The sequence below is a fragment of the Rhinolophus sinicus genome, chromosome 17, assembly GCF_057876585.1.
Source record: "Rhinolophus sinicus isolate RSI-liver-muscle chromosome 17, RSI-T2T, whole genome shotgun sequence".
Classification (NCBI taxonomy): domain Eukaryota; kingdom Metazoa; phylum Chordata; class Mammalia; order Chiroptera; family Rhinolophidae; genus Rhinolophus; species Rhinolophus sinicus.
This window is the reverse complement of record NC_142517.1, coordinates 13,238,080-13,359,975: the sequence shown is the minus strand read 5'-3', so window position 1 is coordinate 13,359,975 and position 121,896 is coordinate 13,238,080. Positions and strand designations below refer to the sequence as shown.

Sequence of the window (121,896 nt, the reverse complement as noted above, 5' to 3'; positions counted from 1 at the left end):
GGGTCTGAAAGTTGAAGAAATAGAGACTGTTTTGTTTGGCAGTATAACTGACACATTGTCCAAAAGGAGTTATCCTGTTTCCTGACTTCGTGGGATGCCCACTGCAATAAAGGAAGCAGACACTTTCCGATAGTTCAACTATTTCCCATGTTTTATCTCCCCTTTATTCTTTCTACGTTGTGGAACAGAGGCCAAGATTGGCCGATATTAACAAAAAGATGAAATGGAATGCCGATTTTCTCTAGTACACAATTTACCTCCATTTCGACGATGGAGGTCTGTTTTACTGCAAAGAGATCAGAAGTCTAGGTGTCTTCTGGTTCTATACCAGTCAGCAAAGAGCTTTATGACATGAGGCAATCTGCTTCTCCAGTGTCCTCTATAAAATGAGGAGTTGGAGGGTAGATATTTTCTAAATCCCTTCTTGCTCAATTATTATGTGGTTGCACTCCAACTGTCCTTTTGAACTTGGGAAGGTGGAGGGGGTCCCATTTCTTCCCACTTTTTCAATGTTTCTGCCCATATTTACCATCTGTTCAGGGGGTTAGGTTCATCATTCATGTCAACAACAATTCTTTCTTGCTTTATCAATAGAGCGCTAGAAAGTCAGGTGACTCCTCTGTTAACTGGCAGTTGTATGAAAGAGGGAGAAATGTACAAATTGTGGGGGAGAACAAAGGCAATATTCCATTACTTGTTATTTAGGATTTTGTGGCTTATAATTATTAGTGACTATTTTAAGTACTCAAAAAAAACTGTAAGTACTTTCAAGAAGGATGGTTTCCAGAACTCACAACTACATTGAGTTCTTATATTGTCATGGTTGAAAAATATAAATCAATTTTGTTAAAGGTGGTGCGTTAAACATCAGGAAGGTGAGGCCTAGGATATTCCAAATGGTTTAACATATTGTTCCTCAGGAACTTTTACATGGGTGTCTTAAAAAGTGAAGGAAGCTAAAGTAGGAGGCTCCCCAAAAAGTCTGTGGCCAGTCTGTAGGCAAACCAGAGCATATGGCAAAGGGTGCTGTTTTTATACATACTCTATCCAGCAGGAAAGCTGAAAATATTATTTTCATAGTCAAATGATTTAAATAGTAATGGTTTAATTATTCTCTCCAAGTGTCGTTGGGAAATACGCTGGATTAAAACACAGGCAACTGAGTTTCTGTGTCTGATCTGCCAGCTACTAGGGTAAGTCTGTTTCTCTATGTGCTCATCTTGGCAAGCATCTCTGCAGGCTTTTTTCCAGAGAGACAGGAAACAATGATGACAGTCAGGCAAGCCCGGGCCCCACACGAGATTCTCTGTAATTTTGGAGAGTCCTGGAAACTGGACTATCAGCCCTAATTACCTCTGTCAGGAATCCTGTGTGCATTAGGCCTCATTTCTCAACAGCTTGCCCGAGCCATGCCCCTAAAAACAGCTCAGACCTGCTTTACACGGGCATGAATTCTGGCAGCTCAAGAGGGTGAACTCATTTTAGGCATGTCTTTCTGTAAACAACTGAAAGATCCACTGCTCTAAGCACAGACCTGACCCAACTATGTTACAGATGCAAACTGTCTCACTTGTGCAATGCTAGAGAAGCTACACACTTTCACCTCCTAGCAGATCTTGGTCAGATAAATGTCAGCGAACTTCCAGCTCTCTGCCCACTCTCTGCAAACTCAGCCACCGAAACCACAACCACCTCCACCACCATTACAACAAAATGAATTTCAGTGGTTCGATGTCATTCCTAAGCTGTTTCTCAGAGCCATCTAGCTAACTGGAACAAATAAACCAAGCTCCTTGGGCCATCAACGCCAATATTTGAGTTGTTAAGTGAGGTTGTATGTGTTTTGTCCACTGTTCAAATGTCAAACTGTGAGGACCATTAACAAAATGATGGCCATTTTATAGTCAAGAAAGCCAAGGTTAAAAGCAATTGCCCAAAGTTACAGCTTACAGGGACAGAGCTGGCCCCTAATTTCTTTATTCTTTCATTCCATGCAGGGCAAATGTGAACAACAAGCACAACAAAATATTTTTACCAATACTTTATTTTCAACCTAGAATTTTGAGCTTTTTTGGTAGATAATCAACTTATTTAAGTTTTATGATAAGAATACTACTATTAAAGGTTATGTTATGTTACTACATCTGAGTGATTGTATGCTATAAAGATATAATGATGTTGTGACTTGCAAATGAGTTTGAGAAATGTTCCATGAATATGCCTAAAATTTATTTCTAACTAATTGAAATTTTGTGTTCATGAGAAATGGTTTAAGAAAGAGAAAATATACCACATATTTTTATTTGATGCTTTTTATTTATTTCTTTGATTTTATTTTTTATATCAGTTTCATGTATACAAAACAAGATAATGCTTAGACATTTACATTCCTCACAAAGTGATACCTGCCCCAGTCTACTACCCATCTGATACAGTATATAGTTGTTACAATACCATTGACTATATTTCCCATGCTGTACTTTATATCCTGTAACCATATGCATAATATATATATATATATATATATATATATATATATATATATATATAAAATTATAGTTGACATTCAGTATTATTCTACATCAGCCTCAGGTGTACAGCGCAGGGGTCAGGCATCTATACAATTTGTGAAGTGATCCCCCCAATAAGTCCAGTACCAATCTAGCATCCTACATAATTTTTACAACATTATTGATTATATTTCCCATACTGTATTTCATATCCCTATGACTATATTGTGACTACCGACTTGTACTTTCTAATCCTTTCACTTTCTCCTCCATCCCCAGCCCCCCTCCCATCTAACAACCATCAATTTGTCTCTGTATCACTGAGTGCATTTCTGTTTTGTTTGTTCATTTATTCTCTTCCTTAGATTCCATATATATAAGTAAGTGAGATCATATATCATTCGTCTTTCTCTGTCTGATTTATTTCACTTAGCACAATATCCTCTAGGTCTACCCATGTTGTTGCAAGTAGTAAGATTTAATTCTTTTTTATGGCCAAGTAATATTCCATTGTATATATGTACCACAGTTTCTTTATCTAATCATCTATCGATGGGCATTTTGGTTGTTTCCATGTCTGGCAATTGTGAATCGCACTGCAGTAAACATAGGGGTGCATATATTTTTTCGAATTAGTGTTTTGGATTTCACTGGATAAATATCCAGGAGTGGAATTCCTGGGTTTTTACTTTTTTGAGGATCCTCCATACTGTTTTCCATAGGGGTTGCACCAATTTGCAATCCCACCAAAAGTGCACGAGGGTTCCCTTTTCTCCACATCCTCACCAACACTTATTTTTTGTTGATTGTGATGATGGCCCTTCTGAAAGGAATGAGGTGGTATCTCATTGTGGTTTTGTTTGCATTTCTCTAACTCAATAAGACCCTGAGTATCTTTTCATATATCTGTTGGCCATTTGTATGTCCTCTTCAGAGAAATGTCTCTTTATGTTCTCTGCCCGTATTTTAAATTGGGTTGTTTGTTTTTCGGTATTGACTTGTATGAGTTTTAAAAATAAATTTTGCATATTAACCCTTTATCAGGTGTATCATTGGCAAATATCTTCTCCCATTCAGTAGGATATAGTTTTGTTTTGCTGATGGTTTCCTTCGCTGTGCAAAACCTTTTTCGTTTGATGTAGTCCCATTTGTTTACTTTTTCTTTTGCTTCCCTTGCCCAAGGGGATTTATTAGTAAAATTATTACTAAGGGTAATGTCTGCGAATTTACTTCCTATATTTTATTCTAGGAGTTTTATGGTTTCAGGTCTTACATTTAAGTCTTTAATCCATTTTGAATTTATTTTTTGTATATGGTATAAGAAGGTGGTCCAGTTTCATTTTTTTTTTCATGTATCCGTCCAGTTTTCCTAGTACCATTTATTAAATAGACTGCCTTTACCCCGATGTAAGTTCTTACTTCCTTTGTCATAGGTTAAATGACCATATAAGTATGGGTTTATTTGGAGCTCTCTATCATGTTCCATTGATCTATGTGTCTGTTTTTATGCCAATATCATGCTGTTTTGATAACTATAGCCTTATAGTATGATTTGATATCAGGTAGCATGATACCTCCCACTTTGTTCTTATTTCTCAGGATTGCCATGCTTATTTGGGGTTATTTGATGCTTTTTAATAATTATGAAGAAACAAACTGATGAGAAGAATGCAGAGACTATACTCTTTAGTGCATTTCAACAAATATTTTTAAAGAACTAACCGTACGCAGGCTACTTTATTAGCTAAAAGGTATCTGGTCATTAGAATGCTTGGTTTTAAGAGAAATTATTTTATAGGCTTATCAGGGGCAGTATCTCTCACCCCCCCAGTTTTATTAAGAAATAATTGACACACATCACTGTACAAGTTTAAGGGGTACAACATGATGGTTTGATTGACATATATTATGAAGTTCTTAACACAATAGGCTTAGCATCCATCCCCTCATAAAGATATAATAAAAGGAAAGAAAAATAATTCTTGTGATAAGAACTCTTAGGATTTATCCTCTTCACAACTTTCCTATATATAATACAGTCATGTTAGCTATAGTCATCATATTGTAAATTATATCCCTAGTGTTTATTCCACTGGAACCTGGGTTTGTTAGCGTAAATAGTTATGAAATAATGCCCACTGGAAATTATGGGATGTGATAGCCATCTGGGACCTGATGTTTTTACAAACGAAGCAACTGAGGCCAAGTGACGTTTTGTCTTGCTCGAAGCTTCTAAGAGTGAGCAGAGTCTGAAAGCCAGGTTCTCAGAGTTCAAGCCATTTGCTGGTTTCAGCAAACTCAACTTTGTTTTCTAAAGGAAAAGTTTCCTCCACCTGACAGCTTTGCAAAATTTATGCAGGAATGTTCATTGGAGGTTGGCCATTCTCAAGGCTATGCTTCTGCAGCAAAGAGACTGGAATATGCTTCTGCGGAATATTTTTCCCATCAAGAAATGACACTGAACATCTCACCAAAGAAGATACACAGATGGCAAATAAGCACGTGAAAAGATGTTTAAGATCATATGTCATCGGGGAGATGCAAATGAAAACAACAGTGAGATACCACTATGCATTGTTAGAATGACCAGACAGACCACTGACAAGAACAAACACTGGTGAGGATGTGGATCAAAAGGAACTCTGATTCCTGGCCGGTGAGAATACAAAACAGCACAGCCACTTTGGCAGTTTCTTACAAAACTAAACATATTCTTATTCTAAGATCTAGCACTGGTACTTCTTGGTATTTACCCAAAAGAGTAGAAAAGTTATGTTCACACAACTATTGTTATGCATACGGATGTTTATAACATTTTTATTCAAAACTGCCAAAACGCGGAAGCAAACAAGATGTTCTTCAGCAAGTGAATAGATAAAGGTACTATGGCACAGACAGGCAATAGAGTATTATTCAGCGATAAAAAAGCTACCAGCCACGGAAACACATGGAGGAAACTTATATGCATATTGTTAATTAAAAGAAGCCACTCTGAAAAGGCTATGTACTGTATGATTGCAACTGTATGACATTCTGGAAAAGGCAAAGCTGTGGAGACAGTAAAAAGATCAGGGGTTGCCAGAGATTGGGGGGAGAGAGGGAGGAAGAGGGAGAGTGGAGATAATTTTTAGGACAGTGAAACTACTCTGTACAATACTACAATGGTGAATATATGTCATTATGTATTTGTCCAAACCCATAGAATATACAACACCAAGAATGAACCCTAATGTAAACTATGGACTTTGGGTGATTGGTGATTACGTGTCAGTGTAGGTTCATCAACTGCCACAAACATACATTTGTGGAGGTGATGTTGACAATAGGAGAAGCTATGCATGAGTGGGGGCAGGAGGTATGGAAAATACCTGCACTTCCTCTCGGTTTTGCTGTGAACCTGAAATTGTTCTAAAAATAGTGAGTGTTAAAATAATTTTTCCAAAATGAAATAAAAGTGGACACTATAGTCATAGTCAATTTAAAATGACATTTTAAATTGATTGTTCAAGGTGAAAAGTGGGAAATGTTTTTTCATCTGTCTTAAGAATGTCCACATGAAGATTTCTTATACTTCAAAATCCTTATCATAAAGAAGGTGAGAAAAATGTAGGCAGTGAACTTTGTTTTGACCTCTGGTAAGAATGGTATTTATCATTTTCCAACAGAAAAACTTTGGTTTATGCCCTTCATCTCAATAGGTTATAACTCTAAACTTCTTGAGTTCATTAAAAATAAAATTTGTCCAATGTTATTTCATGCAGCAACCAATTAGCCATTTTCCCTTTACTATATAATGATTCTTGTTCACATGAAGGAAATAGTCAGCAAAAAGGAGAAGACATATTATGGAATGATTATTTTTTTCCAATAGAATTTTTGTCTTTTGGCCACATGAATTTCTAATCAGGGTAGTCAGCAAATTTTATGTATGAGTAACTTATCTTTCTTATATTAACAGACATTAATATCCCTATTAACATTTTCTGTTTTCAGTTTATTCACTATTCGATACAGTAACACTGAATCTTTATTCACAAGAGGAAGAGCTTATTTCCCCATTTTCATCATAGTTCCCAAAGTGCTTTTTTTGGATGATTTCATTTCTTCTTCCAAGAAGAAAATTGGCTAACCGTGCCTTCAGAGTTTTATCCTACAGCAAGTGTTTCGATGTTTTGCTTAGTCACAAATGAGAAGCAGAAAGCTGACAACATGGCTTTCCTTCTGTGTGAAGAGCTGTGTGGGTGGGAGTCAGGATTACTAAGAAAAGACAAACATCCCATTGTCTTGTTCCAGATTCAAGAAATCTGGGGTTCCATTCACACTCTTGAAATTATATAATTTCTATCTGTTTCTCCTCTGATAAAAAGTCTGTACAGATTTTTAGAACTAAACTCCCTTTTCACCTTGTGCTAGGACTAGAATTTGCTGTTCATTTTCATGTTTAAGATCAACATTTCTAAGCTTTCAAATTTTTTCTGTAACTGGATTCTTTGTCCAATGAAGAACAAAACTAAGAAATTAGAGCGTGGCTTTGAAAAAGTACTAATGATGCGTATGTACATTTTAAAAGATGTTCAGTGATAACAGTATATCCGCTTTTCTGCAGTTCTTATGTAATGAGAGTGATAGATGTTTTAATATCATATTTGGTGTTCCCAATTATTTTTTACTGTAATCAAAATTCATCCAGAAAATATTTAAAGGTTGTCTTTATGATTGGGGTTCTTCATAAAAATTCATTTGAAAATGATTTCCACTTCTTAAAAGTTTAAAACCATCACTATGGAATACTGCCTTTTCCCATTCTAAAAGTACCATATTTTCATTAAAGCTATTTAAGAAATGCATAAGAGTTAAAATGTGCCAATAATCCCACCTCTACACAACCAGTGATCATGTCTGGTGTTTCCTTTTTTTTAAGTTTTCTCTCCTGTATGTTTTTGTTTTTAAAAATATTTTTGTAATCATATAATACATGCAATTTTGCCGTGCCTTAATATTATATCATATATATTTTCCATAATATTATTATATCCCTGGTAAAAAATACTAAACATAGTTTTCGCCAAAGTAACCTTTTAAATTGTGATATTAGGAGAGTAATATAAAATGGACATGTGATATCTCCCACTCTCTGCTCCTCCCAGCAACACCTCTCTGTCTCCTGTCATTCTCTAGAAAGAACCACTTTTAAGGTCTCAGATAACCTTCCAGAAATTTCCAGACATATGAAAGTATATTTTTACATAAGGTGACATTTACTACATTACGTGTTCTCTAAGTATGTTATCACACATTGAGAGAATCATTCATATTTTATTTAACTTAATAAAGTGTCTAAGAGGTTTCTTTTTCAGATCAGTCCATATACATTTTCCACATTTGTTTTTAAAAAAGCTCAACAGCATTCTATTGTATTATGTGTTAACTAATTCAGGGATGAAACATTTACATTATTTCTATTTTCTTGCAATTGTAAAATATAGACATAAGGGAGCTGCCAACTCCATGGTGTCTTTGTGCAGACTAGAAAAAGACACTCTTCTGTGATGATATTCTTCCATGGGCGCCTCCAGTTCCACTCTCTGCCAATCTCTGCCTCGCTCTGTTTCCTGGGAGGCTGAAATGCTTGTGTATCATGTCTGTGTACTCCCTTACTGGTCTAGCTTTCGGTTGGTTCAGCCAATGGGAGCAGCAGCAGGAAAGTGGAAGGAGGAAGTAAGGAGAGGTATGCTTTAGTCCCCAGGCTCTCTTCCTGCCTGCTTGCTATAGGCTGGCTTTCTCCCTCAAACTTTCTCTCTCCTTCAAGCTCCTACTTTCCTCCTCTAATAATATCTCCTCCCTTTCTTGCTCTTCTAGTCCTGGGACATTGCGTTACCCTCTCTAGTTTCTCTACACCATGCTTTGCAAGGAGCTCATTTATTAGCCTCTGCTCAAATTACCCAATTTGAGTGCACCAAACTTTCCTGCTAGGACTCTGATTGAGAAACTTTTCTCCTGGCAGATATAACCACACACCAGGATGTTTGGTTTGTTGATGGGAGCAAGCGATTATCACCCCCACGCCACCCCAATTCCCTGCAACCTTGTCAGGATGCCCAGTGTAGGCCGCAGCCTACACAATACTTGGCAGCCTTGGTTACAATGAAAATGATTGTGTGTGTGTGTGTGTGTGTGTGCTCTTTCTGTGCTTTCATGAATGCCATAGGGTAAGTGATTAGCAGTGGAGTTGTTGGGTCAAAGGTTACATATACTTTTAAACTTTGAAAGAATTTGCCAAATGGCTATCTAAAAAATACCCTAAGTTTACGTTTGCTTCATACTTTTGTCACCATAGGTTGTAAAACTTTAAAATTTTTGCCATTTTTATAGAGAAAAGTTATATCTCATTTTTCTCTTTGACACTACATTTCATTTATTATGGGTTCACCTGGACATTTTTTCATATATCTCTTGGATATTTACATATGCTTAGTTGATTTTTCTATTGAATTTATTTTTTCCTTACTTATTTAAAAGTACTATTTTTATATTAAAGAAGTAAGCTTTTTATCTTATGTGTAGCAAACATTCTTTTCCAATTTTTCATTCCATATGGATGTTTAAAAATTTGCCATAGGCAAATTATATCAAATATTTTCATAGCTTCTGGGTTTTATGTCAAGTTAAGAAATGCTTTTCTTATTCCAAGATAATACTTGTTAAAAATCCTATGTCTACCTCTGGTATTTATTATTTTTTCATATTTACAATTTTGATCCACAGGCATTAATTTTTATATGGAATATTTTTTTTCCCCAGAAAGCTAGCTAGTTGTTTGGAGGTGTGATTAGGATATGATTTGGTAATGACATTATAATCAATAGAGTTTTTCGTTATTAATATGGAATGTCATCTTTATTATATACAAAATTCTCAAAGGGTTTGGGTCTCTTTATGTATTCTTCATGTTCTTCCATTGGTTTCTCTCTCTAGTTGTGGTAGGAAGATGTGTTAAGATGGGCCCCATTGATTCTGGTATTGTCGACCCTGTGTTATCTCCTCCCCTTAAGGGTGGGCGGGGCTTAGTGACTTGCTTCTAATGAATAGGAGACTGCAAAAGTGATAGAGCAGTTAGATTATAAAAACTATAACTTCCCATTTTACTAGTACTCATTCTCTCTGTGTCTCTTTCTGTCTCTCTCCCTCTCTCCCTCTCTCCCTCTCTCTATCTCCCTCTCATCTGCTTGCTTTGGTGAAGCCACCTGCTATCTTGTGAGCTGCCCATGGAGAGAGCATGTGACAAGGAAATGAGGGAGACCTCTAGCCAACAGCCTGTGAGGAACTAAAATGCTTCCAATAACCAAATGAGTGAAGTTGGAAGCAGGTACTTCCCTTGCTGAGACTTGAAATGGCTTTAGCCCTAGCAGATGTGCTACTTTGATTGTAGCCCGGTGAGACCCCCAAAGGCAGAGAACCCAGCTAAACTATGTTCAGGTTCCTGAGTTGCAAAAGCTGTGAGATAAAAAGCTGGGGTTGTTTAGGGTGACGTGTTGTGGGGACATTTGTTATGCAACACTAGATAACTAATGCACTAGTGCTGCCACAAAATGTTTTTGTTCCTGTAGTTTTGTACGTTTTAATATTTGATAAAGGAAGTCCTTTCTCATTTTATTTTCTCCAGATATTTTTTCCTGGCTATTCTGGTATATTTAATCTTCCATATAAACTTAATATAGTTGTGTCAAATACCTCCCAAAGTCTTGTTCTTTATTTAGTGGATATTTTTTTGAAGGTTGAATTGATAATTTTACAGCTTTGAGTTTTTCTATGTAGAAACATTTATTGAACTCTCCTTTTATGTCTCCTTAGTAAAGTTGTGATATTTTCTTCATATCTGTTCTGCACATTCACTGTTAATTCCTAATTATTCCTAATTATTGTTTTTTATGCTATTGTAAGATTTTATTGATTTTTTTCTCTTATTATGATTTGTATATAGGGAAATTATTCATTTTTTATAAATGGCACTTTTTTAACCAGTCACTTTAATCTTTTCATGCAATCATATAATCTCCAAATAATGAGAATTATGCATGCATCTTGGTCCTTTCAAATATATAGACTTGTTATTTATTTTTCTTATTTGATTGCATTGAATTGTACTTCCAGATCAATGAATTATAGTAGTAGTGGTAGCACCTTTGGTTTGTTTGTGAAATTTGAATGGAAAGTTGAAAGTGTGAGCATTTAATTTGATGCTGGCTTTTGATGTGATCAAATATAAGAATTGATCTATTTTGCTTTGTATCAGGAATGGGTGTTGGGTTTTATGTCATTTCTTTTCTGCATGGATTGGGATGTTTACCTGATTTTTCTCATGCAAACTATTGATACTATAAGTTACACTAATAGATTCTCTAACATCCAGCGGTGCAGTTAATGATTACATAATATTCCAACTTGTGAAAGCATTGTAGCTTGCACTTCTATGTAAGCCAGTTTTTGCTTTGAGAAATACCTCTTTAACAAACATCATTACATAGGACTTTGTCCTTTGTTAATAGGTATAATGGCTAACACAGAGAGAAATTTATCTCCCTCAGGCACTCTAATATCTTCATATTTATTAACTCATTTTTAAACAATTAGAACCACCTTATGAAATAGGTGTGACTTTTATGCCCATTTTACAGACGAAGGACTGGAGGAACAGAGAGATTAACAACCTGCCTAAAAGGCAGAGCCAAGATACATACCCGGTAGACGGGGCCTGGTAAACCAGACAACGGCCACCACCACAGTCAAGACAGAAAGCATTTCCATCACACCAGAACGTGTCTTCCAGCCTCTCTGCAGCCCATTCCCATCCTGCGTGGCCTCAGGACCACTGATGTTCTCTTATCACTACAGATTTGTTTTTCGGTCCTAGAATTTCACATAAATACAATCACAAGGTGTGTATATTTTTATGTCCAGCTTCTTTTGCTCATCATAATGTTCTTCAGATTCATTCACAACGCTGCATATAGCACCAGTTTGTTCCTTTTTATTGTTACGTAGTATCCTACTGTGTGGATTTACCATAATTTTCTTAGCCATTCACTTCTTCATGGGCATTTGGGTGGTTTCTAGTCTTTAGTTTAAATGAAAGTTCTCCACTTATAAGGAAAAAAAATCAAATGCTGAGGTTGTTAAGATCTTTGGTAAAAACAAATCTTCTATCTGTAAAATTGTCCAATTTATAAATTAAACTCTATCATAGGGATGTATGTATAGGAGAAAATATAGTATATATAGGGTTCAATACTACCCACGGTTTCAGGCATCCACTGGGTATCCTAGACCATATCTCCCACGAAAAAAGGGGGACTACTGTCATCTATGAACGCCGATAGTATGCTGGCACTATGCCAGCTTTTTTACCTCTGTTATTTGATCTTCACAACAAACATATAAAGAAGTTCTATTACCTACATTTTTTCAGAGCAGAATACTGATGGTCTGGGAGGCTGAATAACTTGCCCCAATCTATGTAGTTTGTAAGGTGCAAAGTCAGGATTGCAGGATTTCTGTCTGACTATGGACCCCACTGTCTATTCTATACCACTGCCTCTGTTCAAGAATATCAAAGTTCTAGCATATGGGTTACAGTTTTTTAAAACCTCAATGGATTCTTAATGAAAGTTACTTTTTAAAATACCTTGTTACTTAAATCACAACATGGGCAAAAATCAGAGTTCCTGGGATTTTCCAAAGGAAGTGAGCCTCATAAAATACTTCCTATTGTGCCATTTCTCTTAGGGTTAATTTCTTTTAAATTTCTGTTTAACACTCATGATGTCTATAAAACAGGAAGGAAGAAAACACCATTCCTTTTTTCCCAAGGACTTTAGACTAAAGGACTTCAGAATGTGATGTCGTAGGAAAAGTGTAGACTTTGGAATCAGACTAAGCCTCTAAACCTGACTTTGATATGAAAGATCCAAGTACTTTGGGGCAAGTTCTTAATTACACAGTGTCCTTAACTGTCCAACGGAGATAATGCCATCTCCTTCATGGGACCTGGTAATCAAAACAATAAGATAACATGTGAAGACCTTCTGTCTCAGAGCTTAGGGCATAGGAAATATTCAGTAAGTGTTAGTCCTTGTACCTCCCTCCTTTTGCAGCCACGATTATGTCACTACCACTGAGACATTCAAGCAGGGCAGAGTATGCACCACATAGGACTAGTATGCTAACAGCTAGTCCTGTCTTGAGGTAATTTGACCGTTTATACTTAAAGTGATCCTGTGCAGTAGTATTCACAAATGTGAGACACCCCAAATCAATATGATTTGGTAGGTATTGAAAATACAATTCCAAAAGTTTAGGAGAGAAGGGACATGAAGAGACATGAATGATAGAGGTTGGGGCCAAACTAGGACTCGTGATTGATTGCAGGACTCCTGTTTTCTGCTGGAATGAGCCAAGGGAAGTTCGAAGAAAATTCACGTATTAGGAGGAGTTGGAATTTGGGTGCAGCCTCCTGGCACGCCGTTTATTCTGTACTTCCAATTTCTGCAGGCTATGCCTACGTGATTTTGCCTGCTGCATACCTCGAATCAATCATCTCTCTTTTTTAAATTGCAGCAAATTGTCCAATCCTTTCTTGTTTGTTTTCATTAGGATTTCCTTTGCTTTATCACTGGCAGGAAAAAAGTTATCCTTTGAGATTTCCTCTGGGACATGATTATTTTCAGTAACTACAATTTAATGAATTTGTGAGGATTTCATCCTGATTTATCCTCTAATTTTTTTTTTTTCATTCTTAAAAACAGTTTTTTTTGTTTTGGGCAGTTTTTCTCTTGGATACTTTTGAATAATTATTTTTAAAAACTATCTGTAGTGCGCGCGCGTGTGTGTTGTATGTATTTGATCATAAATATAATGTTTGTGCTTCATTATTTCTGTGCATCCTAGCTTTATATCATAAAATGATAATGTGCTACTTCTTGCTACCTCTGCCACTGTCAGCTCAGGTCAGATCATTAATATTTCTTGTTCAAATAACCAGATCAGTCTCCTGGCTTACTCTTCCAGCCCCTCACTTTCCAGTCTCCTAACACACTGAAGCCAGAGCAACCTTTTCCCAAAGAGAAAATCTGATCACATCTGTTTAATATCTTTCAAGGACATTCTCAGAGTTGGGTAGTATGATCTGGGCCCTGCCTGTCCTTTCAGACCCTCTCCTACATTCTATGTGTTCTCTGTCCCGGTCACACTGCCGACTTAACAGTTATCTAAAGGTCTTTTATCCTCTCTCTCTCCTCCTGCCCTCTGCACCTGTTACTCTCTCTACCTTGTCAAGCTCATCCTCAGCTCATAGCCTCTTTTTGCCTGCTTCATCCCCACACGTTGTGTAGGACCTGACTTAGACATCCATTTTCGCTGGGGGCCTTCCTTAATGTCCTCCAGAAGGGATTACGTGCTCTTTCATCACTCCTGTTAGCTGTGCCTATATCGACACCATGCTCTTTTCACATTATTTGACGGCCTCATCAGGGCAGGGCCCTGCCTTGTGAGGTAGGCATTTAATAAATACTTGTTAGATGAGTGATGAATGAATGAAGGCATTCACTGCCATAAGGCAGTGTGGTCCAGGGGGCAAGGATGCTGGAGTCAGATGGCTCGTGTCTGGGTCCTGATTCCATCCCTAACTAAATGTGGGACCTCTAGTAAGTTATTTCACCTCAGCTTCTTAACCAGTAAAATGGAGATAGTAAGAGAAATATCTGGTCAGATTATTATAATGCTTAAATGTTAACAGATGGAAACAGAATGGTAACTGCATACGAGACAGTTTCATTTCATGTTAGCTATTATTACTATTACTATTATTGCCTAATCCTTCATTTGGCAATTTAGTAGCCAAAGCAGAAGGCACAGCATTTGGCATGGTCTATTAGGAATTGTCTACTCAGGAAAATTCACAAGATTGATTTGTAAAATTCCATATTTCTATAGCAATGCTGCAAATGATTTTGGCTATAATATATGACATAGGTATCCTATAATATAATTTAATATTGTAATTATAGAGAAGATAAATCTTTGCTTATGTTTTAATATGTTCTGATTAAATATGTGTTAAGGAAATAAGATCTATTGCAGACTAAATTTTCAGTAACACAGTCTTGACAACAGAAAGGAACGTGCATTAGAGGTCTTTCTCTAAAAAGCTATATTTGAGATACTGATCAGAAATTGGCTAGTGGAAAACACAGAATTTTTCAAATAGAAAACACTGATGAAGACTTAGAAGAAAGCTGTCAGGGAGCTCATAAACTGGAGAAAGATCATGTTTCACTCACATCAGCGGTGATGGTGTGGTTAACATCTTTCGTTTTACTGGGTCCAAAAATGAGAGATGAATTAGAGAGAGAGAGAGAGAAAGAGACTCGGACAGAATACTTTTCATCATAAATTGCAGGGTTTAGCTATAAGTCACACTTTTTAAAGAGATCAAATGTTGGTTGAAAGTACCTGTAAGGTCTTTGGACACAAAGACTCTGCAAAGGCAGATAAGCTCTAGGAAACTCAAATTTTACATAAAGAGATTTAGAATGAATTTGAAATACAAATGTCTGCTGGTATCCACGGGGGTTTTCAGGACCTCTGTAAATATACCAAACTCTGCACATGCTCAATTCCCTTATATTATATGGCCTCTCACTTGCTTATAACCTGCATACACTGTCCCATAGATGAGGTCAGACAATTAAGTTTGCAAACTCATCCTAGAAAAAGTGCTACATACCTCACTGTTGAATATCACTATGGTCACCTTCAAAGTATTCCCCTTGGGACTAGATGCCAGCGCCTAGTCCACCCTTCAAAGCAATTTTGGAGCTCTTTTTCTGGAATGGCAATCAGAGCTGTCATTATATTACCCTTTATGTCCTGAATGTCATCAAAATGTCTTCCTTTCAATATTTCCTTTATCTTTGGGTAAAGAAAGAAGTCATTGAGTAGGGAGGGTGTTCCAATACAGTTATTTGTTTACTGGCAAAAAAACTCCCTCACAGACAGTGCCGTGTGAGCTGGTGCATTGTCGTGATGCAGGAGCCATGAATTGTTGGTGAAAAGTTCAGGTCGTCTAACTTTTTCATGCAGCCTTTTCAGCACTTCCGAATAGTAAACTTGGTTAACTGTTTGTCCAGTTGGTATAATTTCATAATGAATAATTCTTCTGGTATCAGAAAAGGTTTAGCAACATTGTCGCAACAAGTTCACAAACTTAATTGTCAGTACTTGTATATATAAAATATGAATTCCAGCTTGCTAATCGAATTATTAAAATACGAAATATAAAACCTGGAAAGGGGAAGATGAACAGAAGGATAATTTTCTAGGCACCTTCGTACTAAACTCTGCTTGGCCTCCTTTGGAAGGTCAGAGCTCAGCAGGACAGGGTTATTAGGATAGTACTAATGTCATAGTAGTTTTTAATTAAAATAAAGTCTGGAATATCTGTTGAATGTTTTATGTATTACTAGAGGGAATATTAATAGATGTTACACTTTGGAAAATAGATTGGCATTATCGCTTAAAGCTGAATATTCACATACCAGGTAACTTGGCAATTCTACTCTTAGGAATATATCCAAGAGAAAGTCTTGCCCATGTATGATGGGCAATGCCAGAATGCCTATGTAAAAATGTTCCTAGCAGTACTATTTACAACAGCAAAAGCCTGGAAAGAACCTAGATGCCCATCAATGGGACAGTGGATTAAAGAACTGTTGTATAATCACACAATAGAATATTATGCAGCATTCTTAACTAATCAAGTACTGCAACACCAACAACTGGCTAAATCTTATAAATATAATATGAAGTTGAAGATACTAAGTGCCAACAGATTATCTTTAGCATGCTACCTTTTTAAGAATGAGGGTAAAAACAAATGAATAAAAGAGTGTTTTAGAAATACACAGAGATAAAAATTTTTAAAAATGCTTGTTGAATTTAATATAATTTTTTAAACTAACAATTTCCTAACGTAGTACTTCATCAGCATTAGATTTCAATTAAAGTTCATGGTCACCAGCCTCCAAGATGGTCCCTAATGATGCTCAACTCTTCATGTTCATGCTCATTGTAGACCCTCCCGCTTTCATTAGGATGGAGTTGTGGAACCAAAGGGACACTGCAAAATAACCATGTGTGACTTTTGACGTTAGATCATAAAAAACGACATGGCTTCTGCCTTGCTCTCTCTTGGATGATTCCGTTTTGGTGGAAGGTCACTATGTCACCAGGATATTCAAGAAGAAGAACATGTGAAGCTTTTTGCCAACTAATAGCAGTAGGTGAGTGAGTCATCTTGGAAAAGATGCGAAGCCCCATCCTGGCCTTTAGGTGAATGTGGCCTAGATGACACCTGGACTTCAACCTCAGGAGACCCCCAGTCAAAACCACCCAACTGGCTGCTCCCAAATGCCTGACCTACAACAACTGTGACCTACAATAAATGTTTATTTTGTTTTTGAGCTGCTACAATTTACAGTAATTTGCTATACAGCAATATATACCTAATACAAAGTTAATTGGTTATCGTTCTTTTAAAGCCATGCTTCCACATTATTTTCTATATTAAGCACCTTGATGTTCATACTTTAATAATCAATTGTTTCAAAATACTCTTACTCTGTTATGTTTCACTGTTTATATGATATAAACATTGTTCAAATATCCCAAACATAGCTTAAATTTTAAAAATTACCTTTATAATGTTAATGGTTTTTTAATATAAAGTAAAAGCTTAAGCTTTTCTTTTCTTTCTTTTTTTTTTTTTTTTAGCATAGTAGGAAGTATATCTGGACTTTGGTAATTATTGCTAGGCTAGTGAGTAAACAACTTTATTATGAAATAAAAGAGTCATAAAAGATGAATGTATCTGCTAAAATTTAAAGTACTATTTTATCCCTCCTATTTATTTATATTTTTCTCAATTAAATGCTTTTTTCTCAATTGAATGCTTCTATTATTTTTTAAAGATATATCTCTATATTGAATGTTATAATTTGCTAGCAGTTACATAATTTCTAAAGACTGAGATTGTTGACGTAACTAACAAAATTCACTTGTTAAATCATTTTAACAAGTGATGTGGAATATCTGGATATCTACATGGGGAAAGAAATTAATCTTGACCTCCACCTCATGCCATCCACAAAAGTCTATTTAAGATGGAAAATAGATCTCAGTGTAAAAGTTTAAATGATAAAACTTGCAGACGAAGCATAGGAGAGTATCCTCATGATTTTGCTATTTGCACATATTTCTAGGATGGGACTCAAAAAACACTAACCATAAAAAGAAAAAAGGATAAATGGGACTTCAGAACAATATACCAATAAAAAAATTAAAAGGCAATCCACAGACTAGAGCAGGATCAAGTGCTCTCTCTCTCTCTCTCTCTTTCTCTCTCTCACTGTGCTCGTGTGCCTCTTGATCCAGAATACATAAAGAACTTTGACAAATCAATAATAAAAGTATAAATAATCAATAAAGAATGAGCGAAGACTTGAATAGATACTTCACAAAAGAAAATATGGGACTGGCCAATAGACATATGAAGGGGTGAAAAGATGCTCAACATTATTAGTTGTTAGTGAAATGGAAATATATTTCAATGAGATATAATTTCAAACCCGTTAGAATAACCAATGTTTAAAAGAGCAACAATATCCAGTATTGGAGGGGATGTGAAACAAATGGAATGCTCACACATTGCTGATGGAAGTGTACAATGTTACAAAACTTTGGAAAACAGTTTGGCAACTTAGAAAGTTATACATACACTTATCCTAAGCCCAACAATTCCACATTTAGGGAAATAAAAGGGATAAAAATATGTATCCATAAAAAAAAAGTTGTAGAGGAATATTTATAGCAGCTTTATCCATAATAATCCAAAACTGAAAAAACACAAATGTCCTTCAATAGACAAATGGATAAACACATTTTTGTATTGTCATATAAATGTATAATTCTCAACAATTAAGTGAATGAACTACTGATACATGCAAACACATGGTCAAATCTACTTCCTTATTTATTTATGTAAGGCTTAAAAACGGGCTGAGTTAAGTGGTGGTAGTAGAAATTAGATCAGTGAGTGGTTGGGAATGTAAGTGACTGCAAAGGGGTATGAAGGAACTTTCTGGAATGCTGGAAATGTTCTAGATCATGATTGGGGTTATACATGTACATACATTTGTCAAAAATCACAGAATTGCACACTTAACATCTGTGCAGCTAATTGTGTATAATATTACCTCCATAAAGTTGATTGAAGAAAGCCAAACTCAATTAAGAGATTAAAAAAGCAAGCCACAGAATGAAAGGACAAATATCCAGAATATATCATTTAAAAAAATCTTCCTAGAACTCAGTAAGAAAAATACAGATAATCCAATAGAAAATGGTAAAAGACTCAAACAAGGCTTGACATAACAGGATTTTGAATGGTCAATATATTTATGAAATGGGATTAACATCATGGAAATGCAAATTAAAACCACAATGAAATATCACTACACAATGACAAGAATGGGTAAAACTTTAAAAACTGACAATGCAAAGTGTTTTGGTTGATGTGAAATAATTGGAACTCTCATAAGTCGCTAGTAGGATTGTAAATTAAGTGGCCATTTTAGAAAGTTGTTGGGCAGTATCTACTAATGCTGAACATCTGCACACCCTTTGACCTAGCAAAGCCACTCCTAATTTTATACCCAGTACAAATGTGTACATTCATTCACTAGAAAACATTTACAAGTATGTTCATACAACTTTATTCATATAGCCCCAAACTGAGAACAAGCCACATCTACCAGCAGTAAAATGGATGTGTACATTGTGGTACATACATACACTAATGAGATGTACATATTACTGCTACTCCAATTTTCCAAAAAGGTCATGTAATTTACATTCCTACTAGTGATAATAGCAGGGATGAATTTTGCAAAAATAATGTAGAGCTAAAGAAACCAGACAGAAGACAGTATAGTATATAATTCCACTATATGAATTTCAAACAACAGGCAAAACTAATTTGTGGTGTTAGGTTTCAGAATAGTAGTTATCTTTTGGGGACATGGGTAATTATTGGGAGGGGCACCAGGAGTCAGCTGGGATAATGAAAAACTTCTATATATTGATCTAGATTGTGGTTGAATAGGTATAGTCACTTTGTTAAAATTTTAAAGTTATACACTTATGATTTGTGCATTCTTCTGTATGTATGTTCTATTTCAATAAAAGGTTTACATTAAATTAAAATAAATGAAAAAGACCTGAGGCAGTGGGAATAAAGAGAAAGGGAGAAAAGAAATTGATATTAAGGATATTTCGGAGGGAAAACCCACAGGATTTGGTGATTGGTTCTGAGGAAACCAGAGGAATCATAGACGAGAACAAGGTATCCTGGTAGAAGGTAGTTGATACCATTAGTGGAGATTGAAGTGTAAACATCAAAAGAGTCTGAGTCGAGGAATGAGATGGGGTGATGTGCCTAGGAAGATGTGATGGAAGTACTGATGAGTTAATGGACCATGAATATGCTTAAAACGTTTAATCTTTAATGTTTATCTCTACTTAAAATGTTTAATCTTCTCTCTACCCTCTTAGATATATGGAATATAGTTACAATAACAGTTTTAATATCCTTGTCTACTAATTCTGTCATTTGTATACCTATCATTTATTGAACTGTTTCCATTGATTGTTTCCTCTTTATTATGGATTTTCATAAGTTCCTGCTTCTTTGTACACCTGGTAAGATTTGATCAAATGCTGTTCATTGCAAATTTTATTTTGTTGGGGTGCTGAAGATGTTTTATTCTCAGAAACATTCTTGAGTTTTATTGGGATGAAGTTATGAAAACAGTCTGGTTCTTTCAAAGCTTGCTTTTTAAGCTTTGTTTAGTGAGACCAGAGCAGCCTTTAGTTTAGAACTATTTTTGCCCCACTACTGAGACAGTAGCCTTCAGAGTACTCTATTCAACATCCCATAAATTAAGAGATTTTCCACCCTGCTTTGTAGAAACCTGAAATAATCCAAGCCTTTCATGAGCTCTAGTATTTTCTCTCCTTGCTCCTTTTAGGTGGTGCTCCCCCCCCCCCCCCATCATCCAGTATTTTCCTCACAGGCACACACTGACCACTGACCATTACTAAGCTGAGGACTTGAGGGGAACTCGCTGCAGAGTGCTGGCGTTCTCTCTGTGTGGAGCTCCTTTTCTTCAGCATTCTGCTCTATGAATTCCAGCTGCCTTGGTTTCCCCAACATACCAGCTCCAGCTTCATCTTCTCAACTCAGGTTGACCCCTGTCCTCCATCTAGATTCCTTCTCTCTAGGCAGTAGTCTGGGACCCTCATAGGACTCATCCTGTGTGTGTCCCCTCTCTCAGGGAACACTATCCTTTGTTGTCATAATCCAATGTGTACAAACAATTGTTCCCTGTTTTCTAATATTTTGGTTTTCTGGTGGGAGGGTACATATGGTCCCTCTTACTATACCTTGGTCATAAATAGAAATCCAGATGTCTTCTGCAAATACTATTTCTTTCTCCCTTTCTGCTTTCATTTAAAGTGTGTAGAGAGTAATTTTTCTCATCCTTTTCCCACTGGCAGTCTCATAAATCTTACACATTTCTATTTATGAAAAAGCAGTAAACAGGACACACCTGTGTGACTTTCTTCCCTGGGGAACCAAAGGAAGCATACCTTACATTTCTAGTATCTCGTATCATTGAATTCTATCTGTATGACTGATACTTTTTCTTGAAACAAGGTTAGTTCTAGCCCCTTTTCTTTTTTAATGCCTTTTCAACTGTTCCCAATATTATCTGATCAAAATACTGAATTTACTCTGATGGCTGTTAAGCATCAGTGGCCAATCAGAGCTGGATCTGAGTCCTGGCTCAATTACCAAATAATAATAACATTCCTTGAGCTTTTACTATCTGCCCAGGCACTGTGTTAGTGCTTTCTACATGCACTATTTCACTTAATTCTCATGACAACCGTACCTAATAACACAGTTGGTATTATTATTTTAAGTTACAGTATGATGCTCGGCCTCAGAAGTCGGAATGCCTGAGTTGAATCCCTCACAAACCTTGTAATACTCGGGAAGTTCTTTCACCTTCCCAAGCCTTGCAATTCTTCGTCGGTGACGTGAGAAGAATAATATCGCCCTTATAGAGCTGCTGTGAGGACTATAAGAGAAAAATATATGAGGTGTTTAGCATAGTGATTGGTGCACAAAAGCACTTGCTAAAAGGTGACTAGTTGTGTTATTTTTATGTGAAACACTGAGAATAAAAGGGAGGTTAAAACATTCAGAGACATTTTGGGAACTTGATAAAGTGGCTACGGAAATATACCTCCCAGGCCTTCTGTTACAGGGGGTAATTGTAACTGACCAAGGGCTCCAGCTACTAAGCTTTGAAATGCAATGAAATCTTTGTTCAAGGTCAGTCCTCCCATGGGCTGCTCCCTGCCAGTGATGGAGTACAGTGGGGGATCCTAGGCAGACCTGTTCATGGAGCCATGGGACTCTTAACAGTGTCGGCATAGGCTCAAGGACTTCCTAACGGCTCTGGTGCACCTTCATCAGACTGTACTAACTTCTAGGACACTTTCATGCAGCCTTCTCTCCCTCTCGCCTGTGCTTGAGTTCAGACTTGCACTGGGGCCCATGACTGCCAATCTTTTCTGGCTCCCTCTCTACTTCCTTTCATATAGGCGTTCTTCTTAATCCAATACTTGAGCATGTTTAATCCTGTCTTGGTGTCAGCTTTTTGGAGGACCTGGATTAACACACTTTAGTTCTTGTTTGGCTTATTCTGGTAATTATGCTAATCACAAGTTGCAAAGAGTTTTTCCTGACCCTAATCTCAGGGAAATGGTGATCATCACTGTTCTTCTTGGAAGGCTCTCTCCATTCCTCCAATGGTTCTGTCTGACTTCATTCGTTTAATTGCCCACCATGTTTTAACATTGAGAGCCCCCTTGCTGCCATTTTCCTGATTTTCCCTCCCGCTAGCTATATCAGTAGACCGTTCTTCATCCGGCCCCTTTTGTCTCTCTCCTTCTAGAAACCTTGAATTGCCATCCTGCGGAAGGATGTTCACTGGGGTCTGCGTCACACACGTTTGCACTTTCTCAACCTTAATTGCAGTCTACTTCTGGGAATTTGCACGCAGATATCCTTTATACAACTGTTACCCATGATGGAATTTTACCTCTTTGTGTGATGTACTCCTATCATTCCACATGCTATATCAGCTTCCTTGAATTTAGATACTCATTCAGTGTAGTACCGGACAAATACATTCCTTCTTTGACCCTCAAATTCCTCATCATGAAACAGGGATGAATATACGTACAGGTATTCTCCGCTTTTTGAATGTTTGTGTTATGCCACTTCTCTTTCACAAAAGACCTACACACTAGTACTTGTTTTCCCTAACCAAAAGGAATCCAAAGAGGATTTTTGCTTTTATGAAAAACACTGAAAAGTGTTCAGCATGTGTTTTGCAGCAGCTGCGACAGAGGCAGTGAGACTGGCCCCGCCAAGCCCCTTCCCGGGAAACCACACTCACCATCAAGCCACAGTCTCTTGAACTGTAGCTGTGAGCATCTGTGCTTTATCTTGATTTATTTTGTGCATCCGTTAGCAAGAGGTGTCCTAAAGTAATTGCTTCTTCACTTTACACTATTTTGGCTTACAGAAGCTTTCATAGGAAAGCTCTATTTTTGGATACAGGGGGAAACCTGTATCCATTTTGGTTGCTGTCAAGATTCAATGCAGTAACATATCGATGAACTGCAGCCCTCTGCCCAGCATTCAGCAAATATTGGTTTGTTTCTCTCCCTAGGCAACTCAAAATCTAAGATGGTTCTGGTTGTGTTTAGAAGAAATGAAATACTACTTAAACTGAAAACAGTCACGGATGGGAAACAGGCATACAGAAGTTGGCACAGCTACATGGCAAGATCTGAACTCAGAGGTTGCCCTATTTACCAAACATTTATTATAGAATAAAGCAGAAAATTATCTTCACTTCTGCCTTGGGTCAGGTTTTCCAGAAGCAGACCCTGAGACAAGGATTCATGTGTAAGTAATGTATTTATTATTTTCTCCCAGGGGAAATCAGGAAGGAATCGAAGGAAGAAAGATAAAGAAGGATGAGATAGAGACGGGGAGGAAGCCAAACAAGGGTGCGATCTCAGGAAGAAGCCCTGCAGAAGGTCGACTCAGCCCGATCCCACAGGGGAACTTGGAAAATAAGTTAGACGGTACCGTTGTCCTGACCCGAGCCTGCCCAGGGAGCTCAATTCCCATGCATTTCTAGATCTACATGTGTGAGGAGGTGGGGGAGCCGCTTCAGTAGACTGAGGGGAGGCTCCAGATGCTGACCTTTAGGAGCAAAAGCACATGGAAGCTAGAGAAGTACACGATAGTGGTCAAAACGGTACAAAGGGCCTGGGCAGGCCGCCGGCAGTGTCCACCACACCTCCCAGCCTACTTCCTCTGACGTGGCTCCTGTGGTTCTGTTTTCACCTTAGAAGATGCTCGTCTCAAAACACACATATGTTCTTTATTCTAAGGTAGTTAATAACTGAGATTTAAATTAGAGTAAAGAGCTCTTAGATAGTTTCACACTAATATGATTAGTATTCCCATTAGATAACTGCAAAACTACAAAATCCTCGGTATCGTCATCTCCTTACTTCGTCATGCTCTCTATTCTCTTCTCAGCATCAGCAAGTTGGGGTTGGGCAGGCCCGATATTGGCTTTTCCATAACTTTTAATATGTAGATGTCTAAAATAGTCTTCACTTCCATAATAATTAAGCTAATACTTATATAATTTGTATTACGTGCTGTTCTTAATGCTCTCTATACAGTAACTCATTTAATATTTATAACAACTATGCTAGCAAGGGAATACTAGTGTAATCCCATTATGGTTGAAGAAACAAGTGGTTCAGTTAGTAGAGCTGGGATTCAAACAGTTTGGTTCTAGGGTCCATCCATTTTCTCACCAATGACTCCCTGTCAACCTGAATTGGACTAAGTACTTAAGACTAATAAATACTTAGTCCCTGAACTCGGTGCTTCAGATAGCAGGAGGCTTCTATCCTCCACCTTCTTCCTCCAGCTTCTATTTGAGATCACCCCTGGCTGGCTCCATACTCCCTCCCAACAGGACTGAACAGAGGCCAGAATTTTGCCATTTTGACCATCAGAGGTAATTTGAATATAAGAATATCTCCTACAAATCCTACTATAATTGAGTTGATAGATACTTTTTATAGAAATCATCACATCATACTTTCAAAAGGATATAACTGTACATTGTACAATATGAAGCTTTTAAAACACACATATAAATCAGTGTAAGAAGACAATGTTGAAATCCATGGATTGAAGTTCATTTCCCTGTATTTACTTATGGAATCTTCAGGGAAACCTGCAGGTAGAGGAAAGGGTTCTTGGTCACGGGCTCCAAAGAGCTGCATGGCAACCTTTGCCAGCTTTTGGCCTGAAAAGTCAGCTTCCTCATTTAAAAAATGGGATTATTTCTATTTCATCTAACTTAGAGGGGTGGTATATCAAATAAAACCAAATCTATGAAATTAGTTTGTAAATTATTAAAGTGTTAAATGTACACACTGAGTATACTGAAGGATAGATGTTTCTGAATCTTTCCTGCTTTTTATAGTTTTATGACGTTTGCTGCCCTTTAATTTTGTACGAATCATGATGAATTTATAAATTCTTAAGATATTTTCAGTATCGTACTTAAAGTTGAATTTTTAATAAAAATCTTACTGAATAGGTAGCACTTGTTTTCAAAAGTTGTGCCAGCTCTCGGCAATAATTCTGCATTAGACTCTGTTAGCATCCTATTATTTATAATTCAATGCCCTTTTATTGCCCTCCCAGCCCCATCAGACTTCTCTAATGCCGTCATAGTGTGCACAACTACCAGGCATGGCTCTCTGGTTTCTACACTTCTTTCCACTTTCCTGTTAAAATGCATTTGAACCCCCTTAGCCATGCGTATTTTTATAAGCTTATTCTCACTAGAGTGATTGTGATTGTCCTTGAATGCAGTGTGATGTGTTTGGCCTTGGAAACTATTTTTATTTTAACAAAACTTCAGAATAGGCAAAACCTTCATTCCCCAAAATTAATCTCTAAGTGATTTCAGGCACCAAATAGATAAGTAGAAAAGGCAAAACCTGATCTATCTAGATATGGTAGCTGTTGCATCCAGCACAATAGGAGCTGTGGGAAGTGAGAAGGGCGGAGCAGGGCTAAGAAAAGACAGTAGCCAAGAATAGAGTGCAGCGGGGCCAAGGGTCTCAAGCCTCAAGGACTGAGCCCCAATCGAGTCAACGAGTCAACCTGTAGCTTTTATTGGTTAACTTCTAAGCAGGTAAAAGATTGTTAATCTCTAGATCTGTGTGTTATGTAGCCTGCTGGCTGTCTTTCCGAAAGTTCCCATTGTGTTCCAGCTTGTCCTTTCACGCACACCTCCAAGGAATCCATTGAAGGGGAGGGACCAATATGATTCCATCAGGTCTCAGTTTGCTGAGACTTCCCCTCAAAGGAGCTTTTCCGATATCTCTCCTTCGATCCTCAGTTTGCTGAGGCACTCCTTTGTGAAATCCTGGGAAGAGCTCCGGGAACAAACGGTTTGGCAGCTGTAAGACAACAGGTAGCAAACTTTTTTTTAATGGATTTTTGTCAATTAAAATGATAGAAGTGTCTATGATTACTTATTGTTCCTTTTTACGCTACATCATGTGGTGCTTGCAAGTGGTTTTATGCTTGACTTCTCATTACTAAGGATAAAGAATCAAATTATGTTAGAGCTTGTTTTTGGAAACCCAAGGGGCACGTGTCAGTAATTAGAGATATGCCTTCAGTGTCCTTCCCTTGTTTATCCTAAAGGATGTAAAAATATTTCCAATAGTATTTTTTTCTGGGAATCCTTTTAGCGAGGAGACAGTTTTCTAGTGTTCTAATCAATTTAAATGGATGGTTTTAGAACTTTAATCTTAATTATTAATTCTAAAGCCTTACAATTAGATAAAATTCACAAATTATTAGTATAAAAAGATATTTCCTTTTACTAAATGGGATTCAACACATCCTCATTCCTATAGCTGCATGGCATAGGTGTGGATGCCTTTAAGTGGATCTGCCTTTATTTTGGCAGCTTTAAGTGGATCTGCCTCTTTCAATTCATGTAACCTATTATTTATGATGGAGATTTTTTACTATTCATTATAAAATGCATAATAAAATAGGAAGAGTTTATATTATTGGAGTAATTACATACAATTTCTCATACTCTCTGAATGTTTTTGCAGAACTTAAACCCATGAAATTGTTTTTAAAAATTTAAACTTCCTTTTTCCCCCTCTTTGGCAAGTGTTCCATGTTTCAAAAGAACCATTTCCTGGAATTTTATCAGAGTACTTTTACTGGCTTATCTACATCTCTGTTTTCTTATTTGTGTTCTAGTTATATCTGAGAGGAATTGGCAGTTCTGAAGTCAATTATAATACTCTTCATAATTTCATAATAAGATCCGATTTTTGTGCTGGGACTACTCTCAACAATATTATACTGCTATTCACTAGTATTCGTTTGTCAGCTTCTGGGACATATGTACAGGTTGCATTTTTTCATAACAACCCTTTTATTCCCACATAACCTAGGGTGCGTGATTTCAGGGTTCTTTGTGCATGTGTTTAAACAAAATGAAATAGGGGGCCTGTCAAAGCCTGAGATGAAGAGGTTTAAGACTGCATCTGGCTTCATGTAACAGAAACTCAACTCTAGCAGCTTAACGGAATAGGCTTTCCTTTCTCTACTATAAAAGAAGAGTGAACCCCACAATCAGGGCTGGTCAGCTGCTCGAGGAAGCCATCAAGGACCTGAGTTTCTTTCTAGCTCCCTGGGCTGCGATCCTTAGCCTGCACTTTGCATCCTCATGGTTGAAAGAAAAGAGCTCCGCCTCCAGTCATGCAAGGAGGGCAGAGGGCAAAAGTGCTTAGCAGCTGATTTGGTCTTTTGTTATCAGGAAAGTAAGAGCTTTCCTGGAAGTTCCATCCAGTGCATATTTGCTTACAGCTGGTTCACCAGAACTAGGTCACATGGCTAAGGGAGTCTGTGGAGGTGTTTTTAAAGCACATTCAATCAGGCTTGTGTGAAAAAGGAAGAAAGGGGAATAGACGTTGGGTAGGCAACTAGCAGCATCTGCCAGAAAGGGATTTAGGGAAAGGCAAATGAATGGGAAATAAAGTGCTCCTGATCTGAAGGTCAGTCCTGAAGCCGCTCATGATGAATACAAAGAGTGTTTCTGTGAGGTAGGTACCACCCGGAACAAGTCACCTTAGGCTTTACCTTGTCAAACTCACTGTGATTCTGAACTTGCAGATGCAGGAACTGCCCACTCCTCAGGGATGACCCATCTTTCGGATGCACACTCACCCAAGGCTGCAGAGGCAGGAAAACATGGCAAGATAATTCATCGGCTTACAATGAGAAAATTGCTGGCAAGTGTGCCAAAAGTTTGTGTTCATTAACCAAACAATCTCTCCCCGTAGGCAAAGGCACACGCAAAGCCAAAATTCACAAAGGGATAAGAATGGGGTGACTCTGATGGCTAATGTAGTGGGACCAAGCCACGGTAGCCTGCGGCTCCCGTCCTTCACACATTCCGCAGGTAACAGTCCCAGGAATAAAACGCCATGTCCTTGCCCAATGCATCCTCACCCCTAGGCAGTGCAAGGGATGTGTTGCCTGTGTTTGCACCTCTGGGTCTATTTTTCTAGGCTTCAGATTTTGATGAATTCCTCTTTTTGACAGTCCCATTCTTTCCTTATATGTGTTAATATATTTATTCTGGTTACCCCCAAGTCTTGACCTGGTTAAATTAGTCAGGGAACTGACAGGAAACATATGGGACCACTTACAAGGGTGAGGGCAGCTACCCTGCCAAGGGACAGTGGCACAACCTGGGGCTGACTGAGGTGGGGGAATGTCACCATCCCTAGTGTGATGTTGCTTTGGCTCTAGTTCTGGTGAGGGTTGCCAGACAGAAGCTGGGTCTTTGGTAGAGGAATACAGCCATGGCCAACCAATGACCTGTCAGAGAGGCAGCTGTGCTCCTTCTGACAACTCCCATTATTCAAATACAACCAGAAGAGAGGGATCAGGGGAACCCCTAGAGGCCTTGCCGAGAGGCCTGCCTCCTGAGGCACAGAGCAGGTTAGAGGAGGCTGGCGAGGGAATCCGGAGGGGCCAGTGTTGAAAATCCAGCACCCCAAAGGATGGTTCTGTCTCTTCATGGTAGTACCCGGATCTTTCCTCTGATCCAGTAGGTCTTATTTTATAGTTTTTACATCTCAGAGGCCAGTCATTCTAGTCCATTTCCAAAGTACTTCCTACATATGGCAGCCTAGTCTGAGGAGTGGGGTGTTGTGCCGGGGGTCACAGCCTGTACCCTTTTCTCTTCTTCTCTAGGATTTCAGTACTTCTTTCTCTCATCATGGTCACTCCGGTACTACCCCCCCCCCCCCACAGTTAGCTCATTATTGACTTGTCAGGTTTCCCTTTCTACCTGGTTGCTAGGAAGCTACAGATGGTTCTGTAGCTCGTCTTAGTGAAGGATGTATGTTTTATGAGATGTGGTTTTAGCTTCCTCCCTGGTTTCATTGCATTTTATTTCCATTTATTTCTGGTTCTTCCTTTATTCCTTCTTTTACTTTATATACACATTTCTCATATTGGAACATGAGTACCTCTAGGTCTGAGTTTCTCAACCTAGGCATTGACTCTTTGGGCCAGAGAATTTTTTGTTGTGAATGGAGAAGAAGGTGTCTTTATTCACAAAGTATTTTATCTATGAGGGCATTTTGTGCATTGTAGGTTGTTTAGCACCATCTCTGGCCTCTACCTACTAGATACCCATAACCACCACCCCCATATCCACAATAATATCTCCTGGGCAGGCAAAATCAACCTCCGTTGAGAACTATCAATCCAGATGTAGTGGGGGTTAGGCGGAGAGAGAGAGAGAGAGAGAGAGAGAGAGAGAGAGAGAGAGAGAGAGAGAGAGAGAGAGAGAGAGAGAGGGAACTTTTATTAAAACAAGTATGTTATAGAGCAGAATTTAATATTTGCATGAAATTTAAAGACAATAGAGCAAGGGCTGCCGGCTATAATCCTCGACATAAACATCAACAGATACATGTAACAGAGCTATCAGGCGCTGGAGTTTTCTGTAATTTGCAGACATGTGACTGTGGCTGAAGGCTCTGTATGTGCTGTTTCTACTCAGCACCAAGCACAACCATCACTGGCTCGACAGGAAGGCACTTGCACAAAACATTCTGTAACTTTACTGTGGGCTTGAAGGATTGCTTACATCAAGCGTTGAGCAGCCTTCCGTCATATTTCTGGCTCCAACTGTACTCCCTTCTCTCTCACCTCCTCAATTGGGTGCCGAGTAGTCAGGCGACCCCCAGAACCTCATTTTGAGATACATATTTATATACAGATATATCTTTTTATAGATATATCTATAGATATAGCTATCTATCTATCTATCTATCTATCTATCTATCTATCTATCTATCTATCTATCATCTATCTATCTATCTATCTATCTATCTATCTATCTATCTATCTATCTATATCTATATACTGGGGGTGCCAAAAAATGTATACACATGACATGTATTCATCTTTTGTTATCGGTATATATTCAGTATTACAATTTTAATACATTTTTTTTCTTAAAATGTGTATACATTTTTTGACACCTTCTGTATATATAGACGATAGATATGTATATCTATCGTCTATATAAAGTATAATTTCCAGCATTAGCTTCTGAGAGAACAATTTCTCTACTTCATTATACAAATATATACAGCAGAGTGGGGGAAATATGGGGTACAACTATTCCGTAATTGAAGAAAGTCTTAAGTGTTATCTCAGATCAAGGAGCTTGACACAAGTTTAAAATTAGTCTCTTCTACATATTTTCTGAATTTCCCTCTAAGCCGTAATCATTGGAGTTGTGGTTCTTCTTACAAATTAAGGTACATTTTCATCCATTGTTCCATTATCAGATAGTTTCTTTACCTAGGAGGCTCTTTTGGCTGGGGCTGGAGTCATGTATAAACTTGACTAGACCGGAACATCTAAGATGGCTCACTCCCATGACACATTTGATGCTGACTATTGGCTGGTTGTTCTGCCAGGGCTGTGGACCAGATAAGTACACAGGTTCCGGTGCTGGGCTTTTCACAGCATGGTGGCCTTTCTGAGAGGGAGTATCCCAGGAGAGATTGTTACAAGAAAGAGGGAGTGAAAGATGCCAACCTTCTTAAAAATTAGACGCAGGGCAGCACAGAGTCACTTCTTCCGTGTTCTCTTAGCTATGCAGTTACTGGGCCAGCCCCGATTCAAGGGGATGGAAAATAAACTCCCCTTCTTGATGGGGAGAGTGACAAAATTTTGAGACCATCTTTAATCCACTAAAGCTATCAAGTGGTTTTTGGAGGCACATGAATATTTCCCTACTTGGGCCCTAAATTGAGCCATGTTTGTTGTCATTAAATCTGGTATCTGAGCAGCACATCTTTCACATTTGGCCCCTGTCCCGTTGAAATCTTCGGCTTCAATATTGAATTCTTCTTTTTCCTTTGTCTCTTTTCCTTCCTTCCTTCCTTCCTTCCTTCCTTCCTTCCTTCCTTCCTTCCTTCCTTCCTTTCTTTTTTTCATCTTAGACTTTGTGGACATCATTCTCTTCACCTTACATTTCTGTTATCAGGTAAATATGAGGGCATGTTTGCCCATCTGCTACAGGAAGTCCTCTTTGTGTTCTAATATGTTCATTTTCCATAAAAAACTTCCAATCTGGGATAGGGTTGATATGGTTTCAAACCATAATCACTTTTTAAGGGAAGAAGTGTCAATTGGAACTATTTTAAGTTGGTGAGACCTATGCTTATTTTATCTTGGTAACACCCCAGGGCTTCAAGTCCTTTTTTTTTTTTTTTTTTTTGTTTACCCTCCCCACCCAATTTTTTTTTATTGATTTAGGGAATGAATATTTAAAGACAGAAGGATCTAAGGCAATGGAATTGGAGTGAAGTTCTTTAGAATTAGCTTCTAAAAACAATCACATGTCTTAAAAAGACCTCCAATGGGGTACAGTCCAAACTAGGCAAAGCACAAGAGGCCCTTCCCATTCTGATTTGGTCTGATTTCATTCCCTAGTTTCATTTTTTCACCCTGGCCCTACCACATACCGTAAGTTATAACCCAGTACTTAAGTGTTTTGAAGACAGTCTGTATCACTATTAAAAATGCAGATCCTTGGGTCCCACTCAGATCTATGAAATCAGAATCTTTAGGGGTAGGGCCCAGGAATCTGCATTTTAACAAGCACCCCAGAGAGTCTTATGCAGAATAGTTTGAGTCACTCCTAACTGCCTTCATGTGCTCAACCCCTTGGTATACCTTTCTAAGCCTTTTCAAATAATGAAACATACCAGAGTATATGCCACAATTTTCAGGCTAGAAAATATTACCACCATCATCTAGAGTAAAGAAGGATGAATTCCTTCCAAACAGAAGGGTCTGTTCTTCTAGAAGAAACAGCAAAGGTGTAGGAGGGAGAATATAATTCCATTGGCCCAAGGTGGAAGGATAGGGAAGCCTCAAAAACTCTCATGTGTACAAGAACCCCAGTTCTTTCATGGTCTATGCCAAACTGTCCTTTCCTCCTTTCTCACTAAATGTCTGTATCCCCTGGTGAACTCAGGCAACCAGGAATGCCATCTGTCTTTTACCTCTGGACTTTTGTATATGTTCTTCCTTCCCTGGACTGCTGGACCCCAGTCTTCCAACTTAAGACCTAATGCAAAGATTACCCCCTACCCTGATTCTAGGTCATAGTGAGTCACCACCCCTTGCACTCCCATACAATGTCACTTAGGCCATTTTCTCCCGTATTTTTACTCAAATGGCCCTAAGTCCCATACCCTGTGAGTACAAATGCAATCACGTTTGTGATAATACCTGACTGACTATATCATCTTGGTAGCCTTTTCTTTCTTTCTTTTTTTTTTTTTTTTTTTTGCCTTGGGAGCTCCGGGGTTATCTTCCTGTGTTCAAGAATGGGTCTACACACCCTGGTGCTACTGCTGTTCCGCCACCAATTTCTCCTGGTTTCAGGTCTCTCTCCCCCAGAACTCAAAAGCCAAAGGCAAAAATTCCTTTACATAAACCATCCTGACTCCAGTCGGATTGTCTGGCATGGTGGTCTCAGTGTGTCCGCATCTCCCTTCAGATGAATAAGCACAGGCTTTGCCACGTGCTCATCTCTCTTCGCAGAGGCAGTGCTTTGAACGCCAGAGCTGCTAAATGGCTTTGGGAACATAATTTTAAAACTGACAACTGGATAAATACCAGAATAAGCACCAGAGGACGAAAGCCCGACTAGGCTTGAGTTGACCCGAGCCGGCTGACAACCCTACGGTGAACCTGGCTCCAAGATTCCTGGCAGCCACAGTATAAAGGGAACACCTGTTAGCCGATGCGTTGTTTTCTTTTGTCAGGCGGAAGTAGCGCTGCCAGATGCTTTCTACAAAATCCTGGACGCACTTGATACATTCCTATCAGCAAGCTCAAATACCTTGCGAACCTGGGCTCCCGGCCACCCCCAAGGATAGGCAGAGGAGGAGCTCTGCTCCGGGGGCTTCCAGAAGCAACCCCGAAGAGGGTCTGGGGAGAGACGTGGGACCGGCCCTCGTCCTCCCTCTGCTTGTCCGCTGGCACTCTGGGTTCTCGGTGACTTTGCTCGATTCCGCGAGTCCTGGCACCGCTTGCGGGGAGGAAGCAGTCAGCCAACCTTTTCCTTTAGGCCCTCAGTAGGGAAGGAGGTGGTCCTCGGGTGGCTTGAACGTTCAGGCAGCGGGCTGCGCTCCCAAAGGGGCGCCGTGCGCGGACCCGGTCGCGGCCTCCCGGAGGCCTCCCTTGCCCGCGAGCTGCCTCCGGTTCACCCACCGCGTGGGCTTCAGATCGCGCATCTACAGCCCGCAGGACTCTTGCGGAAACCCATGCGCCGACTGGGTCTTCGCGGGCTCCGGGGCGGGGCCTCTAGTGAGGGCGGGGTTAGGCTCTCCGGGGAGGGCGGGGCCTCCAGAGGCGGGTTTACGGGGCGGGGCCTTTAGATGGGGGCGGGGCTTCGGGAGGCGGGTGGGGTTTCGGCGCCCGGAGGCGGCGGCGGAGCCTGAGGGGAGGGGAGAGGGCAGCCGGCCGCTGGGAAGCAGTGAGTCACCTGATCGTCGCTCGCGCCGCCCGCCGGGTTCGCTGGCTGCCGTCAGTCGGGTCGCGCCGCGCCTCGGCTCTGGTGAGTGGCTCGGCCGTCCTTCCTCGGGAGGGTCCGGGCAGCGGCGCGCGGTCGGGGCTGCGGGCCTGTGAGGGGCGGCCCGTGGGCAGGTCTGGGGTAGGCGGCGAGGGGGACCCGGGTGGCAGCCTTCTAGGCGGGGCGGCTTAGCGGGCCCGCGGGGGGCGGCTGCGGCCGCCGTTCCTGGAAGTGGCCGCGTCCGCCGGAAGGGGCGACCCGTCGGCGCCCGGTGGCTCGTTGCGCCGGGCCAGCGCCGTTGTTTACCGGCCCGCGCTGTACTTTACCTCCGGGCGGGGCGGGGGGCGGGGATGTGCCAGGGGGCGCGCGGTCCCGGCCGCCGGCTCCTCTGGCCTCCGCCGCTGGGTCACCCGGGTCCGAGCCCCGGCTCCCCAGCCCACGGCCCGCCGGGCTGTGACACATCAGCACCGCCCGCGCGTCCGGGCCCAGGCTCCGTATTGTCCTCCTGCGCCCTCCCACCACCCTCCGCAGCCGCGGCGTCCTGCGAGCTGTTAGCCTGGATGTGAGTCGCGCGTGTAATCACGTAAGAACGACCGAGTTCGTGGCTGGAGCAGAAATACCACCTTGTGGGGGCTGGGTTTAGCCAAGAATGGTTTGGAGGACCGGAGATCCCAGGGCTCCCTTTGTTGGAGTTTTGCCCACACGTTGTAATTAAGACTCCCACAATATGGTGAAAGACACCAGCTTTGTGCAGTAACACGAGTGCCATTGCTTTCTCATTCTTGTACAGCAGTTTCATGTCATTGAGTAGAATTGCGGAGAATCCTTTTGTGCCCTGAGCCTTCTGGGTTAAACTTGGGCTGATTCAAGGTATAGTGTAATAGTAATTGTGAAAGAACGTGTGTGGGCAAAACAAGCTACAATGCCATGCTTGAAGTAACAAAGGCTGTTTTGTGGGGATGCTTATCTTTTTGGAGAATTGTGTCAGTGTTGGGACTGCTACCCATGGAGGATGCCATCACTAGGTGCTTGTTCATATATTTTAACACTCCTGATTGCATCCCAGAGGGTTTGCATTTACGACAGTTCAGAAAGATAAAGGGTGGAAACAGCGGATGAGTTAGTGAGGGAGCACTTGAGCGCTTCACTTGGTCAAGGAGAGAAATGGGAAGAGGTCGGCTTCTTCCTGGTCTTGGGTAGTGAGTGGTGCAAGGGCTGGGTTGGGCTTGAAGGCACTTGCCACTTCTGCCTTTAGATTAAAGGGGGTGGGGGTGCGCGCGCACACACACACGGACACACACACACACACACTCGTGGTGAGTCAGCTTGGAGTAGGATGGTCTTGGTTTAGTGATTGCATTGAGTTGTTTGTTGTTTAGCCTATGGCTGTGTCAAGTGGTTTACCATTGTTCAATGTGTTGGTTGGATAAGAAGGTGGGATGACTCCTTAAAAAAGTTGGGTTGCTGAGTCATTTGTCCCAGCCTGAGAGGTAATTAGGAGCAGCTGGTATGGATACTCTCATCACATGCCTCCACTATAAGAAGCCAAGGAGCATTGAAGAGGGCTTGCTGCAGAGGGCTGAAGGGGACCCAGCTAAGATTGTCTGTTTCGATACAGGTAACCAGTGGGTGAAGTGTAAGATCATTCACTCTTAGGAAGTGGCCAAGTAGTGCTCAGGTGTTGTTTAAACACAGAACAGCCTCCTGACGGACTGCCTGAGAATAAATTTGTGCTGGAGGGAGCTGAAACTGAGAAAGAAATTCACAGCTAATAGTAACCTAGTAACACTATTTTAACAAAAATATTTTCGCCTCTTATATAGTTAGTTTTTTGTTTCCCTTTTGTGGTTTTGTTGTTGTGTGGTTTATACATTTCACAAAGTGAACTTAATTTGTTCTTCATAAGGATTTCTCTATGAGAACACAGAAGGAGACTTCCTCTTGGTTTTCATGGCCCTTGGCTTTTCATGCACACGCTAGTAGTTTCCGGTGGCAGAGACAATGGTTTGGATAGTATGGGTGGAATTAACAGGTCTAGTTGGGTCAGGTATAGAAAGAGCTGTGTAATGAAAAGCCAACTTTTGTCTGTCTCATTCTCTTAGTTATGGTGCTAGTGCCTTTACAGCTTGGATTACTTCTTGCTTTAAAAATGACCCACACTTACCAGCCCCCCTGCTAGCAAAGTTTAGGAATGGGAAGTGGAGTGGGGATCTGGCCAGTACCTTTGGTCAAAAGAATGACTAATTCTTATTGATGGTAATTTATTTAAAACATTTATATTTGAAAAAATGGTTTTGGACTAGAGGATATTAGAAATCATGATTTTTGGTGCTCTAAGTTTTGGATCAGAGGATATTAGAAATCATGATTTTTTTTTTTGATTTTTTTTTAGGTGTTAGGGTCTCAAAAAGGCGGGATGCAAAATGATTCATTTGGAAGAAAATGGGAAAACTGATTTTTAAAATTTTACTTTTCTGTAAAATAAGACATTAACTTCAAGATACAAATTAACAGTCATGTATTCATGTTATATAATATGGATACATTCCCCCCATTTTCTGTTGGGGTACATAAAAAGTTTATTAACCACTGGCCAAAACATTCTTTCAACAACTGGAATACTTTAAAAAAAAAAAGAAACCCTCCTGATTTCCTCTTAAGACCTATCATTCTTTCAAAATGTTCTTAATAGTCATTTTTATTTCATATTTAGTTCTATTCTTTTTATACTGTACTTTAAAGTTTAGAAGCTCGAGTATAAATTTCTTATACTGTTGCTGTTGGGAAAGGAAATAACAAAGAATATAGAGTTGCCCATTACATTTGATTCCATGAATTTTGAATTTGGAGACAAGCCAGGTCGGTGGTTGGTTTATTTAAATAAATGATCTGAAATGTAGTAATATGTGAAAGGGTCCAGTGGGAACACCTGATGATAATCTATACACTGGGGCATGATTTTTGTGTAATGGATTCTTTTAAAATTATTCTGTACTGTGTTACTCCTTGAAGTCTTCGTTTTTTGGGGGACCAGGTATATAGCCTCTTTAACAAGGATTAATAAAACTACGTAGTCTTTCCGTCTGACTTATTTCACTTAGCATTGTATCTTCTTGGTACATCCATGTTGTTGCAAATGGTAAGATTTCATTCTGTTTTATAACAGAGTACTAACCCATTGTGTATATGTGCCACAATTTCTTTATCCAGTCATCTGTTGATGTGTGTTTCAGTTGTTTCCATGTCTTGGCTATTGTGAATAGTGCTGCAGTAAACATAAGGGTGCATATATTTTTTCGAATTAGTGTTTTGGATTTCTTTAGATAAATACCCAGGAGTGGAATTGCTGGGTCATAAGGTAGTTCTATTTTTAATTTTTTGAGGAACCTGCATACTGTTTTCCATAGTGGCTGCGGGTTGTGTGTGTGTGTGTGGGAGGGCGCGCGGGGAGGTTGTGGGTTGGGGGTTGGGTGAGAACGGTGAAAGGATTAGGCAATATAAATAGGTAGTCACAAAATAGTCACGGGATATAAAATACAGTATGGGGAATATAATTAATAATGTTGTAAAAACTATGTATGCCATCAGCTGAGTACCAGACTGATAGAGAGGTCATTTCATAAATTATATAAATGCCTAACCACTGTGCTGTACACCTGAAACTAATATTAAATAATATTGAATGTCAACTATAACAAATATCTATATAGATATGAGATATAGATTTACATATATATGTATGGCCATGGGATGTAAAGTACAGCATAGGGAGTGTCGTCAGTGGTACTGTAATACCTACGTATGGTGTCAGATGTGTGGTAGACTTGTTGGGGTTATCACTTTGTGAGATGTGTAAATGTCTACTCATTATCTTGTTTTATACACCTGAAACTAATAATAAAAAAAATAGACTACATATTCAGCAGATCTCTTGAGAAGTGGCATTCTCCTTGCCCCCGCCCCCAGGAGAATGTGCTTTATTCAGAAAATCAACTTCGTAGATATGCTGGGAGATTATTGAGTTTAGTCTCCTAGGCCATGTGAGAAATGATGCTCAAAATAAAGAATGTGAAGCCTTTGAAAATGACCCTTGAGAGATTCTCTTCGCAATGCTCGTGCTGATCTTGCCAAGAGGTGTGTTTTAGGAACTACCTCCTCCTTCTAGTTTTCTGACTAATGTTCTGTTGTTAATGGGAGAATTGCTGTAACCCTAAAACTTGCCTTTATTTCCTGAGGGTTCTACTAAATGGAGGGTGTATTTTATGTGGTGGGATGGATGATTTATGAAACTATTTTTTCTTACAAACATATGCCAAATAAGGAGCCCAAGACAGGGGTAATTTGAGCACTGTTTGCCAAAATCCAGGACCCTTGGAGAGAGTAATTATTTTAGGACTGCAGATAAAATATACTCGTAGACTTGCACCACCATGAAACCTGGGCTTGCTCAGTGCATAGCACGAACAGAACTGAAGTCGTGGGTTTGAATACACAGCTGACAGAGATGCGGTAAGCGAAGTGGTTAAAAATGGGAGATGAGGAGCCAGACTCCCCAAGGTCAAGTTCTAGCTCTGTTACCCGCTTTGAAGCCTTGGACATACTTCATTTGGTTGTGCCTCCATTTCTCATCTGTAAAATGGGGGTGGTACTAGACTCTGCATCATAGAGACTGTTTGCAAATTAAATGTGTTAATAAGTGTTAAGTGATTAGAACATCGATACATGCTAGGTGTTGTCTGTTGTTCAAAATTGGGGAAGTGCTTGGTTGCACAGCTGCATTTTGCAGCCTCCTTGAGCTGAATTGCAGCCATTGATCCGAAGGAGGATGGAAGGAGCATGTGGGTGTGAGCAGGTCGCTGCTATTGGAAAGACAGTACAGGTGAACATTCTGAAAGTAAGTTAGTAGCGGCATCTCCGACACCCAATTTCTGAGGGCCAGGAGGAATTAACAGCCGTGCAAAATGCTCTAGAAGCAGACATTACTAGTTAATTGGAATTGGCTTTTGAAGAAATAAAAACACTTGCTATCTGCATCCAGTCTACGCTCCATGTTATAATTGAGGACGTTGTAGTCCGGTGGTTTTAGTAACCTGTAACATCGGGACATAACTCATTTCTTGATTCTCATTCCTGGGTAGCTTGTTGGGAACATTTGGAATGTAAATTTACTTTCCACTTACTTCTGAGTATTGTATTTCTTTTTAATGATATGCCAACGCTAATATAGAAAAATTATCCATAATAAACAGAGGATATATTTATCATACGGCTTCTTGCACCTGTCAGTAATTCAGAAAGGTTGCATCAAACGTTTTGACTATTCTTTCGATTAGTATAAGTTTCTTTTTTTTAAGATTTTTTTATTGGGGAAGGGGAACAGGACTTTATTGGGGAACAGTGTGTACTTCCAGGACTTTTTTTCCAAGTCAGGTTGTCTTTTCAGTCGTAGTTGTGGAGGGCGCAGCTCAGCTCCAGGTCCAGTTGCTGTTGCTAGTTGCACGGGGCGCTGCCCACCATCCCTTGTGGGACTTGAGGAATTAAACTGTCAACCTTGTGGTTGAGAGCCCACTGGCCCATGTGGGAATCGAACCGGCAGCCTTAGGAGTTAGGAGCATGGAGCTCTAACCGCCTGAGCCACTGGGCCGGCCCTCTACTAGTATAAGTTTCTTGATGATAAAGATGATGAAAAGTCTTCTGTTTATCTCCCATGGAACATTTAATGTGCCTTGGCTGTGTTTGTTCAGTAAACCGTTGCTGCACTGGTGGTATAATATGGAATCATTTTAGTTCGGTGGTTTTGAAACGGGAATTTTTAAAAATGAAGGAAAGAACAATATGTGTTGTATCTATTAAGCTGCATTAAATGACTGAGTTGAAACTCTTCATCATTTACAATTCTGTTTTCTGTTTTCATCATTGGTGTCAGTCTTGAGGAAACAGCTGGATTTAAATCATTCTTTTAGTTCATCTCCTGAAATAGAAAGATAATTTAACTTGTGGCTTTTTTTTTCCTTGTAACTGACTTAGAATTGAATTGAGCAAAAAATAATTTGGGTTGTCTATGTGTTAAACCTCTTATGCATCTAATACTTTTCCTTTAATAGCATCACTTTAGAACGGATCCTTTGTTTTGTATCAGATCAGGGACAGTTTAGAGAATATTAATAGGATAATAAAAATTGCCTCTAAGCAAACATGAGGAACAAAGAAATAGTGGTTGCCAGTATCTTTGTTGTATAGTGACTATTGGGTGTGTAGTGAAGTTGGCAGGCTCCTGGTTTCTTTCTCAGAACTGGCACCGTTTAGAAAATGTTACCTTGATGCAGCTGAAGCTGTGTGCAAATAATGTTCTTTTAAAAATAAATTTAAATTGTTTTCTTAATACCTTAGGAAACTCATTATTCAAAAAAATATTTTTGTAATAGAATATTTATTCCCAGCTTCTATCTGGTAAAGTTATTTTTACTTTTTTAATTGGTCATTTCTTACATTGGATCAGAGTTGTAGTGGACAGTTGCACTCCATTTCCCCGTCCCCATTAAAGTGGAATTTCACTCAAAAGTGTTTTATGTAGTCGGGTCATTTTTTAAAATTCCCTTTTAGCTTGGACATTGGTGGTATACCACCTCCAAGGTTGTAGACTAAATAGAATAAGGGAAATGTCTTTCTCCCCCACACCGCCTTTTTTCCACTGATTCTTCTTTTTACTGACTTGTCTGTCTCTAGGATTCCCAGCAGAGATGTTTTTAGCTTATGTTCCTGTTGAAGAAATGGAGAGACCCATCCACTCAACTCCGTTTTCTAGTATCTTCATATTCTTAATGCCGTATTCTCTAAAGTGTACCACCACCTTTTAGAAGTCAGAAAAATCAGTGAAGAGAGTTACTCATCCATCAGAGAATTTATTATAAAATGTGTGGCTATAAAAGATTTATTAGTCTTTTAATAAATTTATTAGGTTGTAATTATTAGGTTGTCATTTTATAATAAGTGGTTTTGGTAAGATCAGTGATTTCATTAGTGTTCATTTTGCACTTAAATATTATTTTTTAAAATGTAAAGTGGTTATTAAATCTTGGCCCAAGACGCTTTTCAGTTTCAAGGTATCTGATGTCTCTTTATTTACTCTGTTTTTCTGAGTATTCCCAACACTGCTTAAGGATCTCCTGTAGGTAGAATTTATCACTTAAATTAGAAGGAGAAATAAGAAAAAAAAAAAAAAAACAAAAAAAGCCCTTGACCCTCTTAATCATTTTTTCCACTCATTAATAAAAGACTTTTGAAATAGAAAATTGCCCCGCTGAATAGGGTTACTTGCCATCATTCCTATCTGTCACCCAGAGAAATAAAAGGAAATGCCAGTTAGGGATGAGTCTGTAGCTGCTATGACTGGCCTACTTAATGGGCTCTTTGTGGTAAAGGACTGTCACAAGTACTTTTAAAGCTCTTAGATGTATTTCTTTGCATTTTAAAAAGCCTTTTGCCTCTGAGGGCATGCCTGTTGTGGTTGGCCTAGTTTGTTGTTTGTCCCAGACCCCAGGAGGCCTGGGACACCTTTTCCTTTTGATGAGCAGGTTGGCAGCCTTGCTCACCGAGGCAGAGGAGCTCAGACACTTGCAAGCTTCTCTGCCCTTGCTTCTCAGATACCAGTGTGGAAACGTCCTCCCGCCTTTCTGTTGCGTTGACTTGAGGCAGCTCTCCAATGCCGAGAAAGTTAGGAATAATTGTGATTTTAAGTTTCAAGGCACTTTCTTCTCTTCCCTTCCTGTGCCTGCTGCCCCTCGCCCCACACTTAACACACACAGCCAGCTTTTGCGTGCGTAGATAGTAAGTTTGCTAACTTCATTTCAACATTCGTGGTATGCTTACATGTTTGATATTAGGTTTACGTTTGATTTATGAACAAATATTTATGCCTTTATATGCCAGGCACTTTTGTAGATGTTGGCAATACCGAAGTTTTTAGGAGTTACAGAACTTTTCAGGAGTTCCAGTTGAGTAGGCAAGCAAACCCTTACTAGAGCTCCTGTTAATTGCTGTAATAGCAACATGTAAAGTGTGCCCTGGAACCATAGAATATGAGAAGCCTCACTTGTGGGGAAGTGGGAAAGCACTAGGAATGTCGGTGATAAATGATTTAGTGGAGGAAACAGCTTGTTTTGACAACTCTTTTGAGAAGCTAAGTAATGGAGTAGAGAAGAGAGAGCGATTTTAGTAAGGGGAGGTTGCGTCAGGAAGGTTGTTTGTCTATGCATGTATATGTTTAAAAATAAGGTCAGTGGGGAAAAGGTTGAAGATGCAAGATATGTCTTTCTTTTGTCTTATGGTTGCAAGATGGGCTGCCACAGTTCAAGGGTCATAAGTAAATATGACTAAGTTTCTTGGAAGAAGACTTTTTTTCCTGGGATGACTCTTTATCAGTGAGAAAAACCTTTCCCCAAAGCCTCATAGGTAGATGCCATCCCAGCCATCTCCTCTGTTCATGGGCCAACATTGCACATAAGCCTATGCCTGAATCAACCAATATCAGGGAAATGGGACCACTGTAAGTGGCTTCAATGGATCGTGCTTCATCTTGATTGGGAGTGGAGTCCGCTTCCCCAGAAACACGTGGCCTGAGGTAGAGATTTGCGAGTACAATCAGGTTTGGTCAGAGAATGAGGGGATGAATGGTGCTGGGGGGTCACCAGTATCATCCTGTCTGCCCCCAATCACCAGCGCTGCACACAGACACAGACTTCTGAGGAGGAAAAGAAAGTGTGGTTGTCTTTGGATTTGGAATTTTAGGTGACTTTTTTTCCTTTTATCTCATTATATTTCATACTATGACCAAGTATTTTATAATCAGATTGATTAAATTAATGTTTTATTTAAAAATTATTTGAAAATTGAAAATGCCCGTCCTCCTCCCCAAAAATACATATAGAGGAGTATAATTCTTTCACTATTCTAAACAGTTCTAAAGTTCTTTGTCGTTCTCATAATGCGTTCAGGGAGAGGAGAATACATAACTAGATTATATGTGTACCAAGAGAACCACTGCTTCGTTTAATCTGCAGGACATCCCCACCTGTGATTCCTGTGGCTCACTGAGTCATGAGGCTCGCTAGCCTGGCTTGAAGACGGGTTGATTCATTGACTGGATGGGCCAGGATTCTTTGGAACCCAAACTCTTAAGTCGGGGATCCAAACAGGAACATCAATTGCTCTGTCTCTACAGACACGTTCCCCTCCTAGGAGAGAAGGCTGTCTGTGGTTAGCTTACTTGCCATTCTTTTCACACTGCAGGAATAATGCCACTTTAAGGTTATACAGTGCTCTTCTAGCCCTCCTAAACTTTTCAGAGCACTTTGATAGGTCCAGAGGAGTTTCCTGTGTCATTCTGGGCCTTCTCAACCCCAGGCTTTGGTGCTTTGTATGCTATGTGAAAGGCAAACAGGTAACGCAAATACATCAGACTTAGTGTTGTAAATTTACAAAATAGGCATTAATTGCTAAGAGTTGGTTTTTTTCTATTTGATAATAACTATAAAAACTGACAGGATTACAGTGGGCTTCTGAAATGATATTACTTTCTTGGATAGAATTTAGAAAGACAGAATATTGCCAAAATAATTTTTGTCTAAAATAAAAAAAAAATAGTATTTACCTACTCAGTTGTTCTTCAGTATTTGAACTGAGAAATATTTCACCTTTTTCTTATTACAGGCCTCAAATTATTATTTGACTAAATCTTCTGGTTATTATATTTTGGAGTAGCTACTGAGGGCTTAGGTGGCGAGTTACAGCTTGGGAATCCCCATTTTAGAGGTGGATATTTGACTCCCAAATTAACATAAATAACAAGAAATAGATTTAAAACTTTAGTTTTAGCTGTGTATATTGAGGGACTGTAGCACTATGGTGGCTGTCAGGGATTAGTGGATTAGGTTATTTTTAAATCATTTTAATTTAATATCTCTCCTTAAATTAAAAAGTTTCAAATCTGTGATTCATGCAATGTTGTAATTGCTCCACTGTAACTGCTGCCTTATTTAATTAAAACTGTTGCTTAACATTTTTTCACTCTTCCTTTTTTTTTGGTGACTCAACTTTATTATGAGTTGGAGCGAGATGGTGTTTAAGGCATTCCTGGGAATTTGAAGGGCACTGTTTTGGTTGTTATTTTGTCTTTATTTTTTTCAGTTACTTTGCATACAGTATGTATCAACTCTTACCCGTACAGAAGGTCGTTCTGACCTTGATCTTATTTTAGGGCTTTCATTTCTTCTAGGTAATCAGAAATAAATAATTTTGATTATGGTTATAATTTTTACAGTTTGGAAACGACATGAAGAATCTTTAATATTTCAATTTGAATGTAGGACATGGACACTTAATATTCTGTATTGAAAATAATTAGTGAGCTATCTCCTAGCATTCTGTCCTTCTTGAATTTTACATATGTAGTTGGGTATAACTGTCGACTTCGATTTAAGTTCAGCGTAATTTAGTGTTAGATTCCTTTTGGTGATATATGAGATTTTTTTAATGTAATCTAAGAAGTGTTAACAAGAAATTAATTAACCAAATATTGAATAATAAGGGAAAATTTTCTATTCCTTAAATACTCTTAATCTGTTTATCATTGTTCTCATCACACACAGAGGATGCTTGAGGCATTTTCTTCTATTCCTTGTTTTTCCATTTCTCTTCACTTTTACTTCTCCTCCCCCCAACCCCGCCCCCCCACATCACTTACGTCATGTAATATGAATTGAAATGTAATATTTGGACCTGAGGGAGGAAGAACCTTTTGACCCTTTAAGTTACCCTCTCAAGGGCTTCAGTGTCTTCATCTGTAACAGAAGTGGGGAAAGTGGGTCATACTGGACGCTTATGCTCTTTTAATTAGAAAATACTTAGCCCTGTGAATTTAGCAAGTATCTTGAGCAGATTTGTGCAGTTCTAATACTTTTTTTACCTTGTTGAGATCTTTTTTATTTTTTATTAGTTTCACGTGTACAAAGCAATATAATAGTTAAACATCTATACCCCTCACAAAGTGATAACCGCCACCCCCAAATATGCTACCCCTATGACATCGTATATAGCTGTTATAATACCATTGACTATATTCCCTGTGCTGTACTCCACATCCCGTGACTATATACGTGTATACATAGATATTGAATTATAGCTGACATTCAATATTATTCTGCCTCAGCTTCAGGTGTATAGCGCCGTGGTCAGGCACCTACACTGTCCTTGAAGTGATTACCCTGATAAGTCCAGTGCCCATCTGGCACCCTACATAATCTTTACATTATTGATTACATTCCCCATACTGTATTTTATATCCCTGTGACTATGTTGTGACTACTCCTTTGTTCTTTCTAACCCCTTCACCTTCTTCCCCATCCCCAACCCTCCCATCTAGCAACCATCAGTTTTTTTCCCTTTATCTCTGAGTCTATTTCTGTTTTGTTTGCTCGTTTATGCTGTTATTTCCACACATAAGTGAGATGTTATGGTATTTGTCTTTCTCAGTCTGACGTATTTCACTTAGCATATAGTTTCTAGGTCCATCTATGTTGTTGCGAATGGTAAGATTTCATTTTTTTTTTTTTTGTGGTTGAGTAATACATCACTGTATAAATGTACCAGAGTTTCTTAATCTAGTCATCTATCGATGGTCATTTGAGTTGTTTCCATGTCTTGGCTATTGTGAACAGTGCTGCAGTAAACATAGGGGTGCATGTATTTTTTCGAATTAGTGTTTTGGATTTCTTTGGCTAGATACCTAGGAGTGGGATTGCTGCGTCATAAGGTAGTTCCATTTTCAGTTTTCTGAGGAACCTCCATACTGTTTTCCATAGTGTCTGCACCAATCTGCAATCCCACCAACAGTGAACAAGGTTCCGGTTTCTCCACATCCTGGCCAACACTTGTTTGTTGATTTATTGATGATGGCTATCCTGATAGGAGTGAGGTGACATCTCATTGTGGATTTTATTTGCATTTCTCTAATGATCAGTGATGTTGAACATCTTTTCATATGTCTTTTGGCCATCTGTATGTCTTCTTTAGAGAAGTGTCTCTTCATATCTTCTGCTCATTTTTTAATTGGGTTTTTTTTTTTTTTGGTGTTGAATTGTATGAATTTTTTATGAATTTTGGATATTAACCCCCTTATCAGATGTATCATTGGCAAATATCTTCTCCCATTCAGTAGGATGTCTTTTTTGTTTTATTAATGGTTTCCTTTGCTGTGAAAAAACATTTTAGTTTGATGTAATCCCATGTGTTTACTTTTGTCTTTTGCTTCCCTTGCCCGAGAGGATATATCACTAAAAATATTACTAAGGGTAATGTCTGTGACTTTACTCCCTATATTTTCTTCTAGGAGTTTTATGGTTTCAGGTCTTACATTTAAGTCTTTAATCCATTTTGAATTTATTCTTATATGTGGTGTAAGAAGGTGGTCCAGTTTCACTTATTTGTATTTATCTGTCCAGTTTTCTCAGCACCGTTTATTAAATAGACCGCCATTGCACCAATGTACATGTTGCTTCCATTGTTGTAGATTAATTGACCATATAAGTATAGATTAATTTTGGGGCTCTCAATTCTGTTCCACTGATCTGTGTGTCTATTTTTATGCCAGTACCATGCCGTTTTGATTACTACAGCCTTGTATGATCTGATGTCTGTTAGTGTGATACCTCCGTCTTTATTCTTATTTCTTAAGATTGCTGTGGCTATTTGGGGTCTTTTATGGTTCCATATAAATTTTAGGATTGTCCTAGTTCTGTGAAAAATGTCATTGGTAATTTGATAGGGATTGTGTTGAATCTATATATTGCCTTAGATAGTAAGGACAATTTTAACCATATTAATTCTTCGTATCCATGAGCATGGTTTATGTTTCCATTTATGTGTATCTTCTTTATTTTGTGTTTTCAATGTCTTATAATTTTCTGAGTACAGGTCTTTTACTTTGGTTGAATTTATTCCTAAGCATTTTACTGTTTTTGAATCAATTGTGAATGGGATTGTTTTCTTAATTTCTCCTTCTGATAATTTGTTATTGGTGTACAAATGCAACTGATTTCTCAATATTAATTTTGTATACTGCTACTTTACTAAATTTGTTTATCAATTCTAATAGGTTTTTGGTGGAATCTTGGGGGTTCTCTTTATATAGTATCATGTCATCTGCAAATAATGACAATTTTACTTCCTCTTTTCCAATATGGATGCTTTTTATTTCTTTTTCTTGTCTGATTGCTGTGGTTAGATCTGCCAGAACCATGTTAAATAAAAGCGGTGAAAGTGGACATCCTTGTTCTTGTTTTTGATTTTAAGGGGAATGTTTTTAGCTTTTCCCCATTGAGTATGATGTTAGCTGTGGGTTTATCATATATGGCCTTTATTATGTTGAAATACGATCCCTCTAGTCCCACTTTGCTAAGAGTTTTTATCATAAATGGATGCTGGATTTTGTCAGATGCTTTTTCTGCATCAATTAATATGACCATATAATTTTAATTTTTCATTATGTTAATGTGGTGTCTCAACATTAATTGATTTGCAAATGTTGAACCAACCTTGCATATCAGGAATGAATCCCACTTGACCGTGGTGTATGATCTTTTTAATGTATTGCTGAATTCAGTTTGCTAATATTTTGTTGAGGACTTGTTGAGATCTTTATTAGACTTACTGAATTTTTGTTTTTAAATGTTCAGGAATCTCTGCATTTTGTAACTTAATTCTTGGGTTTGTAGGACCTTTGAAATGCAGTTTTCTTTTGGTCACTTGCATAATAATGGCAAAAATAATGACAAAATATTAGTGATTTTGTGCCAAGCAAGCCCTGTACTATTAAATGTGCTAGACCATTCAATCCTTGGAGTAAGTTTGATGTTTTTCTTGTGGGGAACCTGAAGCATTACATCAGGTATCTTACAGAAGATCACGCAGTTGGTAGTATCAGCAAAGATTTTGTTATATCTGCGTATTCCTGTTCATTCTAGTATTATCCTGTTGGTAGTGTTAAAACAACCTAAAATTGATTTTCTTTTGCATTTCATAATTCTGTGATTTGATTAGCACTTTATCCTTTACAAAGGGCTTTGTGAGACAAGGAGGATGGGACCTACGTACTTAAGTCTCATGGATGCACACTGCCCTTGTTCAGAGGGTTAGGCCTGACTTTCTTTCCCCCCCCTTTTTTCCTTTAACAGGGTTCTCTTTTCACATCAAATCGTTTTATTTTAGATTTCTATAACTTTTAATTTTTTTTCTTTTGTGATGACAGGGAAGATATCAGTGGAGGCTACTGTGTTTTAGAGTTGCCCATGAATTTTCTACATAGTAACAGACCAATATCCACTGATGCCTGGAGGGAATATCCATTATAAAAGGGTGAAAAGTAACTGACCTTTTTGGGGGAGGAATCAAGACAATCAAAATGAATATGAACTGCATTGTTAATGAAGGCACATTAGTTTATAGTTATTGCCTATCTTAACATTTTTCTGCTTATAAAGTAGTATGTGTTTATAGTTAAGAATTTGATAAACAAAAATTACCTAAATTTAATCATTGCTAATACTTTGATATATATCTTAATTAGAGGTGGAGGAACCAAGGTTTCTGGACATGTTAAATGTGAGCTACAAGTAGTAATTTGACTATGCAGTTGGATACATGAGTATGAAGTTCAAGAGCGTAGTTATGGTTAGACCAAATATGAGAGTGTTGGACCAAGTATGAGAGTCCATGAGTGATCAGTCTTTGCTATGGGTCTAGATAAGTTCACCTGGGAAGTGTATGCAGAGAAGAGGAGGAATAAATCAAAGGAGCCCTGGGCTCTCGAGCATTTAGAGGTTTGGAAGAGGAGGAGGATCCACCAAAGAAAATTGATATGTGGCTGCCAGAAAAATGGGAAATCAGAGAACTGACTATCCTGGAAGCCAAATGGAGAAAGGGTTTCAGGAAGGAATGATTAACTTGTTGAATGTTGCTGAGAGGCTATGTGAGAAGACTGAAAGTTTACCACTTGGCATGTGAAGGTCATTGATCCTCCCAACACGGTGTCCAGGGTGTGTGTGTGAGGTTCCCCTGATGTTATGGGCTCAAAGGAAATTGGGAAGAGAGGGAAGTGGGGATGGCTTTTTTGTGTGAGTTCAGTAAAGGGGAACAGAGTTTTACTGTAGATAGCAGGGTATGGGGAGAGTCAAGAAGTTTTGTTTTAAGAGGAGAACTATTACGGTGTGTTTTGTGTGGCAGTAAGAATGCCGTATTCATTTCCCCCATTTTTTCTTGGTGAGACTTTGCAGAAGTTTGTCCATTTTATTGGTCTTCTGAAAGAATCAGCTTGTGGTTTAATTCATCAGTTCTACCAAAAACAATGCAAAATTTGATTATGAGGTGTTTTCTTGGTGGAAGCAACAGATTTCTTATAAGGCAGAGAACCAGTCCTCTAGTGGTTTGGCAGTTCAACAGCTCATTTCTTCAGAAAAGACTCTTAAATTTTTAAAGACTCTATTTGAATTGGTATTGCAGTCAAAATGAATTATTAAACAGCATGTATTTTATTGTTCCCAAACAAGAAGAGATCTTACTATATTTTTCCTGCCCTCTCCATATCTTGGTTTTCTCAAGGTGTACGATTTTAGTTGAAAGTTGATTTTTCTCTTATCAAATTCCTTTTCTATTTGTAGAATCATAAAGTTGCATAAAGACTCACAATCAAGCTGTCAACAATTTAGACTTAAGGTTTACTTTTTTTATTTACTATCTATTTAAACATATTTTAAATTTTTGTTTTTAGTCAAAGTCATACATGTTCTTGGTTTAAAAAAATACGGAGAGATTTATCATAAAGTAGCTATATCTGTTGCATCCCATCCCACCTCTCATTCTTCATGGTTAATATTCATCTTTATCCATTTCTGCTGTTTAATTTTTGTGGTAGTTACCTCTGTCTCTAAGATGTTTACGAGTATTTATGAACCTAAGATATTATCTATCTGTTGATTTCCTATTATGGTGGATGTTGATTTTGTTTGTTTCTACCATCTCCCAACTTAGAATCATTTTATTTCATTTCTGTTCTTGGTTACCTCTACACCTCCCAACATTATTCCCCCCGCCCCCCAATTTGGCCTCAGTAACCTAAGGAAGTGTCTTTTGACTCTGTACATTCTAAATCAAATAGAAACACTACCTTTCTTTTCAGTTCTGTCTGATTCCATCTCCCAGCCTGTCAGTTTTACTTTTATCTTGTCAAGGTGAATAGTATTTACGTTCCATCCTATAACCCTAATTAAGTCTTACGTTATTTGGCTATTCTGAAAACCAGTGAACAGTGTTCATGTTATTGTATCTGTGCTGCCCTGGGCACTGGGAAGCTAAGTCATGTGCTATTACTGTTCTTTTCCTACTGTTTGAGTATTGCCCTGTGCGACTCAAAAAACCTTTCTAGCATCAAATTCAAATAATACTAACAGTTACCGAGCACTCATCAATTACATGCCAGGCACTGTTCTAAGAACACTGTATGTTATTTTATTTGGTCCTCCCAACAAAAACTACTATTCTTGTTCCTATTGTACCAAAAAAAATTTTTTTTTTTTTCAGAGAGATGAAAGATTTACATAAAGTAACGTGCTCAACTGGCAGGGGAGTTACCAAGCTGAAAAAGACTATTCTGTACTATCCACACAGTGGTCTCTAAGAGCACTGTGTGAAGCTGTGATCGAGTCTTTCAGCCCTTAGGTGTGCTCCCTGAACCCCACTCTCTTCATCTCCGATCCCTGATTGTGGGATCTTAGGATTGTCTGTGGTGAATACTTAGGAGGTGGTCTAGGAATGAGGGTATGCTTGGAGGTGGCTGAGTGCAATTGGGAATTTCACTCTTGAGGGGAGTCTTTGGAAATTTTCACTCTATTTCACTTGTAGGAGCCCTAAGCTAACTGAGATAGTAACTACTGCACTTCCCTTTCTGCCTATCAGTTGCTCATCATAGAAAACCTCTAGTTTGAACACTTCTTATAAGAGAGTAAAGCAAGGATGCCCTTTCTCACCTTCTCGCTATTCAGTCATTGCAATAAGGGAAAAAAAGAAATAAGTGTAAAAGACGGGAAGGGAAAGGCATAAAACTCTCTTTGCAGATGACATGATTGTGTACAAAGAAAAGCCTGAGACGTCTACAAAACAACTAGCAGAACTAATAAGTGAATTAAGGCTGCAGAATTCAAAGTTAATATTTTTCTAAAAATCAATTTAATGTTTACATAGTAGCAACCAGAAAACCAGAAAATGAAGTTTAACAAACAAGTCCGTTTATAATAACTACAAAAAAAAACAAAAAAAAACACACACCCATAAAATACTTAGGAATAACTTTAACAAAAGACATGCAATTACACGATACCTCTTTACTAAAAACATCAGAATAATGCTGAGAGAAATTAAAGAAGACCTAAGCAAATGGGGAGCTAGGCTGTGTTCACACATCCAAAGACTCAATTTGTTAGATGTTGGTTGATACATAGATTTATTGATATATATATAGATTCATTGCAATCCTAATCAAAAGTCTATTGGCTCTTACAACTCAGTAATAAAAAGAAAACAGCCCAGTCAAAACCAGGTAGAAGAATTGAACAGACATTTCAGTTAAATGGATAAACAAATAATGGAATTTTATTCAGCAATAAAAGAAATTGCTGATGTACACAATATGATTGTCATTAAGCCCAGTGAAAGAAACCCAATACCACAGTGCATAATGTGTGATTTCATGTATATAAAAGTCATGGGGGACGGAAGGAGAGCCCTCAAGGGGTATGTGAAATTCTGAGGCGTGATGGAAATGTCTATGCCTTGATCATAGTGGTGGTTTTATGCACATATCCAAGTGTTCAATTACAAGAAGTGTACAATTAAAAGATGCATTGAATTGAGTCTTTAAATAGGCAGTTTGTTCTGTGTAAATCATACCTTAAAGTTGATAAATAGTGACCAACAAATACATGGCAAAAATATATATTCAGTAAATTAGCTTTATTGGTGTGGACCAATTCTAGTTGCTAGGTCATATTATTCCCTTGGGATATAACAGTCCTTTTAAGGATCAAGTAGCTGCCAAATATGTTAAGCAAATAAAAGACTTCATTGTTTCTTAAGTTCTTTGTAGTAAGAAAGTGTAACAGTGGAATCGGTTATTCTTTTTTTTTTTTTGGTGGAAAGAAAAGCAGGTTTATTCAAAATGCCGGCATTCTGGGAGGATGGTGGACTCCAATCCAAAATTTATCCCCAGAATCAGTTTTTCTTGTTTTGGTTTTCTAGCTTGGATTTCCTATGTTCCTTCTTTTCTTCTTTTCCAAGCCATTTTAAACCTATTACTGAGAATTATCAAAGTTGGATTTGTTGACTTGGGAAGTAAAAAAATCTATCTTTTGTTTCTGACCTCTTAGTAGGTGAATCTGTAAACTTCTTCAGACTTCTCTAGCCATTCAAACTGCTCTCTACGTATAACTTTAGCCTTATAATTTCAGATATGGAATCATACCAAGTAAATATAACAGATCTACGATTAAATATGTAATTTTTAACATTAGGAAAAGTAAATGAAAAAAAATCCAACTTTCCTTGTATGCAACCTCATATAATGTGGACGTAATCATGAGCTGTAAAAATTATAGTAAATCTCCCCCCATTTAAACAATGTTATGGCATCTTTAGTTATATAGTTTTAACATACATTGATGGGTCACTTTCCTATATGTCATTGTAAAAGTACTTTAAAAACAATGTCATCATTTTTGGTGTTGCTGTAAGCTTTTCTGCTACTTAAATTATGTTTTCCATTTTCATTTAGCCTTTTTTGATACATTCATTCACATATCCAGCATACTTACGATTTTTTTTATAAGGCTGAGAGAAATGGATTTAGAAAATATGATTATTGGATATGATGTTTAAACAAGTATGATATTTAAGATCTGCAAAAGGTTAAAGAAAATAGCAATTCTTGGTCACTGAACTACTTCCTGGCTCTTCCTAGCTGGTGAAACAAGTCTTACAATGTTGGTAAGAATGCCAACTTAAATTATTGTCTCTGATTGAAAGTCCCACAGACTTTTTTAGGTGTTATTATCATTTTTCTTACATGAATGTAAGGAAATGTATATGAAGGAAATGTTGGATTAAAAAGCACATTTTTTCCTTAATTTCAACCCAGTAGTTTTCTTTTTCTCTCTTTTTTTTTTTTTTTTTTTAGGGAAGAGGAAAGCAGGTAGTGGGGTTCTGGTATGTTCAAAGAAATATTGTCTCATGATTGTACAATCTCACTCCTCTGCATCAATTTCATGCACCCGGTGATGTTACTTTTTTAGACCTGCTCTCTTCTGCCTAAGGACAATGTCTAATAAGAATTAATGGCAGAACATGAAATCTAATTTCTTTTTTTTCTGTTTTGTTTGTATGTTTATTCTGTTCTTTAGGTTCCACATACAAGTGAAATCATATGGTATTTGTTTTTCTCTGACTTATTTCACTTAGCATAATTCCCTCTAGGCCCATCCACATTATTGCAAATGGGAAGATTTTATTCTTTTTGTATGGCAGAGTAATAATCCATTATATATATGTACCACAGTTTCTTTATCCACTCGCCTATCAATGGACATTTCGGTTGTTTTCACGTCTTGGCTGTTATGCATAGTGCTGCAGTAAATACAGGGGTGCATATATCTTTTCAAATTATTGTTTTGAATTTCTTTAGATAGATACCCAGAAGTGGAATTGCTGGGTCATAAGGTAGTTCTATTTTTAATTTTTTGAGGACGCTCCATACTGTTTTCCATAGTGGCTGCACCAGTTTGCGATCCTACCAACAGTACACAAGGATCCCCTTTTCTCCACATCCTCCCCAACACTTGTTGTTTGTTGATTTATTGATGATGGGCATTCTGACAGGAGTGAGGTGCTGTCTCTTTGTGGTTTTTACTTGTATTTCTCTGATGTTTTATTATGTTGAGACTCTTTTCATAGATCTGTTGGCCATCTGTATGTCCTCTTTGGAGAAATATCTATTCAGGTCCTCTCCCCATTCTTTTGTAATTAGATTCTTTGTTTTTTGGTGGTGTTTGAGTTTTTAAATAAATTTTGGATATTAGCTCCTTATCAGATGTATTATTGGCAAATATCTTCTCCCATTCAGTAGGATCTCTTTTTGTTTTGCTGATGGTTTGTTTCCTTTGCTGTGCAAAAACTTTTTTGATGTAGTCCCATTTGTTTATTTTTTTCTTTTGTTTCCCTTGCCCAAGGAGGTATATCAGTAAAAATATTACTAACAGTAATACCTGAGAGTTTACTTCCTGTATTTTCGTCTAGCAGTTTTATGGTTTTGGTCTTACATTTAAGTCTTCAATGCATTTTGACTTTATTCTTGTGTCTGATGTAAGAAGGTGGTCATTTCATTTTCTTGCATATATCTGTCCAGTTTTTCCAGCACCATTTTTTTATGTTTATTTCTATTTATTAATATAATATACATATATACTGCAGTTATAAAATACTATGCATATTATAAAGTATACACTTACAATAGAAATTTTAAAATTGGTAAGTAAATCTATAGTAAAACATTTAAAAATTTTATTTTTATTATTAAAGGGACATCATATTTTGTCCTTAAAAAAATACACACACATATACATACTTCTAGGAAGATACCAGCACCATTTTTTTAATAGACTGTCTTTACCCCAGTGTATATTCTTTCTTCCTTTGTCATAAATTAAATACCATGCAGGCATGGATTTATTTCTGGGCTCTCTTTTCTGTTCCATTGATCTATATGTCTGTTTTTATGCCAGTACCATGCTGATTTGATTACTGTGGCCTTGTAGTATAATTTGATACCAGGTAGTGTGATACCTCCAGCTCTGTTCTTCTTTCTCAGGATTCTCGTCCCACAGACTTTTTGATGTTAAGATTTTAAAAATTGGGAATGGTAGACAGAAAAGCCATGTCTTTAAAGAAATTCTTTCCTGTGGGCAGCTCCACCTTAAATTTAAAAAAGGGGGGGTGGCAGAAAGGGGGAAAAATTAAGTAAATTATCCTTAAAGTCATTAAAATGTGATAAAGCCACAGCCTCCTGTTTTATTTTCTTTATGACTTTGAAAGCAAAAACATAAAGTGTTAACTGTGTTAAAACTTAAATTGTGTATATTGACCAGAGAGCAGTAGTTATTTCCTAATTGAGGTGCAGGAAGCTTTAAAATGCTTGTTCATCCTTTATCAGTATTACTAAATGAATCAGCAATTTGCTAAGGTCAGCAAACCTTTATTTTGAATTTTAACAATAATATGTATTTTTAAGAATATAGAAGAATTTAGGTGTAACATAGGAATAAATTTGGTATTAAATCATTAACAGAATTTGGTATTAATAATTAACAGAATTTTAGGTCTGGAAGGTTCCTTTTGGGTATTATATCTTACTTTTTAGGTTTGAGAAATGATAGGAGGTGACTGACATATTAGAAGGATGTGCACCATTCTTACCTGATTTAGTCATTACTTAGTTACATTAGTTGGTGAAAATGGATTACTGACCACTTAGATGGTTTTCAGAATTAGGGAAATTGATTTTCAGGTTAACATGCCAGTGACGCCAAGGGTGAGGAGGCCTCATGGAAGTCAGTTGTAATGGCTGTGCTTACAGTTGTCAAGCCTTGCTCTCCTTTGGTCACTTGTCTTGCCGGTGTATTTCTAGTTCCCAGAAGGATGTGCTAGGCCTCCCTTTCACTCCTCATGGCTCTGTGAAAGCTCTCCAAGGACTTCTCCCTGAGTGCTTGTCTCAGTGCCATTGTTCCCATATATATTAGAATAGCTGCCTGTGCTGTGTTTGGAAGAAAATGTCCATGATCTAGGTTTTCAGTTTATACTGAAAATGGCCAGGTGATTCATTCAGAAGCAAATACCTGCATTGGACCAGCTGCTCTGTTATATGCTTGGGCGCAGAAAACAAGTCAAAGTTGTGACATTTAAGCTGAGACCTAAAAGGCGAGGAGTTAGCCAGCTGAAGAGCAGAAGTCCAGAGAGCAGTCACAGCATATGTAAAGGATGGTGAGGCTGGAGAAGGGAGACAAAGGGAGACAAAGGCTTGAGATAGGCTGGGTTAATAGAAAACCTGACCACACAGGTCTGGAGGACATGCTGAGGATTTAGAATTGACCGTAAGAAATTTGGAAGGCACCACAGGATTTTTAGCCAGGGAGGAATCACTGTGATGTGGGAGAATAAATTAGAGGGGATCCAGGGGCCTTGAAGGACTCCTTCGGTCTTTGGCTGCTGCAGTGAGAGGAGCTGTCGCCGAGTCCGTGCATCCCGTGGATGGTTGCACTTCACCACTCCAGCTCCTGATCACAAGGAGCAGGCAGACCTGCTGCACCAAACCCGGTAACATGAAGGTCCTCGACTCCTTCCCCTGCAACGGGGCTGCCTCCTCACAAGATACTGGACATGGAGCCAGCGGCCGATGGCAAAGGTGTGCTGGTTGGTGGTGCTTGTCAGGAAGCGGCAATCCGGCCAGTGAAAGCCGCCACCTCTTACGTGCGGCCCACCATCAACAAGAACGCCCGGGCCCCCTCAGCAGCATCCCGCGCCTGAGCCGCTGCGCCCAGACCTGCGCCCGCCGCCATCCGCACAGCCAGTGCCCCCCGTGCAGCCCGAAGCCCGTGGCAGTGAAGAGGAACGGACCCCCCCACACCCCGCCCACCCGACCCAAGCAATGAAGCATCAGCCGACTTCCCTAAACCAAAAAAAAAAAAAAGGGCTTGTAGGGAATGAAGCTTTTGTTATTATTTTCAATAATTGCAGCTAATATTATTTGTTTGCTATGAGCTTGACAGTATGCTAAACCTTCACCCTTATTATCTCATGTAAACCTCACAACAGCCAAGTTGGCTGCTGTTGTTATCCCTGTTTTACAGGTGAGGAAACGAGTGAGAATAGCAGCTTGGCCAAGGTCATTCACGTAGTTAGTAAGCGGCAGAGCTGGGATTTGAACCCAAACAGTGTATGATTCTAGACACGGTGCTGTTAGCTACTTGGCTTGCGCTTTCAGTGCTTGAGGTGATGGTCTATTAGTGGTTCTTGAAATTGAGTGGATCGCAACTGGAATTTTTTTTTTTTAATAGAACAGAGTGGAAATTAGAGTACTTGGCAGTAGTAAGAATAAAATATTAATATGTGGAACTTTGCTTCACTTTTATTTTATATAACTATATTTGTACGTGGGTAAGCTTGTAGGCCATTGCAAAAAGAGCCACTGATGGCTTGGACTGTGACAGTACAGATGGAGAGAAGTGGATCTCAGTGTGGAGAGGCAGACGCACCAGGTATCCATAAGATTGGATACAGGGGCTGAGTGTAGGGAGGTGTCAGGGCTGAGTGCCCGCTTTCTGGTGGGAGCAAGATCAGTCCTGCTTTGTGTGTGCTCAGTCCTCTTTAAAGGCGTTTGACCCTTCTTAGAGGGGACCTCCCGATAGCTGTTTCTTTTACTACCTGATTCTCTAGCTTCTCTCAACTGCAGCGGGTAGGACTTGGGGTTGGCATATCATCCAAATCTGTGTTTTACAGCAGATCAGGAAGCTGGCTGCGAACGTATGCGGTGATCTGTCACCCAAAACTACCTAAACGGGGGTTGAGCCAAGAGTAAATTCTCTCTCTGGAATCGGAGGTGAGTAGTGAGCAGGCCACACAGGCACACCTGTGGGCTAGCAGTAGCCCTAGAGTGAAGGTATGGGGGTTGTTTGTGCTGTGGTCTCTGTGGGACCCAAAGAACTTGTAGGTTCTAGTGGTGAAGAGTCAAGAGCCCTCTCTGAAGTTCAGGTCCAGTTCATGCGTTCCTGGCTTTCTGTGAGGCCCATTTTCTTATTTTCATGCCTGATGTTTTAGTAAAACCCGGCTGGCTCCTCACATTACTGCCAGGGGTCTCCATACTGTGCATTCAGCAAGTGCTAACTAGAAACAAAACATGGAGTAGTTAAGTGCCTGGTACAAATCCCCCTTCTCCATCTGAATGGTTTTTTGACCTTGGTCAAGACACTTCTCACTGAGCCTCAGCTTCCTCCTCTGCATAGTTGGGGTGATAAGAGAGCGGGGTGTCGTAGGTTGTCTGAGAAGTGAGTGAGACAAGCCGTAGTATCCGGCACTCAGTTCAGTGCCTAGTGCAGGATTAGGGCTCGCTAATTGCTGATAGTAGTTGGTATTTTTAGGATGGTTCTGGAGAGACTTAAACATGTTTATGAACAAAGCTTATAGGAAGGAGCCAGGAGAGAGAGAGAGAGAGAGAGAGGTTGGGAGACAGAGAGACACTGGGCATAGAGAGGGTGTTCAGAAAAGGTATTAGATTCCAGAGAAGCAAGGATGGTATGAGATCAAGAGCAGACATTAGCTCTAGACAATTAGTGGATTGTTTTCAACAGGAGGAAACCTGCGGAGGTGGTAGAAGGGGCATATTTTCTGAGATTGGATCCCAGGTGTGGTCGTCTACTGGGAGAGATGCTTCCTGAGGAGAAAGGTGGTGACTCGGAAGGCCGTTGTGAATGGCAGACAGGGACACACAAAATAATTGGTGAACAGTGCTGAGACCCTGAGATTTCACACTGTTAATGTATGGTGACACCAGTCTGCATGTCTTGACAGTTTTTCCTGGCTGCGCTATGTTCAGCAGAATAACAAGATGTAAAAGTAGGACTAGTATAGTTTTAAGAGTTTGCATGACAGATGTAAGAAAGAATAAGGAGGCTGGGTACTTGGGTGCAGGGACGTACCATGTTTCCCCGAAAATAAGGCCCAACTGGGAAATAAGCCCTCACATAATTGTACTGCATCTTTTGGAGCAAAAATTAATATAAAACCCGGTCTTATTTTCGGGGAAACACAGTAGTAAGGCATGTGGTCAGCTGTTGAGTCCTGCTTGGCTGGGGATGGTGACAGTCTTAGAGAAAGAGGAGGGCAGTGGTCTGTGTGTTACCACGCGCACAAGGTACATCATTTCTTTGAATGATGGTTCTTCCATACTGTTGCTAACACTAATTCCTTGTGTTGATAACTGAAATATTAAGACCAGTTACGGCTCTTTCATATGGTCACACCCCAAACATTGAGTTAGTTCTAGTACATAATTTTGAAGTTGCCCTGATTTCACGTGGTATGCTGAATCAGTAAATAATAGGTTGTGATCTAAGTCGGGTACAGTTTAAGCACTTAATGAGAGATTTTATTTTCGTTGACTACTTCTGAGGAACTTAACATTTCAGCTATGTCAAACACTTTAAAAATAAACACACAAGTAGAATAGAGTTTTTAGATGCAGTTCATGTGTTTGTGACTACAACAGCCTGTCTTTGAGGTGGAATTCAGCCATGATCTGGGCCTGGTCTGTCTGAACTTTGGTAGTCCTTATTTCTCCTTTCATTTATACTTGGAGTGTAGTGAATCGGAAAATAGTAACAGTTTTTTTCAGTCACTGAATATTTGAGGACCTTCGTGTTTCAGGTAGTAAGGCGTCAGAACAAAAGTGAACAGCACAGAAATGATACCTGGGAGGAGCCCGTCAGCTTCCCTCAGCGTGATCAGCACGCCATAGTGGGGTGCACGACACAACTTGGGGTGCCCACTAGCCATTGGGGCCTAGAGGAAAATATTAGAGCTTCTCATCTCTTACTTTCAGCCTCGGCGTGCTTTAAAACATATGTAATATGTAAGAATAGTGCATTTCTGAAATGTATAGACAAACTTACATATATGTATTACTTGTACATACAAGCTCCTTTTTTTGCAGGTAGTGTGTATGTAATCAAAAAGTGTTGGGAGGCTGCTATATGTTTATATTTTTAAAAATACGCATTTTTGATAACTTTCTCTTACGATTTCACATTTTGAGAAAACCAAGAGTTTCTATGCATACTGTGTTTCCCCCAAAATAAGACCGAGTCTTATATTAATTTTTGCTACAAAAGACGCACTGGGGCTTATGTTCATGGGATGTCATCCTGAAAAATCATGCGAGGGCTTCTTTGCCGGTTAGGTCGTATTTGGGGGGAAACATGGTAGTAATCCACGTTCCGAATGGTGAGGTACTTGTACTCATTGCCCACATTTTGTAGTATAAGGTGAGACTTGTTACATACAAAGACTCATTAGTAAGATCTGATGTGGCAAGTTTCAGCCTTTTTCTCAAGGAAGTCCTTTGCTTCTTTGTGTTGGAGGAAACTGACCTTTTGTAGAATGTATCCCTTGTCAGGAAGCACCAAGGCCCCCTACTAGCTGTCGCGCATTGGGTCCTGGGGCATGGAGAATGGTGGGACACCACATGGCTGCTGCACTCTTCAGTGCCATTCCAAACCGCAACCATCCAGGACCCACACACACCCCATTACCATCTTAAAGCAACAGGAATGGGGCGCCACCCAGAAATTTCCTGGCCCCATTTACTTGCTCATTGTAGGTGTTTTCTCAGTATGAAGTGTCTTTCAGAGAGCCACTAATCCTTGGTTCAAAAGCTTCTTTCCTCCCCCACCCTGAGCACTTTTTCCCTAAAATTAGTTAGAAAAACTATCAAGACCCCCTTTAAAATGAGGTAAATTGAATAAATGCTCCTTGATTCTCTAGAGGCTTTTGTTTTCATTTTTGTTTTGGTGATGAGTATTTTAATTTATATTTGATACTGTCATTTTTGAAAACAGTTTTAACAAGATTTTACTGAAACGAAATCTTGCCTGTGTGTCTTTGCAGGTGAAAACAATTAGAAGCATGCTTTCACTGAGCTGCCCAGCACCACTTGTCACGCAGAATGTCTCTGAGTGAGAACCCGGTGTTTGCCTATGAGTCTTCGCTGCACAGCGCCAACGTGCTGCTCAGCCTCAACGACCAGCGGAAGAAGGACGTGCTGTGTGACATCACCGTGCTCGTGCAGGGCCAGCCGTTCCGAGCGCACCGGTCTGTGCTGGCAGCATGCAGCAGCTACTTCCACTCGAGAATCGTAGGCCAGGCCGACACAGAGCTGCACGTTACTCTACCAGAAGAGGTGAGAGGCCTGTGCCTTCCAGAATCACCCTGATTTTAATTTAATGTAACTTAGTTAAATCTCTTACGGTTTATTAAGTTAAAAATAAAACAGTCTCCTTGTCATGCGGCTCAGGAGCAGTTTGCAGGTTCTGGAATGACACATTTCTTTAGCTTTTTAAAAATAAAAGTATGACCTCTTACATGTAAAATTATTAATTTTGAATGTTAGTTCAAAGTGTTTATCGAGCAGTTAAATTACTTGACCCACTGTTAGGACATGTGGAGAGGTCATGCTTGGAGAGGCAGCCTGTGTGCCATTCTCTCCCTTTGGACCTTTTCCTGTGATGGAAAACTGGGGGTTTAGGGTTATATAAGTTACACCCCAAGACATGGCCTCGTGGAAAGTAGGTGCTCCATAACTGTGCTCTTTCTCTCCTCTTTGTTCTTTCTTGAAGATGTGTCTGTGCATTGGTAGAAAAAAGATGGTTCTATGCTATATTTATAGAGTGCTGTTTTTACACATCTTTTTCCACCAGCCTGGTGTGGAGCTCAAGCACCTAAACATTTGGGTCCTTATTAACGTCCTGCCTCCAAGAGACCTCTCTTTGGGCTGGGGAATGCTGGTTACACTGACCTGTATTAGAACAGCTTATTTTGGTTGGTTAGTTAGTAACTGACACTGGAACAGCGTTGAGCCTTGTGGCATTGGGACACAAATTAGAATTTGTTAAGAGGAATTTGGAGAAAGTATATAGGACTTCTTTGTGTACAGCAGGCTTGTGTGGGCTGCCCTGTGATGGATACGAAGGCCACGTTGGCCATGCATACTTCCATGAAATCGTATTTGCAGGTTGGGGAATCAACAGATTGTCAGTTCTGTGGTAGAGGTCGGAGCGAGTAATACAATAACAAGAAAGTGACCAGGAAGGCCAATGATAGGTTAGCCATTGTTCCTAAAATGTAGCTTTGCGCATGGTAATGGACATATACTTCGTGTGGTCTATGTTTTCAAATTACTTAATAAGACTTTCTAAGTAGATTAAAGTTTCATTCATGAGTATGGGAGAAAAGGTGTATATATGCATTCATTATAATTTGAGTGCAAATCCTATAAGTTCTCAAATATTTAAAGTGTCTCATTATAGTGGCAGATTGAAAATATCTTTTTGTAACTAACTCACTATCTTAAAAGCCTTTTTTTGGTTATTTTAACTTATTTTTAAAAAATTAATTGAAATTCAGAAAATGCAGAGAGCTCCCTTGTACACTTTGTCTAGTTTCTTCCAGTGGTAACATTTTGCAAAAAGATAGTAGAATATCACCACCAGGATATTGACATTAATATAGTCTGCCCATCTTATTCAGTTTTCCCTGGTTTTACTTGTATTAAGTGTGTGTGTGTGTGTGTGTGTGTGTGTGTGAAGTTCTGTACAGTTTTGTCCCCTGTGCAGGTCCATGAATCCACCACCTCTTCAAGATACTGAACAGTTCCAACACCCAAAGATCCCTTGTGTTGCCCTTTTGTAATCACACCCACTTCCTTCCCACCTTCCATCCCTCACCCTGGCAACCACTGATCTGTCCTCCTTTTCTAAAGTTGTCATTTCAAAATGTTATGTAATTGCAGGCATACAGTATGTGACCTTCTGAGATTGGCTTTTTTCCATTTACACTTACCCTTATTTCTTTTGAGATTCATCCAAGTTGTGTGTATCAATAGTTCGAGCCTTTTTATTGTCAAGTAGTATTTCATGGAATGGATGTACCAATTTTTATTTAAGTATTCACCTATTGAAGGAAATCAGGCTAATTCCAATTTTGCACTGTTACAAAGTTGCTATGAACATTTTATGTGTGCATAGGTTTTTGTATGAACATTAGTTTTCATTTCTCTGGGATTAAAGAGCAGGAGTGTAATTGTTGGGACATATGGTAATTGCATGTTTAGTTTTATAAGAAACTACCGGACTCTTTCTCAAAGTGGCTGCACATTTTACATTCCCATCAGCAGTATATGAGTGATCGAGTTTCTCCGCATTCTCACCAGTATTTGGTGTTGTCACTGTTTTTTATTTTAATCCATTTAAAAATTAAGTATGCACAGTTTAGAATATTTTTAAGAAGATCACAAAAATTATAATATCTTGATCACTCTTATAGGTACTCTGTTTTAAAATTGATTTTGTATTTTTAACCCAGGACAAGGCTTTCTTTGCCCTTTGTATGTTCCATTGCCCCTCACTTTGCAGAGGCAAGTTCCATGTAAAAGTACAAGTTTCCACTTACAGGGTTTGTTACCTGGAGTCCATGAATCTTTGCTGAAACAGTGCTAGGCATGATGTTTAAAATTTCACTGTGGTCACATTTTAGATCTTCTGAGTCTTTAAAATTTTTATTAGAAATTTTTGGCATTTTACCATTTACTGTGCATTTTCCATGGACCGGGACTACTTTAAGTGCTTTAGAGACATTGCTTTTTATCCTTAAAAATTTCCCTTTTGTAGTTTATAGCAGTTGGAGTTTGGAACATAGTGGTCTCGTGGAGCTGGGCTGGCAACAGGCACCTGCACTTGACTTTGTATGTGTTACAAGTTGTGTCCATCCTGCTTTGTTTCATAGATTATTTCAGCTGATGTGGGGAAACTATGATAATGTTTATGTCCAAATTTATCTCGTGAGTAAGCCATAATTCATGTGTCAGTAAGAAGAAGGTACAGTTCCCGTGAATAGGGTGTGATAAACATGCTTTTCCAGCCTCCCTTAGCTTTACTTACCAAATTAAAATACCTACTCTGTAATTATACAAATAAGTTATTCATCCCATTCCCCTTCTACTTCTTTTATATTTATCTATTAAGACAGCTTTCAAGTGATGCATTTTATTTTATTTATTTTTTTATATATTAACAGGTGACAGTTAAAGGATTCGAGCCTTTAATTCAGTTCGCCTACACTGCTAAACTCTTTTTAAGTAAGGACAACGTGGATGAAGTGTGCAAGTGTGTGGAGTTCTTAGGTGTACACGATATTGAGGAATCCTGCTTTCAGTTTCTCAAATTTAAGTTTTTGGACTCCACTGCAGACCAGCAAGAATGCCCAAGAAAAAAGTGCTTCCCATCACACTGTCAGAAAACAGACCTTAAATTTTCCCTTTTGGACCGGAGGGATTTAGAAATTGATGAAGTGGAGGAATTTTTGGAAAATAAAAATGTGCAGACTCCTCAGTGTAAACTCCGCAGGTATCAAGGAAATGCAAAACCATCACCTCCTTTACAGGACAGTGCCAGCCAAACATGTGAGTCCATGTGCTTAGAAAAGGATGCTGCTCTGGCTCTGCCATCTTTATGCCCCAAATACAGAAAATTCCAGAAGGCGTTTGGAACTGACAGAGTCCGTACTGTGGAAACTGGTGTCAAAGATGTTCACACTTCGTCTGTTCATCCGAGTGAGACATCTGAACATGAGTGTCTGGGAGGAATCCAGGACTGTGCAGATCTGCAGGTGATTCTAAAATGTGAAGCAAGTAAGTTAACATTGGAACATGAAGAAGCCAAGCAAGATCCTGCTTCTCAGTGCCCATCCGAAAAAACAGAAGGGACTCCTTTCACCCCCAATTCTTCTACAGACCCTCATGGACTCTACTCTCTGTCTCTTCTACACACGTACGACCAATATGGTGACTTGAATTTTACTGGTATGCAAAACACAGCAGTGTTAACAGAAAAGCCTTTGTCAGGTCCAGATGTTGGAGAAGAGAAAACGTTTGGTGAAAGTCAAGATTTACATTTGAAATCCGACTCTGGCCCCAGGGAAGACAGTAGTCTTGCCTCTAGCGATCGGAGTAGTGTGGAACGGGAAGTGGCAGAACACCTCGCAAAAGGCTTCTGGAGTGACATTTGCAGCACCGACTCTCCTTGCCAAATGCAGTTATCACCTGCCGTGGCCAAAGATGGTTCAGAACCAATCTACTCCCAGAAACGGTCTGAGTGTCCCTGGTTAGGTATCAGGATTAGCGAGAGCCCAGAACCGGGCCAGAGGACTTTCGCAACGTTAAGCTCTGTCAACTGCCCTTTTATAAGTACTCTGAGTACTGAAGGCTGTTCAAGCAACTTGGAGACTGGAAGTGATGATTATGTTTCAGAACCACAGCAGGAACCTTGTCCATATGCTTGTGTGATTAGCTTGGGTGACGACTCGGAGACAGATACTGAAGGCGACAGTGAACCATGTTCAGCCAGAGAACAAGAATGTGAGGTGAGGGGAACATGAGTGCATTGTTAAGTCATTGCTTTACCACCATTGGTTCGCATTCACTGTGTGTCAGCGCCTTTGCACCACTCGGGAAGTGGACAGGCTCAGGCAGGGAAGAGGAAGCCCATTCCGGTTAGTTATCGAACCATGTGATCAGTGCTGAAAGAGTGGGATGCAGTTACCGACTTCTGTGCTCATATATTTCAAGCACGTGTGCCCATGGCAAGGAGTCACACACTGGCTGTTTAACTGGCTGTTTATGTCAAATGCTGTGCCCCAAGGGGGAAAAGAGGAATGATTCTGTGATCATGACATGGTAACTCCCGGAAAAATGTAGCATATATTCCATCTCTTTCATTGCCACATGGATCTCTAGACCTAGGACTAGTCACTTGGCAGTGACCTAGCAGGGACTAGTTGTAGGAATGTGGCTTCTAATGCAGAATTTCTTTACATTAGGTCTTCATAGCTATGATTTTTTTCTTATTTTCCCTTAATTGTTTAAGCTATTAATGAATATCTTAATTTAGCATGTGGTGCATGTAGTTGTATGGTATTAATCATTACCATTTTGATCTGTGTACTTCGGGCACACATGTTTGTGTTTGATAGCCTTTTTTTTTGTAAATTGTTAACCATAATTTCAGTAATAATAAGGGCTTGTGAGTTCTTTATCATTTTCTTTAGTTTTATACCTGTTGGAAGACATAGGTTTAAAGAGGGATTTTTCTCCTGGGCTTTGGAGGAAGGGGATTGGTGATTTAATTTAAGAAGTAATATATGCATGAGTTAGCTCTATAGATTTGTATATGACATTTATAAATCTAGTGTTTGCAACTATGAAAAGAATGTTAAAAGTAAAACATTTAAGAAATTTTAAAACATTCTGTTTAATTTTTATAGCAAACTAAGTAGGCGGCCAGAGAAACTGACCAGTGTTTTATTTGCATTTTTGATCATTATAATGAAACTGTCCCACAGTTTTGTCATTAAAAATGTATCTTTTTTCCAAATTTATGTATGTCGCAAGTGAATTTAAATAATTCATAAGGTTTTTCTAATCATTTCTACATTGGCAAGTGAATTCTATATTGGCGTAGCTTTTAAAATGTTATGTGAAACTACCATTTCCTGACAGAAAAATAAATTTTTTGAAATGCTTTAGAAGTAGTAGCATAATTATACCAGTATTAAGTCAGAGTTACACAGTAATATAAATCAAAGAATAAAATAGATTTTTTTTTTTGGTTTGGGTAAAATCACTTTAGAAAGAGGCGTAAAGATGCCCTAGGGTATTAACATGCCCTAGTAAAATAAATTCTGTTTTTTTCATTTTAAATATACTTGTATTTGTGTTAATGTGTTTGATTTGCTGATAAAATACCTGCTCTTCAATTTATTTGTTTTCTGAACCCTCCCTAAAACAGACTAGAAACCTGGATTAGGGCTTGTATAGAAATTGGGAATAGAAGTCTTTTTTTTTTTTTAAAGTCTAAATGAAGTTCTGTGGAAAACAAAGATGTATATCTTCCTCTTCTTATTTAGATATCACTACAAAATACAGTGATAATTACTAATGTTTATTTCATATTCTAGGTAAAACTGCCATTTAATGCACAACGAATTATTTCACTCTCTCGAAATGATTTTCAATCCTTGTTGAAAATGCACAAGCTGACTCCAGAACAACTGGATTGTATCCATGATATTCGTAGAAGAAGTAAAAACAGAATTGCTGCACAGCGCTGTCGCAAGAGAAAGCTTGACTGCATACAGAATCTTGAATCAGAAATTGAGAAGCTGGTAAGTATATATGAGTTTCTTTTTTAATTAAATTCCACCACACTCATTCATTCTTTTTTTTTTTGTAGAGGAAATAGCTATTTCAATTTCTAAATCAGATTATAATGCTCGATTATACATTAATTTAAAAATGTACCAGTTACCATTTTAAGAAATTAAATTGTATGACATTTCCAGAAAACTTAGGACATAAAAAAAATGGGGGTGTTCATAGACTATTTTACTTACGTGAGTATGCTATATATTTAGCATCATAGGCTATATAGTATGTGAAAAGAATTATTTCTGGGTGGTTTTTTTTTTAATGATTTACAAATTAAGGATAATTTTACTATCTACCTAATTCTTAGTGGTTGAGTAAAGATTAAAGAAATTATAAAGCACTTGAATCTCTTTGTGTTGTGTTTGGTGTCTATAAAAGTTAATGGTCCAGTTGTTAGTTTAAGTAAACTGTAGACTTGAATAACTTGTTTTGGTTGGTACCAAAGCAAACAGACCAATTTGGATCTTTCATTAAAGGAAAAAGTTCACATGCCGATATGAATGGAAAATTTTAAGATCTAATGAAACTCTAAGTGTGAAGAATGCTTATTACTTAATTGACTCTTACAAAACACAAATTAACTGAAAAATGGATTAATTTGCACCCGTGTTTCTATGTTCCCCTAGTGGTGTTTGGTGGAAGGAAACATTGTATGAAAAAAGACAACTGTGAGTGCAGACCCGCTAATGCTAAAAACATGGTTAGAGACAGTAGGGAAACTGTACCTGGAAGTAGTAAAGACATTCCTTGAATGTTCAGTTTTGGGTCTTTGTTAATTATTGGTGAAAGTTTAAAATTGTGGTTGTAGCCAGTCTTCAAGCATGAACAATCTAGCTATGAATAGCAGTTAAACAGAAACAATTTAGAAAAAGAAAACCAGGCCTTTATGTACTTTCAAAACAGTGGAAAAAAAAAAAATATTTATGTACTTTGTATATACGTTAATTATGCAAAAAGATGAAGACATATAACTATATAAAAAGATGAAGCATAGCTGTATACAAAGATGAAAGAGAAACCAGATGTTTTACAAATGGAGGAATGAGACATATAAAAAACCTACGTGATATTGCCGCATGATTAAAGTGGCTAGAATCAAAGAAGAAAAGTTACAAATTCAGTAATATTTACCCAGTATTTTGAGGGTGTGTATACCTGTCCATACCTGTAAGCACTTGTATTCTCTCTTATTATCCAACTTTGAATTAAACCCTTGCCGTTAGAGTATATCATTTTACCTTTAGTTATTCCATACTTTACTACAGAGATGCTTTTTAGACTTTTGGGTCATGTAGAGCTATTTGAAATCTACATGAAATTATGCTATTACAGTTCTTGGATATGCTCCTTATACTTCTTTCTCCCTCAGTTGGTGATAATTTATAGCTGTAGGTAGAATTTATCCAGTTTTCTTCCTCTCCTAAAAACAGAAATGAAAACAAAACTAAACCTTCAGGTTGATGACGTTTGTTTCATCAGTAACTTTATTTTATACATGGATACGAAGCAAATATGTTGGGAGTAGCTATTACCCTTTAGAACTATTCTGTTTCCTGGCTCATAGGTCTTATGCATATTTTTTTGATTGAAGTCAGGTATTGGATTGCTAGACAGTTGATGTTTTTACTGACTTTCAGATATCTAGGATGAAGAGGTCTTGCTGCTTTCTTTGGACTTTCTGCTCTCTCTGCCTTTGCTTCAACAGAAAGAGGGGTGGGAGATACAGTGGTGAAAAGTATGGAATTCTGACTCAGACACATCTGTGGCACTTTGTAACTTTGGGCAGGCTATTTAATTTCTTAGTCCCTCAAGTTTCTCATCTATAAAATGGGATCATACTAGTTCTTACTCTATAGAGTGGGTAAGAGTTTTCTTATTATTATTGCCATACTATTATTTATCAGTTTTCAGTTTCATCTCCTTAATTGCGTCTTTCTTAATACGTATCTCTTGTCTAAACTGTAAAATTTGAGTTTGGACCTCACCCTTAAATTGCCTCTCTCATTATAATAAGGTTCCTTTCATACGGTCAATGGAATAACTGTTGGTCAGTTTCCAATACAAAGGAATATTTGGTTTCCCAGCAGTTTTTATGAAATAAAAAAATGAGAGTGGTTAGTATCCTGTTTACCTATTGTATTAATTTGGACTCTTCGGCTACAAGCAACAGAAGCCATGTGAATGAATGAATGAATGAATGAGTGAATTTGTTGTAAGGATCTAGGTGTGTCTAATTTAGAAGCCAAAGAATGGAGCCAGGCCTCATAAATAGCATCGACCACAGAAGTGGGAACCTGCCAGGAACCCAGAGAATCCTCTGTCAGCTCATCTCTGCACCTGCTCATCGTCCACACCACAGGATGGCTTTGTGTGTCTACGTGTGTGTGTGGCCAGAGTGATGGCAGCGCAGATCCTTAGTAGCTTCACTCTCCTCCGGGGACGAGTCCAGAGGGAAACTACAGTTTTAGTCAGTTCAATAAATTAGTTAGTCCACGTAGGTATTGACTAACACTTATAAATTCAGTTCTAAATTCCCAAGGAGGAGAGCATCTGGCTGGCTTGTTTTGGCTCGGGTGTCCTCTTCTGTGACTAGAGAGCAGGGACAGACAGCAGAAACGTGGCTTGCAAGAGCCCCCCTTCTGGGCAGGCAGTGCAGATAGCACAGCAGGATCTGTTCACCCAGATGTGCCCCAGTCTGAGCTCAGCGCAGTCTCTCCTCTTCCAAATGTCCTCGAAGAAGACATATTAGCATTCTTTTGTCAGAGTGACTTGTGTTTCAGCTTCTTTGAACTCTCTGCGCAGCCCTTCCCACTGCTGTCTGCCCTAGTGGGGTACACAGGCCACTACGGTTGCAGAGTAGAAGGGGCATATTATAAATTGCAGTCCTGCTACAGATGTCTCTCTCAGATGAAACTAAGCTTATAAGGATGTAAGGATAGCCTTACTGGCTTATGAAGATAAGAAAGCTGGACCTTTTCCTCTTTTCCTAGAAGTAAAAGAATTTGATGCTTAAGATATTTATTACATTAGAAAGTTTACTTAGAACGTAGACCCTGGTGATTGAGTGACGCTATGGATCTTGTCTTTTGTAAAGAGAAGGACCAACAGCAGTTACAGCCATGCTTCTACCACAGGTTTGTATTTAGGAGTGTGGAGAATTGAGAGTGTGGAGGAGTGTGATGGATATTCTATTTGTTTTCTGTTTTTTTGTAATTGAGATGTCACTTTATGGAGACAAGCAGTATTTCCTGGTCTTTATAGTCTGGGTGGGATTTTAGCAAACCTATTTAAGGGAAATGACTTGTTTCATAAACATTTTTATTATATATAGCCAATGATTGATTAGGTTAACATATAAATAAATTCACAGTATATATTGTCATAGTCTGGTAATATTCAGGCAAAGGGCCCCATATATTAGTAAACTGGTCTGGCTGTTGGCTGTAAACTTTTTGCAGTTGATCCTAAGAGTAAATAGCTGTAATAGGCTATAGGTGGATTAGCACATGAAAAAACATGTTTTGATTACAGTGAGTATAATGATTCCAAAATGTCTTCAAGGTGGGTCAAGAGGATAATTATCATATATAAAAGACACTTTTATAGTCTTAATGTGCTGGGAAAGCAAAGGGAGACCTTAGTTCAAATTCAATAAATTAATGAGTTGTATTTTTCAACAAAAGTTCTGTCAGAGTCTAAATAGGACCTTTGAAGAAAGGGAAAGGTGTTTATTTATTTGGTGGATAAATTAATGGTAATGACTTTTAACATTTATTTCGAATTTGCTAGTATGTTAGAGGTTAGGCATTAATTCAGCATTGTTTTCACTAAAGATTGAAAATATAAGGCCTTGAACAAAGTTCACGAATCATTCAACTTCTGTTTCATGTTTGGCTTACAAAGCTCTTGTCTTTGTAGGATTCTTTACAAGCTCCGTGTTTATTCTTTTCTGAAAGGATAACTCAAAGTTCGAAAATACATGTCTCTAATACCATTTAATCCTCAAACAAAGGAAACCTGAAATGAAGGGAACCTTGCTTTTTAAAGAGAAAAAATTAAATTACAAAATACATTTCTCTTAGAAGGTGTCAAATATTGATTGAAATCAACATATAAGGGATCAGAAATCAGAATATTCACAAAGCACTTGAACTCAGTGTTCAGACACCATTTTGTTTCATTGCTTTTGTCCATAGTGATGATATAAGAATAAAACGACCTCATTTGTCTTCAGTGTTTTGCATTTTGTGGTGAAGATGGTATTATTTTATTAAAAACAAACCTGTTTTAGTCGCATCCTACTGGCTGCTCTACCCACATGCACACTGCCATCTCTAAACACGCCCACGGGCCCTTCTGGAACCCGACCTCTGCCACTCTGTGGCGCCCTTGAGCAGCACATCTTGAAATGTGGTATGTGTACTGTTGGCATCAAAGTTATCTGGAGATGCTCCATTAAAATACACATTCCTTAGTCCCATCCCAGACCTGTGGGAGGGACCCAGGAACATGCATTTTATAAAAGTTTCCAGGGTACATTTTTATTATGCATATTAAAGTTTGGGAACCTTCTGCACTAGAACATAGAGGTCAGATAGAGGCTTGGGAATCAAACACCTGGAAATTCTGCTTGGCCACTTGGGAGATTTGTGGCCTGGGGAAATACCTCCAATACCCACAATCCCTTATCGATAATAGGGGATAGAACAGTGTCTCCCTCAGGATGGGTGTAAGGATCAGATGCCATCAAGGATGGAAAGCTTTTTGTACTGCTCAGAGTGCATTCAGGGCTCAATATATATATTAGTAGTTGTATTTTCAATAAAAGTGGTTCTCTCTTTTTTCTATAAACATCTGCTGGTCACTACATATTAAATGTTGTACTATCAGGAAGTCAAAGATAACTGAGACATAGTCCTTGCCAGTAAAATGCGTATAGTTTCATAGGGAGCCAGGTTTCTGTGTTCTCATTTTTCTTGAGATTCATCTTTTTTCCCCACATTCTAGAAATCTTCAAGCTTTCAGAAAAGTTAAATGAATAATACAATAAACCACCTCATGTATATTCCAACAGTTAGTAACATTTTGCCACATAAGTGTTTTCTTTCTTTCTGTGGGTCTTTGTCTCTCGTTCTGCCTGTTGTGTCTCCCTGCTCTGGTTGGTCGGTCGGTTGGTCGGTCTTTGTCTCTGTCCCTGTCAGTCAGTCTTGATCTCTTTCTAACCACAATTGGTTGAGCTCAGTCTCACTTTCTTTCCTTTTTGTCTCTATGGCTCTCCTTTTCTTTTCTGAATCCTTTGAAAGCCACCCCATTATGACATTTCACCCTTAAACGCTTAAACATGCATCTCCTAAAAAAAGACCTTCTTGCAGTCTTTATCACATATCTTTCCCCATATCTTACCATACCTGAAAAAATTAACAAACCCTCAATATTATGTATAGTCCCTACTCAGATTACATTCATTGTTCCCCAAATATATTTCACATGTATGCTTTTTTTGCATATGTGTGCAAACTAGGGTCCAATCATCACATAACTCATTTGGTGATGTTTTTTAGTTGCTCAATCTGGAACAAGTCCTCTAGTCCTCTGTCTCTCTTTTTTTAATGACAGTAACTTTTTGAAAAGTGTGCCCTTCATATTGCGTCACTTGGTGGGGGGCACACCATGTCAGGGCATCCACCTGGAAATTGCCAGATTATTTTCAAAATTATATTTTTGCCTTTGTAATTGTTCAGTAATCTGTGGAGTGTGACTTAGATACTTTGCAAATATCCTGTTCCCCAATACTCCTATATCCTTTGGTTTTCAGCATACGTTGATAGCCTGTACAATGGGGATTGCAAAATAGTGATTTTTTTTAAATTCTGTCATTCCACTTATATTTAATTGGTATTCCTCTTTAAAAAGAACTTTCCTTTCTTCTCTTACTCTCCCCTTAGTGTCACTGTGGACTGGATTAATTTTTTCTAAATAAGTTTCTTAGAGTCCATAATAGTCATTAATCTTTATTATGTTGACATTTTTTCAAACTTGGATGGGGAGAGCCCCCTCAAGCTCTTGTGTCCTCTGACATGGCCCCAGTAGTGCTTTTGTGCCATCTAGACCAGTAAGTCACAGGCTCACGTGTATCTCTCTTGTCCCAAGGTTTGGAATCACCCCTTTCTCCAAAATTCCCTGGTTTCTTTTAGCAGATATTAGACTTTAGAAAGCGTGCTTGCTGCTGGAGTTTCGCTCCTTCTGGCCCTTTCAGTAGACAGAGCTGGGACCAGAGGGTGTGTGTGTGTGTGTGTGTGTGTGTGTGTGTGTGTGTGTAAAGTCATAAGTGCATTCAGTATGTATCTCATGCTTCAATAAATAAAAGCGAAAAGTATATTAGAAATCATGAATTCATGTAGATATTTCCAATCAAAATGGAGCAATGTGAGCTTTTTGTCTTTGCTGCTTTTTTATGTTTGTATTTTATCTTTCCATTACAGGGATAATCTTGGCTTCCAATTACATTAATATATTTACTCTTTGCTTTATACTAATATATATATATATATATATATATATATATATATATATATATATATAATAGTCACAAAATTACAATGTAAATGTTATTACTAACAATAAACAGATTAAGTAAAATTTAAGATTTCTTTGCCATTTTTTTGTCCTTAAATATATACCATGAACTGAAGTTTAAAGTTTAAAAGTTATTTGAAGTAATTCTTTGTCTATGTTAACAATTTGATATAAATTAAATTAATTTCTATATTTATTACTAGGATTTACTGTTCACATTTTTATTTGTTTAATTTTTGAATATTTTGTTTGTTTAACTTTCGAATGTATGGTTCAAAAGTTAAAACTGTGTTTTAAAAAAGCTGTACTGCAAAGTCTTGATCCCATCCTCTCCCTATATTTTGTTCATAGCTATTTCCAATAGATAATCAGTTTTATCAGTCTGGATTTTTTCCCTTGTGTTTCTTTTCTAAAAACAGGTTAATATTTTATGTGTATTCTTATGACCATTCCTGCTACATAGAATTATTCTATATGTATACTGTTCTGTATTTTACCATTTTCACTTAAGAAGTGATTGCCAGGAAATTTTTTTCTGTATTCAAAGAGGTTACCATTCAAAGAGGCTCCATAATACTAATTGTGGCTGTAGCACAGCTTATCCAGACCAGTTTCTTATTGGTGGACATTTAGGATACAGCACTGAATAACTGTGTACATTGGTTTTTGATGTTTACGGAGCTGCGTCTTTAGGATAGATTCCTAGGAGTAGGATTGTTGTATTAAGGGTAAATACACATGTAATTTTGTTAGATCTTAATAAATTCCGCTTGGTAGGGGTTTTAGCATTTTACCTTTCCTCCGCAGTATTTGTGTGTCTCTCTGCACACAACCTCAGCAAAGAGTGTTGTCAGCTTTTGGGTTTTTTCCATTATGATAGTGAGAATTGATCTCTTGTGGTATTTTTTATTTTTATCTTTTATGAGTGAAATTGAGCATTTTATTCATAGTTTAAGGGCCATTTGTATATTTCTCTGAGCTGTCTGTTCGGAGGTTTTACATTGTAGGGAACTATTAGTCACCTTTTTTCTAGTAGTGAGTACTCTTTAACCTAGAATAAATCGTCACTGTCTTCTGGCTCTTTTGGTACCAAATTCTTCCACTCCATATCTTTATTGGGTGAGTCACATTTAAAATGATTTTTTTAAAAATTATTATATTTGAATGAAAATGTAGATTTGTTGTAATGTGGATGTATATTTGTTTTGTTGTCATAAAATGCAGTATGGTAACAGAACACCAACTTTATTAATTTTTAAAGCCACAGCACTTCAAACTTCTGGTTTATACAGTTGCATTATAAGAAAATTAAAATATAGAAATAACAGGACAGTGGTTAATATTTGGGAGGTGTCTTTAATGATGATATCATGAAATGATGAAATTGAATTATTTAACCATCAGTTACTAAACTGAGTGCTATTGAAGTAATTCTGTGTTTTAAAATTAGAGTGAAATGGAAAAATCAGCTAACTTCCTGGAAACTTATTTGTGTAGGAGTTAGCTTAAAGTGCAGAGGAAAAGATGGTAGCTTTTGATTTATAGAAGTAATCATGGTAGAGTTTCAGGGTTGTATTGGTTTTAGTTGTAAAGAAGCAAGTCATCTTGTATAGGACAGACTTAAAGAGGATAGTAATGTCATCCTTTGTTTAGCGGGGTAGCAGTAGTAAGAATATTTAAGATCATATTGATGTTTATCTAAAGCTATGGAATGTAAAAAAGATTTGTAATCTTCATAGTATCTGTAGGACAGGTAGTAGTAGGCACTGTTCTCACCCTCAGGCACCTGCAAACTCATTTTATCAGAAGACTGCAACTGACACACCTTCTGAAAGAAAAGATGTATTTATTGAGCATTGGTCTTGGTTTTATTTGTATGTACATATACTATATACAGAGGGTGTCCGAGAATGTCTACACATTCTAAGAAAGGATAACTGTATTAAAATTTTAATACTCAACATATACTGATAACAAAAGATGAACACAAGTCATGTTTGACTTCTGCAATTACAAGAGGTGCTCAAAGTGGCTACCATCAGCGTCCAGACACTTCTGATTACAGTGAACTCCTGCTTGAGCAACATTGACTAAAGTATCCACTTGTGTACATTTTTTTGGCCCCCCCCAGTATATTGACCTACACCTATTTTTTCAAAACAGAACAGTTGTGTAAAAATCTGAACAAGTTGGAGAATACTTTGCAATATAAAAAATTTAGTACTTAAATATTAGATGGCCTTGAAATACTTAAAAACTAGTATACTAGGATTTACACACAGTTTTTTAGAAAAACTTATATAAAACAGTAATAGTACTTTTGTATAAAGCAAATGTCTTTTTACCCTTTTAGCTATTTTTGTTCCTGAAAAGAATCTGTTTAAAAGATGGCCATTGTAGGTGATCACTGTGAAATAACCCACCTGTTAACTGGCTACTTCAGCTGTTCAGAACCTGCCAATGAGCGCAAACCAAGAAAACTGTCAGAAGTTTCACATGAGAAACCTTTGACCTTCTGTCAACATTTATTTGCTCTTAATCTTATAAGTAGCTTGATTATTCGATTTCCTAGCTCACTAGTACAGTGGTGCAAAAGGAAGGATGAGGTGGGATAATGTCAGTAGTAACAAGTGATGGTGGACAGAAATGCAGGCTCCAGGAAAACTTTTGAAAAAATTCTGGGGTAGACTTTCCTGTAGAGATAAAAATGTTAAATAATAATATAGCAGTAAAAATAATTAAACCCCAAATACCCCACCCTACCAAATTCTTCACATTTTAGTATCGCATGCACCAGCTTTCTGACTCTGGGCATGTTAAACTCTGAGTCCCATCTATGAAATGGGTTTAATATTGCTTAAGTCAAGAGTCATTGTGTGAATTACATAGCTGAGATTGTGTATTCGAAAATATTTAGCACAATATCTGGCACAAAGCACATGCCCAAAAGCCGTTTGTTATTATTAGAATCTTGCAGTGAGTTGAGTCTCAGTAGTTAGGATCAGTTGTACTTTTTTTGGTTGTATTCTATCCAAAATGTCATGTCCATACTTGTTTATCTGCAATCCACAAATCCAAAAAAGCTCTGAAAACCACATAAGTTTGTCACTTACTGTTTTGGCCAAAAAAAATTGATGCAAACTGACATCAGGCTATGTTGAGTCTTTATTTTCCCTACTTTGATATTTCTTGATGCATTACTTGATATTTCGGTGTGTTTTACTTAGAAATGTAGAGGTGTGTGATAGTGGGGTGTTGCCCAGACTGTGTTAGAAGAATTATGTGTGCATCCATATTTCTAAAATCTGAAAAATTCTGAATCCCAGGATACATCTAGCCTAAGAGTTTTGGATGAGGAATTACGAACCTGAGGTGTTTAACATAGTTTTGAATTGAACTGAAATGAAGGGATTCCATGTGGTCTTATTGAATGAGAAGACACTGTAGATACAAATGTGTAATCGCCTTAGGAATGTTGACTGAGCTAATAAACACAAGTTGTTGTATTCTCTTCCTCGCCTTCACAGCAAAATGAAAAGGAGAGCTTGCTGAAGGAAAGAGATCACATTTTGTCAACGCTGGGTGAGACAAAGCAGAACCTCACTGGACTTTGTCAGCAAGTCTGTAAAGAAGCAGCTCTAAGTCAAGAGCAAATACAGATACTCGCCAAGTACTCAGCATCAGATTGCCCACTTTCATTTTTAATTTCTGAAAAAGAAAAAAGTACTTCCGATGGTGCGCCTGTGTTGCCATCGATTCTGAGTTTACCTGAGGGGCTTCCGGCTGTGAGGCCTGCCGGTGAGCAAAGCCCGTGTTATCCCAGTGTGAAGAGCAATGAGTCTGGCTGTTTGCGGGGTCAGGGGTCAAGGCCAACTTCCACTGCAGCCTCTGAACCAGCAGGGCTTGTGGAACAGTGTCGGCAGAGCACAGGCATCTCAGATTTCTGTCAGCAGATGACAGATAAATGTACTACTGACGAGTAAACGTATTCACTTCCTGGAAACCATCTGATTTTCTACTGAAGTTTTGACACCTGTCTTGAAAGCCTAACGTAGCCATCTGTCTCTTAACAATATTGGTTTTTTCCCCTGAGTAGTTTGCCGTTAAGGGAATTCCTGTGAAGTCAACCCTGACTTTTCTTCCTGACTCCACAAGAGATGCAGAAATGATTTGGCTCCTGGATACCGGAAAAAGCCCACGTGAAAATGTAGTAAAGCTTTAAAAACTCATGTTTTAAAGGGTAATAACTATTAGTAATAACTCTTCCCCTTATTCAAAGTAAGTATGAGAATGAAAACTTCAGCCTATCAAACAACAGTTGAACAGCTTAAAACATCTGCAGATATAGTGCGTACTAAAGAAGTAGCTGGCAAAAGTTGAACAGTCTGACCTTTTGCAGTATACTGGGTTGAAAGAAAACTTCTCCCCAAGGAAGCTGATAGAGTTCAGATCTGCTCAGAAGTAGGATATCAACCACTGGGAATATTTATGTAGGACTGCGGTGGAAAAAGAAAGGAATCGTCTTGCCTGCATCCTGGAGCTCCACTCTCCAGCTCTCACTGAAACCAGGGACTGGTTGGCCTACACTGACTCCTAAGCCACGTTGGGAATATTTAGGAAACGGACAGGCGGTTGGCCTAAGGTAGAGGTTTCTGCTCCTTCTCATTGTTGACTTTAGAAATTCTGGCTGAATAAACAACAGATAAGTATCATTTTCCCTCTTTTTTTTTCTCTTCAGTCTCTACCACATCTGAGTCCATCCTGATGTTTCTGTTTCCTGACAGTCTTGTCCCTTTGGAAGAAGAACTGGGACTTGGGATACAGTGGCATGAGTGAGCGCGTTGGCAGGGTCGTCCTAGCCTCCCTAGAATCCTGGAGCTTACCAAAACACAAGGCAGTTTGCCCCCCTATCACCGCTCACCGGTGCAAGAAACCCAGATGTCACCGGGAGAGAAAACTGCCTGCGTGTAGTCGGAGTGGCAGTTATTTCTCATCCTGTTTTTGAAATCCTATGGTTTACTTGTAAAAAGCATTATGATAGATAAAAATGTATCTACAACAAACATGCAGGTTTGAATTTGGAAACCACATTTAATCTTGTTCTCTGCCCCAAATCTGATATATGAGGACACACAAATCATTTTGACCTGGGCATTTAAAAAATAAGTCTTTGTGTTTATTCAATTCTGTTTTAAAGTATAGTTTTTATAATCTGAGCACTTACCCCATAACATTTTGTAGTGGTTCTTAACCCGTCTCATGTTACAGACTTGTTGGAGAGTTGTTGAGCTTCTCAACAATTACAAAAAATTGCATACTTTCGCATTCACAGGAACATTTGCAGAACCCAGTTTTAATAGTTGCAAAGGAGTAATTTGTGGTGTTTGGATTAGAAAGTACTTCATTTCATCAAGATCAGACTCCTGAGAAACTTTTGTAGATCACATCCTGAATCTAGCGATGGGCCTGTGTAGCTAATATGGGAGACGACTGTCCATTGTGTAGGAATGTGTCTGAAGCAAGTAGGCCTTTGCTGTGAGAGTATAGGGGACCACACTTAATTTTTCAGAGTAAGTCGTCAATTGTTAGTTACCCTTTTTGATAGGGGGCGGGTTGGGGGGAGATAGTCCTAGTATATTTTGATTGGTTTGTATTTATCTCTGTTACTGACTTAGTTATTATAAGAGAAAACTAGTTGGGCTTGTTTATTTTCTAAAGGCTTTTATAAATACACTCAGTAATTTATCAGGGAGAATGATATTCTATGATAATGCATCCCATACTATAAAAAAATTGTGTGTGTGTGTGTGTCTGTATACACACATATAATCCCCATGTAGCTATTTCTTTGATACTTGTGATTTTAAATTTTAACTTCAAAACACAAAATAATATAAAAACTTTCCTGGTTTACAAAATGTAAAATCTTATACAGGCCAATGGAATCCTGATTTCCTACCTCAGTGTACACTCAACTGTTTGTCATACCAGTTTGTGTATGTGCAAATGTCACACGATTTTTTGCTTTAATTGCTACTGTAAATAACTACTTTGAAAGCTTACTTCCTATTTTGTGATAAAACCTAGTTGTCTCCAGAGTTTAAATATGATTTTTAAGACATTTCTCTCTACATAAGAATCGTTTAGCATTAAGGGTTTATTTTAATGGTATTCTCTGATTATTGGCCAAGTGTAATATTTTGTATAATAATAGCCAGCGTATAATACAAGTAACTACACTACCTCATACTTCCATGATTTTCAAGTTGTAATAAAGAGGGACAGAAAGATAAAACAGGTTTTATCTTTTGGCGATAAGGTGGGAAAATTTTCTGTATGTTGCATAGCATTACACATTTATGCTTATTTTAAAGTTCTAAAGAAGTTTTTTCTAAGAAAATTTGTTTTAAGTTGATTTTTTTTTTTGAGGGTGCCAGAGACAAATGACAGGATTATGTGTATACAGTGTATATCTTTTCCTTCATGCAGAATTTTGACAAGGTTGTTTTCAGTTTGTATATTACATATTTACATGATTATTGTTCCTTATTTTATGAATTGGCCTTCTCAATGCCTAATGACTTTTAAAAAGCTGTTATGTCTAACTCAGTAAAATAACATTACTTAAATTTTTTTTTTCATTATTTGAGTTCTACACCTATAGCAAATAATTTGTTGTTAAATTGTTATATTCAGAGCAAATATGGATATAAATCTTGGTTCCATTTGTAAATTTTATAACATAATTTACTGTAGCTTAATGCTTAACCAGTTTTAAATAAGGAATTAAATACATCTGATGCAGTAGATGATACAGGTTGCATGTGGACACTCAGCCACGTTAACAACTTGGAAAAAAAAATCAAACCAATGGCAATGTTATAATGATTTCTCAGGTGAAATATTTTCAGTTATAAAACATCTATTTTGAATATGTAAATATTTTAAGTGTTTTATTAAGGCATGTAATAAACTATTCTTTGAAACCTGTTGGGTAAATGAAAATTTAAAGCCATAGCGGCATACTAATTGTAAATAAACATCTATTGATTTTTTTTTTGTATCTTTCGTAATGTAATTTTCTAACAATGCAATAAAACCACTAAATTTATATATCCATATCCTATTAAGATCATGTTTCATTAAAAGTAAACTTTCATCGTATTTAATTTACATTTTCTTCTTAATGTGCTTATCCAAATGTAGCAAAACTATAAATGTTAGATGTTGATGACAAATTAACAGTTAAATAAAATTCCCTAAAATTGCTTCTAATTGAATAGAGTTGTACATTCCATTTCCATTTTCTCACCTCTCCTGTGAATTTACTAATCTTAGTCTTTTGATCAGTAATCATTATGACTATGGCATTTTTTTCCGAGGGACTCTTTCATTATGTGATTATCCTATATGCCTGAAAAATATATATAGTATCAGCACTCGGGTGTTTAAGGAAGCACAGATTTTAGCTTTCTGATTTACTAAATTTCAGTCTAAGGATGGAGATGTAGGGCTTTTTAAGGGGGTACTGTGTCTATCAGTCTCTAATTTTTAAAAACTTACCTGCTGAGTCAACTCTACCATGTTATATTCAACTGCTAACCAGGCCCTTGTAATCAAGCTTTGAGCTCAGAGCTATTGGCAATCTATTATGTGGTCTTCTGGTCTAGTAAGAGTGATTCCCAACTGGGGACGATTTTGCATCCTAGGTGTTTGGCAATTCCCAGAGACCCAAACAAATAGTGGGGGCAGGATATAGGATACGGCGTCTAGTGCTTAGAGCCAGGGATGTTGCCAGACATCCGACAATGCACAGGGCAACCCTCACAACAAGGAATTATCCATTCAGGGTGTCAGCTTGCTGAGGTGGAGAAACCTTCACTAGACCAACAATGGAGTCATGATGACATGTAAGAAAGTACTCAGTTGTGTGCGACAGTGCGATACCTACAAGAGCTCAACGGAGAAGGGAGTATGAGATGTGGTTTCACCAGGCATTGGGAGTTCTGTGCAGGTTAGTGTGGGAAGATGAGGCCGCGTGGCACCAGGAAGCCTGGTGTGTGAGTGGAACAAAGGGGGGTGTGGCCCAGTGGGGGAGGGGCCCCGACCTAGACTATAAGCTCCATGAGGACAGGACATTGAGTGTCCTGTTACCAGTGTCCCCAGCATCTTACATACATAGTGCCCTGCACATACCCAAACATTGAAGGCCTGAGGTCAGACTTGAAGAACAGAAGTGTAAATAAATAGTAAAAGTTAATGCCCTCTTTCTGGCCAGTATTTTGGATCATTTGAGAAAAAGGTGGTGAGTGAAGGCCACGTGGCTGTTGGGGGCCAGGTTGGAGGGCGGGTAGCTATTTATAGCTATTTAGTCCAGTGAATTTGCTAAAAGTGAACTCTGGAGTTAGGCAGACTTACCCCGTCCCATCCAACCACCCCAGCTCACAACCAAAAGGGCAGAGCCCTCAGAGGAACAGGAAAGTGTGTTCACTCCTGGCAGGCAAATCCCAAAACTAGGGGGTGGCAAAGCGAAGGGGCTTAGTTAGGCTTACAATGTATTGGTAAATATCAAAGACGCAACTCCGCAGGGCCAGTGGGAGTAAAGGGGTACGGAGGTCAGGGGGTGTGCAGGGAAAATCCTTCCTCTGGAAACCAGGATTAGGGAAGGGTGGTTCCCCTGTTACATTCCTCAGCTTTAAGTTCTATTGAAACATTGGGCGTCACGCTTGCACCACTGCTCAACCAAGGCTGTGGCTAGTCAACTGGAGGAGAGCCGACCTGTTCTCACCTTTATGAGGCCACTTCCCTAATACCAACCTCTGCTTTTTGGGTAACTTCCTGGGCTTGTCACTAGATGGTAGATCTTTGGTCTCCCAGAAGCTCTGAAATGGATCCAGTAATATACTAGTAAAGCAACTCACTGGCTACTTGGTACCAAAGACTGAAAAATCACTATTTTCCATCCTTAAGTCCCTCCTGCCTCATTGTCCAATATAGCATATCAGAGGTTCTGCAGTGAGATTAAATTCCAACATAAAAAATTCCCATAAGCAAATGCATGAAAGGTAGTCTGATAATAAAATGCTAGCAACATAATGATAGCCCAAATGTGACTATAAATCCCCTTCCAGTAGTAAACTTGAAGGGGAAGGAAAAACACTTCACAGATTAAATCCCTTTGGAAATTAAAATCCAAAGACAAAGTCTTAAGGAATTAAATAACATTATTTTGCCTTCATGCGTTTGAGGTACTCAAATTTTAGGGAAAATAAATCCAAAAAATACTGTCCCACATTTCTCATTTGGGTCAACCTTAGCCAGAGTTCTTGATTACTGGGTGGAGTTGAGGTTCTTACGGAAGTTGCAACTGGGATTTTCTGTCATGAGGTACTAGTTCCTGCTGGGCCCCAGATGGAACTAGATTCAAGGCCGAGTCTGTGGTGTGACCACTTTTTAGAATCTGAAGATTTACCACAAGATGATCACAGCCTTTGGCCCCATACCTAAACTTGTTTTGAAACAAGCCGTCCCCAGGCTCTAAAGCAGTTAGATATCGCAGACAAAACTACGTTTCCAGCTCTCAGTACCTGTGCTGCCAAAGACGAGTAGAAACTCAGTGGTATCTGAAAAAGAGATAGAGAATTATCTTGCTCTCAGCTTCCCCAAGATGCCAGTACTCTGGAACTCACAAACTGATCTTAGTATCAGTTGAGAGAACCGCAGAAAGGGCTTCATTCTGGCCTTAACGCATTGGTCATTTTGGGGATCAGAGAGACTTGACCATTGCGTAACGCTTTCATTTACATTTTCCCCTTCCCACAGGGTGCTTCTGGCACCCAGGACCTATTGAGTGAGGGCTCCCTCTAGGGGCTTCCAGGCCACGCCTGTGTACCAGCATTTTCAGTAGTGTTTAGGCTGCCCTTTGCAAAGGCAATGTTTATGCCTAAGAGAGCTGCCTCCTAGGGGGCATGGATTTGCCTTTACGTGGACTTAAGCAATCCAGACACAACTATAGACAAGTCACATAGATCCAAGGCTAGTCCCTCCCTCCCCGTTCCCTCCTTGGGCCTAAACTCAGAATGGAATTTGGAGCAGTGGGTTGTAGTGCTGGCGAAACTGGCCTGGCACTGCCACTTCAAAGCTACAGTGTTTCCCCGAGAATAAGACCAGGTCTTATACCATATTTCCCCCAAAATAAGACTGGGTCTTATATTAATTTTTGCTCCAAAAGACGCCTTAGAGGGTATATTCCAGGAGAGGTCTTATTTTTTCATGTATAACAATCTACATTTATTCAAATACAGTCATGTCATCTTCTGGAACCTCATCATAATGTACTAAATGGGCCCATCTGGCTGACGATCTTAGATGGAACTTGTTTTCGGGGGTTGGTCTTATTTTCGGGGGAACACAGTAGCACTCTAAAGTGCTTTGGAGCCCAGCTCCTCTGCAAACAGCAGGGAAGCAGCAGGTATTCTTCCCAGTACTGCCTAAAAGCCCTGTGAAGTCTCCTTTTCTCCCTGGAAGCTGCAGCAGTGCAGCCCTGAGGCTGCCTTCCTGGTCTGAGGGCTGGCAGCTCCTGGGCCTTGGCTTATAAGGCTGCTGTGCTGTGGGATTTGAAGAGGACACCCACAGGCTTGCTGCCCGCAAGTTAACTCGTGCCACCTTGCTCCCACCTCCTAAGGCCTCTTGTAATCCACCAAGGGGGGCATTTAGGGGATATTTCTGCCAATTGAAATTAAGTTCACAGTAGATTCAAGAAAGTGGGCATTGATTGACAGGCATCAAGGGGAAACTGATATAAGGACTCTCTCCATCTGCTTTTCTCTCAGGGCACACTACGTACTGTGTTGGGAGAATGCAACTTTTCCTGGGATGAGTGCTCTAATGGCTGGAGATTGGCTGGTTTTCAAAATAGGTGGCACAAATGCTGTGATACTCTTGAAGATTTCATTATTAACTCTGAGTCACTTTAGACTCTTAGCATTGAGCTAATACAACTTCTGAGTCCCTGAAGAAATGTTCCCACTCCTATGAGGTGATCCAAACCTCTGCTGAGGTCCTGATGACTTTTGCTTAAAGATGCCCACTCAGCCTTTTCAAAGGAGGGCATTTGAGACTTCACAGAAAGTCACATTCTGTGAGTAAAATACCATAAGCTACAAAGACCCTCCAGATTCAGTGCTCACAGGCTGGTCTAAAACCTCTCACCCAGGCCAACTGCACTGCTGTGAAAACCCACTGGACCCAATACAAGCCTGCACACACCACCAAAGTTAAACTCCCTGGCTTTGCTACACTCCAGGGCTCCACTGCATTCCAGATCCCATGTGTATTTTGCTCCTCAAATTCTATTCTTCTGATTTCAACTTCTCAACGTCTCTAAACACTACCCCCGCCAAATGTTGGGTTTCCAGAGAAGCATTTCATATTCCCTTACCAAGTTAGAAACAATTAAAAAAATCAAATATAAGAATGGTGGATAGAAAAGCGAAATAAAACCTCAGTGACTCATAAAGATTAGTTGAAGACGAATAGCTTAGATCAAGAGCCTAGTGTGAACTCCAAAATGAGGCAAGCTTACCTTACCAGTGATCCTATTGTGAGAGAGAACTAACTTGTCTCCAATCCTGGTTTCCATGGAGAGATTTTCCTCAAAGCAGCAGCGCATCACCCATCCTGCCTCTACTCTCATCAACACGGGGTACGAAGGGGCAGAGTGCAACCGGTGCTACGTGGAGACAGGTGTATCTCAAGAGGAAGAATGACCACCCTGAGTAGAGAACAACCAGTTCTTTTTAAATTTATCAATCAGCTTGGTCACTCCACCTCTCAGGGACAGAGTGAGTAAAGAGGTTAAGGGAAGATCTCCCAGAGCTCGGTGCGTAGAAGGCTAAGGAGAGGAATCAAGTAGAGGCAGTGAGTCTGGAGGTTTTGGAAAGTATTTTAGAAAGAGCTACATATCCAGAGAAGCAGCCCCCAGTGAAAGTCGTGAACTCACTCACCCTCCCATCCTCGATTCTGCCCCTCATGGAAACATAGGTTCAGGTTTAAAAACAAATGTTACCTTGTGCTTAACCCCAAACATTTTATTTTTCTTCTCCCTCACCATTATTATCTACAGTTTTTTGAAGTATAAATGAAAAGATAATGGAAACGATTTCAAAAATTGAGTACAACACATTCCTTTTTCATTGAAATGTAGCCGACTTTTCAGCAGACACCGTTTTCTGTCTCCCCTCAGTTTACATTTCCTCACAGTCCAGAACGCCAACTGTTTCCTAAACAGTTAATTTCCTTCTTTCAGGAGACTGAACCTAAATCATTTTCTAGATACCATCTTGATATGCAGGTTTGTGATGTGATATTAATCTCTTGCAAGGAGAGCCTATTAATAATACCCAGAGCACTATTAAATATGGAAATATCCACTATAATCTTTCTGAAGTAATACCTCTTCAGTCCACCTCGGAAATTTAGAGTCCTTTTGCTTCAGACTGTTAATCTCAAAGAATTTTCCTTTGTGCAATAACTATACTTCTGTTTTGTTTGCTTTGATTTTAAATGATAATCTTGCATGAACAAGAACAAAAATAAAATTTTTCTGAACAACAAAAAAAATTATGTGCCATGTTTTGAACTTGTCTGAGCTTCTAATCTGGTTTTTAGAAGACCTCAATTGTACACTCAGCACCTGATATTTGAGGGGTCTGTGCCTGGAAACCATGGAAAATCTAATTTGCCAAAAATCATCCATGCTATTCCTAGGACTTTGGTGTTGGCTCAGACAGCTCTGTTTTGGCTACACAGATGAATGAGTAGCATCCGGGACGGGGGCCTAAGGTGGAATCAAGATGGGGTTTGAACCTTCCAAGAATGAGGAGTGGAGCCTCATAGGAATTAAGGAGACCCCGCTGCTAAGATAAGGTAGAGGAAATTGGCTAGTGCAAGCACTTCAGTCGACTGGCCTTGTGTGCATCAGGGTCTGGGAGAGAGAGCAGACAGCTGCAAGCATACTTTAAATAGAGTAAAGCGAAGTTTGCACTTAAGGACTAAAGGAATTGCACTAATTTAGGCAATGACTCAGGCCCTTTCAGGAAGGGGACTGTGGGGACGAATAGGAAGAGCATGGACCTGGAGTGCAGACAGACTTCGTTTTGAAGCCTGGTTTTGATGCTTAATCACTGCATAGCCATAGGAAATGACTTCATGTCTCCCAGACATAGTTTCCTTATCTGCCCATCTTCCATATTTGGGTCTTCTGGCCCCGGAGATCAAAGTGGGATTGACTCAAACTTCCATTCACACCCTGTGAAAATCCAGATCCACTATTCGACACATATTTCTTGAATGCTCTCCTTACATTGGGGAGAGGGGTGGATTTCTGGAGACTGAGTGTGGGTGTTTGTGGTAGGACTGGCTTGGAGTCTCATGGTCTTGGAGTCTTGGCTTGGAGTCTTAGGCACCTGCTTCCATCAAATTAGTTCAGGTTATTGTCTTGTGCTGTGTTTTAGACATTATTGATGAAGCCATTAAACCCAGCCACTACCTTTAGTTATATAAAAATAAATAAATAAGTAGGTAAGTGAGTAAAGAAATAAATTGCCCGGGTACTAGACTTTTATGAGTAGAGTAGGCGTTATTGACAATGTGGGAAATGTTGTATTTCTGTCACAGCAATGCAGACAGCTGCTCAGCAATACAGACACTGATAGATAGCTCTGTCTTAGGCTCTTCCCTGCCATTGGGGAATTTTCTCAGGCTGCCCAATGTCACGTTGTGTCTCAGCCTCATGCTATCCTTCTGGCTCCTCTCTCTGTTCTTCACCCCGTTGATTGCTTTAGGGACCACACATTCTTCTGTCTAGAACACACAGAACACCTCAGCCTTCCCTTGTCTCAGCCTTTGAGGATGGCTTTAGACCATCTTGACTTATAAACCCACACAAGGGCTCAGCAGAACAGAGGGCGTTTTGTGGAGCAGGATCTGCTTTGTCTAGAAGGCAACTCATTCATTCATTTGTTCATTCATTCATTCATTTATTCAACAAATACATAGGAAGCCCCAGGCGTAACCACTGAAAACTCTTCTGGATTCCAGGGATCCATTGGAGAAAGAAAGAAACAAACAGCTCTGCCCTCACTGAGTTTATGTTTTAGTCAGGATAAATGGACAATAGACAGAATTATAAAGCATAGGGTATATTAGATGGTGAAGAGGGACATGAGAAAAATCAACATAGAGGAAGGATGGGTGGCTGTTTTAAATAGGGTGGCAATGAAAAGTCATCTGAGATGACATTTGAATAAAAACTTGAGGTGAAATGAGTTTAGTTGGTTATACATTGCACATTATTGTTGGCTTAAGTTATAAGTGAAAATGGAGAAAATGCCAGGCTTGTATGGTTGTAGTGAGGATCAATACGGAAAAGTTGCTATCAGGTCAGTTAGTACCTGTCCAGCATGTACTAAGTTTTAGTCTTCTTATATAGACTGGTGCCGTCCAATACAGTACCTACTAGCCACAAGAGGCTATTTTAACTTAGATGAATTAAAATGAAATAATATGAAAAATTCAATTTCTCAGCCCCACTAGTCATGTTTCAAATTCTCAATCACATGTGGTTAATGGCGGCCATTTTGTACGGTGCAGACACAGAACATGTTCATTGTAGAAAGTTCTATTGGATAGTGCTAAAGAGAATGTCTAATGCCGATAAATCAAGGAAAATGTAGTTTTATATATAATAGGAGTATAAGGGGCTTGGTTGCCTTGGAATTTCAGTTCAAGCCTCAAAGCTAAGGACGATGGGAAACAAGTGCTGCCACATATTAAAGAGCGATGGCAGCACAGACACATCCATGCGGGACTTGCAAAAGGTGAGCAAATTAGTCTCTGGAGCAGACTGTCTCCGGTCTCCAGCCTAGATCAGAGAAAGCTCATGATTCATTCACAGACTAAATTCTTTCAAGTGCATTCACAAGAGGAGAGTGCTGTGGAGAGTGAAGGGGGAGCTTTTGTTCCGCCTGTCAAGCGAAGGGGCTGCCAGGAGAAGCCCCCAGAGAGACGGGGTTGTCTGGCAGAAGGGGAGGCGGACACCTCACTCCCAGCTGGAGGCGTCTGAGCTGCGGATACTTGTATGTTCCCCATCTGCTGCTCTCAGGCAAGTAGGAAAGGGTTCTTGGTGCAACCATATGCGTGTGCTTAAGAATCCAGGAAGGGTCTGTGGAAGGGAGTGGTACCTGCTCCTCAACGGAGAAGTCTAATGGTGGGGAGACTGGCTGTGAGAACAGGCTGAGGAGAGAGAGCAGCAGGGGAACAGCTTGTCCTGTCACTTGTGGCCACCACAGAGGGGTCCACATTGTCACCAAGTGTATGCCATAGGGGGTAGGTAAGCTAAAGCCACAGAAGGACCTATCTTCATGACAAGTGACACAGTCCATGTACAATGAAGGGCTGTGTCCGGTGGAGTGGCAGTTGTCAGTGGGAAGAGGCTCCACCTGCGTCCCTGAGGAGGATCTCTGAGGAGCCCACAAGTATGCCTCCTGTAGGAGAGCTGACATTTCATTGACTGTCTTGTCAAGAGCAGCAAAGAGGAAACTATAAACAGGGACCATGAGAAAGAGGAATGCAGAGACTGGGAGTGAAAGGAGAGGCCACTTGCTCCTTCCCTGAGGCTGGATCAAGCAGGTGAAGTTAATGCAATTCACAAAACAGAACGAGCAGAACTGTGGGCCTGAGGGTGCTGGCCCCCCAAAGGGACAGGCCCTACTCGGCACCTGCCGTTTGATGCAGGGCAGGTCCAGTTTTACGAGATCTTGGAGTTTTCAAAAGAAGCGACACTGATGGATTTTTGTGTGAAACTATCCGATTGGTAAAAATAGCATATATTTCAAACAGATTCTGTTCTGAGTTTTTGAATACCCGAAAATAAAACTATTCTTCAATAACAATGGTAAGATTTTGATGTTTGTCCAAGCGACCAGTAGGGGGTAGGGAAGAGTCATCAACGGAGCAGTGATAAGAAGTGGTGGATGAAAAATCAAACCATGACTGTATCGTACCTTCCGAGGTTGGCCCATTTACTACACTAGGTACGTATACAGCCAAAAGGTTCAGTTTTTTATTTCAAGCTCTAGTTGAAATAAATACTGTTGCACCGAGGCATTTGCTACTAAAATGTGTATTTTTTTTTCCTTGTCTATTTCTTACTTATGGTCTTGTAGTCTGACTTTTCTCTCCATCTCTTTCTCATGAAACGGTTTTCTAAAATGTTTACTTTGTAAAGATCTGACCTTCCAGTCTCTTCTTCCGGGTCTCCACTATCGAGCAGGGCATCTTGGGATATCCTATGTATGGCCTTGTATTCGTTGACACTCCTATTGAGAGGTGGGATCTACCCTGTTTCCCCAAAAATAAGACCTAGCCGGACAATCAGCTCTAATGCATCTTTTGGAGCAAAAATTAATATGTGATCTAGTATTATATTAGATTACATTATATTATATTATATTATATAAACCCGGTCTTATAGTAAAGTAAGACTGAGTCATATTAATTTTTGCTCCAAAAGATGCATTAGAGCTGATTGTCCTGCTAGGTCTTATTTTCGGGAAAACACTGTATGTCCCCTCTCCTTGAATCTGGGTGGGCTTGTGCCTGCTTTGACCAATAGAATACAACACTATGGAAGTGATTCTATGTGACTTCTGAGCCTAGGTCACAAAAGCCCATGCAGCTTCCACATTTCTCCCCCGTCTCCCCTGCCACCCCCACCCCAGAATACCTTTGCTTGGGCCCCTGGATCACCATGAACAAGCCCAACTCCTCTGAGGGCATCAGGCTGTGAGGAAGCCCAAGTCGCATGTAAACACTCCCACTGATAGTACCAGCTGAGACCAGCCCTCACGTCTTTCCAGGCTCGGTGCCAGATATGTGGGTACAGACGTGTCCAGATGGTTCTACCCCAGTCATTCAAGCCCAGCGTGTAAGTCTCCTCAGCTGAGACCTCAGAGATCAGGAAACAGGGACAAGTAATCCTAGTCCCTCACTCACAGCATGCATGAGCGTTAAAAAAAGAAAAAATAATGTGGTTATGCCGTTAAGTTTGGGGAGCTTTGTTACATAGCAGTAGATAACTGGAACATTACACTCCCACTGCCTTCTTGAGCTTATCGTTTAGATGTTTAATAATCATCTCAAAGTCAATATAACCAAAATGAACTTTGGAGACTCTTTCCTGACCCGAATCCTGCTCCCCTTCCAGTCGTTTCCATTTCAGTAAATCACACCATTGCTCAAGGCAAAATCCTTCTTATCATTCCTCATTTCTCCCTTTACTTCATTCCCCATGTTCACTCTATCAGCGATGCCTGTTGGTTCTATCACAAAGCAAATCTGTAATCCAATCAAGTGGTCTCCTTACCCAAAACCAACACTCTGAGTCATTCTCCTTGAGTCTCTCTGAGCCACTGAGATGGCTTTTAACAGGTCTCCTGATTGCCCTCCTGTCCCATTTACATTCCATTCTACACAAAGGAATGAGGGTGACTTTTGTGACGTGAGCAATTTCCTCTTTAAACAGTCTAGTCTTATGTATTATTTTCTTCTGTAAAACTGTTTTGAGGATCAACGTGTCTTACCTCGATTGCAGAATGTCAGGCTAGGGCGAACCTGGAGTGTTTCCAGAGACCAACTCTGTTCCCTCCTCAGATCTGTCGGAATTAGTGTAATCCTTTTTCTCCCCCTGCTCTCACTCCCACAGCCTCCATAGGCCCCCTGTCCCCTCACTTCTGCTCTTTTCTTAGGCTCTTCTTCTGGAGTGACTGGTCCAGGGAGATGGGTTGACCCTCCCCACTTCTTCTGCCCTTTCCTTCATAGATTCAGGCAGGAGGGGTGCTTCAGGATGATGGCAATTAAGGGGAAAAGCAAAAACTAATTTGGCACCAAGATTTAAAGCAATCACCCAACCAACAGTTAAAGGGCTAATACCTTTACTATGTAAACATATGACAAAACTCAGTAAAAAGAACACCAAACTTCAAAGGCTAAAGGAGCAACACACATGATCAGGCAGTGTGCAAAAGGGCCAACAGGAACTCAGCAATGCACAGCCAAGGACTTCAGAGCCAGACTGAATGGGTTACAAGTCTCGTCCCCCATTGTTACCTGTGTATCTCTGCACAAGTTAGTGAATCTCTCTACATCTCAATTTCCTCATTGTAAATGGGAATAATGATGATGAAGATGACGACGATTAAGATAACACCTACCTCACATGGTTGTTTGGTACCAATGAGTTTATAAATGTAAAGCTCTTAGGCTATCCCTGGCACATACACTATTTATGTGATAGATGAATATTATTATTATTTCATCCAAAATGTAAAAAATGCTAAGTCGAAAAGCAATGGTTAGAAATTTTCTGTTAAATTAGGAAATATCGAAACACTGTGGGGTAGTAAACTTGGTACTCTCACAGGAGGATGGTATGATTTGAAAGAGGTTCCATGCTTTGGAGAGCGTTTGTTATTTAAAACTGTAAACCACCCATTAACTTTGACTCAGTAATAGTAATCCTAGGAATCCATCTCAAAGAACAGTCCCGAAAATTCCATTATGTACCAAGATGTTCATCATAGCATTATGTAGTGTAGTAAATAGTTGGGATTAAGCCTTTAGAAATGGAAAAAAGTAAATTCCTAGATAGGAACTCAAAGCTAAGATGTATTAAGAGCTTATCACACGCCAGACACCATGCCCAACTCTTTCCATGAATTTTTTCACTTGATCCTCACAATTACCTCCAAAGGTAGATACAATTATTATCCTCCTTTAGGAGTGTTATTCAACTAATAAACTTTTTATGATAAACATGGAATAACATGAAAAATGCTGGTGATAAATGCTAAATGTAAAAACAAGACACTTATATATCCAAAAGGATTATAACCATCCATATTAAAATCTCTCTGAACAATATATATATATATATATATATATATATATATATATATATATATATATATAAAAGAAGTCTATCAAAGATGAACGGTTCTTATTTTTTCAAATTTGCTTTCATCAGTACAAATGAGTCTTGAAACTATAACTACCACCACAATAAAACTATAGAAAACGATTGTAACAAAGAGAAACCTGAAAGAGTACATTTTCAGGGCATGTCAGCCAGAAATCTAAAAGCAAGAAGTTATATTTCACTTAGCTAAAAGCCGAAATCTCAACTCTGGCCCCTCAGGCCTTCCACGATGGGCTCTGTCTCCTTCTCTTGGGCCTCATCCTCAGCCCTCGGCTTCTCTTGGGTCCCCAGCTCCACAGGCCTCCTCTTTCTCAACACACCTGGCGCTGTCACTCCATGGGGCCTTGGCACAAGTGTTACCTCTTCCCAGAATTCTCTTCTTGCAGAGACCTCTAACCCTCTTCCAGGTGACATTTACTCAATGTCACCTTCTCAATGAGGCTCCCCTACTTAAGAATGCATCATACCTCCATCCTACCATCCTAGTTCCAACCCCATGTCCTTCTCTTTGTTTTTCTTTCCGTTAACACCTGTTGCCTTCCAGCATACTATAGAATTGGCTTATTTCTTTGGTCTAGTGTTTATTATCTGTTTCACTCCACTAGAATGTAAGCATCTCAGGGACAGGAGATATGTTTGGTCCACGTTGCATCACAAGTACCCAGGACGATGCCTGGAACATAGGAGGGTCTCCAGAAATGTTTGTTGAATGTTGCTGATGGTGGCATCCCGGAGTAAAGGACTGAAGAGGGAAAAAAGATGTTTCCAAGGTGAGTTCTGGGAAATGCAAATAGTGCCTTACTTAGAAAGTGATTGTAGTAGATCTTATTCTATTTGACTTATCAGTGTTGCTGATCTGAGGGCGTGTGCCCCACCAAAAGTAATTGGGTTAAGGCTTTGCAGCTGTGATATTATAGGACTTGCTTTATGTAGGTTTTATTTTGCCTGCAAATTAGTCAATATCTTACAATGATTTTAACATGGGAAAAGGCCCATAGTAGTATGCTTTGGAATGTATTTTGTCCTAGCTTCTCTTTTTTTTTTCCCTGTCCCTGTCACCGTTTTCAATAGTGGTGGCTTTGTCAGAACTTGCTGTATATACTCTTGTTTTTCTTTCCATCTGTAGATGGCAGCACACCACTACCTACAATCAGAAACACAATCAGAGTTTGTAAGTCAGAGCTGTCGATCAGGAGACAGCAGCTAATGAGTAATCAGTCCAAGCTGAATGGCAAATTAATGTCTTCGTTATGTGAACTAACCAGCTTCCTTTATAAACAAGGTCAGAGTATTTATAACCCAGTGCATTTCATGAAGCACACTCCATCAACACAGGTGTACCTTCGCTGTGGAATTCACGATTTACCTGCATGAAGCAGATGCCAAATCTCAGTTGGAAACCATCTTGAATTAGCACTGGCACCATTCTGATCTAATCACTCAAAAAAGCCACCCTTGCAACGTTGCCTCATTTTTCTCACATGAGGCAAATGAAAAAGTGATTACCTTCAACAGAAGCGCCTCGTACATGATGGTATTGGGTGGCCTGTTCTTACTAATTTTTAGTAAGAACTGGAATTGAGTTCTTACTAATAAAGATGGAATACGGTCCTTATCGATCAAATTTGCCACTTAGGTTAGATGAGAACTTATTTAACATTTAGAGTGAGTTGCACAGGTATAAAGTTTAATGTTTACCGTCTACTTTGGGTCACATTTAAGGGACTTGGATGCTTAATTTTGCCATCATTGTCACAAAGGTGCAGAAACTCTTTTCACAAAGTGACCAGGTCTCAAGGGCCTGGTGAACTTCCAGTTCGAGATCAATGCTGCGCAATAGAAATGTAAAGCAAAGCGCATATGCAAGGTGCATGTGAAATCGCATTTAAAATTGTCTAGAAGCCACGTTGGAAAAAAGTCAGAAGAGGTGAAATTAATCTTAATTCTGTGTTCTATTTCATTCAACCTGATAGATCCAAGATTATTTTTAGCAGTTAATCAATATAAAAATTATTGAGGTGCCCTACCTCTTTTTCCCCCCCACGTGAAGCATTAGAAATCTGGTGTATATTTTTCACTCATTGCTCATCTCAGTTCAGACTAACCCCATTTCAGGTGCTCAATATCCGTGTGTGGTCAGTGGTCACTGGAATATCCAGCTCAGTTCTAAGGATGTAGCACCTGTTCCAGGTTGAAATATTTCCCTCAAATTCCTGTGTTGAAGACCTAACCCCCAGTACCTCAGAATGTGACCTTCTTTGGAGGTAGGGTCTCTACAGAAATTGTCAAGTGAAAATGAGGTCATCAGGAAGCACTCTAGTCCAATATGGCTGATGTCCTTATAAACGGGGGGAATTTGGAGACAGATTCACACAGGGAGGACGGCATGTGACAATGAAGCCAGGGGTGGGGTGATGTGTCTACAAGACAAAGAACACCAAAGAGGGCCAGCAGCCACCAGAAGCTCGGGAAGAGGCCTGGTGACACCTTGGCCTCTGACTTCCAGCCTCCAGAACTGTGAGACAATCCATTTCTGTTGTTTAAGTCACCCAGTTTGTGGTTCTTTGTTTGGCAGCCCAAGGAAACGAATGCAGTTTCTTTTGTTGATGGTTGTCAGTTTGGTCCATAACTCTGTACCTTCCTTTTCTTGCTTCGAGTCCTTTTTCCTCTTTCTGCACTTTATCCCCTGCTCTCGGTCACTCAGCTTCCCAGCACCCTCTCATGGCATCTCCTGGTATCTCCCTCCCATGGTGCCTGTGCAGGGAGGGAGATCCCCCGGCAGGAAGCTCGTCATGGACTCACTGAGCCACCAGCAGCCTGGCTTGCTTCAGGTCTCTAACCGAGTAATATTGCCCACTAGGCGGTCCCCTTGCGGTTGCTGTTATGCCGGTGGAGTGCTGACTGAGAAAGCGCTTTGAAAGCCATAAATAATGGCACAGAGGAGAATGAGTATAGCTTACTTGCACACAGTAAGCATTCAAAGACAGGATGAAATGTTCCCCAAATTACTTTGATTTCTTCTCCCTGTAATTTTCTGGGCTCCCCACTTCATAGAAGGGAGTGAATGAAAGGGGGTAGGGCCCTGCCACTTTCTTGTCATCTGGCTGTAGTGGATGTCTACTGGTCACCTGCCCAACCTATAATGTACCTTTCTCCAGCCAATGCAGAGACCACTCTCCTTCATTCACAAACCATGTTGTTATGGGTGACATGCATCCTACCCAACTCTAAAAATGGGCTCCAATGTGTGTACATATATGTATATGTGTAGACATACACACACACACACACACACGCACTACTGGTCTGTTTCTCTGGAGAACCCTAATAACACCCATTGTTCTTATTAATTTATGGCAAGGAGAACACTACTTTATAGATGTCATAAATGCTTAAAAAAGATGTAATGCAAGGGGGAAGACACCTCTAGCACTTAACCTAATTTCCTATTGCAACATATCAACGTATGGATCAATGTATACCCAATAGTTATGACGATGTAACATAATTTTTAAGATCTTTAGTTTGTGGAATCCAAAAGGCGCCTCAGATTTCAGTCTTTGCTTTGCTCTAGCCCCATCCCAGCTGTTTATACTAAGTACTCAATTACCTGCAAGCTGTTTTCAACTCATCGTGGGCCCAAGAAGAATCCTGTGGGGTGCTACATCCATAGAAATGTCCTTGCCAAATAATGAAATTTGGAAATAGTTTTTGGCTGCTTCATAACTTAAAGCTATTGATCCTCAAAATGCCTCCCAGTGAGGCCCGGCTGCCTACCCAGCCTCTTTCTGTCTGGTTCCTTTGGTGCTTGGGTTTCAAACACCTACTACTGTGTCCTTTCCCTAGAAGGAGCAGCCATCTTCTTTCCTCCTGCAAACTTCCTGCCCCTGCATCCTCCTGTTCTTGCTCTTCCTGCTTCGATTTGGGGTGGGTTCCTTCAGAAGCAGCCGTCTGAGGGGCCAGGGTTCTCCACTGTGCTGTGTTCTGCTTTGCTTTCCCTGTGGTTATTCCTAGGAACCAGAATTTGGGTGAAGCTCGACTCTTTGTGCTCTCTGTCTGTGTTTACATTCCTGCTCTGAGCTTACTGTGTCTTTTTCCTTGCCTCACTTTTCGAGCTAGTTTTTTCTTTCCCCCCTGTATCTTCTCCCACTAGCTCAATTCACCTTAGTCCTTTTCGTTTTGCACCAAATAGAGTTTATTCTAATCCTTTGCCTTCATGCTGGTAGCCAGAAGGCAGCAAGAAGATATTAAATGTGGCCTTTATATCTGTGAATTGAGAGACAATATTCTTGACTTCCCTGGGAAAATAGTTCTTGCTCTTCTCAGTTGGGGTAAAAATGATATTTTTTTTTAAAAAAAAATCTATTTCTTTTTTACATATATTTTAAAATATGTTGATTAGCAAATGCACTTTTTAAAAGATTTTTATTAAAATATAGCTAATATACAATATTACATTAGTTTCAGGTGTACACCACAGTTATTCAGTATTTATGTACCTAAAGAAGTGACCATGATAAGTCCAGCAACCATCTGACACCGTACTATGCTGTCACAATGTTATTGACTATATTCCTCATGCTGTACATGACATCCCCATGACTTACTTGTTTTATACCTTGAAATATGGACTGCTCATTGCCTTCCTCGTCCCCCCCCTTTTTTTAAATGTTTAATTACAGTTGACATTTAATCATCTTATATTAATTTCAGGTGTACAGCATAGTGGTTAGACATTTATATAATTTAAGAAGCGATTGTCCTGACTAGGCTAGTACCCACCTGGCACTATACACAGCTATTACCATATCATTGGCTATATTCCCTATGCTTTACTTTCCATCCCCATGACTATTTTGTAACTACCAGTTTGTACTTCTTATTCCCTTTACCTTTTTCATGCTGACCTGTAACCCCCCTCCCATCTATCACCCTGATAAATCTAGTATGCATCTGACACCATGCTCATCTGTAGTTATTACAATATTATTGACTATATTTCTTATGCTATACCCTGCATCCCCATGACTACTGTGTAATAACCAATTTGTACTTCTTAATCCCTTCCCCTTTTTCACTCACCCCCATCCCCACACACCTCCCATCTAGCAACCATCAGTTTTTTCTCTGTATCTGAGTCAATTTCTGTTTTGTTTGCTCGTTTATTCTGTTCTTTAGATTCCACATATAAAAAATATGGAATGCTTCATGAATTTGCGTGTCATCCTTTCTCAGGGGCTATGCTAATCTTCTCTCTATTGTTCCAGTTTTAGTATATATGCTGCTGAAGCAAGCACGGTGTGGACCTATTTGGGTTCATCTTGTTTGGGACTCTCTGCGCTTCCTGGGCTGGTAAGTCTATTTCCTTCACCAGCTTAGGGAAGTTTTCTGTCATTATTTCTTCAAATAGGCTTTCAATTCCTTGCGCACTCTCTTCTCTTTCTGGTACCCCTATAATGTGAATGTTGGTACGCTTGAAGTTGTCCCAGAGACCCCTTCAACTATCCTTATTTTGGGGAATTCTCTTTTCTTTTTGCTGTTCTGATTGGGTGTTTTCTACTACCTTATCTTCTAAATCACTGATTTGATCCTCTGTCTCATCTAATCTACTGTTGATTCCATCTAATGTGTTCTTCATTTCAATTACTTTAGTCTTCATTTCTGACTGTTTCTTTTTGTTTATTTTTTATTTTTTAAAACTTTTATTTATTTGTGTTTTTCCAGGACCCGTCAGCTCCAAGTCAAGTAGTTGTTTCAATTTAATTGTGGAGGGCGCAGCTCACAGTGGCCCATGTGGAGATCGAACTGGCAACCTTTTTGTTAAGAGCACTGCGCTCTAACCAACTGAGCTAACTGGCCACCCCTGACTGGTTCTTTTCTATATTTTCTATCTCCATTTTTTGTATTTCGTATCTCTTTGTTGAAGCTCTCCCTGAGATCACTGAGCATCTTTATAAATAGTTTTTTGAACTCTGCATCTTGTAGGTTGCTTATTATCATTTTCTTTAGTTCTTTTTCTGGAGCATCATTCTCTTATTTTATCTGGCACATGTTTCTTTGTCTCCCCATTTTGACTGCCTCACTGTGTTTGTTTCTGTGTATAATGTAGAGCTGCTATGTCTCCTGGTCTTAGTAGAGTGCCCTTATGTAGTAGGTGTCCTGTGGGGTTTAGTGGCGCAATCTCCCTGGTCACCTGAGCCAGATTCTCCAGATGTTTGCCTTGTATAAGTTGTATGTGCCCTCCATTTCTAGTTGAGGCTTGGTTGCTGTTTGCAGATCAGTAGGAGGGATTGACCATGGAGCTGATTGGTTGTGAGTGGCCGTGGCTTCAGTGCAGGAGCTGTTATGCAGGGGCTGACCCTACAGAGCAGGATTCACTTTAGTGAGGCTCTGGTGCCTGCCCAAGCTGCCCTTTGGGTGTGTCCTCCTTGGAGGCAGCCAGGTGATGCTCTGGCTCAGTTGGAAGCTGGCCACCAGGTGTGCTAGCCCGAGGGCTTTCTAGGAGAGGACCCAGCACAGGTCAATGAGGTACACCAACCATGAGGCACAAAGCAATCTGCAGATAGCTGCCACCTGTGCTGGGCTGAGGTGCCTTGAGAGGCTTGATGTCACTAGTTCTGGGCTTAGGGCTGCTCAGCTAGAGATTTAGGAAAAACTGAAGCCAGATACTGGTTGGTTGGTGTTTGTGAACCTTTGCAAGATTTTAGGAAAGTCTGCAGCATGAGCCAAGACAGGTCTTTTGTATGGAAAAGCCACTGGAAGTGTCTTGGGTGGGCCTGAATATTGAGAGAGGCAGGGCCTCAGAATCACCTGGGCGAGGTGAATGGTGTTAGCTAGATTGATGGAAACTCAGATATCGCGTCCACTTGCGTCTGCATACTGGAAAGGGGAGGACTCAACAAAGAAACAGTGGTTTCCACCAACATCTCTGTCCAGGAGAAAGCTGACCCTCCAGGTCTTGTCCTGCCAACAGACAACGCAGTTCCTCCCTGTATGTCTCTGGTGCCTTTCAAGCTGCTGCCCCAGCCCTGGAGCTCAGAGCAAGTGAATTCGTCAGCGAGTAAGTCCATGCGCGGGCCCTTTAAGAGGAGCGCCTGGGAGTACAGCTGCCCTCTGGCTCACTCAGGCACAATTGCCACCGTTTTTTATAACCAGAAGTTATGGGGACTTCTCGTCCCAACATGGAACCCTGGGCTGGAGAGCCTGGTGTGTGATGGGACCCTGCACTCCTCAGGGGGGACCTCCAGCGTTGAGATGTCCCTCCTGATTTTTAAATGCCACACGTGGGTGTGGGACCAGCCCGTTTTGTGTCTCTTCCACTTCTACCAGTCTCCACGTTGTTTCTTCTGTATGTCCTTAGTGTTAGGACTTCTGTTCAGCTAGGTGATTCTCAATGATGGTTATTCTGTGGTTTAGTTGTAATTTTGATGTGGTCGTGAGAGGAGGCAAGCACAGCATTTACCTACTCTGCCATCCTGACCGGAAATCCCAAATGCACTTGTAATATTTTTTATGTAAGGAAATATTACTGCTTCTTGTAGTTTTGGTGAATATTGCTTTTTCTTTCTTCTTTTCCTTCTTCTTTCTCCTACTATATGGCCATAATGGAGATTTAAATTACACAGTTTCATTATTTACTGTATTAACTAAACTCACCTTTATGTTAGTTTTAAAACATGGATGACGGGACTATTTTAAATTTGGGTATATTATCAAGTAGAAAGTGATCATTTTTGTCTGACAACTGGCACCATTACCCTGTTCTTAAGATATTTGAGTGTCTGGTGACTGACTGGGCCTTTGAAACAAGCTGGGCCAGAGCGTTCTTCCCTGGCACTTTTCAAACTAGAGCTGGGAGAGAGAAGCCACCTGTCTTTGTTAGCTGTTGCTGCATAACAAAGCACTGTAAAATCAAAGGGGCTTAAAACAGTGAGCATTTATTTAGCTCACACATCTGCTGGTCTGCTGGGCAGGCTCTGTCTGCTGTTCTCAGCCAGGCTTGGTCATGTGTCTTCAGGCTGGAACTTGGCTGACTGATTGAGGCTGTGGCAGCTGCAGTGTCTCTTAGTCCATACTGCAGGTTTGCACAAATGTTTCATGTGTTTCTTACTTCCCAGCAGACTAGTGGAAGAATGTTCCATGAGAGAGCAAGTCAAAACATGCAAAGTTTTATAGACCTAAGCTCAGAAGTTGCTCATTGTCACTTCTCCCCATATGACAGTGGCTAAAGCAAGTCATATGGACACATCCAAAAACACTGCAGAAGTATACCACTCGTGAAGAGGCTGTGGCTAGCCAGCGGGTACATGGAGGGGTAAAGAACTGCGACCAGTCCTCCTCTATAGCACAGCCCTTTTCCTCTTTGGGCAGGGAGCTGGTGGGAAGGAGCTCCATGTGCAGACATCTGTCTATAGCTGGATAACACAAAGTCAAAGTCTAGATGGAAGTAGATGGGAGAGAGGATGAGAGAGAAGTACAATATTCTCAGTCTTAACAAAGTCTCTGGTTGTTACACTTCTGAGAATTGGTTGTTCTGTTTCTCTGCAGATCCCTGACTAATACAGTGGGCAAGAGGTAAGCACATTTGTAGCTATAAGCCACTGAGACTTTGGAGCTATCTGATACTGCAGCATAACCTGGCCTATCATGCTTCATACAATGGGATTTTTCACAAACACAAAGGAAGTAGAATACAGAAGACTAAACCTCCAGTTGGCATCCAGTATGGGGAGTTGATCTGTATTATTTGGTATCTGTAGGCTGAAGGTCTATGAGCCTTTAGGGTTAGTCTTTGACTTGTAATTGGACTTTTATGTTCAGACCTAAGAGTTTATTTATACTTCTCTGAAATGCCTTTTCCTCCATATAAATGGTGTATTTGTTAACTTTCTCATGAGCCCTAATCTTAATTTTTGCCTCTAATTTTTTCCTGTTCTGTAATGTTCAGGGACACTGTAGTGATAGCTATCTAGTGAGCACTGTACTCAGACTAATTTACAGAGACTATTTGATGAACTTTGGTTTGATTTGTATAGAATTGTCGAAACCTATATTTGAAAAAAGCAATAGAACCCTTGATAAAACCTGAGAGTTTCTTTCTTAACGAGTCTCCAAATTTTTGTATTAGAAAGTCAATCTGAGTATTATGTTTTTAAATGCAATTATTTGATTTTAGGCTGGTAATTGCAAATAAAAACAATCCATGCACTTCCATAAGGGCAGGGACCGAGGTTAATTAGAAAGGCCTAAGGAGTTGCAATGGAGGGGGTGTTGATTGGAACCTCACACTGACAATAGAGGAGCAACTGCAATGGGATGGGGCAGCCCTAAGCTTTACTCAGCAGGCAGTAAATACTTAGATTGCTTACTCTTCTGCCCAGGTGTCTCTTTGAAAAGGCAAGGAGAGGAACCAAAGCAATTACCCAGGTAATTAAGGAAAAACAAAGCTCTATGTGGCAGGTAACTTGGGAAGCTTCCACTACATTTTCTAGGCAACCATTTTAGTCCTTTGCCTCCCTGTTGATAGCAGGAATGTGATCCAGCTCACAAGAGCTACTTTAACAATTATAATGTTCTCAGTTGGTAAATATTGCCTCATAGGAAGGAACTCCTCTTCTCATCAAGCTAGAGATTGAAGGAGCTCTGTGAGATCTCAGGGCTGTGTTGTTCCCACTGATTTGTGGCAAAACCCCAGTAACTGCTGTGAATATATTCGGCTGTTTGGGAAACTTTGGGAAGCAGCTTCTAGCAACTCTTCCTTGTTTTGTGATTCTGAGGTAAGATGAGAAGTGCACTCTCCCATGTTGGGCAAATGAGATTCCAGTAGTGATGGAGGCCAACGAAGAAGGCAGTATTGTCAGTCTCTGTATGAGGCATTTGTGGTATCTTACCTCCAACATCTTCCCATAAGGCAGGTCCTACTACCTTCGCTTTAGAGATGAGATAATGAAGTCTCAGTCAGGCACACAGCTGGTGAGGGGCAAAACTAGAATTTGAATCCAGATACATTTAATTTCAAAGTTCTTTCTACCAAAGAACTTTAGTAGACATTTAATTTCAAAATTCTTTCTACTCCCCCAGTGGTTTTGGGAGAATCCAGGGCCCCTATAACTTTTTCAAAAAAAATTCCATGGTTGTTTCTAGTGTCAGTTGGGTTGGAAACTACGTTCAGGCAGTGGGTCTCAAGGTTTAGCATTCATTAGAATCACTGTAAGGCTTTAAACACATAGATGTCTGGCACCACACCAAGACTCTGATTCAGGTCTGCGTTGGGCCCAAGATGCTCGGGACATGGAGATAACACTGTGACATGGAGATCACCACTACGTTCAGGTGAACTCAGACAGCCAAGTGTGAAATGAAAATCAACATTAATGGGGATGAAATCAGATATCTGCAAAGTGATCTGAGAGAGAATGGTTGAGAATAAGTTCTGACAAATAAAACTAACACATATAAAGAGAATCTGTCTACCATCAGTGGATGGTCAGAATAGAATCACTAAATCATGGGGAGACAAATGTTTCCAACAATATCCACCTGGAAGGAAGACGAGATGAAAGGATCAGTTTCTACCTTTCCTTCTGATTCCCTGAACATCATTAATCAATTTAATTTGTTTGATTAGGTTAATTTATTTTGTTTTCCCAGGTGTCTGAGATCTGAAACATGGTCTCAGGCATGACATTGTTTTTCAGGACAACCACTTTGTGTAATCCCTGTGGAGGCCATTTGCTATGAATTCTATGTAAATGGTGCCCTCTGGAGGAGCGGGAAAGAATATCATCCCTTATACGTGAATGATCCAGCATTGTTATTTATAACGGATTTGTGTGCTGGTAGAGATTAATCCTCTTACATTAAAATGGCTAAACTGAGGACTAGTCCCTGGGACCTATGGTAACATTATTTCTGAGAGGCCTGCCCTTGAGAAAGGTTTTTGTAGGCATTACTCCAAGCGACCCAAGACCTGAAATACTTGAAACAACTGAAAATGGTAGAGAAGGTGATTAAGAAATCCAAAGGCTAATTACAAGGTATATTTTTCCTCTTTGTTTTGTGGGGATTTGACTTACAAAATAGGAATTGTGACTGAAACCTCTTGTCCAGAGAATGGGACAGTCAGGAGTGCCAGATATTTTCCAGTCTCTCATCTGCTCTCATATCAAGAAACAAGAGTTTCCCAAAGGTCTCATTTTTTAGGGTCTATAGGAAACCTGGGGCTCAATGGGGACACCTCAATGAGAAAATGCATGTCTTTTTGAGAGAGCCAGCAATCTCTTGGCTTGAACCCTTTGGTCTAGAAGAGCCATTATTATTGTACCAGGGCCATAAAATCCTGAAGATGCTCTGCATAAGACCCACCATATCCCTTGACTCTCCTCCCCCATTGGCACGTCATACTTACCCGTGATGTTCATGATTCTCTATGACTTATAATTTTCCAAGAAAACCTATATTCAAAGCATAGGTCCACCACTTGATAGCTATGCAACCTTACTTAACCTTTCAGGCTTTCTGTTTCCTTATTTATGGGATGGTTATAACGATTACAGTTAGAGAGATATAGATAAGCTTGGGAGGACTGACTGGCACCTCCTTATATTTTATAAATGTTACTTATTGTTGTTATTATTCAGACAGGCTTGTTAAGGCCCTGGGGATGATTTTACATGTTGACTACTGAAGGGCTTGTATTTAATCAGCAGAGATAATGTTGAGGAATCTAATCCATGTACAGTGGGTAGAACTAGAGAGGTCAAGGGAGTTAGATACGAGAACCAGTAGAGACTTCAGAATTCCAGAGGAGAGTAGGTTATCAAGAACATATGATTCGGGCTGGCCCAGTGGCTCAGGCGGTTAGAACTCCATGCTCCTAACTCCGAAGGCAGCTGGTTCGATTCCCACATGGGCCAGTGGGCTCTCAACCACAAGGTTGCCAGTTCAATTCCTCAAGTCCTGCAAGGGATGGTGGGCTCCACCCCCTGCAACTAAGATTGAACATGGCACCTTGAGCTCAGCTGCCGCTGAGCTCCGGATGGCTCAGTTGGTTGGAGCATCCTCTCAACCACAAGGTTGCCTGTTCGACTCCCACAAGGGATGGTGGACTGTGCCCCCTGCAACTAGCATTGGTGACTGGACCTGGAGCTGAGCTGCGCCCTCCATAACTAAGACTGAAAGGACAACAACTTGAAGCTGAACAGCACCCTCCACAACTAAGATTGAAAGGACAACAACTTCACTTGGAAAAAAGTCCTGGAAGAACACACTGTTCCCCAATAATGTCCTGTTCCCTTTCCCCAATAAAATCTTTAAAAAAAAAAAAAAAAAAAAGAACATATGATTCTAGTTTATCGGTAAAGTAGGACTGTAGTTATGGGAGGTGTGTTTCAGAGAGAAGAAACGATGATGTCCAGGCCTGTGCAAGCTTTCCCCTTCCTCTTAAGGATCATCTCTCTTTGATTAGTTTGCTTATATTGCTGATCGTAGACCGTTAGGGTCCAGAAATCAATGTATATGGGTTGTGACCAGCATTATAAAAACAAAACAAGGAGAATATAAAATATCTGTGTCCATTGTGCTCAGTGAGTACATATTGTTTTATAGAACTTTAATCAGTCATGTGCGTACATGCATATTGGGTCATGATGTAAAATATAGTCTTTACAGTGGGTCTTGGTACAAGGAGTGAAAGTCACTGCTCTCGTGTATTCAGGGAGCAGGGTAGGAAGTTTTCTCATATCTGCTCCTGCAGAGACCTCTTGAGTACTTATTCTCCAGGCTGATGTTTCCTCCTCAGCCTTCTCTGAGTCAAAGCAGGTACCTAGTTGCTGCCCTTCTAGTGGGGGCATGGGGCTCAGGCCACCCTCTGATGCAGTGTTGCCACCGCTGAAAAGTACTAGAGGTGATGATGAGGGTGGAGGAGGGGACCTGCTCTCCCCTATTTTTATTTTTATGGTGCTGTCCCTCATTTATTTCCAACTTACTATAAACCTGTATTGAGTTTCATTAAAGAGTTGGGGGAAACAACGAGAGAAATAATTTAAACTTACCTGTTCAGTTTTACTTTTTCTGAAGTCCAAGGGAAGAGCATCCTAGAATTTAAATCCTGTGCAGTCACTTCCTAGATGCTGCTGGTTTGTCATTGTCATTCCCTGACCTCAGGGCCACATCTCTTTCTGCAGGAGGGCTCTTTTTCCAATTTTAACACCTGCAAATATTTATTCATTTTGTGGGGGAAAAAATTCTATTTTGTACTCACAGAGTTCCATACATTTTTTATTTTTCCTTGTGAATATTTTAAAAAGGCCTGTCAACTTTAAAATAGCCACTTCATATCCAATATAATCCCATCTATCTCCTCCCCTCCTCCCAGCACTGGCCATGTTTCTCCATAGAGACTTAGAGTTGGGAAAAGGCTTGGCCCGCTGATTCACTCCTTATTGTCCTCTCTTAGGGCACCTTTCTCTTTGACTAGGGAGGGGAGATGGAAAGGGATGACTCTGTCATTCCTGGTGTGCCCTGGTCCTCTCTTGGCTGTTGTTTCTTAGGCTGACATGGATCAAGCACAGATGCCCACTGAGGGCAGACATCCCAGGCTGCTTCCTTCTTGGGGTACATATGTGCCTTCTTCAGGGGCCATCCAGCATCAGGGAAGGGCTTCTCCCCATGTTTCCACCCAATTCCTTAACATGGGCGTTCAGCTCTAGGTCCACCTCTTTGAATCCCACCGCAGCTTTCACTGCGTAATAGACCCTGTGTTTCCTATTGCTGGGGACCTCACTCTGTAAGTAGCCCCTTTTTGGGGTGGCTTGAGCCCAACTGCCTCCTGCAGCATCCACCTGAGCCACAGAAGACTCAGACTTTCTTGAAATGCCAAATGGCAGGGGGGCAATCTCCCCACTGCCGGCCTCTCTCTCTGCGCTGTCTGTTCTCTCCCCTGCTTTGAGAGGCTCAGAGAGTGTCTGCTGCATCAGCGGATGTCCCCCTGGGGATCAAGATACCTAACTCCTCTTGTTTCTGACTCCCCCACTGTCTGTGAGGGCTCTCTTCCTCACTTCCTTTGTGGAAAGCACTGAAGCTCTACTCTGCACTGATGACTCACGAAAACCATTTCTCCTCCCTCTTCTCTTCCTAATCTTCTGCCGCTTTGGGGAGGGAGGAAGGAGAAGGGTTCTGAGGATGGTTGGGAGCAGCAGAGCTGCTTAAGTCCAGATGATTGTAACGTCCTGGAGGGGTTCATGGCTTCCAGCTATTGGCGGCACTCTTTATTTTATTTTTTATTTTTAAAATCAGTTTCAGGTGTATAAAACAACATAATGATTAGACATTTATACCCCTCACAAAGTGATAACCCCCTAGTCTACTTACCCATCTTACATCGTACGTAGCTATTAAAATGCCATTGATTATATTCCCTATGCTGTACTTCACATGTGTGACTATATATAATTATAGTTGACATTCAGTTTAATTTTATATTTTGGGTGTACAGCACAGTAGTCAGGCATTCATATAATCTATGAAGCGATCCTCCCAATAAGTCCCGTACCCATAAGTCTGGTACCTTACATAGTCTTTACAGCATTGTTGGTTACAGTCCCCATGCTGTATCTCACATTCCCGTGACTATTTTGTGACTACTGTCTTGTCCTTCCCTATCCCTTCACCTTACCCCATCCCTCAACCTCCCTCCTATCTAGCAACCGTCAGTTTTTCTCTCTGTAGCTATGAGTCTATTTCTGTTTTGTTTCCTCATTTATTCTGTTCTTTAGTTTCTACGTAGAAGTGAAATCATGTGGTATTTGTCTTTCTCAGTCTGACTTACTCAGCGTAACACCCTCTAGGTCCATCCATGTTGTTGCAAATGGTAAGATTTCATTCTTTTTATATTATGAGTAATATTTCGTTGTATAAATATACCACGATTTCTTTATCTAATAATCTATTGATGGGCATTTTGGTTGTTTCCATAGCTTGGCTATTGTAAATAGCGCTGCAGTAAACATAGGGATGCATATATCTTTTCGAATTAGTGTTTTGGATTTCTTTGGATAAATATGCAGAAGTCGAATTGCTGGGTCATAAGGTAGTGGTATTTTTAATGTTTTGAGAAACCTCTATACTGTTTTCCATAGTGGCTGCCCCAATCTACAATCCCACCGACAGTACACGAGGGTTCCCTTTTCTCCACATCCTCACCAACACTTGTTTGTTGATTTACTGATGATGGCCATTCTGACAGGAATAAGGTGATATCTCATTGTGGTTTTTATTTGCATTTCTCTGATGATTAGTGATGTTGAGCATCTTTTCATGTCTATTGGCCATCTGTATGTCCTCTTTGGAGAAGTAGCTCTTCAGGTCCTTTGCCCATTTTTCAATTGGATTTTTTGTTTTCTTGGTATTGAGTTGTATGAGTTTTTGTTTGTTTGTTTGTTTTATAAATTTTGGATATTAACCCCTTATTGAATATATCATTGGCAAATATCTTCTCCCATTCAGTAAGATGTCTTTTTGTTTTATTGATGGTTTCCCTTGCTGTGAAAAAACTTTTTAGTTTGGTGTAGTCTTATTTGTTTCTTTTTTCTTTAGTTTCCCTTGCCCGAGGAGATATATCAGTAAAAATATTGTTGGCAGCAGTCTTTAGAACATGAGGTTCCTGATGTGTCTTTGCCTTCTGTTCTGGGTCTTGGGCACTGATTCTGACACAACAGAAACATTACCATCCCCACTCACTGTACACGAGACAAGGAAGCCATACTGTCCACTTTGTGTGCACTTAGAAGACTTAGCTTGGAAGGCTCTGGAACTGAAGTTTTGAAACATCTATGAACATGCTTGCACTGACTGCCAAGAGATGGTGTAGCAGGGGAAGCTGGTCTGATTGGACAAAGGCCCCTGGACTTGCAGGTGGGCGGGCCCATATTGTAGCTGCAACACTGTCCTCCAGAGGCAATTTCTCAGCGTTAAAAGGGGGAACTAAAACTGCCCAAAAAGAGGAGAGAAATTCCCCTTTTTATCTTGGTTTATAATGCATTTCCATTAAATAGAAGCAACTAGAAAAAAAAATTCATGTGATATTTACTTTCAGTGGAGTTTTATTTTCAGAAACTCCAGAATGTATGGGATTTTAAACAGTGACCAGAAAAAAAGTTATTTTAAAACTGCCTGTACATTATTTGGCCGTTTTAGTAAATAATTCGCCATACTTGTGGTGTGGCAAATGCAAATGTTTGATGTTTTATTTTTTTCTCCAAATAACATCTATTAATTTAGCATCATAGTAAAAGGCTTAGCTATTGTGAAAAATTCAAATGGTGAAAGAAGTACATTAAATGATCCCCCTCTTTTTTTTGAAGTCGATGTTATCCTGGCAGGGTACAGGGGACAGTGTCTGCTCTGACCTCTCACCCAGAAATCCCCCTGGAAGCTCCATCACCATTTCTTGGCCTGGTCACGGAAGTAACTCTCACTGTATCCATGGGGATGCAAGTTTCCTGGCTGAAGCTGCCAGAATTAATGTCCTTTATCATCTCCATCCTCTGCTCACCCTGTCCTCCTGAAGCTCCTGCAGTGGCTTCACTGCTGTGCTGATATAATCCCTTCTAGGGCTGCAGGTGCCAATGAGTGTCCCTCCAATTTGCCCAGGTGACATGGAGGTGTGATTTCGAGATTCATAGCTTCCTCGTGGCTGTCATGTATCAAGGGAAGAGTACTCTTTTCTCATCAGGGCTTCTTTTCTTTGATTCCTTCTTTCAGGTTCTCATGCCTTCCCAACTCACATAAAGCTTGACAGAGTTATCCAGCACCGAGAATGGAAGGAAACACCAGTGTACCTGCAAAACTACATCCCAAATCATTTATTCTCGGCAATCACCAGTTGGGACTCATCCTGACTCTCACTTTGCAGTGGGGTGATATTCAAAAACCACTTATCTTGGGCACTAGGATGAAATTAGGAACTGACCAGTCAGTATGGCCAGATGAGGGCAGGTGGCTGAATATCAAGTTGGGCAGGGGCCCGAAAGAGCCAGGCCGCTGGGCCAGGCTGCCAGCAGATTTGTTTTGTTTAGTATGATGAGTGATTTTGACACCTGTGTCTGTGTGTCTTGAGGCCAGGCATGCAGTCTCCCATTCCCAGTCTCCTCGTTTGCTCATGTCTCACTGGCTTTGTTAATTTATGTTACCTGGGGTTCCTGAAAAACATCTGCATGTGCCAGACTGTTCTCAAACCTTTCTTTGTGATGTGGTCTCTGTCCAGTGGCTATTCGCTCCAATTTGTTTCTTAACATGTCTTCCCAGGTTGTCTCCACTTGGGTAGTCCCTCATACACATGAAATTATACGATGTCTCCTCTGGTTGCTGGGCTTAAATTTCCATATGAAGTCTTTTCTGCTGGCTAGGCAACCCATTCTGGATCTGAATTACACCAATATTTCAGCTGCATGTTAAATTATAATTGATTTGGAAAGGGGAGATGAAGTAACCAACAATGGCCAGGCCATATATAAAAATAGAACTCTGACACACAACCTATAGCAACCTGCCCAGGAAACCGCCCCACTTAATGTACAATAAACAACCCAAGAAGCCAGCCTACTCTGAGTCAGACTTGTAAGAAGTCAGACTGCTATCTCTAATAAAAATCCAGGAAGCTAAACAGTAACTTCTGTAACAATTGGTTCCAAATGGCCTGGACTTGATGAGTAACTAAGAGCTTCCCTCATTTTTATCCCCACTTTCAACTTAGGACCCACCAGAGAAAGCCAAGTGAGCACCCTATCCAATCGAATGAGGTACCTTGCTGCTGGTTAGCCCTCCTCCAGCTTTCTCAGGCCCACAGCCTCGAATCAGCACACACCTGAGGCCTTCCCTTTTTCTACTACAAAGCTTTCCCATGCCTCTGCCTGCCTTTGAGTCTCTGTCACCATGCCAGAGACTGACTCACTTCTTATGGCAAGCTCTGAATAAATAGCCTTTGCTTGTTCTCATTGGGCTGGTGTTCATTTGTTTCCACAGAAATAAATTCAATTCTTATTATTTAGATAATCAAAATAATACTAAAGGCCTTCAGTAACATGACAAAATATAGTAGAGAGGGAAAAGGGGATATTTGCATTCTATCAAAGTTTAAGGGGGGAGGGTACTCCCTTTACGATGTTTTGCATCTCCTCTTGGGTCACTTTTCTGATTTATCCTGTCACCACAGACATTTATAATAAAAGAGCCTACTTTATAATCTTGAACTTCATTACCTTCAAGCTGAAAACTTTTTTGAAAGTTAAGGCAGTTATTTCTGCAAAAGATGGCTTCTGGGTTTATGTATTAAAAAGAATGCAGGGAATATTTGAAATATCTTCTGGGTGACTTTATACTACATTTACAAATATCGTTTCACCATAATGAGAGTAAAATGAAAAGAATTTGAACTATGGTAATAGCCTAAAATGTAAAAATAATTCCTCTTAGCATGAATAATTGTCCCACCACTTTTATCACCAAATAATAATCAAAGTAAAAGGAAAACCCAGGGCATTTTGATTATGAGAAATCTTATGTATTCTGGGAAAACAGAAACATTACCCTCATATTCGCACTGCATAATCATTCTAGAAATTCTTTCCCTGAAGACTTTCCAAAGAAGTAGGTCCCACGAGCCCGCTTCTTCACAGGACCCAGCAGCAAATATAAAGCTGGATACGAGGCATAGCTGGTTTTGAACCCAAAGATAACGATTTACTTCACATTTGAACTGAGATGCCAAGTAGAAGTTCATTGTCTTTGGACATTGTTTCTCTTATTTATTCTCCTAAAAATGTAGATTTTTTCGAAGTTTTTACTCCAGACAGAGGGAGGAAAATGAGAGAACACCCTTGAAATGCTGTTGTGTTTTCCAAGTTTCCAGAAATCACTTTAGAGTTTACTATAGTATTGCTTAGATATACACACATTACTTATAGTATGACTTTCAAGTCATAAATCCTTTGGAGAAGTCCCCAAATCTCCCTTTTCTGGATGTCTCTGTTGGTTGGTGTATGTTGAAGAAATTGACAGCAAAGTTGTTCAATAAACACTTGTTGGCGAATTGATTCAATGCAAACCAATTTCACATTAAACTCAATTTGAAACAAAGTCATTTAACACTTATTTTGTATTCTCTGACCTAGTCCTCCCCACATTTACTATAATTAATTCACATTGACTATGTATCTTTTGATTTCTTAATTATCCCCTTTCCCTCTTGTGTAACATGAGAAGGTTTTATATACTCACCCAGCCCTAGGTTTTTAAGGACTAGTCAAAGCTGCAGTGTTTTTTCCAATCTACCCTTCCTTCGTAAGCATGACTTCCTTCTACTTTTCCCAGACTTTAGTGTGCGTAGGAATAACCTGGAGAACTCCTCAAAACTCGTTGTTCTAGGCTCCACCCCCACAGATTCTGACTCAGTCAGTGTAGACTGGGGCCCGAGAGTTGCCATATGTGACCAGTTTCCAGGGGATGCTGCTGTTGCTGTCCTCAGGACCACACGTCGAGATCCCTGCTATTGGACCATCTGCAAGAAACATGATTTCCACTGCGTGTGTCAGTGTGTTGGCGACGATGGCCACAGTGGTGGTGGTAGGAGTAGGGGTAGGGAGTGAACAGGGCAGGACCTGGACATAGCAATGATTGCTGGTGTAAATCATCATGAGGAAACTGCAGAAGTGATGGAATGAGCCTGGGTCCCAAAGGTGTAAGTGAGAGGGGAAGGGAGAAAAGAGAATCTGATACGTTCCTCACAGCTGGATGCTTCTCCCATTTGATTTTACTGAAATGAAACTCCCAGATGGTTCAAGCACCCCTGAGGGGCTGCTAAATTGTCACGTCTCAGACTCATGTACACTACTGGTATCTGGATTTTATGCTTTTGGATTACATATTAAAACCCTGTGTAGTGATGGAGTCAGCTAGATAAATATTTGTACATTTGAGTGCACACAGATGTTACTGTTGCTTCCTTGTTCTTTTGTTCTGTCTCAAGGAATCTGAGTCAGAGGGTTCAATTCCTGGCAAGACGTAATGGGCTGTGACTGTTAATCCCACTGCAGCCATTCACCTGCTTTAAGAATGGGGGGGGGGTGCGGGGGGGGTTGTTCTTTGAATCTAGTAATTTTTTTCTCTCTCTGCCAAATGGTAAAAACAAGGAGCTCTTCGCAGGTTGCTGGATGGCTCCAGTCATTATAAATTCTTATTAAGACACTCCAAACAGGTAAATGTCAGTTTAACAGAATAGCAATACACGTTGATATTTGGATCATTCTTGTGTAATATGAAATAGCAGGTGATGTCATGTTCTGAAAGGCCTCAGGTCTTAAGACTCTTTTAGATTTTAATGGCACATTGTTTTTTCAGTTCAATTTTGTTTTAAATATTTTTTATGGAAAATTTCAAACATACCCAGAGTTGGACAGAACAGTATAATGAACCTTGATCGTACTATCACGGAGCCCCAATAATTATCAATATTCTGCCAATTGCATTTAATCAGTCTACACTCCTGGGCCACACTAATTTTATTTGGAAATACTTCAGTACAACTTTCTAACAGATGAGAGCTTTAAAACAATATAACCACAACAGTATTATCACACCTAAGGGAATTATTTGAAATGTCATTCCAGTCCATGTTTAAATTTCCTTGATTGTCTCAAAAATATTTTTAAATAGTATACTTGCTCAAATCAGGTCCAAACATGGTCCTTTATTGAATATGGTTGACATATCTCTTATGCTTACACAAATTGCTTAACAGTTTCCTCTCCCTCTTTTTTATTGTTTTCTTCAAGCCATTTATTTGTTGATGTGTCATTTTTCCTGTTTAATCTACCACATGCTTTACTTGTTTGGTTATATCTTTGTGACATTATTTCACTTGTTTCTTTGTGTCCCATTATTTCTTGTGAACTGGTAGCTAAGTCTAGAAACATGATTCAAAGTAAGCTTAATTATTTTGGGGGGTGGCAAGACTATTTCACAAGCAGTGTCGGATACTTGCTATTACATCACTTCAAGAGGCACGTGATGTCTGTTTAACACTTAATGATGTGAGGGTCGATCAGCGGGTCTTAGGTGTCAACCTTTTACTCAATGGCAGCAGCCATTGATGGTTATTACCTTGGTCCATCGTACTTCACTGGGGGTGCAAGATGACCTTTTTCTAATCCAGTCATTCAGTCTGAATGAGCTGGAGATCTTCTGTGGGGAAGAACTTTCCCTCACTTCTATTTTGTTAAAGTGAAACACAGTTTTATAAAGGAGAGGCAAGATGAATGCTTGACTCTTACCTTTATCTAATTTCAGAATCATGAGCCCAACAATATTCAAATGTGAGTAGGTTTTCATTTTTCAAGATATCATTACAAATTTAAGAATCATCTATGCGTGTGTATGTATATATAATTTTTATATTATTTTACATTTAAAAATATTTGTTCATATATTATTTTACATTTAAAATGTATAATATATTTTATATATTTCAATCCATTGCAGTTGGTCAAAATATATGCTCAACTTGTTTCCCTCTAAATAATAAGAGTATTACTTTTATTTTTGAGTTGACTTGTTTTTTCTTAGTTTCAGGTATACATAACAACATAATGATTAGACATTTATACCCCTCACAAAGTGATGACCCCAACTAATCTACTACCCATCTGACACCGTACATAGCTATTACAATACCATTGACTATATTCCCTATGCTGTAATTTACATCTTGTGACTATATGTGTGTGCGTGTGTGTATGTGTGTGTGTGTGTGTGTGTGTATATATATATATATATATATATATATATATATATACACACATATATAGTTGACAATCAATATATTTACGTATATATTTATAGTTGACAGTCAATATATTTTATATTAGTTTCAGGTGTACAGCACTGTAGTTAGGCATTTGTATAATCTATGAAGTGATCCCCCCAATGAGTCCAGTACCCATCTGATAACCTACATAGTCTTTACAACCCTATTGACTATATTCCCCATGCTGTATTTCACATCCCCGTGACTATTTTTGTGACTACTAATTTGTACTTCCTAATACCTTTACCTTTCTCACCCATCCTCCAACACCCTCTCCTGTCTAGAAACCATCAGTTTTTTCTCTGTATCTCTGAGTCTATTTCTATTTTGTTTGCTCGTTTATTCTGTTCTCCAGAGTCCACGTATAAGTGAGATCATTTGTCTTTTCAGTCTGACTTATTTCACATAGCATAATAACCTCTTGGTCCATCCATGTTGTTGAAAATGGTAAGATTTCATTCTTTTTTATGGCCAAATAATATTCCGTTGTACAAATGTACCACAATTTCTTTATCCAATTGTCTATTGATGGGCATTTCAGTTGTTTCCATATCTTGGGTATGTGAACAATGGTACAGTAAACATAGTGGTGCATACATTTTTTTCAACTAGTGTCTTGGATTTCTTTGGGTAAATACCCAGGATTGGGATTGCTGGGTATTAAGATAGTTTATTTTTAATTTTTTGAGGAACCTCCGTACTGTTTTCCATAGTGGCTGCACCAATTTACAATCCCACTATCAGTGCACGAGGTTTTTCTTTTCTCCACATCCTTGCCAACACTTGTTGTTTGTTGATTTATTGATGATGGCCATTCTGACAGGAGTGAGGTAGTATCTCATTGTGGTTTTTATTTGCATTTTTCTGAGGATTAGTGACAATAAGCATCTTTTCATATGTTTATTGGCCATCTGTGTGTCTTCTTTGGAGAAATGTCTATTCAGGTTATAAGAAGATTACTCTTTACCTCAGTATAACTGCTTTTGTATCATTTTGGTTATTTTTTAATAACTGTACTTAGAACTAAAATGGGCTTATTGTAGAAAATTTAGAGAACAAAGACTCATATAAAGACGAAAATGAAAATCATTTATATTCTCCCAGCTCAGAAATAGCCCCTTTAAACATTTCGTTGAATTTCCTTCTATGTTTTTGTTCTTACTCCTATGTTCCTCATTAAATATTCTATGGTCCATCATTATAGTCACTCCCTCACAAGTATTCTTAGCTCCTCTACCCCTCACTCTCATCATATATGTCATCCCTCTTTCTTCACCTGAATCTGAGCAGGTGAATGTTACCAGAGAATGTCTAACTGAACTGATGTTTCCTTAATGTGATGATCTAAAGCCTCAGCTTGCACCCACTATGACCCAGAAACCCACTAACATTTCCCAGAATGATTTCATATGTTCTCTTTAAACCACCCACATCTCCTTCCTCTTTTACCCTCACTCAGCTGTTGACCTTACTTTAGCAAAATAAAAGCCTTCCAATTATAACTCTAAAGTTCCTAGTGCAAACTTAACAAAGACTATCCTCATCTGTAGCTATCATCACCTTTTCCCTTTTGTCATGAAAGAGGGCACTTTTTTCATCCTAGCCAATTCTGGTCCCTCTCCTGTCCTCTGGATCCAATGTTCTTTGACCTTTAAAACCACTTTACTCTGGTCATGCTTTCTTCTTTATCTCCTTTTCCCCATTCTTTGCTTAATCATGTCCTTAACCGTATTCTAATATTCGAACACTATCTTAAAAACAACACCAGCAACAAATCATCCTTCCCTTGGTTCCATATCTGCCTGAAGGTTTCACCCATTTTCCCTTTATCTTGCATAACCAAACTTCTGAAGAGTTCTTAATTGTATTCTTTCTGCTTCTTTAACTCTTCTTTTCTCCGATCCAAGATACTATGGCTTCTCCCCTGCCCTACCACTATACTGAAATTTCTTATCTCAGGATCACAGGCAATCGCCAGACAGCCAAATGCAATTTATACTTCTCTGTCCTCCCCTTACCCATCTCTGAGTATTTGGTGGCATGGGCCATTCACTTCTTGTAACACTCTCTTCTCTTGGCTATCCTTACACTATTGTTTCCTAGCTACCCACACTCACTGGCTTCTCCCATCAGTTTTCTTTTCCAGCTGGCTCCTATTCCTCCTAAGTGTTAACATTCCTCTGGTTTAGATCCTGGATCCTCTTCTTCTTTCACCCTTTCTCCCTGGTGATCCCAGCGATTTCCAGTCTTTTATCTAGACAAATTTTCTGAGCACCGTATCTAACTCTGGTTACCTGACAGCTCAACCTGTATGTCTTACAAATTATACATGTCTAAGCTAGAACTTCTCACTTCCCCTCCCCCATTTGCTCTACCTCAATAAATGGCACCATTATCCTCCAGTTGGTCAGTGCAGTAACTTAAGAGTCAGTCCCGAATGTCCCTTTCCCCTAACCCCTATATCCAAGGCATCTGTGATTCCATTTGATTCTGTGTCTCAAACTATCTTGACTCTATCAACTTTTCTCCATCTCTACAGCTAACACCTTGGCCACGGCCTCTGTCAACACCATCTTGATGGTCTCTCTGATTATATGCTTGCTCCTCTACAATCCATTTTCCACATTAAAGCAAGAGTGTTTGCCTTCTAGAAGATAAACCTTCCTTAAAAACCTGCAGTGGCTTTTCCTTATACTTGCAATAAATCCAACCTCCTTACAAGGGCTGGATGGCTGTACAGGTCTACATAATCTATCTCTGCTCATCGCTCCAACCTCAGCCTGTGTAACTCCTGCGCTATACCGGAGTCACTCTTTATTAAACACACCAAAATTTTCGTGCCTTAGGATGTTCATGCTGCTCCCTTTGTTCTTTTCTCTCCACGGTTGCCATGCGTGACCTCTTCTCTGTTGGGAATCAGCTCAAATATTGTCTGTCATGTTGATGCCTTTTCTGACCAGTCTAACTAACGTAGGTAGCATTTCTCTTCCATTCACCTGTGAATGAACTAATCTGAATCTCACTCAAATAGCAACTGCTGATTTGTCATCTTGTCTCCTCTGAAAGCAACTTATTCCCCTATTAGCAGTAGAAATGCCAGTGATCTATTCTTAGAAAAAACAACTTAAACATACACATACAGACTTTGATCTGATAACAGTTTCATAAGAGACTTGGACTCAAATTTGAACTTTGACTGCTTTCTTTTAAAATCAACTTTCCCCCCCCTATTTCTTAATTAATAGATGATAAATCAAAATGAAAGAATGAAAGAGGAGGTATAGTATACTTGCTGACTGATAAGACAACATAATAGGACTTCTTACATTTAGGGGCAGAAGAATCATGAAGGAGAGAGCCAACAATTCCTCAGAGAGCTCTGTGCTCGGCACCATACTAGGTAACAACCTGGTCCGACTTTAGAGCACTGCTAGGCCAGAACTAGGGGCTACTGCCTTAAAATGTTTTAGAGCTGGAAAGAATCTCTAAGGTCACTTAGTTCATCATGTGAGGAACTTACCCATTGTGTGATTTCTCCATCACTATGTTGTCGAATGCTTTCACAGTTTCCCTTTGCACCCTCTACCTCCCACTGCAGTTCATTGTAACTCTCAGAAAGTTTTAGCTTAACGGTGTATAACTCTGTCTCCATGTAATTTCCACCCACTTTTCCTGTGTAGCCAAACCAAGTGAGATGAATTTGTTCTCCCAGGACAGTGTTCAGGTATTGGAAGTTGGCCATTCTGACCAAGTGTTATCAAGAGGACTTTAGATTTAGGGTTAGTGTCACTTGATGCTAACTGGCCAAATCCAGGATTCCTTCACTTATTTCTCCCATGTGGCTCTGGGCTCAGTGTGCATAGTTGAAATCATTTCATAGCCCTTTCTCTCAAAATAAAGACTCCTTGAAGGCATGACGATTCACCTATGATTGTGGTCCATAAAACAGCTACCATTTAAGTGTCTACAAAGAACTTGTGCTTTATGTATATTGACTTTAGCCCACACAATATCCTGGGATGGCAGGTATTAGTTTGAACACTATGAAATTTTCATTTTTATAGGTCAAAAATGGTTGCACATCAGCATTTTCAAGTGGTTCAAGTGGTTACTAATCTGATTTTGTAGATGAGAAAAATAGAGATTTGGAAATGTTGCATACCTTATTCAGGGCTATAGAATCAGCCAGAGCAGGCTGAGGTCTGCACCTACTTCCCTCTGACTCTGAAGGTGGTTCATTGACTGCAAAGTGCTGCTTCCTTATGCATCACCTTGCACTCCCAAGTGCAGGGATTCAAGGTCAAGGCCAAGAGGCCACAGTCCTTTGTAATGCAGCATAGCAGAGTGGGAAGGAAACAGGAATTTGAGGTTTTCGTATATATTTTAAGTAGGTCTTTATCCCACCACTTATTGCTTGTGTGACCTTGAGAAATTTGCTGCACTTCACTGAAACCCAATGAGCTCATCTCTAAAATTGGGTTATAATATTTAACTTGCGGTACTTGTGTAAGAATTAAGTCAAGCTCCCACCCAATGCTTTCCTCTTGCCTGGCTGACATGTGATACAGCCTCAGCCCATTCATTGGCTGCTTCTCCTACCTGGAAGGTCAGCCAGCTTTTTCCTAAAAGACCAGTAGTAAGTATTACAGGCTTTGCGAGCCAAGAGGAAACATCTCATCTCGAAAGCCCCTGTTTCCATTGAAAAGCTAATAGTCACTTTTATAGTTTACTTAAAACATGTAAAAAACATTCTTAGCTCACAGGCCACACGAAAAGAGGTGGGCCAGTGAGCCATGGGCTGGAGATCGTCAGCTTCTGCACTAGCTGACTATTACTTAGCTTCTTCCCTCTTCTCACGTCTCCAACAGCTTCTCACTCATGCTCCCTCTCAGGCATAATATTGCTTCTTCTGTCATTGAGGAAATAGAAGCAATCAGAAAAGACCTAGCACCAGCTCCCCCTGCTGCATCTCCCTTTATTGTGCCTGCGTTCTCTTCATTGTCTCTGTTTATAGCCAAGGAGCTCTCCGGGCCTTCCACTTCCTCAGAACATTGCTCTAATAACTCTTCCCCAATCTCCTTTAAAGCACTAACATTTCTTCCTCCCCTGGATTGTTCCCATCAACGTGCAAACATGCTGTGATTCTTTCCATCTTAAACAAACAAGAAAGCTCTGCCTTGACCCCACTTTCTCCTCCACTTACCACTCCCTCCTCATTTCTCTAAGCAAAACTCCATGAGTGAATTAACTATGTAGGCTAAGTCCAATTTCTCTCCTCATTCTTTCTTCACCGTCACTACATCAAGGGCAGAAATGACCTCCAGCTTGTTTCTATTCCTGCACAGTTCTCAGTCCTCTTCTAATCCAACTTATCAGCAGTGTTTGCCACAGGATCGTTCCTTTCTCCCTGAAATCCTTCCCGGCCTTGTCTTCTGGGGGACCAGACTCTACTGTTTTTCCTCCTTAATCCCTGCTGCTCCTTCTCAGATTCTTTTCTGTTCCATCTCATCTCTGCAACCCCTTAATGTTGGAGAGTCCCAGGAATTAGTCCTTGGAATTATTCTATTTTCTATCTATATTTACTCTTGTAATGATCTTATAGAGCCTCATGGCTTTAGCTATGTGTTAATGACTTCTGTATGTAAATCTCCAGCCTGGCCCATTTCCTAAGCTCCAGATTTTTATATATGACTGGCCATTTAACATCTCTCCTTTGATGTCTAATAGGCATCTCAAATTTAGCATGTCTGTAACTGAACTCCCAATATTTCCCCATCAACAAAGTTGGCTTTTCTCATTTGTACAAATTGCAACTCCATTCGTCCAGTCACTCAGGCTAAAAACCCTGGCTTCAACCTCATTTTTTAAAAAAGAATTTTAATCAACTTTTTGAGGAATAATTTATGTCCAGTAAACTCTATTCATTTAAAGTATACGGTTCAAAGAGTTTTGATGTATACCCGTGGAACCACTGCAACCATCAATATACAGAACATTTCTATCTCCCTTTGTCACCCATGCCTTTCTTCACTTCTCTCTCCGGGAGACCCCTGATCAGCTTTCTGTCATTATAGGATTAGTTTACATTTTCTAGAATTTTATACAAATGGAATTATATATGGTGTCTGCATCTTTCACTTAGAATAAATATTTTGAGATTCATTCATGTTGTGTGTGGTGGCAGTTCCCTTTGTTTTGTTGTGATTATTATCTCATTACATGGATATGCCACACTGTTTATGCCTTTCAGGTGACGGACATTTGGGTTGCTTCCAGTTTTTTACTATTATGACTAAAGCTGCTATGAACACTCAGTCGAGGTCTTTGTGTAGATCACCAGGTAGTGTGGGAAGTATATTGGGTAACTTTCCATGAAACTGTCAAGCAGTTTCCAAGGTAGTTGTGCCATTTTACTCTCCCTTTACCAGCAGTGAGTTCCAGTTCCAGTTCCTCCACATCCTTGCCTGACTATGTCTTCAACTGCTCTCTTTCTCACATGTCCGAAAAGCAAAACTCAAAATATACCTACGATCCTATTCCATCTCATCGTACTACTGCTGTTATTTTCATCCAAGGCACTCTCATCTCTCACTGGGTTTTTGCACTGGCTTCCTGTTCATGCCCTTGTTCCCCCTCATTGTATTTAAAACACAAGAGTTGAAATAAACCTGTTAAAATATAAGCAGTTTCTCACTCCACTATTTAAAACTCTCGGTGACTTCACTTCTTGGAGCAAATGCTAAGGTCGCTACGGTGGCACACCTGATCCAGCCACCCGCAACTCCCTTACTTTTCCATCCTCCTACTGCTTTTTTCCTCTTTTCCTTCTTTCTGTACTATTCTTTGATCTCACCAAATTTACTCCCATCTCGGGGCCTTTGCAAGCCTGTTCTCCAGCCCCCTTCTTTCCCAGATAAACACATGAGTTGCATTCTCACTTTCTTCCGATCTGCTCTCTAATTATCCTTCCTTTATGAGGCTTTCCTTGATTCTCCCATTTAAAATTACACCCTTTCCACTTCTATTCAATTTTTCTACCTTATTTTTTTGCCACCACACCATTCGGCAATCAGTATACATTTGTTGACCCTCAACGATGTCCCAATGACCATTCTAAGCATTTAGTATGCAGCATTAAATGAAACAGTCAAACGTCTCTATCGTCACATAGTTTATACATATTTTACTAATTTATCTTGTTTCTTAATCATCTCGCATCCACTAGAATAAAATCTCTGTGATAACAGGGATTTTGTCTGTTTTGTTCAGTGCTGTATCACTTGTGC

At 39.5% G+C, this 121,896-nt stretch overlaps 1 protein-coding gene, 1 long non-coding RNA gene and 1 other non-coding gene across 6 annotated transcripts; 1 reads left to right on the top strand and 2 right to left on the bottom strand.

The window, feature by feature from the left end:
- Positions 1–23,663: 23,663 nt before the first annotated feature.
- Positions 23,664–34,516, bottom strand: LOC109446481 (uncharacterized). The gene is made up of 3 exons (XR_016019827.1): positions 33,935–34,516; positions 27,982–28,074; positions 23,664–26,270 (listed from the first exon to the last, which is right to left on the bottom strand). It is a non-coding gene; the product is annotated as an uncharacterized LOC109446481 (long non-coding RNA).
- BACH1 (BTB domain and CNC homolog 1) lies at positions 26,170–80,995 on the top strand. 4 transcript variants are annotated; one of them, XR_002137214.3, is made up of 6 exons: positions 33,864–34,006; positions 60,770–61,061; positions 63,953–65,296; positions 66,890–67,096; positions 77,243–78,357; positions 78,454–80,995. XR_002137214.3 is itself a non-coding variant. In XM_088794523.1 (5 exons), exons 2-5 carry the CDS (start codon positions 60,828–60,830, stop codon positions 77,696–77,698), a joined length of 2,241 nt encoding a protein of 746 aa, XP_088650649.1. In that variant the 5' UTR covers positions 26,170–26,284; positions 60,770–60,827; the 3' UTR covers positions 77,699–80,995. The 4 variants fall into 4 exon arrangements, 3 of the variants coding, with proteins under 3 accessions (XP_088650649.1, XP_074182338.1, XP_074182345.1); XM_088794523.1 differs by lacking the exon at positions 33,864–34,006 and adding an exon at positions 26,170–26,284 and having other exon boundaries at positions 77,243–80,995; XM_074326237.2 differs by having other exon boundaries at positions 33,860–34,006; positions 77,243–80,995.
- A 16,946-nt stretch (positions 80,996–97,941) lies between these two features.
- On the bottom strand, positions 97,942–98,048 carry LOC141568177 (U6 spliceosomal RNA). The gene has a single exon (XR_012491223.1). It is a non-coding gene; the product is annotated as a U6 spliceosomal RNA (small nuclear RNA).
- Between the last annotated feature and the right edge of the window lie 23,848 nt (positions 98,049–121,896).

Coding starts and splice junctions, on each gene's coding strand:
- BACH1 (XM_088794523.1), top strand. CDS start 60,828: ATGTCTCTGAGTGAGAACCCGGTGTTTGCCTATGAGTCTTCGCTGCAC. Junction 61,062..63,952: donor ACGTTACTCTACCAGAAGAG/GTGAGAGGCCTG, acceptor ATATATTAACAG/GTGACAGTTAAAGGATTCGA. Junction 67,097..77,242: donor AATCAGAAATTGAGAAGCTG/GTAAGTATATAT, acceptor TCGCCTTCACAG/CAAAATGAAAAGGAGAGCTT.